Consider the following 115,915-nt stretch of genomic DNA (forward strand, 5'->3'; position numbering starts at 1 on the left):
GTTTCAGAGTCAGTAATATCTCAGGGGAATTTATGCTCGCTATCGAATAAGAAATGATTTTGTTCTGGAGCGGCGGGGCGCGCACCACGCCTCGGCAATATTAGATGACCCGCAGGCGATCGCGTCGTCTGCATAACGAACTCACTTTGCGGGGCAATATGGGCGAGCTCGCCTCGTGTCACAATGTACGGGGAAGCTTCCCGCAAACTCGTAGGAGGGAAAACTCATGTATAAAGGCAGCATGACGTGGCTGGCCTGTTTCATCAGCGCCTAGAGCAAATGCGGGGTATCATAAGTGGAGCTGAGTAGGAACGCTGTGACGACTTTAGTTGAGGACTGAATACTAAACGTTCGGGTTATGTGGGCCAACGCATCCATGGTAATAGTCGAAGTAGCTATTGTGCGAAGCGCGAGCCACCTGGGCCAGGTGAAAGCCGGCGAGAGTGGCCATTAATGGATTGATACTGTCAGGAAGGAGACGCGTTATAGCTGCACCGTCTAGCTCTCCCTGCCGCACCAGCATATTCTCTCAACCTGCACAATCGCTAACATAGAAATGGAATCAAGAGGGGCTTGGCAAGGAGAGCGATTCGATTTCTGTACGTGATAGGTAAATTTCAAACTTAAAATGGCACAGACGGCCAGGTTGGCAGGCTTAATGAAGATTTTGATGCACTTTAAGGAGATAGAGTCTGGCAACGGAAATGGGCTAGCAGCCGTTTTTGATCGAGTCCATTTACTTACATCAGAGAGAATGCGGGGAAGATAGTAGCTCAAAACAAAAGTTTTTCATTACCATTATCCAAATTTCTCAGGGTAATATAATCGCCAACACCTTTCCTTAACCGGGGTCGGATATCCCCGCTTCATCAAGAGAAAGTGGATTGGAAGAAAGCTTCCGAGAATGCAAGGCACAAAACAAAACAACATAGAAAGGATTCCAAAAGTCCGGAAGTTTGAGATGTGGGATTTGGGTTGCACGCAGTCTTGGAATAGGAGGAGAACTAAGACCGGCGTTTGAAGGATTAGCATTTAAGATGTGATGGTGCAGGAAAAAAAGTGAGTTCTCGGTCATTAAACATATCTGTGTCGACATGCTGTGCTTACTGTCACAGAGAAATCATGTCATCCCTCTTTACTTAATTTTTCATAATCTTATTGCAAGTGAAAAATGACCTCCTAAAGCCAATCAGATTTTGGGACAAAAAAACATGCTTTCTCTTTATTGAGTATGACTGGCGTGACTATGTCAAGCTGTATTTCTCGCAAGATGTGTCATCACTATGAATATGATTATCGAATGATATTTGTGTTAATTTTCATTGGAAGACTTACTGGTAATTTTGATTCTGAAAAGTTCCAAAGAGTCACTGTATAAGTTGAATCGAAAATGTTGTCTTTTGAGATGTTGGCGTAGTTTATATTTCACTTTTTAAATCTATGTGAACAGTAACGAAATGCATCGTCAATTACATTACCGATTTTGTAATTGATACAAAAGGAAAATGATAGACAATGACATTGTATTTCCTGTATTTCATTATCAATCATTCATTGTAGTAATATCCTTTTATCATGCAGTTTATCTAGGTGAATAAGATTTTGTTTTACTTTCAAAATATTATGAATTCAAACGAAGGCTGAAACATATTCCTCATAATAAATTTGAAAGCGAGGTTGTTGCTATAAATACACACACACATGTACATGTACATTCACACACACATACACACACACACACACACACACACACACACACACACACACACACACACACACACACAACTGACTATCAAGGTTGCAAAAGCGTGGCCATGGTATTTTTGTGGTATCTTCCGAACCTTTCTACGACTAAGTGTTCACACAATTAGGCATGTGATTCCATCAGCAATTGGGGATATTTTTATTCTCTCTTCTCAAGATGTTTTGGTGTTTTTTTGGATGGAAAGAATGTGTAATTTAATTTATTTAAAGTTGTGTGCTGCTAAACATGGACATTTTGCAGAGATATTGCTAGAGTGGTTGTTCGAGTTTGATTTCTAACAGTTTATCTTCAAATGGTAAAAATCAATTACTTAAAAAATCACTGTTAAGAGAATTTATTTATAGGTTGGATGATATACCTTTAATGGCATGTAATATTATCGACATTGAATAAAAGAATAAACTTTATGCCTAAGCTTGCTACAGGATATACTTAATGTTTAACATGGAAAGTCAGAAATCTGCGAAGTCGAACATCAAAAAGGAATGGTCATTCTCAGTTGCCCAAAAGAGCTGCACAAATGCGTTTGATGTTAATAGCATGTTTTTCACTTTTGAGGAAATTCAATATTTCGCGTTACTCTAAAAAAAAGCATATAAACTGATGAAGAACTATGCCTCATATTACGATTGCAACTGGCAACTTCTGCGTCATAGGAATTTAAAAAATAATAGACAAATTGTATTTTGGTACCGCTTAGAAAACAGTGCTCATTTAGAATAGTAGGAGAGAGAAAAATATTGACTTATAACCCAACACGAGATATTTATGTGTATAATATGCAGATTTTGTTCTGTATCATTGTTGCTGCCGTATTATCTTCGTTTTGGCTTACTTCGATGCATACTTTCCTGGATGTTGACTCCGCAATGAAATGTTCGTGTCAAAGCAACCGAATGATGTAAATAAACCCTTCAAAAAGTCCTGCCATTCCAGTTTTGTGTATCATATTTATATTCAAACTATAGCATTTCATTTAAATGTGATATCATAAGGAAGCCTGATTCATTTTCTTTACAATGACAACTCACTTATATGCATTATGCTTTCCTGGAATGCACAGGAGAATGAGGTAAGTTTAAATGTGAAATGTCGCAAAATGGAGCAAACGTGTTATGTCAAACAGTGTAATCCCCATTTGTTTTGTCTTTCAGAGAAGGTATATACTTGAAAAGAATGCATTATGAGATTATCATCAGACTCCAGGCTTCATCTGGGAATTAAAAACTGCAGTAGTATCGGCAGATTAAAATAACATGAAGGTTGACAAAACAATCATCTAATGTTTAGGAAATGAGAGTGTATGAAAGTGCTCACATTTCAGCATTGCTTATTCCTGTGGTCTTTTTTCTTTCATTGAAACGGTACATAGCGACTATGAATTATAGCGACTTTTCACTTTTGATCTGTCCCCATACTCAGCTGTTTTGCACATTCAAGGAACACCTATTCATCATCATGTTCATAGCAGGTAAAATGTCATTTTAAAGATGATTAATCAGGCTTTCTTATGATGTCATAGTTAATGAAGATAATGCCGGTATAAGAGAAAAATGACAATAAAACATATCAAACCTTCATTGCATAACTTATTATGAGGGCTAGATGCATTCCAGAGAGAGTGTTTTGTGGGCGCACTGTGGTGCATGATTATAGCTCCATACTCATCCACTTGTGGTCATGTGTTCGAATCCCTGCTAGCACGTGCAATTTTTGACAAGATGTTTTACCTCCTATGTCCTCCCATCCTCCCCTATAGGTGAACGAATTATCGCCTTAGTATGCGTGGATGATCCTTGTTGCAGAACAGCAAAGTATTATGGGAGACAATACTAAAAGGATCCATTGGTATAGACTGATACAGCCATACCATTACATCATATCTACTGCAGATCAATCAGTAAGCAATCAGTAATCAGTAATACTTTCTTCACATCGTCTCTATTTGACCGTTCTATAACCGTTCCATTTTATTGTCAAAGTTACATTACTACGGTATAAGGGGAACTGCTCTCAAGCTGTTCGCAAGTTATTTATGCGATAGAAAGCAATATACATGTTTTGATTCCTGTAATTCTGAAACAGTGTTGATTGAACGTGGCGTACCGCAAGGGTCAATATTAGGGCCATTGTTATTTTTATTGTATATTAATGATTTACCTAATGCTTCGAATATATTACAATATATAATTTTTGCTGATGATACAAATGTATTTCTCTCTAACTCAGATTTTCGGTTTCTTATCAGATCATTAAATGTTCAATTATCCAAATTGTCTCAGTGGTTTAAAAGTAATGCTTTATCTTTGAATTTACATAAAACGAATTATATTCATTTCAAACATCCGAGGAAAAACATTGATAGTGATTTTGAATGTCATTTGAAAATAGATGATATTTCTCTTGGGAAGAAATCATCCACTAAATTCCTTGGGATTATAATTAATGAAAATCTGAGTTGGAAAGACCATGTGAAATATATATTGCTCGAAATGTTGGAATATTATGCAAACTGAAACATTATTTGCCTCTGGATATCTTAATCATGCTTTATAACACACTGGTTTTACCGTACATTTCTTATTGTAACATCATATGGGCAAATTCGATGTATGCCAATGATACCATATTAAAATTGCAAAAGAAAGCTATCCGTATATGTGCAAATGCTGGTTATTATGATCACACAGATCCTCTTTTTTTCTCTTTTAAGACTTTAAAGGTAAAAGATATTCATATTTTGCAAAACGCACTTTTCATGTTCCGTTTCAATACTAATTCATTACCGTGTTCATTTGAAAATATGTTCCATTCAAATGCAGAAGTTCATTCGTATCCAACAAGGCAAGCAACAGACGTGCACTTATGTAACCCCAAAACACTCTTAGCCCATAAATCCGTAAGACACACTGGCCCAGATATTTGGAATAAATCACCCCCTGAATTACGTAACATCAAGTCCATATATTCATTCAAAAAAGCAGTTAAGAACATGTTGATCACACAGTACCAGCACGATCAGTGATGTTCTTTGCAGAAACCCTACCCTATTCATTCTTTACCCCTGGCTTTTATACATGTTTGTTCTTGAGACTCTGCACATACGGGACGCACCTGCCTGTGCCCATTCCGCACTCCTCCCATATTATATACGTCTTTGTTTCTGATATCTATTATTCTTGTTATGTCGGGCAAGTTATCCTCTTCTATACGCCCTGGTAGGGCTCTGAACTGTGTATACTTCGTAGTTGTTTTTACTGCTCTTCTATTCTTAATTCAATGTAACTTTTATTTGACAACAGCAACACTGTATCATGTCTATGTGTGCGTGCAATGTTATTACATCACTGTAATCTATAATCATTATGTACACCTGTATGTATTTACTGTGAGTTTGATCTGGCAAGCCTGGTATCGGAAGGTTTCTATCACCCTCTTTTTCCTGCTCTTTCTGTCTCTCCTATTATCCCCCTAACCCACGAGCATCATGTTGTACCCCTTCTTTTATTGCATTAACGTATTGTATTATCGGTTGCCAAAGGGTCAAGCTTATAGCTTATTATTGGCGACCGTTCTGTATGGTAATTCATAACACATGTATTGTAATTTTGTCTTAAATGTATTTGTAATCAAAATTGTTGAAATTGTTGAAACTAGCTATAATGAGTTTCATATTTGTATATCATTATGTTTTATTATGTTGAAAAAAAAATGTAAATGTTGCCATACGAAGAATGAATAAATCAAATCAAATCAAATCAAATCTCTAACTGTCATGTAGCATCATGTACCTGAACATGCCTTTCATCAACATAATTCCATAATAATCGAGTAGAGATATTTGAATAACTATAAAAACAGACGCAAAGAATTCTTTGGTCAGTGTTACGGAGGCAGTTTCATGACCCTTCAACCCCCCCCCCCCAAAAAAAAAAGGAAGAAAGAAAGAAAGAAAGAAAGAGATTATAAAGAAAATACAGGCAAAATGTCTCACAATGAAAACAAAATGAAAAGAAATCATCGTCATAATTCTGGCGGCACATTGTCTCTTTTAGTGATCAAACCCATTCTGTTATAGATTTCAATTGGCAACAAAATTATGTGTGTCCCTAATTAACTTTGAGTGAAAGAATGCGGAAATACCTGTCCTTCAATATGTATCAAAAAAGTAATTCTTGATGGGCAAGACTGCTTTCCTAACACAAACACACACACACACACACCCCTACACACACACATACTCCCCTCCCCCTCTCTCTATCATATATATATATATATATATATATATATATATATATATACATATACGACATTATTTTGGTCGACTTAAAGCAGACACCGTGGGACAAACTTCGCTTGCCATTATTTTGTGCCTGACTTTTACTGTGAATCAGCGGTCCGGAGGTGATGACATAAACCCACAATTGAACTCTGAATTCTCTCCAGAGCAATAACCTGATAGTTTGTAATTTTGATGATTGGGCTGATGGCATGCTTCACTCAATGCTCAAGGTGGCAAAGCGCGGTTTTTATCGTTCTTAAGTTTATTGTTCTCATTATCATAAAAGGCTTTCTTTGCACTTCGTCCTAATTCGTTCATCATTCTCATTGTACTCTCAAGTGGAAATAATAGACGGGCTTAAAGCATTTCTTCAGTATTTGAGGTCGTGGGAAACCATCGCGGGGATTTTCTGTCTTTTAACCGTTTTTTTTTTTTCGAGTAACCGCTTACACACAACAAAAAAGTAGCTCCCTTCTAATCAAATGGCGAAACTCTTTAAAGGAAAGGTTTCGAGCAAAGTAATTTTGCAGCGAAATTTCTACGTGATATTGACTAACTTCTGTGTGAAAATGAGAATGATTGGTTGAAGCATGGATGAGTGCGTAGACATTGAATACAAACTGGTGATTTTTTAAAAAGTCACAAGAGACTTTTTTTGGGGGGAGGGGGGTCTGTGAAACAAGTTGCATATTTAGTGCTAAAATCAACAAATCGTTAGTAAGTAAAGCATTTTATGCATTTACGTCATATCTAAAGTACATTTTAGCATTTCTTGCTTTTTCTTTAAAGTATGCTCACTCAATCACGATAAAACAATTATCTCATATTGACACAACATGTGCTGTTGCAAGAATATTTGATGTCGATTCTTTCAATGAACTGAGTGGACTTTGCCATTCTAGGAGGAGTGACCTTGTGAGAAATTTCTTCCTTATGATGTGCTCACCCAACCGTCAAAAAAAAAAAAATCGAAGCGGCAATTAAGTGTTAGGATAGGTATAGGGGGGTCACACTGTACGATGATGAAACAACAACAGCACTTTAACATACACCAGAAACAGAATTTATCAAAATTATTTCACAGACCCCCGAATGAATCTTGTGACTTTATAAAAGTGGCCATTTGTTTTTAATGTGTGCTCACTCACGCATGACTCAACAGAGCGTTCTCATTTCCACACAGAAGTTAGTCAATGAGAGTAAAAATATCTTTCTTGAATTATTTTGCTCCAGACTATTTTATGAAAAGTTACGCCTTTTCTAGATTGGGGGTTACTTTGTTTTGTATTTACATAAAATTGGGAATGTTCCCGTTATCCGGAGAAACACAAATCATCTGCACCTCCCAATGGCTTTAAATAGATTGAATGTGTGTGTGTGTGTGGGGGGGGGGGGGTTATGGAGAAATATATAGACATGTTTATTCAGGTTAGTCGTGAAGATGAGTTCATCGATCAAAATTCGCGTTTACATGTGTAGAAATAAGATAGACAACTCGAACAGTTATGAATACAGCACGGTAATCTTAGAGTTAATGACAATGCAGATAATCAATACTGTTTCTAAATTGAGAATGGTACCACAAATATTAATGCTAAATGTGGGATGAGAGGTTACTAAATTGTGCAATAGTGCATAGATGACTACTTTTATTTTAAAAAAACATACTAAATGAGGATTTCAAAGTCAGAGCATTTTCATTTTAGTTTCAAAATTCTAACTCAACAAATCGAACAACAACAACGATAACAATTTTACAAGCATAGAGGAGGTAATCAAATCCATTTATTTCATGACTTCATAAAAGTAGAAACGGGATCGTTGTGAGAAATGCGATGATGTCTTTAGGAAAAATGTGACTTCACAGAAATTCTGCCTGTGACCACTGTTGATCAGGTTCAGGCCAAGTTTCTAGGTTCGCATGAACTGAACTGGTGGCGTTTGATGAAATTTGACTGTAGAAAATGTATGGACCCAACTCCATGACGGTAACCAACTCCCAATAAAAGTGCTCTGACTGTCGAAACAAGGGGAAAATCACCGTGTGTCACCTTAGTAACAAAATAATGATGACCTTATCGATTGGGATGAAGACTCAATAACCTTTCTCGGTTACCGCCCATTCAATGAGGACGCCATATCTAATTCAAGCGGTGACAGGGGAAAGTCTTGTAAGACCTGGCAGCAACAAGGGCCAGACCAGCGCGCATCCCGCCAGCCGTCTAATTGAGACCGAGGGACTCATCTCCCGCACCCACGTCCAAATGATTGCTTCATCAGCCGGAGATGGGCCCGTTACCTTTCTGTTACCGCCCATGCAATAAGAACGCCAGGGTCACTTCACCAAACCATGTGATATGTCAAAAAGGTGGCGGAGAACACAGGGGAGAAAAAGGGTGCTGGTAAGATTTCCCCCTAATCCCCCTTCCTCACTCTCTCACAGCGTGGCGACACTGGGTGTTTTTACAGTGTTGACTTCATATGCTCTGCATTCCTTTTTACCTTTTCGCACAGTAGTACTTCTCCTTTCTTGCCCACAATATCTCAGATATTTGGATGTGATATCATTTAGTTAATGTAAAATGTGTTTATTACGTACACATTTACAACTGGAAATATCTATTTGTTTCTGTCTTGTGAAAAAAAAATACTCCTTTGACATGTACAGTTCGTATGTTGCCAATATTACCAATATTTGGTCAGCCCTTTATCTTTTTTAAGATCTAAAAAATGTTGAGCTGTGTAGTTTTTATACCACACTCCCTATGGAGACACATATATTTCATGGTTTAAGAATTCATCGCAATTTGTTTGACAATGGGTGTATACCAGGTAAAATGTATGTGTTATTCAGAGCTCGTTGGAGTTCATTAAGCGCTGTCTAGAGATTGAACCACCTATAGATTCGTCAAGAGAACAACGGCGGAAACAAGCTGAATTTAATCGACTTCTTTATCATTCGATGGTGACTGTATGTCAATCGAATGCATGCGATATCGGGTAAATCTCAGGAAAAAAGGACGACTTATACGTTGGAAATAAAACGAACAGAAATGAGGAATTTTATTTGTCCTAGTTTGGGCTCTGCCTAACAAAAACAACAACAACCCGCAAATGTGTTTAACTTTCTTCAGTTAATTTCTTCAATGTTTATCGGGTATCAGTACGTTTGTATTGCGATGTTAACGATACAACAAATATGACAAACGGAACTCACCCTCAAACAATCGATATTTCAACAACGCACTCAATAAAAGATAAGGAAAATCATTTCTTTTTGCTGCAAGATATTCAACACTGATAGAAATATGGCATTACGCCTGACAGAAACAAAAAATGTTTCAGTTGCTCAATCCTTCGGAGCGTTTTTATAGGAGGGATCGATCTAAAGGCAATTACAGGCAAAAAGTATATTTGTAAGTAAAAGGTAAAGCATGCGATATGACTGTGTTCTGACAACGTACATTTTTGCAAGCACGGATTGTATACTGGTTGTGTAGTTTCATAGTCATCAACCCATAATCTGACGTTGTATGGAAGTTGGATAATTATGTCTGCAGTGCGCGTCGTGTTTAATCCAGTGTTATACACTTTAAACCCGCAACACTGAAATGTGTATTGTTGCACGCGATTGTACATACGAGTTGAAAACAAAAAAAAAAAATCTCAAAAAAGAAAAGATGCTATCAGACATGACAATAGATTTTCGAATGAAATTGAATGATTTGGTTGAAATTCTATGACCACGTGTATAAAGTCCACAACTGTGATTACTGATTTCATTTGCTCCTCTCCCTAACTTTTTTTCCCGATCACCTGATTGCCTCTGTGCTGGCAATCTGTGCTGAGTAATCACATGATTGTGTTGCACACACAACAACATACACAACGTAATCGCATGCACTTGCACCGCCGTGATCTCAATCTCGTGTACTCATTGATGTTCTCTCAGCTCACTTAGGTGTTCTTGGGCTGGTTCTAATGTCGAGATGGCCGGTGTATCGTATGCTGGTTAGGGTTATCACCAGCCAAGTATCTCCGCTCAATTTAACCCATTTAATAGTCGCGCGGTGTGTATTGTTGCTTCCAAAACTTGTTAGCATTTCGGCAAGCTTCGCCCTTTTAGATAATGACAACGCTAAAAAATTCACACATGATGGCTAACTTTTGGGAAGATCTTCTTTCTTTCTTTCTTAATTCCCCCGCATTTTACTAATGAAATTTTACTTGCCCGATCGGGCGGGTAATACCATTTTTATATTCTTATGTGCCCGACATGAAATCGTGTTCCGGGCAAGCGTGCAAGCACTTAAGTGCCGAGCCCTGCGTGCAGGCTAAAACAATGTCCTGAAGACCCCCGTCAGTAGCCATCAACCCGGCCATGCCGCGGATCACCTCACCGACTGTCGTACCGCCATTTCCGCTCTCGCGTCTCAACCATATTTCGAAGCGAAAACGCGCGAGAAATTAACAAGACATGCACGAAATTGGCGTACTATCAAGAGTGCTAGAATCCAAGGTCATGATCGCATTCTAGACTGAATTCAAGCCGTCAGACCAGCATCTATCTGGATTAATCCCCTTGTATTAGTGATCTTTTTTATCAAGTTTCACTAAACGATTCATCAAATCTTTACCTCTAAAGTAGATAAGGAAAGAGTCGTACACGTAGCACATCCCTCCTATAAAAAAAAAAGAATTATCACTACGCCTGTAAACACAAAAGAGCATTGTATTTCGTATCAATGTGTATCATATAAATTAGCGCAATTCTCTATCAAAAAGAAGTGAGAGAAGTATATTGCTGAAGTAACATGCCACAGTATTCTTACAGTGAAAACAGTGTTGACATATCACAACATATTCACAGTCTCTGACCGGTTTGCCTTTACAGCATTCACTGCCCTATCAGCAAGATAACAATTATTGGTTTTTTTTTCTCAAAGATATCTTCGTGTAAACTGTGAATCTTTAAATCGAAGTCTAGCTTACAAACATAACTGCTCACAAAAGTGTATTCATATAGACAGACGTTTAAACACTAACAAAACATCGGAAGAGAATAGGAGAAAATTGAACCAACACATTAAATGATAAGAAATCAGGCTGGTCTTAGAAAAGGAGAAGGCTAGGAAACTGAGGAAAATGGAAGAAAAAGAGATAGTAAGAGAGGGATAGAGTGATAGACAGATAGATTATAGAGAGATGGGGAGATGCAAAGGGAGAAACAAGTTCCGTCGCTGAAATATCGCAACGATGATAATATGAAAAAAGGCCTCGGGCGATTCTGTTCGCCAATCCTAGCCAATTTCGACTCCCTTATCGTTCCTTTGAGCCGCTTCCCAGGCATAGACATCACCAAATTGCGCGGGCCCATCATTTGCCATTTGTGCCTAAAATCATCCTTAAATTGAATCCAAGGTTCGCCTAAGTGATTGTAAACGTCGCGAGATAGTATTCCCAATAATGTCTCCGTATGGCCCTCCTCATCATTTTGCGAACCCAACTCGCGTGTCTTGTCCGCGTGTAGTGCAGGGGTCGCGCAGGGCGGCCAACTCTTTGATCAATATCCTCTGATTGTTTAATCGAACATATAGGGACTTTTCTGCCTTGCCTAGGTCTCCTTTTTCTTCAATTTCCCTCGATCTTGATTTGAGTTTTGCCTTGTTTCACTTTTGACCTCCATATCTGCCTATTTTCGGGGCGGAGTTTTCCTCTGGGAGTAGAGCTCTTTTGTCCGTGTAGCTCGCGGAAGACGCAACTTTGATTACTGTTACATCGTCGAAAATATTCTGTCTTAGCTCGCTTGCGGCGCTTTCGAATTGTCGTCACGTTCAGCCAGAGTCATGTGTTTATCACTATATTTCAGAAGGATATCCATGGGACTAGAACTTTTTATTTGCTATTGCATTATACGTTATGATGTTTTCATGTCTTAATTGAATTATCAAAAAAGTATGAATTTGTTGTCGTACTGGGAAATTTCGTTGGAAGGGTATAATAATATTCATACTTACCATATTATTGCTTACCATGCTTACATAAAAGTTCTTGGGTCAAAATTCACGCTTTATTTACTCCTGCATGGCTATCAATTATGTATCGGTCTTACCATAGTATACAGACCTAACATATTATTGTCGAAGACACCGTCAGTGCTATATATCAATGATTTGTTCGTTGTTTGTTTTGTGTGCTTGTTTTCTGGCTGACTTTTTTCTTCTGGCCAAATAGCGCGATTATACCTGTTCTTCTCACAGGGCACCGCATCGTTATGTATCGCTTATGAGACTTAATGGCATAATTATAGTGCGTTTCCCTCCTCGAAACATTAGAATTATCGATCAGAATATAGCAATTTATGCCTATTTTCGATGACTCAATGTTTTTCCAGCCGTTCCGCGGGAGCACAGAAGTTAATCAGCGGTGGTGGCGGCGGTATACCGTCATAGATCAAAACGGACTACGTAATGGAATTAGGTTTGTAATGGAACCTAACTGCCCAACATTTTGACCACTGCACGGTCGTTTCTATGCGTTTTGCTCCTGCCTGGCGTATTATTTATGCTTGGCCTTCTGGTACAGATGGAAATTTTGCGGTATTGGACGGAGAGGCAGAATCGGTGCCTCCCTTTTTGTTGCTATGTCGTTATATCGACCGCTGTAAAGCTTTTCTTTCAATATCCACCTAGATGCTTTGACCATAGAGGCAGGTATGGAGAAGATAATCAAGGAGTTGTGAATTAAAAAAAAAAAATGATGCGCTAACAATATTATATTCTAATAGGAGTGAAAAAATGATGTTGAATGTGATTCCTGAGATTATCTGTCACGAAAGAATCTAGCAAATAGAAATGATACTAAATTCATATGAAACGGAGATCTTAATTGTATGTTACCTTTCGGTCAGTTTTCCCTAGATTCTCAGATACCTGCGATGAGACGGTTGTGTCATGGAATACTGCCGTAGGCCTATATGTAAAGTGGCGCTTTTCTTATTTTTGTTGTTAAACCACTATCGATATTAATGAGATAATAATGATCTTCAGGAAAAGACAAAAGACATTGTAAACGGAAACACACGTCATATTTGTACACAAAAGACAAATGTTCTTAGTCAGCAAATCATGAGCCCACTTATTCAATTATAAATGGGAGAGGTTCGGGAATATCTTATGAAAAGCTAATAAGCTAATTTAAGTTTCAGCAGAAATATCCAGCTCCAGTTGTCATCTTAAAGATTATATTAATGTGATAATGTATGTATGTTTAAAATTTGTATGTCAAGATACTAGTATTCCAAACTATTTATTGCTTTGCTTTATAAAGGCTGCCTTACAGAAGTGATATTGATAGTCACAACAATGAACAATCATGATAATACAGTAAATCATGTTGTAATGACAAAGCACTTATAGCACTTGTTACGGGTGAGACAGGCTTAATATGGAGTTACTTCAATCCTCACATTCTGTACTCTATGAAGCAGCTATACATCCAAACACAACCTTCAAAAGTGGTTATTTTCGTATATTAAGTTTTTGGTTTCCTGCTGCAGGGAATGTAAATGAATATATGGTGATAATTGTAGTCATCATTACAAGATCGCTGTTTTCACAATATCTTCAAACGGGAGCAGTATCACAAAATTGATAAACGCTTGCAATGATGATGTGTGTTCCATGGAGATAAGACGCGCATCATATCCCTCAGAGAGGTTTGTATTGTTGTCTTCCTGTAGTTCCCTTTGGCAAATTAGGTCTCTTGTTAAAGAGAGCCCCATTGGCTTCTTCAAGTCTTCCTATCTGATTTACCCCGTCTCTGGGCAGAAACTGATTCGGGTGTTCAATTTATCAGTTTCACGAACTTTATAACGGTATCAAACAGTGCAACGACTGACGTCTGAAAGGAGAAGAGTCGAAATTGAGAGAAAACATGATTCAATCAAGGAAAGAAATATTTCGACAAAATTGATAAAACATGGCATGTTAGTCATAAAACGGGATCAATCTGGATTACAGGAGATATTCTTTTTTTCAAATAAACTTTGTCAAGATGAAGTCATAAAAATGGAGTTGCAATTTCGTTTCAGTTAGCAACGGCGAATATTCTCTCTTTGCTGTGTCGATAAGGACGCATTATTACGAATTTGTGCTGTTCAAATGACATTTTCTCGGCCAGGACGTAAATATACAAAGCCAATGACGCTGCAAAAATTGATTTCCAAGAATGAAAATCGTGTTGCTAGTTTACCGCGACAGATTTTAAGCTGTCACGTATTCCATCCTCGTCGGCACCATGATATGACGAGGTATAGAGGGTGATTTTGTTACTCATGATAAAGAGAATAGAAACACAGATTTAAAGACAGAAGTCAATATTTGCACATTCCATCATATTTCCTTAAAGAGTTTGCCGTGCAATGTATTAGAAATAGTCAATATCCTGAAATAAGGCGGCATCATGCATGCACGCTTCCTCATACTGTTTACGTTTGTGAATATTATGGAACTTTCAAGGGAAAAAAGAAAAAAAAAACCTGATTCAGGGGTGACGAAATCGTTTGACAGAACAAAATGATGAAGCCATCTTATTCAGCCGACGTCTGATCTGAGCAACCAAACAGGATAGAACCCTCGCGCTCAGCCTTTGCGTTCGTAACTAACTTTCACACGTTTCGTAATATTAAGAGTTTTAAGTCATATTTGAACGTCATATTCTCTAAGAAAAGTCGAGTGAAAATAAATTATTCACTCTTAGAGGAGTGTATGCAAAAAAGAGTGAATTTTGAGTGAAATTGGAGTGAATTTTGAGTGAAAATGTTCATTTTCACTAATTTTGGAGTGACCTCAGGGATCACTCGAAGATTTTGGAGTAATCCCTGAGGTCACTCCAAAACGAGTGAAAATGAACATTTTCACTCAAAATTCACTCCAATTTCACTCTAAATTCACTCTTTTTTGTATTCACTCCATTAAGAGTGAATATTTTCACTCGATTTTTTTTTTAGAGAGTATTTCAGGTTCCTAGCAGAGAACAAGGCCTGTAGTGCCTATTTCAGGTACAAATGTACTTAATCTCGATAGATACACGCTGAACCTTGTCGGCATCGGACCCCCCAACCCCCCAACCCCACTTCCCCCCCCCCCCCCCAAAAAAAAAATAAATAAATAAATAAATAAAAAAAATAAAAAGATGCTTCACAGATGTTACTTAATTGCAGCCTTAGATTTGGGTTGGTAGTATCAATTATGTTCAATCCGTGTCATCCTATGAGGCGTACATAATACAATTAATGCTTACTTCCTTTGAATTTTTCTAGAATCCTACACTGTACAAGCATTATTTCTTAATGCATAATAGTGATATGACTTCCATGAAAACATGTCAATAAGGAGCGAAAAAAAAAATCTACAGTGTCTTTGTTAGTCCATGCTGGCAATAAGTTCAAGACCACGGTATATCCTATGAGGTCACGAGCTATTCTTTTATCGAACGATGATAATACATGAAATGGGAAGATGCGGCTCCCTACGAAGCTATGAGCTGTTCGGAAAGTTTACCAAGACAACGAGTTGTTGAAACTAGGTATTCATTCGTTACTTCAAATGAATTTCAACTGTTACTTTCTGGACGATGTCATGGAATCAAAAATAAATGTGGGATAATCTACAGCTCAAGTTTGTGCTTCCAGCTTCTCATCAGTTCCGCCTATAGAGATCCCTACTTCTGATCGCCGCAAGCACAGCCCGTCCTATCGAATAAGTGAAACCCCTTTATCCCTTTATCACTAGTTCGGGTTCGCACGAAGCGAGAGGTTGTGTTGTAGTTGATAGTGGTAGTGGTGGTGTGGGGAGGAAGTAGCGATAAATGTCCTCTCCATCGTCCTGTGAAATTTTTCTAGACAGACGTCTCAATTCACCAGCAATCCCTGTCCACTAATGCAATTTGGTGTCCCCTTTAGTACTACAGCTTCTCGGTTCATCATCTATTATCTTTATTCCGAATGTCTGGCTAACTTCAACGGGTTTAGTTATTTCTCTCCCTCCCTCCCCCCCCCCCCCCCCATCTCGCTCTTTCCCTCTGCTCCTTCCTCTTCTTTTCCTATTGAACAAGCCTTCCTCTCGAATTTTCCACGGGCCCTGAGGAAATTTAGGCTGAGATTAAGGACAAGTATCTCTAAAGTGGTTGTAATCGTTTCGATGATCGTCTGCGAGAAGACGCATACCCGTAATTATCCCGCCAAAAATGTCGGGGCTCCTCTACCCTTGTAAAAGTGCCTTATAATCAATAAAAACAATTTGTCCCCACCGAAGTGTCATCAAGAGCACGATGAAATAAAATGATAAATATTGGCAATTTCATTATTTATATCTATAGTATTTATATCTTTTCCCATATGTTTCAGATGGATGACAATAGCTAATTAGTATTTCGAAGCATAACATTCTCTTGTTAGTAGAATGATTTCATTAAAATGTTATTTTTGTTACCATCTTCTGCACGATGAGCCTGCGCGTGCGTGCACACACAAATCTATAACCCTACAAACACCGTCATGTCCATTGCTAAAGAAAAAAAAATCCTCTCATTCAGCTACATTTCTCTCTAGATGAGACAGTCATTCATTATATTGATCAGCGCTTAATCGCTGTGAATCACTTCTTACTTTTCGAATTGTGGTTACTGTCGGCGCTTTCTACGATATGCCGTAATGACTTTCCATCTTCATCTTCTCTTTGCCCATTTTGAAAACTTCAGAATACAATCGCTGCATCAAGCCCACTTGTACCATTAAGCGTTCGGGTCGTGATTGCCACTCAGACTCTTCCGGAAGTTGCTGATGATGATGTCATTTTTAAATTCAGTGGAATATTATTTCAGACTCATTCCCCCCTCGTAAGATCATTTTTAGCCGGGGGTGATGTAATGCACACGCTCCTTTTACAAGAGAGCAGCCAAGGAGAAAAGGACTGGGAAATAAAGAGATACAGAAAGATAAAGAGAGATGTCATCAATTTATATCATCAGAAACAATGGTCTGACTCTGATCTGATTACTTTTGATGACTCTTTCATGGGTAATTCTCTCCCGAGCTCTCATTCCCATCGTTCATTCCCAATTATTCAAGTCCTATTGCTCGAGCAATATCGCAACATTCTTTGTCTGGATAGCCCTCATCTTTACTGATATAATAACGACTGCTAAGCCAACATAATGCATGATTTACGACGACTGTACTCCTCTTTCATCGTTTTTTGCATAGGGCAATACAATCATAATTTCACATTCTCTGCAAATATGAAAACTTAAGCGTAGGATTTTTTTGGCTCACCAATTATCAAAATCATAGAATATCGGCATTATTTTCGCGAATATAAAACCGATCCTTTATAGTCAGTGTTCAGATAGAATTTCAAAAATCTTTCTTGAATGTCTGATCTCCAACATAGACATCCAACTACAATTCCGGGCAATGTTGACTACTCCCTTTTAATAAATCAAACAAGTATCTAGATTTCCACCAATTCTGTCGAGACAGTTTGAGTACGAATGTATGAAAATATATAATGGATATGGTATGCATGCACGTTAACATGTTCATATCTCACTCAGATTGTCAAACAACTTCGTTAATTACCATCCGGAGCGGAGACATTGTCTGTTGACATCACATCAATCAGATAAAAGGTTCGATGTGATATCTTTACTTTTCCTGATACTTTATACCTTTTCCCCGAGTATCATGTTTTACTGCAAATAAAAGACGGTTTATACAAATCAAATAATAATCAATATATCCCTGTGTAGTGTATACATCAACACAATGAAACATACCGTGTTACTGGAAACAGCTCTCCGGGCTTCACAGACTTTGTCTCATCATCAATTTATCACAAAAATTCAGTAATATATCATTTATTGCTTCAATGATACTTACTGTGTTCATACTCTACAGCACTGCCAACTTCATACCTTTGTCCTGGCCAATACTATAACAAAGCACGATAATTGAGCAAACATCAACATGATTTCACGGGTGTACAATATTGAAACAATGTAAATTCACATGAATGAAAGTGAGATGAGGAAAGCCTGAAATCCATATTCTGGACTTTCCAAATACTTGAAGCATTTTTGTCTTCAGTCTTAACCAAAATATCCGATACTGACCTCAAGTCATGATGTTCTGAACGCATTACTTGGCAAATTGTCATAATTACCGAAACATACATAAAAATGTGTAGGAAGTGACACCTACCCAAATATTTCACTTTGTTGAGGTTGTAAGAAATAAAACGAGAGAGAAAACGTGAATCAAATAGACATTTTCCTGTTCATCATCCTCCCCCCCCCCCTCCTCTCTCTCTCTCTCTCTCTCTCTACAGCATACGGTGCAGAAACAAGGATATCATTACGATCTGACTATTCGGCTGGCTAGAAGACTAATCATGGAAGGCCCCTTTGTGTTGAAGAGACTGCAAAATGAGCGGAATTTTACCGCACTCCAGAGCAGCCAGTATATTACTACAGTTTCAAGTATATGGGTGATAACATAAATCTCGAACTGGAGAGAATTATTGGATAATTTGAAGCCACCGAACTATTCGAAAAGCTGAAGTGTACTCCAGATTAAATCTAAGCCAGCCTATCAATAGACTAATATTGATCATTTGTACGGGGAAATTTTCTCTCGATCGTCTGTAATACTGTCAAAGGGAACTCCTAGTGGAAACCGAGTAGGGCCACTCTTATGCACTGTCTAAAGTTCATTTCCAACAGTCGTAATAAATAAATCGATGTTTTACTCGATGAAGTGTCTCGAATTGCTCGGTATATTACGCCTTTATCTTTGATCGTTTGCATGTCACTTCCTATTCGTCGGTCGTTGTCATTACAAGCCTGCTACCCGTCTCTCCCTTAGGAAGCAACGCTGGCAAGTTAATTCTACTTGTCTCGTCCACCCTATGTCTCTGCTCACTTCAACCATTAGCGATTTACGATTCGTAAAATAACGCCGACGATGTTTTGATTTGTTAAAGGATAGATTTTCATTTTCCTTCCACGAAGAATTTGAAAACAGTTATATGAAATTAAATCACATGATACGACACCTATGTAGAGGTAGCGCCGATTTCAAAGAGAGGCTTATAATAACTTAAGCTACACTTACTGTGTCAACGATGGAAGAATTTAACTCGCAACTAATTGGTCGTTTCGTGGCTGCTGTCATGTAATAATTACACATAGCAACTTGCAATAAATGCCATCATATTATTTATGAAACGGGCCCCAGGAATTAAGGTAAGTGATCGTTTCATCACATCTGACATTGTACGATTTTTCTTTGTCTCTTCACTGATTGAAACATAACTTTGCTTGAGGTATAAAAGGATTGGAAAGTGTCGCTTTTATAAGGGGAACTGACAGAAAATGGAAATTATCAAGCATAAATTTTCTTTTTTTTTTCACCAGTTAAGAAAGAGCTTCGTTTTTTATTATCTCCACCATAAAGAGAACCCATCAAAGACGAATAATTAAAACTCATGCAAAAATACAGCCAGACCAGTGAAGTGATGTTGATGGGGAAAACTCTGCATGTTATATCTACCACCGATTCTCCACCCCAATCTATCGTTTTCTCCTTCTTGCATTCTCCCCTTCCAGCAAACAAATGCGACGGTAAATCGCCTAAATTGATCAATCCGGGAGAAACACTTATTGCTCATAATGGTCGGGCCGATTAGGAGTAGGAATGAGCGCAGCGATCCCTACTTGTCAGGAATCATAAGATTTGTAATCTGCTGCCATTTCGGAGAGGACTTCAGCTACAGGGGTCCTTTCTAGCGCCGACGCGCTGCAAGGAGTGATGGAGCGGCAGAGGGTGCTTCTACCTTCTCAAATGAGCGGGTTCCCCTTTTCTGGAGTGGTATAATCAGTGACTGGCGGGCGGCACTCGCAGAGCAATAAATTTGTCTTAAGCGAGTTGTAATCGCTCTTAATTCTGCTACCGTTTAAGGGCTTACTTTTTTTTCTCCTTAGTCGAGCATTGGAAATTGTGTGCACTGAAGGCGAGCGCGAACAATAAGCGATGACAGCCAGATTGTTTTCTCAGTGCGAGCCTACGGGAAAGGGGAGATAGTACCATAAGAAATCGTTAGTGGATGGTAAGAGACTCAAACAATGTCATATCTATTCACTTAGAAATGGAGAGCCTGCTCGGTATTGCAAAATGTTCATAAACTTCATTAAAGCTGCTCTAGGTGTTGTTATTGTAGAGAATTTGTACATGTTGTAATTTTATCTCAAAATACCACGATATTTTGTATGATATACTCTGTATAGTTATGATAACTTATAATGTCCATTATATGTTATACCCTGTATATTCATGATATGAAGAGTTTGTTTGCGAAAGCCGATAAGTCCATTTTTGAAGATTTTGAAGTACGGTCTCTGTCATAAAGTACAAAATAATACCTTTTAAATGATATATTGGTCACTTCATATAAAGGTACATTTTTGAAGTTATAGTCAAAAGAAGCAAAAATTTTCTTTAATGGTAAATATCTCCATTTGAGAAATATGGACTTATCGGTTTTTGCAAACAAACTCTTCATATAATGTCCACTATGTGGAATATGAATAAATTTCATTTCATTTCATTTCATTTCATTTCAGAATAGGATTGTTCTTATAGTTATTACGCACTTATCTACTACTTCTCGCATTACCCAAGACTATACCTACTACTCCTTATAGTCCTACTGCCACGACTACTTCTACTAAATTCACCAGTGTGTCGGTATAATGTATAATCATAATGATGAAAATACTAGTAGTTATGATGTATATTAAGGTATGAATCGCAACAGTAATAATTATAATAACCACAATCAAGGACAACAGCAAAATTCCAGGTAGAGCAAAGACATAACCATTGTTTATACGTGGAATTATAACTACAACATCTATTTAGCAAAATAATCATTGGAAAGTTGAGAATTATCTTTACCATACATGACACTGTCATAACTCAGGGGTATACTTCCGTATGTAACTCATTATCGTACCTGCAACTTGTGCCGACAAAACTTACTGTAGGTCTTTTATTGAAAAGAAGGCTACTAGTGTCATTGTGATGTGTGTATTTATATAGAATCACTATATTTGCTTTAAAAAAAATCACTCCACTTTAAACACTTTGTAGTTTACATTTTTGTTTCAAGTTTAAATACTGCGATAATCAATTATCAATGGCATTTAAAACCTGTTCACTTTTTATAGTACGACTCATTAATTTTGACTTTAATAACATGAAGCTCTTGAAATATGCACTCGGCCAACCACAGACTTTCACCAATTAAACGATAGCGCATAAATCCATCCAGCGCCTTGGCCCTGCCTTAAAATGATGGAAAAATCCTCCGAATATTATAATACTTGTATATAATAACGCACAACGATTTATTCCTCAACAGCTATCATGAAAAGCAAAATATCATCAGCATACAACTCATATCCCAAACTGAGAAAAATGATAATTGATTATCGAAAATTACTTAACTCATAAGATACGATTGAAAGTGCAAGTAAACTCAAACAGAGTCATTACAATAATCACTCCTGCCTCAGTCATAACAGGGAGGTGGAGGATTCTCCATTCTTCCTCGTCATGAAATTATCGTATACAGACACACCGAGGAAAAGGCACACCCCTCACCCCCCCCCCCCCACACACAAACAAACAAACAAACACTCGTGAAATATACGTGAATGTTGCACAGTCACATAAAAACACACATTGCCCTCGCGTTCGTACTCTTGAGCCCCTCATTATTGATCCCCCTTTTTCTTCGGCTGTATTTCTGTTTTTGTTCAGACATCCATAGAGTATACTAATCGTATTTTTGTGCTTGAGGCCTCTATGCATCCTATGGAGGCTTATATTTTGTATTATTCCTCTCTTCAATTATGTCGCGTGTAAACCATGTTATCATAGTTCTTTGGAAAATGCTGGATTCAACTCAAATTATGGAGCGCATAATAGTTTTATCTTTATACTTTGCATGAGAATGCATGTTTGTGTGTGTTTCAATAGTGTACTATAACGCTATAGAATCAATAATGTTGTGTATCTGCGTGTCCTGTGCATTTTCTTATGGCAGTGTTTTGCTATTGTTGCTTAGATCTTTGCGCTAGTCTCTGCGACTTAAATTTTGCACGCATATGGTGTTTCTCTTATTTTTGTTTGTTCTATTTCACTTTGTCGTTAGATATTTTATCTAAATATTCATCGATACGGTTTAATTCATGATTGTGAAAAATGCCCCACATTCAGTTGTTATGTTTTAGCTTTATCCAAAGGCAACCCAGAAAGAGAGACATAAAGTGGGTCACTTCTGCAAGGGAAGAGAAGAGAGGAAGAGTGACAAGAGAAAGAGAGAGAGAGATAAAGAGAGACCGAGAAAGAGAGGGAGGGGGAGAGAAAGGAAGAGAGGAGAGAGAGGCAGGTATTTTACGACATATTGAGAGTTCAGGTAATGACGACTGATCAAAAATCAAAAGTATCTCCAAATAAATTGAAAGAAAATGAGAAGAGTGGAATCCTCTGTTTGTAATTGTAGTGAATGCACTGAGTTTAGAGACTGATGAATATGATTTATTATGTGGACAATGAGGAGAAGGAAGATGGAAAATAATCTCTGAATTCGTCTTCTTAGAGAGGGGAAAGCCAAATTTAAGTAGAAATAACTGTAACTCCATCCATGGCAGACAACAATCCTAGGCAAACAGATATTGTTGTCGATATATGGGGGGACAAATAAGAGTATTTGTATGCAGATGGGAAATAAGACTTCAAAGAAGTAATGTGGGTATCTCATGAAATTATTTTCTAAATTCTAAAAATGTTTTGAGAAAATTTTGTCGTAATTTGCAAAGAGATCCTTTCATCAGGGTGAAATGAAAGAAAAATTATGCATTTACGATTGGTGATGGCCCGCCTATAGTGATTTCAGGCTTAGCTTGGATTGTGAATCTTTTAAGAGTTTTTTTTTGGCCCTCATTTCTCGTTTGACTTCCTCTAATGCGTTGATTTGGGGGAAAATTTCTTCATTAAAACAACTAAAAGGAAAGGTTCGGTGTTAGGGAATTCAAAGGGGAGCCTCAGAGTTGGTTGCGGTTTGCTCGTACATGAGATCTTTCCGACAATCGAAGTAAAACTTTGTTACGTTTTCATTTTGTTCCCATATTTTCTTCGTTCCCTCTCTTGTGTAGGTAGTTTAATGGCAGTAGGAGGAATTTTGATTTAAAAAAAATGGCGGTTCTGCCCTACACTCTAAATATAACTCCTTTTAGTGTATAACATTTTAAAGTTGTATTTCACATGTCTTTTATATGTGTGTACATAAAGTAAATTTGGATTAAAGTTCAATCCAAATTTGCCTGATTGTCCTACACTCTAAATATAACTCTTTTTAGTGTGTAACATTTTAAAGTTGTATTTCACATGTCTTTTATGTGTGTACATAAAGTAAATCTAGATTAAAGTTCAATCCAAATTTGCCGATTAAAGCGTGCTTTACCACTAGTTCTAAATTGTAATCGGACATTACTATAATGAAGAAAAGTAAAACAAAACCTATATTCCATCAATGTCCCATTTCGAACGCTCCCAAATATACACACCATTTTTGTCTCGCCTGCGTAGCGGAAGCGAGACATAGGCGTCACTTTTCCGTCGACGGCGGCGGCAGCGGCCCGGCGTCGTCAACAATTCGGTGTCTTCTCTATAACTTTCCACAGTTTTGATCTATGACCACCAAACTCACACCGCATATACATTACCTAAAGATGCCGGTCAAATAGGAATATTAGTAAAATCCAAAAGGGTCAAATGTCATAAGGTCAATGAACGTTCATTGAAAAACATGATACTCACAATATTGGGTTGTACTCTTTATAAATTTCAATAGCTTTGAGCCATGACCACTCAAATAGGTTTTATATAGATACATTACTTAAAGATAAAGGCCAAGTTTGAATACATAGGTCAGGTCTGACGAGATCAAGGGTCAACTAAAAGGTAAGATTTTTCAACTTCTTCAGATCTTTATGACATTCCTCTGTCTGTCTGTTTTGAAGCTGTGTCAAGTTACTCAGGGCCCAATTTCACCGCGAAAATTTATTTACCCCTACTTTAAGTATGACAACTTCATGAACATGTGGTGTCATGGAAAATCATGTTTATGCCTCAATGTCAATATTCAATATGTTAGACGTAGCGAACTCAGTCCCATTTATTCATCATGGTTTATAATTATTCCAATGATTTATCAGATTATTTTTTTTTGTCCTTTCTTCCTTCTTATTCATAACACGTGGTATTTGAAGCACGTTTTACCTGTTTATTTTCATATAATTGTGATCTATTGTCTTATTTGAATGTTTTACTAAATTTTCAATATTCTACTTCATTCTTTTGGCCACCAGATTTCATTATCGAGCTACGCAAAAAAGAGAAAAATAAATAAATTTGATGATTTGGTGGTCACAATGGGTCATCTGAAAAAAAAGGAAAATAGTGTCGAGCTTTATATATATCAACGTGTGACATTTTACATAAATGTACAAAAAATAGTTAAACCATATTTGAATGGAACGCATGCACATACTCACAAACACAAACACATATTCAATGTAATAATGCAAAATGTCACAACGGGTGTATCTAAATCTATATTGATTTGAAGTCAGTGTAATACATTCATTCACTTTGATTATTAAAAAAGAATGGTTTAAGCCTTACATTTGCCATACTTTTTAATTGCCTTGTATTTTGAACTTTGTTGTACTTTTCCATTACTTGAAATACGGAAAAAAGAGAATAACGTTATTGTATTGAAATAGATATTGTACCTTCTCTCTCGCTTACTCTTATAACAAAACGGACAGTATACGTGTTGGAGGTGACATGCATGTGAAAAATACTCTTGAATTAAAACATTGAAGGAAGTCTTGCAACTCTAACACTCACTTGAAATGTATTTCGTGTCATTAATCAAACCTAGATTTATAATCACTTATATACAACATCTACAAAATATACTTTGAATATGTGTGTCCTTCGCTGGAAAAAAAAAAAATCACGATTTTAATTGCATTGTTCATAAACGAACGGTAATGTCGAGAAAGAAGTAAAAATTCGGTTTAAAAATGTAGGCTCTACGTCGGTCTCTACTTTATCTATGAGGATAAAAACACTGAAAATCGATTTGAAAAATGCTTTTTGGTGAAGTGACTTAGAACTTGATAGTCTGATAGAGATACAGCGACGTAAACAGCGAAGAAACAATATTCAATGACGTCAGAGAGCCAAAATTCACATTGCTCACGTGATTTTGATGGCAAAGGTGCTAGGTGACCTTCCCCAAGATCCTAAAAATATGACAGAAGATCATTTTTCCTGCGTTTCCGCATGCTTGTGTCTGTGTGATTTCAACGATGGTATATCTGTTATTGTCAAAGGCAACGTTTCGCAACGGATGACAGCTACTCTTATTTGTCTATTTTACCGCTCTTAGCTCTGTGTTAGACTTTCCTGCGCGCGTACTCTTCTATCTGTCATAATCCCGATCACTCGCTACGTCACTCTATTTCTTTCTTTACTTCCTCGTTTCTAACCCCGCCTATAGCTCTCTCATTCCGCCACGCACGATTGATTAGTTCGCGAATCTGCGACGAATCCTGAAACACTCACATTGAAGGTGTTATCAATCTTTCTCCCAACAAAGTTCTTTGCCAATGCCCAACTCTTAACCAAATCAATCAATAAATACACCCAAAATGCACTTTTAGGAAGAGTAAACATTTCGACAGAGAGGACGACCTATGAAAGTGAGGTATAGATGAGCGAGAAGCGATAGATGAATCCAATGGCAATATGTGATGCCCACTCTCAGGCAAGAACGCAGGAGAGAAGTGGGCAACAGTACATCGCGAGTCCTGCTGCTTGAGACTCGGTTAGATCCTGTCAGCTTATGCTTCCATTAATATCCATTAATCTGGAAAACGGGCGGGTAAAAACACTCATTCATCTTTTGCAAAAGGTGGGGCTAAATGGGTCCGGATAACAGCTCGTCTCTTTTCCAAGCCGATCGGAATAACAGTTGATGCAAGCATTCTACTTATCTCGTGTATTCAAAGACTGTTGCTTATCCCTCCGAATCAAAAAAAGAAGAAAAAAAAAAGAATGCACAGAATTTATTTTAATTGTTACTAAGTACTGTCTCCATGCTTAGTAGTTTCATTCTCTCTGTCCCCTTGCGATCATGGCAAGTGTTGGTCGACAATACGCTATCTGATTTTTCGAAAACCCGAAATTTTCACATCATCAAACGATCATCATTATATTAAAGACTTCCGTAGCAAATCTTAAACTTGTGGAGCAACATGTGGAAATATATACATTGCGACATGGATTCCCTGTAACCGGCTGAAAGGTGTCATACTTTGTAATGACTGTCATATTAAAGTCGCGAGGAGTCCGTACTTGAATACATTTGATTTTATTTATTTTTATTTATTTTATTTTTTTGCGTTCGAAGTGTTTACTCTTTATTTTTGCTGTTATTTTCCCCCAAGGCGTGTGTGTGTGTGTGTGTGTGTGGGGGGAGATTTTTAGGTACAAAACAATCAAAAACTTTCAGCATTTACTTGCATTACTTGTTCGTGACTTTTTCATGGTTTTTTTTTTCCTTAAGCTGAAGAAAATTGTTTATTTTAAACGATTTTTACTGTTGCCAATGTTTCTTTGAGTCACGTAGGTCATTATAATTAGGACGAAGTTTAACACACGTAAAGGAATGGATGCAAACAATCATAAACCAATGCTATCTTTGTCACATCATTCAACAGTCATGAACTAGGAATTCCCTTTTCTTTAAATCATTTTCTGAATAAAGCGTAAGTGACCATCTCGATATCCAGATTTCAGGATCCTCCAGCTGTCAGGCATTGATATAGTAATAATCTTATAAAGACTATACACCTTGGTACAACAGCGGTAAGAATGTTTACGACTTTTCTTTTAGAATTCTCACACGAAGGGAGAAAAGTAATAAACCCTACTTTTATACGTCTCATGGTTTGTTGGTGTTTTTTTTTACAAAAGCAATGATTATTCTTGCGACATGTAAAAACGCATGACAATGCATGATAACAAAAGAAAAACCTACTAAAATGGAATGTCTCCAGCAGATATGCTTTCTTCGAAGTTTGTCAGCTATAAGCTGAGCAGCAAACCAGTCACTACATACTGTAGATACACTCTGTGATTTCGCCATGATTCATTTCTATGTTGGTACGTCTAGCACAAACTAATTTAGGAAGAACAGAAAGCAAAGGGGTATTGTAAGTTAGGATTTCCCTTCTTGTCAACTCTAAACCTGGATCAATTTATTATTGATACGTGTGTATACGGAAGGGCTTGCAAACACATGCAGGGCCACTTCCTTTAAATTCATCTTCCAACTCTTTAAACCCAAGTATCTTGTGTATAGTCTCGATCTACAGAAAAAAAAAACCCAGGACACAAGCACAGGAGCTATTACTGTTAATGGGTGCGATGAAAAACAAAAGTTGTCTCGAATTTGTTTAGCTATTTTTCAATTCTTCCCCTAAAGGAATAACATATGGATGCGGGACAACGTGATACTTGATTTGCCTCGCCTCAGAGACTTCTCCATTACAAATAGTTGGTTTTAGTTTTCCAGCACAACATCAAAACATGTAATTGCATCGATATCAGGGATGATGTTACGTTCCTGAATATACCTGGCGTCAAACTAGGTTAAGAAGCAGTATTGTCACCACCTTATGAGAATATAGGATAAAACATAATCTTGAGGCATGACTTCCAAAGAAATGAAAGATGTATAATATTATGTGAAACTATTTTTGTTTGGCTGTAGATATTCCAGTTTGGGCAGATTACTGTCATAATTATGATAATAATAAATCCTTCGCAGTTCTCGTATTACTTGTGATTTTATAAGGGAAGGAATGTATTGATAGCCTATTCTGATTCTAATCTTAATATTTGATTTCTCATTGTCTGTTCTTCTGTCATCTGTTTCCATTCTCTAAATTTGCCCAGAATTCATTTTTTATATGTTCCATCAGTTTAATCTTATCGTTACATATTTTCATTGTACGTCTGAGTCCCCGTGGTTTGATCGCGTTATAATGATTACCTCTTGACATCACTCATTCTAAAATCTCTCTTTCTCTCCCTCTTTCTCTCTCTATCTTTATGATCGCGTCAGTCATCTCTCGAGGTGATTCAGCACAATATCATTTTATGCATACGTGTGACTTAACAGTCATTATGTGGCATATCCCATCCAGTTATTTTATTGGTGAATTCCAGACGTAGTACGGCACGCTTGTGTGCGGACGCGTGTCCTTATATCACCATTATATTTATGCATTTTTATTTTGCTATTTTTGTCTTACTAATGCATCATCGTAAGTTTAAGCCCGAGTGTCTAGGTGTGTTCATGTGAACGTATATGTGAACTGATAACGTTGGTTGAAACGATACCTTTAGTGGAGGTCCGTCCTACCTAAGAGAGCGGCCCAGGTCAGGGCGAAGAAAGACTCGTGGGTACGGTAATGAATGAGGTGGCGAGAAAGGCGTTCAACAAGAGCAAATTAAGAGCGACCAACCGCAAACTGAAATTCGCTAAATGTGCGTTCTGCTCCGGGACCCGCAATGACATGGGGATTGGGAGCTTTGGAACAAAGTGACTTAAGACAGGGTTATCTTGGATCTGGGTGACGAGAGGACAGATGGAGAGGAAAAGAATCACTGAATATTACGCGTTGAGAGACAGACTGACTGACTTATGTACATATGAGAGAGAGAGAGAGAGAGAGACGGAGAGGAGGTTCAAGCATAAATACTTTTATCTTGCCTGGGTCCAATCTATACCTTGCCTCATTGTCTGAAGATATATGTTTTTCTTTTGTCATATTTACGAATGAATTCTTAAGACTTAAAATGCAAGTTGTTGCTATTTTGAATATTAATACGATATGGTATCGGTATGTGTGTAATATGAAAATAACCTCGTCAACTCCTGTGTGACGAAGCGTCTAAAGGCATTGGTCTTGATGACAATGATCTCATTGAAAAAGAATCAAAAGTTGCATAAAACTTTCATCAAAAGCTGTTTACATACCTTAATTGTCATATGTCTGGCGTCATCGGTCGATGCAAGCAATCCTTGTTCAGTCAAAACAAAGAAGTTAGAATAAAGAATGGAAATAATAACGAAAAAGAGGAAGAGAGAAGGTTAGCGTTTGAAACTTTTATGGAATGTAAATAAAGCTTGGTAAAATTGCGCTAAATACGGTGACGAAGTTGGAAAAGACAGAGAGACCGTAGTGTTGCTTGCATGGATATATTTAGTAGACGGGAATTGGTAGACGACATTCCCATAGTGGTTCACACACACTGTCCAGAGCTTTCGAGTCTCTGGGGTCCAACAAACGGTAATGGTGCGTGGAACCGACTTGCTACGTTGCGAAGATATTCCTCACTGAATGATTGTCACTTGAAATGGACTTGGCTAAACACGTAACTGGGGTTGAAGGAACCATTTGGGGTCTCAGATTGGAGTTCCTCTAGATTGGAGTTCCTCTACCCAGTCACCTTACAGCCGCAATAATTTTGGACTGTAATGTGCATATTACTACTCTAATTGTGATTGTCCAACCTTTTTTTCTTTCCATATATGGCAATAAGACCTACAACATTTGTTTCAACTCTTTCTTTTTTTCACCTTACATTCATGTGGTTTCCGTCGTCCTTAGAGTGAGATGTTAAAAAATCCACTTTACCCTCTTTTCGGAGCTTGACCACACTAGAATCTCTATTCACTCATGTTCCGGGGTAAATCGTAAAGGCATGACACATTGAATATATATACTATATATTATCATGAAGAGAATTTAGCTTAGAAGGAAAATTAAACAATCTAATGAAAGTAAGAGTGGAATGGGACATCCCGTTAACATCCCGTTAATCAGATCAATTTACTGTCACCCATCTCTGTGAAAACATAACATGGAAATAATCAGATTACCCCCCCCCCCCCCCCTCATAATCTAAGACCATGAAGGTTATATTTTTCTAACACACTTGCTGCATGTTTGTCTGTTATACAATTACATACAAACTGCTTTTCTTTACCTCCTGGTCCAAGGCTTTTGTGAAACATACCAAAAGAATAGTTTCCGCAGCATGAATAACGGGATGTTCAGAGCTAATCAATATGCTTATATCGGAAACTCGAGGTTTTACGTATATAATGTGTATGTAGGATTATCAAACATTGGAAGAAATTACCAGTTAACTTCTTTTTACATTGTTCACAATATTTTTAGCATTGGTGAAGAAGAGCAAGATAGAATTATGCATGCTGCGGAAACTATTCTTTTGGTATGTTTCACAAAAGCCTTGGACCAGGAAGTAAAGAAAAGCAGTTTGTATGTAAATGTAACAGACAAACATGCAGCAAGTGTGTTAGAAAAAAATATAGAATTATACCCTTCCTGGTCTTAAGTTATGGGGGGGGGGGGTAATCTGATTATTTCCATTTTATGTTTTCACACAGATGGGTAACAGTTGATCCTGATTAATCTGTTGAAGTGGAACAATCCGTATATTAGAAAAAGGACCAGCTTGATGAAAGCAAAACAATAATTACACAAAATTATAGCTACTGCCATAACACAATAACATATGAAAATCATCAATATGAAATTCACTTCAAACAGAGCGATTAATTTCATTGACGATGGAAAAATAGTACAATTATATGTACACATGCACACGATGAATATTTGTAACTTAAACTTCTAGATTAATTTCCCCCAGGCTTTGCCAACTGGAAAACAATCCCGTTTCTTGCTCCCATGTAACGGTCATACATACTGCCTACTATGAACAGATTGTATGAGACGTGTTTCATGAATGCCGGTCGGGTCATAAAACAGCCCAGACAACTCTGCGAGAAGCCGTAGATTTACACCGTTTTTTGAAAAGGTGGTAGTGCAGTACTGTACTGAGCAAACTGTTTGATTGAATCAAATCAACAGAGAATGGAACAAGAAGTGACTCACTCACGGAAATGAGGCTCTAACAAATTGACCACAATCTTGTGCTTTATTAGATAGCGAATCTCCATAAGCCTGCAGATGATGAGTCAAACATCTTTATTAATGTGTGGGACTACGAGATGACAACCCATTGAGGCCATTATGAATTTTGCATTCACACCATGGAAGCGATTTGGAGCTGCGTCAGGGTTTTTTTTTTCAGCTCATGACGGGGCATTATTCAAATTCATCTATATTTCCCCAGCTGTTATGGGATGATAATCGCAGGGGATGCCCACCTTATTCGTCTACTGACTATCTGATCACACCAAGAGAATGTCGCGCCTTGACGCGAAAAGCTTACCGAAAAGCAAATTGATCGAGTCATTTCTCTTCTGGAAGGAATCGCGCAGTTGAGTCCGAATGATTTGTTTATTTTGTTCAGATGTCGGTGTGGTACTTGGCAGGTAAAAGAGTCAATATGGTGGACTGTGAAAACTTTTTTTTCCTGCATGTGATCTCCGTTAGCAATTATTTCTTGGTGATCATCACACACAACCGACAACCCTAGAAACAAGGTCAGAAAACATGGTCACTGCATTTGGTTGAACGCTGTAAGAATACAACGTGTCCGTTTCTGTGACAATTGCTTACGTACCTTTTAGTTTTCTCTGACAGTGTTTACGGACTTTCGAAGGCATTGCATGTCACTATAGTACGAAATGTTTTATTCAGTGCAAGAAAATACAGCGGGAGCACTATACAAAAAGACTGAATAAAAGTTTTCAGACATGGCCATTTGACAACGTGCGCATGGTGTTACTGCACTGGAACGACCTTATCCCTTTGAAGTAAATAGCGTTGCCTGCGATAAAACCGACAAAACCCCCAAACACATGTTTTTATATTTTTATTTTGCCCTGAGATAATGCAAATTATAGAGGGACAGGAAGGAATGTAATGGTAGCAACATAAAAAAACAGCAACTACATTAATGTTTCTCCACCAATGTACCTAAGACACTAAAATAAGACAGCGACGGCGAGCATTAGTGTCTGTTTCTCGTTGTTGTTTTTTATCCAACTTCTTTGTCTTTCTTCTTCTTTCTTGCCAGCAGTAAGTCAGTAGCATCAATTATACTATTATTACGGAGGTGGGAGATAGACCTACCTCCCTAACATTTGTTTGTCAATACAATGCCCGATGTTGCTGGGGTTGATGGTTACTGCCAAAATACATCGTAACGACGGTTTTCATTTTGCATATAGCTTTTGATTGGGTGAAAGCTTTGATTGTTCCCTGCTGAATTTCTTTTCCCCGTCACTCAGCTTAATAAGAATACGTATTCCAAGATTAAGTGAATATTACTTTGTGCATAGTTTTATCGAAAAGAGTGATCTAGTAAATTACTATGTAATAATAGTCGCAATGAACGAATGATTGGTTGTCCAAAATCAGACACACACTCTCGCTACACTAATCGTTGATGGAAGAAAGAGAGGAGAGGCTTTCTTTGGGTTCGAAACTTTCGATAAGAAGGAAAACTTTTGACTCTTCATTCACCAACGGCTGTCAGACGGCTTCCGTGAGTAGGCTGGAGGCCAGGCCGTGTCACTTGAGAGTGGAGTGCTCACCAGCCCTTCCTCCAATTGTCATCACCAGCGCACAGCGGAGCTATCGCATCGCAGTCATTGGGGATGTAGTCTACGGTCACTCTTGACGACTCCTCTGTACATCATCCTTTTAAAAGGATTACCCGTCGCCATCCGTAACGCACACTGTAAATTAAACACCGACTATTACTGTCACGTCTGAATGTATAGTGTTTGAGGGGATCTATCAACGCGTATTGGGTTTCAAGAAGCAAGAATGGCAAGAAAGAAGAAGAAGAAGAAAAGAAGCTGGTAAAAAGAGAAAAACAAGAAACAGACAAAAGAACAAGAAGCAGACGGAGGAAAATGAGAAGAAATAGAATGGAAACAGAACAAAAAGACAGTAGGAAATGAGGGAAAAGAATAAAGGAGAAGAAAAAGAAGAAGGAAAAAAGCAGGAGGAGGAGAAGGAAGAGAGGAAGTAGAAGATGAGGAAGAGCCATATAATGCTGCTTTCTGCTCACCTCGCGTGGCTCTCAAGAGACAGCGCACTCCCGTCGGCACGCCTGACCCACTGGCATGGCTTCGCCTGCCGAGCCGCTGGTGGAGAGCTTCAGGGGAGAGGAAGGAGAAAATCTTTGAAACTGGGATGTAGATTTTAATGAACTTTGTAGCAGGTGATGGGTCTTGCTACGTTTGTTGTTATCCGCTCTGAAGGTGCGTGAAGGTGTATTATGTTTCAAGATCAAATAGCTCTTTTAACTTTGATGATCCTTCATTAACATAAAAAGTGAGAATGAGAAGTGATTCTCTTCGCATCTCCTGTTCTGAATACAGAGAAAGTCTTTTTAAACCATACATTTTTTCAATGTCATTTCACACCGTACTAACATACTGAAGACGTTTACTAGAGTTGCATACAAACACTAAATGTTTCACACAGCAACACATGTCACGCAAAACAAATGTCCGTTGCACCATCAAGCGGGGACAACCAAACGCTTTTTAGTGTGGAGAAGCTCCTGACAGCTACAGGAAGAGGGTATGCTCGTTCAGTCGTTGTGTCAAGGGTTAATGCTGACCCCTTTTTTGATAGGAAGAACTCCGGGGAGAAACTCTCGAAAGTCATGGGTTTTCTCATTTGTTTTGTTTTGTTTGTTCATATTTTGTTGGTTTCTTTGCATGACTACAGCCCTTTCATTGGTGTACTTACGCATCTTTTTATATTTTTTCCTTGAAGCTATACAGAGGTTGCATTTCTTGTTAACGCACTGTTTAACATTATTTTTCACATTCAAGGGGTGCTTTTTCATCATCTTGGAGCCCATCTTTATATCAGACCTGATAATCATGTCTGAGCCGTCATTTCCAAAATTGCTTGATTTCAATCGTTTTATCTTTATCGGTCATTATTTTTTACTCTGATCATGACATTCGATCATATTCTTCTCTCAATTATCTGATACAAACTGGGTGCTTGCTGCACCTCTATGGTTCAAGGCCAACGGAGGAAGAACAAACACAAGGAGAAAAAAACAAACGAACGCAATGCAATCAGAGTGAGAGAGAAAAGTATATAGCGTCAAAAGATCCCGAGGCCGAAACTTGACACAAGTTTGAGAGAGTCTTCCGTCAACGGAAGCCCATAATAGCAGTCATTTCATAGCCATCTCGGGCTGCGCCAAACGTGAGAACGAGTGCTTGTAGATTAGACAAGAGAACACGCTGATACGAAGCGACACTCCTCCCACCAGCGTTTGAATTTCAATACGTAGGACTGAGTGAAAAGTGACAAACTTGTATAGGACAGCTTCTTCTCCGGTATTCCCGCGACAGTCTAATTAAAACTTGCGCTTCGTGTGACAAAATACGACGAAGGGGTCGTCAAGCACACACCGCATGTCATTCCGAGTCTCTAAATTTGACACATATAACAGCACACCATAATGTAGATAGTCATCATCAAATTATTCGTGTTACTGTCTGTGTGTACATAGTATTGTATCCATGCCTATAAGATCAAAGAAATGGCGCCTACATGCGGAGGTGAATAAGCTTGCGTAAATTGATCTAAGGTGTCAGTGAAGGAGAAATGTAACATAACATAACATAACATACATTTGACTTGATTACGAGCTTGACTAAAGAATCATGCTGAAAAATAGAATGTTTTGACCAGGGCAACGGTAACATTGCTTAACTTAGTTGAATCATATAACTCAAATGTGTTATTACTTCGCAATCTCCCTTGTGCGTCCAGTGACATCACACATTCACGGGACCTCACAGTGGTTATTATGCAATGTTATCAACATGTCTGGGCAGCGACTTTTCCTTTCGCCATGAATTATGTATAATGGTCAACAATACATATGAATCTTTCTCTCATACGTAATGGTATGTCCCAGTATACAGTGAACCCTGAACTTGTTGAAGAAAGCTTCCTAGATGTAGACGAGTCACTTGGAAGTGTCACGGCTGTGCTCTATACATGGTGTGGCGCTATGCTATATGCTATACTCTCTGAAGGGTTGTGTGTCATTGAACGGCACAGTCAGGGTTACTGGTGTCTGAGCAATAATGCTCGTATAAATGTGTTGTAAATCATAGATGAATGTAAAATAAGTGATGTTATTCATTCATACAGAATTTGTTTTCATATCAATGTTACTTCGATCATTTGTGATGAAATCGAAGCATTTACCTAAAGGAACTTTGTCATCGATCGTATTATCTCAAATCACTCTGCTTTCTTATACCAACAAACAATTCTTGATATGTTACTTGCTTGCACACCTTCGACACATTATAAACAAACTGGAACTTAACAAAGTGGGAATTATCAACGTTTGTCTACCTGAGAAGTGGGTGAGTTAAAGTTATTCGCGGACTGACTGCGAGACCGGTAACGAAACGCACATTCCTTCAGATTGTGCTAATGCTGAGTACACACAGTGGCGCTGGGTTGGAACACCAGACGCGAGCTGGTGATGACATACAGCCGAGACCACGGCGAGACTAGTGCCGAGGTATCGATGATCGCACGTCCCTGCTGCCAGCTAGCTGCGCTTGCCAGACACTTCTCGCTAGCCGACAACGATCAAATCGACATACACGTTGCATGAGGTGATTGCTTTTTTTTTGGGGGGGGGGGGGGGATCAATGAAAGAACGACGGTTTGCGACGCAAAACCAGCGACTTGGTGCAGAAGTAAACTAAACTTTGAAAAACAGGACCTATTCTTTACAAAACACGGAAGGTTTGCAAAGAAAAAAATGATAATGTTCATCGATTAAACGAAAGCAAAGAGAAAACTACATTACAGTCCTTTTACTATACATTAAAGACGTATTCCATTAGAGATACACAAGGACAATAATCACATAAAGGAATGATATGCGCTTGGATTTACTCTGTCAATGTAAGTTGCACAATGAAGTAAGAAATAAATTGTTAATAAGAGTTTGTTCGCAAAAACCGATAAGTCCATTTTTGAAGATTTTGAAGTACGGTCTCTGTCATAAAGTACAAAATTTTACCTTTTAAATGATGTATTGGTCAGTATGTATAAAGGTACATTTTTGAAGTTATGGTCAAAAGAAGCAAAAATTTTCTTATTATTCTCTTTATTTTTCTTGACCTTTAATTGTAAATATTTCCATTTGGCAAATATGGACTTATCGGTTTTGCGGACAAACTCGTCTAATGTATAAGATTGGGCGCTCAGCTTAGAGCTGGATTTGTGTATGGGGTACTTTAAAGAATGTTGGGAAATATCGCTTGTGTTTAAGAGTAGCACATCCACTTTTGTTCGGTACCACAAAAGGACTGTGTTCGGTATACAGGAGATGGATAAAATCGCACTGAGTGTAAAAATGACCCAGCCTATAAGCTTCTTTGTCGATTCTTACTCTGCTTTTAAATTTCAAATCAGATGAAAGAAAGTGCGGCAAAAGACGTGATTTACACTGCGAGAGCTGCAAAGATGTTGTTGACGATGTATTTTGGAGTCATGTGTCAAGACTGTGATGATGATGCAAATATCTTATTGTGTGTACTTATGAAGTTCCATGACGAGTTTTATTCACACACAGTCACTCACAAAAACAAACGAAAACATGTACACCCAAAGCTTTATAACTTAACATAAGTTTGATCTTAAAGCTTGAAACTCAACGTATAACATCACATTTAAGGATGGAAGAGTTAGCATGTAAATACAGAAATTTGCAGAATGACTTGTACCATGAACAGGATCCAGTGATAGAGATTAGTATCGTCAGTAAGTTGGGGAAGGGTAACAGTTGAGGGAAAACCTGAGAGACAAACGTGGTGAAGAAAGAAGATTGGATTATAATCTCGCCCAGAGGCACCTCTACCGACAATGACTGTTTATAAGGTTTGATGACTTCACGTGATTTATCCCTTGGAATATATTTGGATAAAACGTATAGTCCTACATTTTGTACAATCCATCGTAATTTATATCTAACTATCTGTTTCTCTCTCTCTCTCTCTCTCTCTCTCTCTCTCTCTCTCTGTTTATATTTATACAGCTGTATATATATACATAGATAGATATAATTATACATTGTATATAGAAGCGTCATTGCTACTAAAATAGCTACAAGAAGTGAAGCAATATGGATTTTGTATTTAGGGCTTCCTATCTTATACATGTAGTTGCATAATATTTCTCCCTATTGAAGCAAATTTTATTACAGTAAAATCACAAACACTCCAGGATAATTATACCAGATTTTTGTGTCCAGATGATATCAAACAAAGCATTAATGAGTTATAATGCAATATCGGCAAGCTACGCTGCTTACAAAGAAAAGCGAACTTGTGTGCTGCAAAGACGGTTATCGCATGAGATCACGAAGACAGGAGGAAACGTACCAAGAGAGGGCGACATTTCAAATGTCCTATGTTCCGCATAACCACCGTCACACAGCCCCACTCGTTTCTTCCTATTCTTCGGATTGACTGCAAAGACCTCATATGTTTCGAATAATTGCAATGTCGGTGCCTACTAATTTCACTACTAATTTCACTAGGATTTAATCGCCTTGGTCTTTTTTTCTCAACCTAATGAATGTTTTAGCATGCCATGTCTGTATACATGTACTAGACCGTGAAACATTTACTAGTGTCAAGGAAATTACACTCGAGTTGATTATAAATGTATAATTTACGTAGTATATGTCTTTTGATGTCCACTTAGGGAGACAATACATGGTCATAATTACTACATTAAAGACACAATTTTGTGTCTCCGTAACGTTTACCATGCAATCCATGCTTTACTGCTGATACTGCTTAAGTACACATTCTCTTACACTGTCTCTCTAAAGTTGTATCCAGAGATAGTTAATAAGAACAACTGAGTGATGGCCGACGATGAAAGAAATCTTGGAAATTATTTAAGCATATTGAAAAGTATGATAGAGTCATTCATGTATGTCATACTTGTATATATGCTTATTAAACATTGTTTATGCTATACCTTGCCTACTGTAAAGTTATGACATCTGCTAATTTCCATTGAAATTGCTATCACATTACCACACAAACATCAACTTATCAAAGACATGAATAATTAGACTGCTTTGAACGTCTCATTATTATAAACACGTATCATGAGACAGGGCACTCTGAACTTACTTGTAAAACGACTGGTAAGCATGTGTGCATAATGATTTACAGTAATGATTGCAGCATGTCATGAATACACTACATCATTGTTATTCTCCATTCACTCTACGCTGAACATGTTGAAGACAAAACAAAAACAAAAACAAAATAAGATTTTCAGATTTATTAAGAATTCATATATATTTTATTTTGATAATCTTTTTTTGATAATATAAAAATAATGCTGACTTGAAGGATTCTTATTACATCAACATTTCATATGAATGACACAATGTGGTCATGATGTGCATTCTTGATCATAAACTTGGGAAGTACATAGATTTTGCAAATGATAAGATGATAACCTTGAATGCCATTGATATAAAATATGCACTTACATAAGGGTATTTTAGCATATCACTGAGCAGAACCCAGGTAAATATACATAATGTCATAAGCAACATCTTAATGTTACATATTCTAATATGAATATCATTGCTTAATAGCTAGTGGTGTTGCATGATATGTGAACTTTCAAGCAAGTTTAATGTATTCACCTTTCCTTATAGTTTTTATGTTTCCTTATGTTTTCAATTTTAATTGAAAAGTATGTGTAAACTTAATCAATGTACAATTACGTGTATAGGTCTACTGACATACTTCCAAGAAAATACTTCTTGAATCACCAAATGTTAGAGAGCAGCAACGTAAAATAAATGGTTTTATCTTTTACATTCTTTTAAAAAAAAATTATCTCATGTATTGGCACACATCCAGAACAACAAATAAAATGGGAGAAGAAATGTAGTAAACTGTCAATGGCGAAATGGCCTGGTGTTAAATCATGAAGAAGAGAAGGGAATCAATTGGGAGATAGGTAAACCAAGACATAAATATGAGAGTACTGATGGAGATTAAAAAGGCAGAGATAACATGTACAGTGTGAGACTGAAGGCAGTGGTGACATTTGTAATGGTATGGAGGAAGGCCATAAAATTGACAAGAAGTACCCAAGGAAATACATACAAGAAGAAGCTGGGAAATGGTTACACTTATTATATGCTTAGATCATAATGCCATCATGGACCACTTTATAGGATGTAATGATCAGTATACAGAGTTTTCATAAAAATCCCATTTTGTAAATGGTCATGGTATCTACTAGTAAACACTATTACAAATACTATTCATTGAACTATTTGTTTTTTCTTCATCAAGAAGGATGATTAAACTTGCAACACCAGCCGAGGGTCTGAGAGCTATCCTTTTTTTTCTTCTATTTCTTTAAAGAAATACTGTAATGACAATCAATATCAACACATTGCACTTCTCTCCCACATGAAGTGAATTTTTTGAATTCTAAAGTAAATCTACTAAGTAAATATATCAGATGTGATATTCATTTCAGAGAGAACATTTGGCAAAAGCATGCGGCAGTGATGAGAAATAGTTTCTGCAATCAAGAACAAAAAAAAAAAAGAAATCTTTTGAAAAAGAAATAAAGAAAATCGGTCCTTCTTACATCAATAACTAAATCTTGCAAAAACCACCTCCTCAATAACAACGTGAAAAGACAATTACTGAGCAATAATTCAAAATGAACTTTTTACTTTACATATGGAACTCATCCTGAAGCTGGAATGCATACTAAGCTGCAGCAAAGTGCTGTACAGCAATACAGTGCACTCCCCTTTTAACGAACACAGTTATCAAAAAATTCCGGTTACAATGAAGTAAAAATTCAGGCCGCAACATTATCCACTCTATTTATTAGTATTGTTTATTTGTTCGGTTAGAACAAAATTTCGATATAAGGAAAGAAAACTGGCAGTCCCAAGGACTTAGTTATAGCGGGAGTCCATTGTACCCACTAATATTTGGTAATCTGTGTGGGATGCTGTGTGTGGACACATGCCAAGGGCAAGAGCCCAATGGGACTAGATGCTCACCTGAGTTTCAAGATATATATTCACACTAATTGCAACTTCAATATGGTACCACTTGATGGTACATTATCAACCAAATTGTAATCAAATCTCCAGGGGCCTCGTAACCAATGACAATGTATTTTTCTGTTCTACATGTGTATCTACACAAATCAAATTTTTTGCAGTGTGTGTTCTCTGGTAGCTCTGTCCCAAGGCACCCCACTGAGACAACACAAACTTTTGGGATACTAATACCTCAGTTTTTCATACCCCTGTGGATGATTCGGTCAAATCTAATCAAAATACATTTGGAAGAATATGACAGGGTTATGTCAACAATGAGGTTATCCTTTAGTTTTCTACCCCTGATATAGGAATGTACACAGTACATGTAAAACAGAACCACGAGAGTGTTTCACAATTGATACTTTTTATCTTTCAATCATTTCACTGGGGGCCCCAAATTATTACTCTAGATGGTGCTTAACCAGGCCACCACTGCCACAAAACTGTAATGTAATATTCTTCACCTATATAAGAGCATCTACTTCACAACACAGCAGGAATGTACTATTGTATCTCTGAAAGTAGATTCTTTAAAAATACACCTTTATATAATTTTGGACATTTGGGCTGCACTTGGATGGGGGCCATCTGACCAAGATGAAAAAACTTCTTAACAGTCAAGAATTATTGTTATTCTTTAACTGAGAATATCTAAATCCAATCTACTCTGGTTGTTTAACTTGTGGATGTAGAGTAGAATTTTGACATTGACTCACTACATGGGCCTTTTGGTGCTCATGTGAACTATTCTGACAACTTTGTATCCCCTGCCCAAAAGAATGATGACTGAACAGTTCGTTTAAAATCAGACCATGGATTATACATGAAAAGACAAATATATTAAAAAAAGAGGGTATAATGGATGACACACAATGGTTAACCAATGACACATAGCACACAGGGAATGTGGATGAAAAGCAATTGCAATAGCCCCACTTGAACCTTTGAATCATGTACGCCAGTGAGCTCAAGTGAGCTGAAATGATCATAATGAAATAATGTGAAAAATAAAATAATAGCAAAGGCAATTAAAAGATGATGAATTTGCCAATGACAACATACTGAAGTCCATTACAGCCATGTTTCAGACCAAGGCTCCTATCTCACCTAAAATGTTACACTTGGAAGGCAGTATAGATGCTAGAGCCATCTGAGTAACATTTGGCATTTAAAGCCATGCAAAGGTGACATTTGTGAAACTTTCACTTCTGCTCATCATAGCCACTTTTGAGACAGTATTTTGTTATGTTCATTTGTGCTCTCCATCCCTTTCCAAGGGAAATTTCAAAAGCTAAATAAAAATGGCATTTTAAAACAAAGAATAATTAAGTAGCATGACATCTAACAAATCTTAGCTAGTCCTCTTTCAAAAGGTGTACACTTCATAGGATACCAACCATCATTGTGAAGGTAGGGTGTACACATCTAAAAAATTTAAACCCCTGCATAATTTAAATCAATATCAACAGCACTGAATGTCATCAGCTTGAAAAAAAAAAAAAAGAGTCTCTAATATTGGGCAAAAATGAAGCAACAAAATACAAAAAAAAAAGATGAAGATAATCATCAAATACAGTGTACTGTAAAACCACAGAAAAACTATATGTAACTGAAATTGCCACATTAAGTATATTTCATAAACAGAAATGTTAGAACTCGTCATTCAGAAACAGTTTACTAGCAGGGTAATATTGCCCAATGGCACTTGATTAAGTGACAACACATATTTTCAAACTTTTGTATGCTTGAGTGCTTTTCTTTTTTATCCATTTGAAAATATACATACGTACATGCAGCTCAGTCAGCAAAGGTACAAGTGATTTCAAGATTGGTAAAGTTGTAAGATTTAGCCATTACAATCTTGTGAAGGGAATAACTCTTTTAATATCTAAAATACCAAAGAAGGGCTAAGTTTTGCTAAAGAACACTGTGAACTAGTTTCAACACAATGGCATCATTTTCTGGATTTGACTACTCAGTGAATGTTTTAGAGGAGACTGCTGATTACATAACATTCTAGTATTGCAGTTCTGCCACATTTGAAATTTCAAATGCAAATATTTCCTGAAGAAATGAAAATATTGCCCCTTCAGCTCTTCTTTTTTGCACTGTTGGAATAAAACAAACTGAGACCCATATCATTTCACTGCCTAAGGAGTGGAAGGGCTGAACATGTAAACTCATAGATCCTTGCTCTGCAGCAATTACATCATACATACAGCAAAGAGTTGCATGCAATGGAGTAGAGTAAAACCCACTTGACAAGAGAGATTACTATATTGCATGATATTCATCATTATGCAATTACTCACACCATTGAGGACGGACTGATTTTGAGTATAACAAGCATTTCCCATAGACTCCTGCCTAAGTATACACGGGAATCGTCTTCAACGGGTTAACATTATTTTTCAAACAAAGCCAAGTGATACATGTGCTCTCTTGGAAACCACTATCTTGAGCAATCTGAGATACCATGTGTACTTGTACATTGTAAGTGTAATCTTCCACATAAATGTCATCAATTTGAGAACACTTTGGTGGCCAAGATTACCTGTTTAAAAGACATACAATAAATCAAAGAACATAATCTAACTTTCACTCCAGTTTTGGATTGCACAACAGTTATTCTTTGGCTTTGAAGTTTCATATGCACATCTTATGTAGATGAACCCCCAGAACCATGCTGTCCATGGGCCAAATATCCCACTACCTGTGAGATCTAGTGGAGGAGGCTACGGAATTATATAGGTGTATAGAGAATGAAATTTGTATACAGGTATATCCAAACCATGAACCACTTGAAAGCACATACCCAGAGCAGTGACATCTTATTACCACCTTGTAGCTTCACTATCATTCATGCTGAGCATGATGTGACTTATAATCACACAGATAAAAGCTCTGACATTCTTTTAGCATTGATTTTGATTATTGGTTCTGCAACTGTGTGAAGAAAATATAGCTGGTGCAGACTCTCCTCATAATAATCCTATTCCCATATTGGTTGCAAGTATGCTTCTTCCAGTTCTAAACACCTGAAGGAAGTTATCTAATCTCCTAACAATTTGTAGCTTCTTTCCAACCATAGGCAGCATTGCCATAAGTACTTAAAGGAGAATTTGACACAATACTAAAATAAAGACAATCTTTTTTTTCCATCAACAGTTTTAAAACACAACCGATAATGATTTAGATTATTAACCCTATTCTATGTGGGCCACTTGAGACCAAGTTTTTACAGGGGGGTCAACTTGCCTTGATGGATGTCAAGTACAAGATTATATGATTACACAATAGAAAGCTATTGATTTTCTATTTTTTGTTAATTAATTATGCAAATTTATTCATGAAATCATATTTGCACCTGTAACTCCATTAAAAATGCAGAAGGATTGCTCATTTTTTGTTGAAGAATTCATCAAGACACATCAAACAATTTTCGTGCAAAAAAAATCTTTTGATTTTTATCGTTTTATTAATTTCTTATGTATCTTATTACTTTTGCCACTCTTTCAAGTTTATCTACACTGAAATTAATTAATTTCAATGATTAAAAGTTGAAATAATCTAATTCATTATATCATTTAAACAAGAAAACATAATTTGCATTGGATTTACACACAATATCACAAATATGAGCTGTTTCTAGGCTGACATGCATGTACAAAACATTACTTAACTTCAGAACAGTGTACCCGGATGTCACAAATTTGGTCTCATAATATGCAGTAAACTTCAAAGAAAAAAGTAATGGTGCTGAAAAATCTTTGCGTGTTGCGGAATCATCGTGTGAAATGTAGGGCGGTGGTCAATTTGACCTCTCCCCCAGTTAAGAAAGGGTTAATCTGGGAAGAGGAAATTCTAGAATTCTAGAAAATGAAAAACAACAGCAACAGCAACAAAGAAAATACAAACATGGTGGCAACAACACAAATATTACAACAAAAATGCACCCCTAATACAAATGATTCATTTCTTTGAATGAAATCAAATATATAAGTATAATCAGAGCAAGAACCAGACAGCTTGCCAATTAAAGCCACTGTTTACCTTCTGTAGGTGAAAAAAAAAACCCCAACAACAACAACCAAGCTTTAGTGCTTCAAAATAATTCTTAAATGTGAGTTCGGGATAGAAACAAGCAATGAAAAAATGTTATAATCAATGCTAAGTACTGTTGCATATACAAAATGTGAAGAGTAATTTTATTACAACTGTTTCCAGAAGAAACCGTCTATGGTCATGGTTAAATGGGAAGATTAGTGTTATCTCCTTAAATTTGCAGTTTTACTGTGAAATTATCACACAATAGGATGTTTTGTCATACAACTGAACTATACATATGCATCAAATTTGATAATTCAAACATTTGTAATCACTGCTCCCAATCATAAACAGTGGCTTTAGAGCTAATTGAAAGGGAAGTGTTACATACAAGTTTAACATACTCTATAAGATGGACTGTACTCAAAGTGGCATGATTTTAATGCAAAGACAATAGAACATCATGAAATTATCTTAACATTAGGAAAATAAAATCTTTCTCCACACTTCATGCCAGTTATCAAGTATGCCTTAGTGAGGAGAAAGAGACACAGAGAGAGAGCAGCATTTGCTGGGATACATAGTGTTTAATCAACTTTCTTCTACACATCCACAGGTACTTCTTGAGTGATTTTGGTACTGTCAATCATCTGAACAGCTCAGTTTATGGGAATATTCTACTAAAGCTTTTGATTGTAATATCTGAAAGGCACTTGAAAATAGAGCAAATAGCTGTGATGTTGTGTCAGTTTACAGCCCCTTGTTGTAAATAAGCATCTTCTCACTGCACAGTGCTTGGATCTCAGGTTCAAGTCTTGAGGTAGCAATCTGAAGATAAAACAATAACAGTCCACAATTGGAAGTCTTGCCTTTCTTATACTAACAGGCAAGGTTTGGAGAAGAAAAGATCTTAGTTAAACAAGATATAAACTCAAGATTGAAGAGAATAATACACAACAAGAGATGACTTCACTATTGTGATACATCAACAAATGACACACGAGCCATAATAAAAGCTAGAGTGGGATTATGAAAGCTGTACTATGGAGTAAGGAGCCATTTCATTAATTTAGCTCACTAACCCTCCCCCCCCCCAAAAAAAAAAAAATAATAATAATAATAAAAAAAATAAAAGGGAAAGTAAAACACATGACTGTGATATCATTCAGAATCATTGAATAGTATCATATGCAATTATGTAGCAGATATCTCCTAGACCAACGAGCTGCAACTGTTAACCCCCCCCCCCCCCCCAAACATTAACAACAAAATGAAAAGTACATATCACAGCATGTATAATGGGCCATGGAATGTTTTTCGGGGAAAGGGGTGGTGGTGGTGAAGGTCAATGATACCAAATGAACATTTTTACATGTGCCACATGTTTTACTGTATTTTTTTCTACTATTTTTTGTCAAATTACTTGAACATCTATTCAATTACTTATTTCCATTTTCAACAGAAACATGAATATTTTACAAAAATTGAATACATAAATTTCATCACAATGCATAATAAAATAGAATATTGCAAGTATATGGAAATGCTGGAAATGGGGTGGGGGAGAGAATGCTAAAAAGCAGTGCTTGAATGCAGGGAATAATTTTCCTGGTATCGCATCGCAATTTGCTATGCATTTTTACACCACTGCTATACAAACTTGTAACTTTTGTGCAGCAGTTTTCTTCCATAGAAGTGTACAGGATACCACTTGAAATATTGTTTATCAGCTGAAATTGCTAATCAAATATGAGGTGGAAAATCATTCCCTGGAATGCATTCCCCCCACGCGATATAAAATAAATCACATGATTGATATACTGTTATACACACACATGTACATAAGACACGGAATTATAAAAGAAACTAAGATATGGAAACCTAACTAACCCGAATATGCCCACAAAAACCTTCAAAACCAAGATTCTGTCAATGGCATCTGTAAATCACTGCCAAAGTTCTAATATGAATAACACATGATTTCAGAATGCACCTTCCCAAAGACTGAGCATACATGTAACTTACATGTTTCTATGTTATCAAATATGAAAGAATAAAGCTAATCTTTTTGTCTCACGAAGCGAGGTAATCATGAAAAAATGAATAGACGTTTCCGCCGCGAAATCTGCTGGCCTTCATCTGGCAAAGTAGACAGAGCACTGCAGTGCATGCTTATTAATAGTGCTGGTGAAGGGTACGCCATTGTTCCGCTTCCCTGGAGCATAAGCTGCGTTATTATTGGACGATGCCGTAATGGTCAATCAATCACTGATGTTCCTGCCAGCGGGGGTAGCTAGTTTAGTTATTGTTCTTCGTTACATGTTAAGGTTGTGGCTTGAAGAGGTACCAGGAGATGCGGACATTGTAGCTAGGAAACAATATGTTAACAAAGCCAATGTAAACAATCGTACGATGCGAGCGTATAACTGAACTCTGTACGTGATACAATGCGAGCGTACAACTGAACTCAGCCTGTACAGGGGCTGAGTGGGCTGCCTTCTTGTCCCCATCGGCTGCAGTTGGGGAGAGTATGGTGGCGGATGACAGGTTACCATTCATCCGGAATGTCAATTTTGCTGTCCCTGTTAATGTTGTTAGGGTGCAAACATATCTGAATCTCTTCTTTTACATATCATGCATACCAATGTTTGTCTTGTGCTCTGCACCTGACCTCATCACAAGTCGGTGGGTGCTCTGAGCTTGTCGAGCTTGTCGCAAGCCCAGCACAGGATCTTGTAAACTACACCGTCACGTCTACTGGGGAGGGCAGGGTCTTTTGGGTGAACAAGCTGGTTGTGAATAATAGTACCGGATTTAAAGACAACGCATATGCTGTGTTTGTCTAGATGCTGCCGGAGCTGGCGTGAGATGCTATCGACAAACGAAAGTACAATGTACTATGATAGACTTGTGCGCAGTCTCCTCAGTAGTAATTGTCTTCCCCTTGGACACTTGGTTTAATAACAAAGGAACACGGATATCCGTTACAAACAAGAGCGGATGCACCATGTTTCTTTTCGGTGGCTGCCCATCGCGGCTTTGTTGCACTCGCATTGTCGCACCGTATGATTGTTTACCCCGGCTTTGTTAACATATTGTTTCCTAGCTACAACGTTTGCATCTCCTGGTACTTCCTCCCGCCACAACCTTAACCCGTTGAGGTACGTGTCTATGGGAAATATGTGTTGTAGCAAATTCAGCCCGTCCTCAACCGGTTAACTTGTGATAAAGAACAATAACTAGCATTCCCTGCCGTGGGAATATCAGTGATTGGCTGACCATCGTCTGATAATAGCGCAGCTTACACTCCAGCGAAGCAGAACAAGGGCGCACCTTCACCAGCACTATATTAAAATTGGCATGCACTGCAGCGTTCCGTCGACTTTGCCAGACGAAAGCCAGCAGATTTTATGGCCGTAACATCGTATTCATTTCCATGATTACCTCACTTCTTGAGACAAAATCATTAGCTTTATTCTTTCAGTTACTGTACCACGATGATGATCATCTTCCGCACTACTTATTAAACATGGTTAACAAAAGACAAAGCACTGATAGACAGATGATGTCCTCAACAGATTCTTAGTTTGGAAGGTTTGTTGTGGGCATATCCAAGTAATCCGAAGAAAAATAGTAGAAAAATAATTAGACAGATGGCACATATTTAGATATTTTTTGGGCACATTAGTGATGATCAGGCTATTGTAAATCAATACAATTCAACATGGATTTACATTGCATAGGTCCTCTAACAAGCATTCAGTCTGAATATATAAATGAATTTTGCTAAAAGCTTCATTATGATGCCTTTCGCTATTTGTCTGCTGTCACCAACTTCTTTCTCAGCCCATCCTTGCGGCAGAGAAGAAAGTACCATTTAAATATCCACGTCATTGTCACCTATGGGATCATCCAAGGTTTTGCCGGGGGCCGTCCACATTGCTGTAGACATAAAACCTATGGAAACCCTCTATCATGCCAGTCTCTGTATGGGGATAATATACAAACTTACCTGGCCAGTCTGAGGGAAGAGGCTGATAGCAAGAGGCAGAGCAAAGGCAAAGGCAGCAGTGGCCACAGTGGCTTGGACAGGAAGGTTCAGACGAGGGTACCGCTTGAGGAGAACAGTCCTGGTGGAAGAGGTAGTTCACATAATATTCCTCATACCATAAAAGTTAAATTCTACTACAATTACAAGCCATGTTCAGAATTAATATCAAATCACAATTGCATGCAAATCATACATTAAAGTTTATCTATATTTTTGGGGTGGATTTTCTCTTTAATATGAAATTGAAAATTGCATTCAATTACTGCCTGCCTAATAGTATCTGCTTTCCAGGAGGCTACCCTTCCTGTTAATAGAAGGTTGGAACTTCTTGTAGGTTTCGGGGTGATGTCAACATTAAAGTGTGATTTTTAAGTTTCATTTTCTTGTTTCTGGTGTCAATAAAAATGCTACACTGTTGAATGCACTATCACCTACTGCAGGGCTCCACACTAACTTTTTTGTTTGGTGGCCCGATGGGGCCACCAAAATCCTCAATTTCAAATTTTTGGTGGCCCGAGAGAGAAAATTTGGTGGCCCGAAAAAAACAATAACAAACATTAAAAGTCCTTTTTTTTCAAATGAGTCAAATATTTAAGTTTTATCATAGTAAGAATTGGAAGTTGGACATATCTACTTATAAATAAACCTCAACAAACTCCCAACACTCACTCTCAGGCACTCATTCAGTCATTTTCATCCATTCTTCAGACAAATTTAACTGCTAATTTCTGGCGCAAAAAGCTACAATTTATTGATATACTTTTCAAAAAAAAATTGGTGGCCCGAGGCAGGCCACCAAATTTGTCTTTTTTGAAATTTGGTGGCCCGACTTTCATTTTTGGTGGCCCCGGGCCACTGGGCCACTGTTAGTGTCGAGCCCTGCCTACTGTCACAGCATACCCCATCCCAGTTTAGCTCAGGAAGAGCTGCTTTGGGATTACCTTGTCAAGGTCAAGGTTGACTGCAGCACATACAGTGTATAATATGTATTTGTATATAAGCCTATAGAGAGCACTAGTGATGAATATGCATGAATTTAACATCACACAACATAAGGCAGGTCTAGGGGTCCAGTGCAACTTCAAACATACATATACATCTACATGTGTATATAAAGATGCCTTTATAAGAAGAAATTTAAAAGTTACAAAACTAACTCAATCATTTAATTCTTTCATATCATGTGTTTAAAAGTTGACTTAATCTCAGGTACATGCAGAAATCTAGCAGTGCACATCTCAAGTCAGACTTGGTAGAAGCACAATAGCGTGGGTACCTACTTGTTCTCTATGAATGTCATGATGACTGGGGGTATGAGCAAAATAGGTGCTGCCAGGACAGCACGGGACACGGCTGTTTCCTGTAGAGCCTGAAAGGAAAACATTGACAGCTTGTCAATGTTTGTTCATGGTGCTTCAGAGAGACTGGCATGGCCTCACAAAAATATAGGAAAAAATTTAATGAGCAAACCAAAAACAGCAAAATAATCACAAAATATGTCTCAGAAATCAAATTTCCCATCAAACATATTTGACCTGCCGCAACAAAAGGATCCGAAAGTCACTGATGGCTGAGCCAAGAAAATCAAGTTGAAGTCAAATCATCAAAATCCGTCAAATTTCAGTTTTTGGCATAGTTTTGTAGTCTTATGTTTCCTCTGTCATCTGCTAAAATTTTGAAGCTAAATGATCAAAGGAAAAGCAAGAAATTAGCATTTTTTGGGGGCCATGCTTTTCCGACTTTCAACGGAACAGAAACATGTCCGACGACTTGGATTTAGCGCTGCTGACAGACTCCACCCCTAGCAATGAGGGAGTTATCTTATTGGTCAGTGTGTGGCATCCTGGTTACTGATTGGCCATGCATAGACTGCTGGTGCTAAGCTTGAATGAACATCGTGGAGGTTACTAGGAGCATACCTTCTATTGTCAAGAAGTGAAAACTATCTTACCTCCCCTTGATCACGATTGCGTCGGAAGGAAACTTTGAAGGCGGTTTTCTCGAAACGCTGATTTCCTAGACCACTGGACATACTCTCATAAAATCATGGATATCTCCACAGCTGAGTACTTTTTTATGAGTCGTGGTATATATGAAACTAGAAGCACTCGCAATCGAGCACATGTATCCCACGAACCCGTCTCCCATACTCCATCTGGATTACTTTTTAGGCCAGAATTTTGTATGATATGGCAACTGCTGCAGGATACAATAAAATCCAAATAGGTGTAGGTGTATAGATTTGACTATGATACATTTACATACCTAATTTGAAAAAAATCAGTCAAGAAACAAGACAGCGTCGCACACACAAGCAGACCCTGTAAAATTTATCTTTTCATGTATAAAGACGGAACAAGCGAGGGCGCCACCACCAAAAACAATATGGGCATCTTCATTTCACTATAATGCACCTTTTTGCCAAATTTGAAGAAAATCTTATAAGAAATGTGGCTGATAGAGCACACACAAGAAGTGAGCATTGGCATCCAAAGTCGGAACACTGAGGGCGCCATCACCAAAAACTGTTGTGTCCGTCATGTAGAATGATCACCCATACTCCTCCCTAGCAAGTCTGAATAAAATCTGTTGGGTAACAATCAAGTTACTGCATGAATAAGCACTTTTGCAAATTTTGACCTTTGACCCTGTAAAAGGTGGAACAGTGAGGGCAGCATTATCAATAGGTATAGATGTATAGATTTGACTATGATATATTTACATACCATATTTGAAAAAATTGGTTAAGAAACAAGGCCAACGTCACACACACAAGCAGACCCTTTAAAAGTTACCTTTTCATGTATAAAGACGGAACAAGTGAGGGCGCCATCACCAAAAACAATAGGCATCTTCGTCTTGCCATATACACTTTCATGCCAAATTTGAAGATGATCGAAGAAGAGCTGCAGCCAGTAGAGCGTCACAAGCAGACCCTATTGGATTTACCTTTTCATGTATAAAGCGGAACAAGCGAGGGCACCATCACCAAATACCATAGGAATCTTTGTCTTATCATAATACACCTTCATGCCAAATTTGAAGATGATCGAAGAAAAATTGCAGCCAGTAGAGCGCTCACAAGCAGACCCTATTGAATTTACCTTTTCATGTGTAAAGACGGAACAAGTGAGGGTGCCACCACCAAAAACAATAGGCGTCTTCGTCTTACCATAATACACCTTGATCATGCCAAATTTGAAGATGATCGAAGAAGAACTGCAGCCAGTAGAGCACTCACAAGCAAACCCTATTGGATTTACCTTTTCATGTATAAAGACGGAACAAGCGAGGGCGCCATCACCAAAAACAATAGGCGTCTTCGTCTTACCATAATACACCTTCATGCCAAATTTGAAGATGATCGAAGAAGAACTGCAGCCAGTAGAGCGCTCACAAGCAGACCCTATTGAATTTACCTTTTCATGTATAAAGACGGAACAAGCGAGGGCGCAATCACCAAATACCATAGAAATCTTTGTCTTATCATAATACACCTTCATGCCAAATTTGAAGATGATCGAGGAAGAACTGCAGCCAGTAGAGCGCTCATAAGCAGACCCTATTGAATTTACCTTTTCATGTATAAAGACGGAACAAGCGAGGGCGCCATCACCAAAAACAATAGGCGTCTTTGTCTAACCATAATACACCTTCGTGCCAAATTTGAAGATGATCGGAAAAGAAACGCAGCTGGTAGAGCGCTCACAAGGAAATCTCTGTGGCGGCGGCGGCGGCGGGGGCGGACGCAGCGCGACGAGGCCAAATCCATAGTATCCTCCGAACTCTGTTCGGGGGATACAATTAATGCAAAAGAGTAAGGGAATAATGTCATGCCATTTTCAGAAAATCGACCTCCCACGACTTTCGGATCCTTTTGTTGTAGCAGGTCACATATATTCACTGAATATACATTCAAACCTGTCAAAGCAACCACTTAAGGGATATGAAAAGAGTGGCTTTTACAGACATGTGGCCGCTAAAGACAGACTGTCTCACACTTGTGTTTATTGCCTACATGTACATGTATTGTAGCTCTATACATCTGTAAGTACTTGCGAACATGTATGTGTATATGTCTGCACATGATCCACTCATTGAACAATGCTGGTATTGACTGAGTTGTTGCACAAGCTTGTCACGAGTGCATTGATATGACTGAATGGCGGGTGAATGTAGTGGTGGTAATCACTGAACTGTTAGCCATGAATGATAGGCATGGCTTGCAAGAGTAAAAAAAAAAAAAAAAAAAAAAAAATGGCATGGTTGTGGTTCTATGTGGGACTGTGGCCACTACAGACAAATTAAAATCTCTCAAGGGAAACAAACTCTGTGGCCACTGGCCACATTAGACTAGTGGCCACTATGCACAGGGTCTTTTATATGGTTTTTCTCTCAGGGGGATTGTTCAGTTGCCAGATTTGACTGTACATGGGTGCTTTTATCAGCTCACTTCTGGTGCATAATTAAGGTTTACAAAAAACTTTTAGGGAATTTTGGGAAGTTGATATTGAACATAAAGCTGTTTTGATTATGGGGTTAGAAACACGTTATCTGAAACACTGAAAAAAGCCCAAGTATAGTGTATGTGTGATAAATCTTTTATGGTTTCAGTCATCTCAGACTTTCTTACTAAGACATCAGATTAGAAGAGGGATGTACCTTAGGACGTTTTGACAACTGCACACATATTTTTGCCTTTCACCAAGCAAATTGAGTGATTTCCCACTTTCTAACAATATACACTGCATACAGTATGTTATGACATACTGTGTCATTTCTGGACAGGAGAGCATTCCACAGCAATATAAACCTTGATGCACATCCTACTGGAATACATAGGAGCACAGATTGAAAATATGGGATTTTCATCAAGCTCCAATACTGTACACTAAATGGATGATAAAGACCAGGTAGCGTAGGAATTTATGGGTGGATGGATTTATTCGCTGCCCATCTGGGTACACTCGAAAACCACAAATAGCACTAGTACCGTAAGTGTATATTTGCATTAAAGTGTAGGCTAATCGGCGACAGTGTACTCTAGTCCAGATTCTTTGGATACTATAGTGATAAAAGCTGTACACAATTTGTTACATGGATTCTCAATCCAGCCTAGCCTTCCCTCTCCATGGTATCCCCACACTACGAGATCTTCCTTCAAATGGAGAGACAATGCAAACACCAAGCAATATATGGTGCTCATCAGGAAAGATTCATTGACATTTTGACCTTTGACCTTGTCAAATTCCCCAATATTCAAATTTGACTGGCATCTTTAGGTGATGTACCTGTGGTGTGAATTTGGTTGTCATCGCTCAATGCTGTGGAGAGTTCTTGAGAGTACACCACGATACTTTGTGCAGTGCTTATCGGGTAAAGTTCATTGACCATTTGATTTTTGACCTTATGGAAATTCACCAATATTCAAAGTTGACTGGCATCTTTAGGTGATGTACCTGTGGTGTGAATTTGGTTGTCATCGCTCAATGCTGTGGAGAGTTCTTGAGAGCACACCACGATACTTTGTGCAGTGCTTAGTTCATTGACCATTTGATTTTTGACCTCATATGAATTCATCAATTTTCAAAGTTGACTGGCATCTTGAGGTGATGTACCTGTGGTGTTAATTCGGTGGTCATAGCTCAAAGCTGTTGATTAGAGAGAATACATCAAAGTGTTAAAAACGATGATGATGATGACGATGATAGAAAAGTGATGCCTATGTCTTGCTTCCGCTATTCGGGTGAGACAAAAAGGATTGTCCTTACTTCATAGAGACAGTTGATATGCTTGGATATCTTATACATTGTATATCAAAAGGCCTTCTCTGCCCACTACCATACCTTTTTTGCTGCTACTTTTGACGTTCCAACAACCTCATTTTCGTGATTCAGGACCTCGATGCCTGTTTGCAACTCACTGAACCTCATCAATGTCACATTACACACTCCAGCAGTAGCTAGGGCACAAATAGAAGCCAGATAGATATGATATTAATTTCAGGGCAAGAGGTGTTAACAATACATGAATGTAATACATCACTTGTAAACACTTTCACACTTAAACAACAAGAGTATGCATAAATTGTAGTCCTTATTATTTACTATCACATTCATTATCACAGAACTTTGTCACAAGAAACTGAATGTTAATTTCAGTGTCTGAATGATTTAATTCAGTTTGATTCTTAATTACTGAGTATACCATGATAAAATCACACATGAATAATGAGTTGCATGCTTGTTCAAACATTTTAATTCAAATCAGATCAGATGTCAAAGTTATCACCGAAGGTCACCTTTCTGTTCTGTTAAAATTGTATTTTTAATAGATAACTACATATTGAAACCTTACGGTAGTGACCAAATATAACATGTAAAGGGATACATAAAACATGACGAGGAAGGCAAAAGTTTTATATTTTTTTTTATCAATATCTTCTTTTTTTTTTAATGTATGAGCTGTGACCTGTGAAGCACATGTGTTACTATCAAACATATCACAACAGATCTCATGTACACATTAGTCAGGCTAAGTAGCCATGATAATCTTTTCAGGGTGTCTATGTTGCGACATGGAAGGCAGTGCAGAATACTGGCCCTTCATGACTAGTCACTACTGTATTAACAAGATATGACTGTGTGTTGTTGCTGCTCAGGACTGGATACAAGTTGGTTTGTTGTAAATCGGTTGGTAGTATAGGTGCATGGCTCAGATCAAGGGACCAAAAATGTTACATTTGAACTAAAAATTTGAAACTAACATACAGACTTCAGTTACACTATTTTTGTAATCTCCAAACATTGCAAAATATTCACTGTAAGTGCTAGAGTATGAAACGTTATTTCTGGCAATCAGCGAGCCATGTTTGGTGGTCAGAAAGTGTAACGTACATAACTCGGTGTCCTCTTTATGCTTTTATGTTGTTTTTAAATTCACTTTTGCAAATTATACTTCAGTGTGTGGTGAAACTTACCCCAAAAAGAAACAAAACCAGTTAAAAAATTAAGATTTTTCGAATGAACAGTGGAGGTATTTCCTGAAATATATATGGACTCAGAGTTATGTACGTAACACTTAACCCGTTGAGGACGAGTCCCGAGTATACTCGGGCAAGCGCCTATGGGAAATGCATGTTGTAGCAAAATCAAACCGTCCTCAACGGGTTAACATTCTACCATACAAACTTTCTTGTCATTTCTTAATTTGATCCAAAAATTATACAGTTGAACCTCTCTTATCCGGCCTCCCTTTATCCGGATCTCTCTATTATCTGGACGCAATCTCCCCGTGATTTAAAAAAAATAATAATTACGAGAGGAAAGGGGGATTCCCAACTCCTTGAGAAATCCTACACAAACACACATGAATTACACATTACTTCCAACATGATTAACATACATTACATCAAATTTTCTTCCAAATTGCTACCTTCAGACATTTTAACATCCCCAAACATCCCCAAATCATTGCAAGAAGATGGACAGATTATGCGCTCGAGTCCTCTCATATCGCATTGCCACATATAGGTCCATACACAGCAGTCGATATGACTAGATAGACATGCATTGTTTCGAGTCATTGGCTGAGCAACGATTGATATTTAACACTCACAAATTGTTCGCACACAGTACACACACAAAGAGAGAGAGGGAGACCATCTAACAATGGCGACCTACACTGTACAGTCGACTTTGCCGAGCCGTGATGATCGAATTTTGAAGCGTAGTTGCGTCGACTCGTACTGTTTATTTTCAAGATCTACTTGATACATTTCTTAATAATTATTCAGGTAAATCATCCCCAGAAAATAAAAAGAAAATGATTTCATTCTTGCAAACACGAACCTCTATTTTGGGGTCTGTTACTGAGTGTAGCAATGAAAAGGTTGCAGTATACACATTACTACATGTGGTACTACAATGGGCTACATCAGTACATGTGTATGTATATGTACATGTATAAAGCATTGAGTCTCCCATATCCGGCCAAATCCCTTATCCGGATGAGCCCCGGTCCCGACTTGTCCGGATACGAGAGGTTCAACTGTAATATCATCCTGTTCAGTGAAGCAGTATACAGCAATGCTGGCACAGAGGGTGATATTTTCTATGAAAACTTCTGAACCAGCTATCAATATTAAACAAAAAACGTTGTCCATAACAAATGTTGCGGACATAACTCGGTGTACTATGTTATGGTCTATCTCTTAATGTACTTCACTTCTGCCAAATACACCCAATCATATCATGAGTGTTATCTATCATTTATGACATGAACACTTTTAAACGAATTGTAGATGCTTGTAGAGTCTAAATTTTACCATGTGACAGGTACATAACTAGGACACCGGTGTCCATGTTATGTACTGTACGAGCTGAAATTTTCACAGTGGTGTTATTTTCGTGAATTTCATGAATCGCCTTTGAATCGCGAAAATAACAACGCGCGAATAACTAAGTTCAGTTAGAGCCTCGCAACCGCGAAATTAACAACACGTGAAAATGTTCTCCAAGTAGCAATTCGCGAAAATTTCAGCTCGTACAGTACGTTACATCATATTGGGTCAATTGCTAAGATTGGAGTCTGCTTCTCACCAATTTACTCATGTGTAAGTTTTATGATATAAAAACTTGTTTAGATGCAGAAACTACTTCATAATGTGTAATTTTCATAGTGAATTGAAAGGTGTGTTCCGTACATAACCTGTCACGTAAATAACTCGGTGTCCACTTTCAAGACCAATTTTGAAGGACACAATAGGTTTAAAATTCATAATTTAGGTTATAAGTGGTTTGCACTTAGGCATTAGCTGCCTGGTATTTGCCTTTTGTAAGAAAATATGATTATGTTGATATAGTAATATACAATTGTTATGTACATACCCCTGGACACCAAAAAAATTAGTATATCAATTAACTGTAAAAATATAGAAAAGTACACTTAATGTTGCAGTGAATTCAATTTGAAGTAAAGATACAATATACATTAACATATGAATGGGAATATCATAAAGAATATGTACTGTTTTCCACAAGTTTTTTCACTTAACAACTTCAAAGAATTGGTGGACACCAAAAGTTATGTATGTGACATACAAATTGCCTCAAGGCCGTTGGAAATTCAAAAGTGATGTAAAAAATCAACAGCATGAGAATTCTGTAATTTGATACTTAATTTTTATTGAAAGTTTGAAATCAGTTCATATTTCAAAATGTAAAAGTAAAAATTAAGGTGTCAACAAAATCTATAGAACTGCATGTAACACAAAAAATCATGAAAAATGGGCATTTTTTTAACCATAAAAATGCTGTAAAATACCTAAATTCGGAGCAATGAACCTGAAACCTTGTCTGGAGCTACTATAATATATGCCTGCAAAAGTGAAAATGTTACTTCATGTCCTGGTCACATTGCATTAGTTTAATTTAGAATTTTCAGAAGCACACTTTTGCACATTGTGCAGTGTACCCTTGATCTGAGCCATGCACATAGAGTATGAATACAGTACATCTATTGACTTCTGGAGTGTATGAACAATTATTGACTATACTGAATGTCCAACAACCCATGCACTTCAAAGGGTAAGAAAACAATTTACAGAAATCTCCTTGCTCTCAAAAGCCCTCTTCCACTTTCTAAACTTCTCATTCTATCCCTCCATCATCTCACACATCAGAACTTCATCATTGGCGTACAATCCCTCTCTTGCACTCTCTGTGACCACAGCAACCACTATTGCAAACACACATGGTGACAACACAGAATTTTGATTGCAAAATAAGTTCATAAGGATGGTTGATGAATATAGAACTAGAAATGTCACTATGGCGACTGGTATGCCTCCGACATAATGCATGATGCTCCTAATAGGTCTAAAGTACATGTGAACAATGTGTGATTACAGTTTCACAAAATTTGCAAAACATTAAAATGACATGTTTGTCACAAATGTGTTGAATGTTTACCTTCCTTGACCTAGGTTTAATTGCATGAATAGGAGGGCATGTATTTGGGGATTTAAGGACTCTAACTTGACTTTGACCCTCTCATAAGTTTTTGCATTGAGTAATTTTCAAGGTATGGAGAAAAAGTGCAATTTCTGTATTGAATAGTAAATTGTTAACCATTTTCATGTGGCCCTTGACCCTAAAATTCATAAGAGACTCACTGTCAGGCAGAACATGCATAAATATGTACTAAGTTTTAAGATAGCTTGAACCACTTCCAAGATACAAGTGTGTATGGAGGAAGAAGTAAGTTCAGAACTTTCACTAGATCTTTGACCTTTTGACCTTCCCAGATAATCTATATTGGGTTATACATGCATACACCAAGTTTAAACTAGATATATCGCTACGGCGACTGATATGCCTCCGCCATAATGCATGGTTCTCCTAATAGGTCTATAGTACAATGTCTTGACAATGTGTGATGACAGTTTCACACAATAGGTAAAATATTAAAATGACAGGTTTGCCACAAATGTGCTGAATGTTCACTTTCCTAGAACTAGGTTCAATTGGACGAATGATTAAAATGTCAGAGTGCAGGTATTTGGGGAACTGATGATTTTTACTTGACTTTTGACCCTTTTATAAGTTTATGCATTGAGTAATTTTCAAGGTATTGAGAAAAAGTATAATTTCAGTATCATATGGGAAAATAGCATTATCTAAACCTGGCCTTTGACCTTTGACCTCACAGTTCCAAAGAGAATCACTGTTAGGTTGAACATGCATAAATATGTAAGTTTCATGATGATACCTTGAGTTACTTTTGAGATATGGAGGAAAAAGTGCAATTCAACACTTTTGCTTGACCTTTGACCTTTTGACCTTTGACCTTTTGGCAAGAAACTTTCCACAGAATATATATCGGGTAATACATGCATACATCAAGTTAAAAAAAAACAAACTTCAGGCATTGCATAAATATAAGGAAAGTAGTGATATTTTGAGGAGTTGACCTTGACCTTTGACCCCCTGACCTTTGAACCATGACCCCCAACTTCCCTAGATAATCACTGCCCATTGGAACAAGCATATATACTAAGTTCCATGAAGATACCTTGAGCCATTTGCGAGATATGGCGAAAAACATGAATTTTCAAACTTTTTTTTCACAAAATAACCTGTGACCTTTGACCTTTGACCCTAAAATCCAAATAAAGTATTATCCCCCCAGGATATACCCTCATACCAAGTTTGATGTAAAACCACCACACAGTTTTTTGAGATATTGACAAAAACAAAATGGGACGGACGTACGTACGGACAGACGGACGACCCGAAAACATAATGCCTCCGGCCACTTCGTTGGCGGAGGCATAAAAAAGAATAATCCTGCTGGCATTGCATAAATATGAGGGAAACAGTAAAATTTTGAAGTGTTGCCCTTGACCTCTGACCTTTGACCCCATGAACCCCAAATTCCCTAGATAATCACTGCCAGTCAGTACATGCATATATACTATGTTCCATGATGATACCTTGAACAATTTCCCCGACGGAGAAAAAAGTGAAATTTTAACATTTTTACTTCACCTTTTGACCTCTGACCTTTGACCTCATGACCCCAAACTTTCACCAAAGAATCTTAATTGGGTAACGCATGTATACACTAAGTTTCAAGAAAATATTGTCAGGCATTGCAGAGATATGGGGGAAATAGTGAAATTTTAAGCATTTGACCTTGACCTTTTGACCTTTGACCTTGAGTATGTGCACCCAAAAGTTGATAGACACAACTTCACCCCCTAATATACATACATGCCAAGTTTCATTAAGATACCTCAAAAGGTTTTTAGTTACGCTGTCCACAAAATTCATTACAGATGGACAGAAGGACGGACGGAAGGACGGACGGAAGGACAGACGGACGGAAGGACAACCCGAAAACATAATGCCTCCGGCACCACTTCGTGGCGGAGGCATAAAAAGAGTTCTCTAAACACGTCCAATACTTGTATTTACCTGTGACAGTTTTGACCACGGGCTGACATCTTTCTCAAACGATGGCTGATCGGGAACTGACAATTTGGTGCCAATTAGCAATCACCCAGGTGTGACATCCAAGTGATAGCGCCGTCATAAACGTCAGACAGTTGGTATGCCCCTCCCCATCTCAATTCATGTTGTGGGGGGTTCTCTTTATCCAGATGGCCTCTTTGATGTGTCTGTTTAGGTCCTGGCTCTCTCTTGCTACTAACCGTGACCCCTCCCAGTTGATGATGTGATTTGAGATGTAATTGGTGCCAAATCATCATTTGCCGATTAGCCATCGTTTGAGAAAGATGAGAGCCCATCGTCAAAACTGCCAGAGGTAAATACAACTATTGGATGTGTTCAGAGAACTCTTTATCTATAGATTTTTTATGTTTGCCAACTTTCAGTCAAACTCCTCTGACAGCTCTGCTCCAACTCTAAATCTCATGTCTTTGCCCTTGCATTCTTCTCCCCTCCCGCACACCCTGACAGAGTTCCATCCTCATATATAGCAGCCCCTATCTCTCCACTCACAATTTGCATTTTCACAATTATTTCTAAGGAACTAGCTGCATTTCCTGTTTTCACTTCCCTTATTATCTCCACTTCTTCTTCGCAACTAAACCCTTTCCACTGGCCACTTCACCATAGATGCTTTCATCCCCTCACCTCATCATTCTCCTCATCCATATTTCTCTCTATATGCTCTCTCTACACACTTCTTCTCCCTTTCTTGCCAAAATTCAGCTTTCCATCACTCATAAAACCTAAAAACTCTGTTTCAAGGTTCTCATCCAACTTGCCTAACACCTTCTCAGTTTCTTTCCTCATAGATTTCACAACCATCTTCTTTGCATTACTCTCAGTTTGCTCAGTCCTATTATTGCATAAAGCTTTCTGCCCCTCTTTCTTCCATGCTATTGCATCCATCACCTCCTCATTCCACCACCACCTCCCTCTCCTCAATCTATCCTGTCTTTCTTCTTCTCATGCACTTCATCACATGCCTTTCATACCCCTTCCTTACACAATTTCCACAAATCTGGTACATTGATGCTTACTATAGCTGCTGTATCTCTCCTCAAAACTTTACTCTTGTGTCTTTTTCCTTCAGTTTTCACATCTTTCTCCCCTCAATGGAATCCATTTCCCATGTCAAAGAACCGTGTCCCTTCAAAGGCTCGTTCTTCCAATTTACAGACCACACCCACAAATCTCGGTCATCATTTCTTTCTCAAAGGTTAACACTATGTAACCTCTATTGCTCTGTCACTCCATCTCCTGTACCACCTTCTCATAGATTTTTTCTTCCTTCAGCAAAACTCCCAACAACTCCTATTCCTTTGCTAAGCTATTCCCTGACCACCACAATTTGTACCTTTCCCCTCGGTCCCCACAAATCTTACCCCCTGGCCTCTTCACCTAACCTCTTGTACTCAGCACATATCCACCCATCTCTTCCTCACATGCCTCTGTTTAGCAGCTGATACACATAATAATGCAAACAATTGGAGATTTGTATACCCAAGTGCACTGAGTATTCAATTAATAAAAATATAAAATAAACTCAATTAGATATGTTCATGTATAATGGTCCAGGATAGAATGAATGCTGTAGCATTATTATAACACAACTTATGCACTCTTAACCCATTGAGGATGGCCTGATTTTGCTACAACACGCATTTCCCATAGACACTTGCTGGAGTATACTCAGGACTTGTCCTCAGCAGGTTAAAGGTATCAAATTGATGATACTTGTGTGCATTTAAACAGCATTGTAAGGCCTGCTGTTAATATGAAGAAAATCAAAATGTCCTCTATACATGTATCTAGAATTCTTCTATGAGAAATAAATATTTAAAAAAATTGAAACCACAATGGAGGATGATTGAAAGTTTAATAACTAGGAGGTACACTTATCAGAGAGAGAGAGAGAGAGAGAGTTTGTGAGAGACATACCTACTGCAGGAAATGGCACAAATCTCTGGATAATCATCCTGGTTGCTGAGCTGAAGGTGGTTGCACGCTTGATGAGGACATTCAGACCTACCTTTGAAGGATATTTTGAAAGCAATACAGAGTAAGGGCAGCGCACAAAATGTGCTACACATTTCTGCAAAAATGGTTAACTTTGTAACATTTCCAAAAGAATGGAAAACACAATTAAATACACAATTTACCATCAAAATTTAATATGATCTATCTCTGTCGCACAGAAATGAAGAAAAATGCAAGTACGGTAAAGCCATCTTTTCTCTCATAGCCTTGCACAGTATCATCTTGAAGAAATTGGAGAAGAGAATGATGCATAAGTAAATGCACAAATGTCAATATACAATTTGTTTATTTTCCCCTCTTTATCCACTCCGTGTTGAAGTACAATATAATTAGCCAAGATCAACTTCTAAGACAGCCATTTATGACAGCAAATTAGGGTTTTAAAATGACACAACATGAACGTAGGCTGGCAAAAATCCTGCAAATATTGAAGAACACTGGCTGGAAAGCTTATCAAAGTAAGATTCATACTAGGTCCATGCTTTCAATATGTGTTTTAACATGAGTATGATAAAACCTCCCACTGTATAGAGTCAACCTTGCATTCCAAAAGTTCGCTAATTTCAAAACAAAATAAGGTTCGTAATTCATAAGGTTCATCAGTACAGGCCTTTTTTTTTTCAATTTTGATCAACAAACCTTTTTCATTTTCAGATTTACGAACCTTCAGTGCAACAAACCTCATAGGCCCAAATTCACGAAGGTGGTACAAATGAAACCATGGTTTAAACCATGGAGCACCAATTGTCGCACAGAATATTTCGTTACGAAATTGGTCATTTCGTCGACAAAATGACCGTTTCGTTAATGAAATTATCATTTTGTGGACGAAATGTTCATTTAGTTACAAAATGTTGTCATTTCATTACAAAATAATCATTTCATCGACGAAATTACTGATTTCGTAACGAAATATTCCATGCGACACTTGGCGCTCCATGGTTTTTGTCCATGGTTTAAACCATGGTTTCATTTGTACCACCCTCGTGAATTCGGGCCATATAGTTTCAAATTACTGGGCCTTTAGAATAACACCACAGATGTTTGGATTAGCGAGCCCTTTTCATTTTCGGACTTCCGGTAACAAACATCTAGTTACACAAAATTTGTGTGTTTCTGAATAACAAATCTTTTGAGGAACAAACCACATTCAATTTTCACATCAATGAACCTTTAGAATAATGAATCTGATTTCATTCTTGGATAAACAAACCTTCTGAATAACAAAGTTTTATTTTCAGATTAAAGAACCTTGAGAATAATAAACCTTATTTAATTTTTGGATTAATGAACCTTCAGAGTAATGAACCTCTGGAATAATGCTACAAATGTTCAAATTAATGAACTCCATATAATTTTTGGATTAACTAACCTTCAGATTAATTAACATCACCCCTAACAATCCATCCCATTCAATATCTATATGGAGATAAATGTTAGGGTGGTTGATTGTGATTAATATCAACACCTCCACAGGTGCACATGCAGGCACAAAAAACCCAGTGCACACGGTAGGACTATCACAGTCACATACGAGAGAAGCACTCTGATGCATGCTGAAAATCGCCCGATTTCCCACTATAGAAGCCTTTTGTTAAGTCATCAACTTCAAGCTGCGTAGTACGCCTCGCCCTAGCAGAAACTAGAGCACGCACTTTAGTGCGCATATGAAAACCTAAAAACTGCGCAGCTTGAACTCCCAAGTTCATTGATCCTACCTGCCAAAATATAAAAAATCCTTCACAAAATCCATATAAATTTCCAGATCACTACCAAAATTTAATATGTTTCTTGTGTCATTCACAACCTTTCCAGCAAAACCAATAGTAATGAAAACATAACCTTCTCCCACGGCAGAGGTAATTAGAACACAGTGGTTTAAAGCAAAGAGAGTGAATATTCGCTTTTCCAATGCATTGCTTGGCCCCCGACAAGATCATGTTATCATGGCATTAAAAGGCCTTAAGAGTGCAGTGTGCATAATGTGTACATGTAGGCCTTATGTACTGTAGGCATGGGCTATTTTTCTCACATTCATTATATTGCATTGGACATAAGAGTGTTTTGATCTCGAAGCATTTAGGATCAGGTGTGAGAGGATTTCTGACACTGTCTTTGCAACCAACATGTGTTCAATCCTATTTTTTTTTCTGTCTGGAATTAGTTCAGCAAAGCTGGAACTTTGCTTTAAGTACTGTGCAGGGAAAAACAATAAGTTAAATGTAGGTTGGAACTGCGGATTTCCCTTCACGCTAAGGGCGGATGTCCACTTGGGCGCGAACAAGCCCCGGAAGGGTTGCGGAAGCAAATTTTGTCATTTCGGCATCCTGTCCGCGACAGACGCGGAATAACTTTGTGAATTATCTTGTCCTGGGACATTCCTAGGACTGTCCGCGGACTGTCCGCGGACTGACTGCGGACATTCCTAGGAATCACTCTGGAAGAGCGCGAAATACCTCGGAATATGCTAATCGTAGCCGGGCAGCGCGGAAACATCTAGGATTACACCAGGAATGAACGCGGACAATCAGGATGCCTTCCGGACAACACAAGTTAGGCATGCGGACAAACTGCGAACAATACCAGGAAAATGGCAAGGTATGAATTTGGCGCCGACTTTGACTTTTCCTCATTTGACTGCTAGCCGTCATTGATACTCCTTGTTGTGCTTCCGCAGTAGCTGCTGATATTATGTTGATATGATTGGTCAATATTATTTTATAAATGTGACCACCAAAAGTCGAAGAATAGGATTGTCTGCATGTCGGCTGGCGACTCATTTTTTTTTTATTATTTGTTTCATCTGGGAGAACAATCTTTTTTCTGCCTACAGTCACATGGATGATATTCGCAAACTTTTTGAACCATATGTATATATATATATATATATATATATATATATTCATATATATATATTATACATAAAAATGTAAGTATATATACACATATATGTATATATATACATATATATATATATACATATATATATATATATATATATATATATATATATATAAATGTTGATAAGGTAGTCCACGTGTTGGCAAGATAAAGAGATAAGTAACAAAACTGCAACAAAGTTCATGCTGTATTCACCAACGGTTTATTTCTTCACAAGAAATAAACCGTTTGTGAATACAGCATGAACTTTGTTGCAGTTTTGTTACTTATATATATATACCCTACCTTTATTCCTTTTTTTTTAGACCTGTGCTTTATCCATCGTACTGTGTGAAGTATATACATGTTTTGTCTGATACTTCTGCAGAGCATGCCAAAATGATCCTAATCATTAAATTTGTTTTTCTTTCTCTCATTTTTACCCTTGTGCATCTCTAACTCTCTCTTAGTTTGGTCACTTTCGAACATTTTGCAATGATTCAAGTCCGAGAAGTTTTTTTTTTCATGCTTAGAGCTTACTAGCCTATTGTCAATGAAGTGTAAGAATGGGGAAATATTTTTAACCTACTTTAATTTACTTCTTTTTTTGGGGGGGGGGGGGTTCAGCTGGGCTGTCAAATTGGACAATCGAGTTTATTTGCAACTAAAACAAAAAGAGAAGATAAAATTATTAGGTAGTAACAACTACGAAAATCATTCAGGTAAAGAATATTTCTGAAATGATTTGTGATGCTTAATGTGTACTTAAATATATACACTCAGCAAACAAAAAAACAAAAAAACAAAAGAAAGACAGAAATTAAACACTTTTTCGAGTTCATAATTTATTGCTTTTTCTCTCATTTCACTTGAATTTTAAATTGACAGAAAATTCTTCATTTTCCTCCATCATCTTTAGCTTTCATTGTTATTTTGGGCTTCAAAGATATTACATTGTAATGAGACCACAGGTTTATCTTTGCAATTGAATTCATGCTTTTTAGTGTGATGAATTTGTCTTTTGTTCTAATATGTTGTATCATTAGAAAGCATTTACGTATGAATAACAACTTGTTCATGTTTATATAATACATTAACATTTAGCCAAAAATTCATGCTTTTTTTTTCTGAGTGTACCTACTTTTGTGATTTTTCAGCTGGGCTGTCACATGGGACAACCTAGTTTGTTTGCAAATAAAATGCGAAAACAACATAAAGGAAAATGTACCATATAAATAATAGGAACCAGGAAAGTCACTCAAATGAAAAATAATTTCTGAAAAGATCAAATCAACATAAACTTACTAGGAAGTTAGGGGCTGATTTCACTTCTTTCTGGTTGCTTTTGGCACAGTCTCTACTACCTTCTTCTTTGCCTTCTGGGACCGGAAATTCCTTAGATTTACCTGTTCTTCATCACTAGACGAAAGATGTGCCTAATTGGGATATTTGCATGGGGGCCTCGCCTCCCTTCTTGCTCATTTTGAGTTTCATTGGCATGACGCTCGCGGAAAGTGTCGACATTTTAGTGTCTGGATCAAAAAATTTCCGCATCGGTTCCGGACACTTGCATATATAGATCTGCATCGGCTCCGCGCTGTCCTAAAACATTCCTGGTGTCTTCCGCTTTCATTCGCGAAGCTTCCCCATACCGCGGGATTCTTTCCGGAGCGTGTGCGGAAGGAGCGGAAAGGTTCCGGACAAGCGGGACATCCTCAGGACATCGTCAGGACAAGTCGCCGAAGGTGTCAGGAAGTTCATTTCCACGTCCAAATTTTGGTCTCGATCAAAATTTGGACGCGGAAATTTTTCTCTCTCCCGAAGGTGCGGAAACGCCCGGACATGTTTAGGACAGTGAGCGGACACGTTCAGGAACGAGCGGACAGGTTGCCGAAGGAGTGCGGAACACCAAATTTGCATTCCGGGTCTTGTCCGCGTCTTGTCCGCGCCCTAGTGGACGCCTGGTCTAACCAAACTTCAAGTAAGATATTTCAACTAACATGTTGTTTTCAGAAGAGGAAATGCATTTCATTGGGAAAATAACAAATGTAATTCTGCCTTCCAGGTAAGTGATATTCAGCTAACTATAGATGTCAAGGTATGCGAGGTTGACTGTATATAAATACTTCACACATTGTTCTAAGGTAAGCCTTATGCTGTGTCTTGCTTTTACTTTTAGTGCTCATTTTATCCATTTTTACATTAACAACATACCAAACAAGCCAAAAATGCAATATGGACTGAATATAGAAGCAAAACTCATGAATTATAAGGCAAAATGCATTGTTTCATGTTTAACCTAAAGAAAGCAATTTTTTTATGTCTACTTACTGCAATAGAGCAGGCACTGCCAACAGCTCCACAATACCCTAGGATAAAGCTGGACATAGGAGTTTCCTGTTAACAGAAAATGAAAAATGGAAAACTAAAAATACGAACAAAAACAAAATGACTGTATTTCATGGGTCTTACACAGGAAAGAATGCAAAGTTCAAACTCTCAAATGTATCATGCATTTAATGACAATTGGAAACAGTCTTGTCATCAACAGACAATGTTACTGTCTAATTCTAAAATATCCTTTCTTTCAAATAACAAATGCTTTAAAAGAACCACAAATTAAGCCATACACCATGCAGACATACAATATGAGTTGCTACCATGATTATTTGTTTCTTTATAGGGCTTCATGGATAATTTTCAACATTATTCCTACATCTAGGATTTAAAAGACTTGGGTAGGTGTGAAGATATACACTGTATCTCTTATTTGTTGTAATTGATAAACTGAACCATACAAAAGGATATAATCCAACCCACATAGTTTCACTATTTCCTATAATTCATCTTGTTGATACTTGCATATTCAATTTCACTTCATCTTTCATCATGGGGATCAAATCTTTACCACATAAATATGACTGCTTATATTAGCATAATGAATTTTTATCTACACACATTAAATGTTCAAACTACAAGCACACTGCATCATCTTACTTGAATAAGCATAAAGAACCCAGCAAATTTCTATTTTAAATGGAAATTTTGAATTGTAATCAACTGCATAATACATTATGAGCATTTCCTCAAACTATTTTATCTTCATTCATCACGTAGCATTTCTCATCATGACAACATGTAATCAAAGAGGACACAACAGGTGGTATCTTTCCATTTGATATGGGTAAAAATTATTTATTAATGCTATCAAATTATAAACAGGGCCACCAGAAAACTTAATATCATAAGTATGAATGTAAGTTTAGGTTAAAGACATCATGGAAACATGAAAGAAATTCTTACCTTTGAAGCATTTCTGTTGGCATAGTTGACACCTGCATTGTGGCTCTGATTTATCCACTACGTAAACAAAACATGAAATACATAATGTAATATCAAACTCAATAGACAAGCAAAATAATTATGTTCACTTACAAGATATTATTTACAGCTTTCATATTCTACTAGAGCGTTGAATAACTGAATCTGGTTTTTAAATGTACAAATTTCATTTGAAATGACAGACGCGAAACACAAAATGTTGTATATTAGGAATACTTATGCCAGGTGGGATCCGCTTGGAATCCACAAAATCATCAAAATGATGATGCTAATCTTACTGACAGCACAGTACTAAACATTTACCGGTAATATTAATAAAGCAATTTGACTGTTAGCACAACTGACTGGGATGCTTTATCCATTAACTCCAGTCCACCAATAGTACAGCACGTAATGTATGTACTATATATGAGCATAATCCTTTGCCTAGAGGAAATACCTCACTCATAGGCCAGCGGATTGAGGCTGAATTTGGGGGTCAACTGGCAACTATCGTATAACAAACAAATTTTGTAATTTTTTTGAAAGTATATGTCTTAACAAACTTACCAGTAAAATTTACCCAGAAGTTCTGCTTTGGAACATGCCCAAATGACGTCATCAACATGGCCACCCCCCAAACCAGAAAAATGAATGGGAATTTTAGGATATCTCAAGTGTTCATTATGCAACTGACATTAATCATGAGATAAGTTGCTAGTGTATGTATATCTTATTTCCTGCCTTTCTTCAAGCAAAGTTGGGCCCATTTGTGACCTCTTTTTCAAAAAATCTCAGCCCAAAATAGGTCATTTCTATGGCAACTTTACGCTGAAAACAATGTTTTTCTCAAACAAAAAATGCAACATCTTCTCAACGATAAACACCATTTTAAATTTATATAAGTATGTAAATTTAATTGACTGGAGTTGAGACCTAACCTGTGAGAGACCATAGCTACCATGGTTACACTCAAACTTGCCTGTAGCCATTATAACACAGCTGTCTAGAAATCACAATTTTCATTATTAGTGGTGTATTATGTATATTCCATCTCAGTAGCTGGATTTTTTGTTGTTTTTTGTTTTGCATTTGGCACAATCATAAGACAAGCTGACATTTCGTTCAAGGCAATTAGGCATAGAACATAGATTAAGTCAATTTCTCATAAAATGAGACCCTCTTCCACCTCCACCCCCACTCCCAATAAAAATGGTTAGTTCATGGCTGTTCCTTTCTTGCAGTCCTGTAGGGTGTTTCACCAAACTTTTCATTGGTTTCAGTCTCGCTATCTCACTTTTCTGATTGGTATGTTTCAGTCACGAGGACTTGCTAAGTGAAACTGATAACACTAAAGGGCTTTTTACACTTGTAAATTTTTGCTTAGCCCCGGACCAACGGTGGGGCTAAGGGGGGGCCTTAGCCCCACCGTTGGTACGGGACTATCCTTAGCCCACTTTCTGTTTACACTCGTTTTTGCCAAAGTGGGCTAGCCCCACCGATAGTACGGTACTATCTGGCCCTGCAAAATAGCAGGGGTTAGCACCGCAATTGCGGTGCTAGCACCGCAATTGCGGTGCCAAGCAAGTGAGTGTAAACAGAACGAAAAAATAATCCTGGGCTAAGCGACGGAGACGAAGTCCGACCCTCACTGACCAATCAGAAACGAGGTAATCAAGTGCTGCCGGTGCATGCGTGTACGTGTACAGTACACAGCGTAATTATGAATATTCATGTGGTTTGGAAAGTCCGGGGCTAAGAAATACGAGTGTAAAAAGGTCAGTTTTCTCCTTAGCCCCGGACAAGAGATAGTACGGGACTAATTGGCGAGTGTAAAAAGCTGAAAAAATTGGTACGGGACTAACGATAGTCCTGGGTCAGAGAAAGTCCGGGGTTAAGAAACACAAGTGTAAAAAGCCCTTTAGTGGCACTGATCTCACTGAAATCAATGTTGGTGAAACGGGTCTTGCATGGACTTCTGTACGATACCAAAGCAAGCTCATTATACTCGATGGACTACTACAACAAATACTGTACTTCTGAAAGAAATTAAGCACTGTGAACAGAAACTGGACACACATTTTGTCATAGATCACATAAGTCCAGTCAAAATAGGGTTTCACCCACCACTAATTGCAACAGTAGGAATTCCACTGCAGTGCTACTTGTTATGGGCTCCTAAACACCATACTAAAAGTCCCAAGAAATCCAGTGGGGCAAAGTGACTAAATTTCCATAATATGCAAATTAGCTCCCATTATGATGAAAATACAGTGTTTCCATGAAAACTAGGCTTCTAGGTTTCAAATTGGAACACCGACAGTGTTGAAACCTATGTCTACAATGTCAGTTAGTGCGATGCAAACATTTCACCATGTACATAGTCTGAACCTCATTTGCATAATATGCAAATTAGCTTCCATAATGATAAAAATACAGTGTTTCCATGAAAACAATGCTTCTAGGTTTGAGATTGGAACACCGAAAGTGTTGAAACCTATGTTTACAATGTCAGTTAGTGCGATGCAAACATTTCCATGTACATAATCTGGGCCCCATTTGCATAGTATGCAAATTAGCTCCCATAATTATAAAAATACAGTGCTTCCATGAAAACTATGCTTCTAGGTTTCAGATTGGAACACCGAAAGTGTTGAAACCTATGTTTGCAATGTGCGTTAGTGCGATGCAAACAAAACATTTCCACGTACATAATCTGGGCCTCATTTGCATAATATGCAAAGGGTACCGAGCCAACGGAATATTCTAATTCATCAAAGTGCCTGATACTGTATGAGCATATGAAGAGTGTTCAAATATGATATTTCAGTTTATCTTCACCAAAAACAAACTTTACAGCATTAGTAAACTAGCATGAATAATATCATAAAATTAGAGTTTGTTATCAGACAGATAATGATAGCTTATTCATAATTATGTAGAATCAAAGTACGAAATTAAACAAGTGTCAACATCTATAATTTGTCTAATTTTGTAATGAATGAAATCTATTTGGAGGGTGGTTTGTTCGAATCTTGTTGATTCAGCTCTTGCATCCTTGAGGGTTTTGAGATATTGAAGATGGCACAGTCAAAGGAAACCCTGCGGGTTACCCCAGTCAATCATATCATCCCCACTACCATTTACAAAACATGCATCAACCAATGCGATTTCCGTTGTTCTAAGCGTACAAGATTTTATTTCAAAGTCGTTTGGCCCTCTCGCAACGACTCTTGTATTTCCAGCGGAGACATTTTTCTACAATGTGTATATCTTTAAAAAGTGGTGCACAGTCAAAGCGACTCGCAGGGAGGTACCCAAATTTATCCCTATACCCTCACAGCCCGGTACAAAACATAACTAGAAATGTCGCTACAGCGACTGGTTATACCCCCGCCAAACAACATTTCATAAGCTTTGGTCAAAACAACATTTCATAAGCTTTGGTCAAAAAAACTGAGGAAGTAGTTAAATCCGCAAGATCTTTCCTTGATCTTCTGCCATTAATATGCCGTTACCATGGCAACGTACTTTCGGGTACTGTCGAAAAATGCGTCTTGCACATCTACAACCAAAGGCACACATCTGTACCAAATTTCATGGAAATTGGGCAAAAACTGAGGAAGTAGTTTGCAACACAAAATTTTCCATCATTTTGGCTCATAATATGTGAGCTGTTACCATGGCAACATACTTTTTGTCACTGTCAAGAAATGTGTCATGCTGACCTATATCCTAAGACAAACATTCAATATGAATTCCATGAGAATTGGAAGAACACTGATGAAGCAGTTTTGCCATGAAGCATTTTGCCCTATATTTTACCAATAACATGCCGTTACCATGGCAACGCACTTTTTGCCACTGCGGAAATATGTGTCTTGCACATTAACATATTCAGATGAACATCTGTACCTAATTTCATAAAAATTGATCAAAAACTGTGGGAGGAGTTCGCGACGCAAGATTTGTACCCATTTTTGCCCATAATATGCCGTTACCATGGCAACATACTTTTGGGTACGGTCAAAAAATACGTCTTGCACATCTACAACCCAAGGCACACATCTGTGCCAAGTTTTACGGGAATCGGTTGAAAACTGAGAAAGTAGTTCGCGACGCAAGATTTGCAACGGACCGACCGCCCGACCGTCCGCTGATTCCTATATACCCCCTTCAAACATCGTTTGGCGGGGGTATAACCATACACACGTGAATACAGCTGTTTGAAACGCAAAAACCTCTGTGCATAACATCCTTTTCGTTTCATTTCCATTAAAATTCAGTGGAAGTTATAGAAGAATTATTGTTCTACAATATCTATATGGTGAAAATGGTTCACATATGAAGACAACCACGTGGAGGGTGCCCAAAATTACCCCACCCAAAGGCAGTCTAAGACATGCAATAATCATGTACCAACACAAATACATTATTATGTTCTATGGGTACAGTCCTTCTGGTCCTCTAGCAAAGAAACTTTTATTTAATGAAATTCAGTGGAGTCAACAGACGATATATTGCTCTGCAATTTTGACTTACACTGACATACTTAAAGTGGTTATCATTCGAAGGGAGCCTACTATATGGGAAGTGCCCACATTAATTGCCTCTATACATGACCCTTTGTAACGCAAATACCAACGCAATTACAGTCGTTCCAAAAGTGCATGTCTCAAAAAAGAAGGTCGTTCCTTGAGTTTTATGACTATCACTTGAGTTTTATGATTATGTATAATTATCATATGGTGCTATAATCATTGTAAATTCTTTTCATTCGACATAGTTTTACGCACCTCATTTTCTGTTACAAAGAAAGTGATGTTTATCTGTTCTTGTCGAAAAATGAAATAAAAATTGAATTGAATTGGATTGAATTGGATTCCTACCATATCAAGACACTTTTTTTTTCTATAAAAATTGCCGGGGTAGAGATAAAATAACAACATTGATCTACAATATCTATGCAGTCCAAAGGGTTCACTTGCAGAGACCACCTTGTGGGAGGTGCTCAAAGTAACCCCATGCATCCTAAAGGCAATGAAAAACATGCAGTATACAACTGCGGAAAATGTTCCATGGTTACATGCCTCTGAAAAGCTCTTCCGCCTGTGTAGCACATACACTTTTATTTTCGTAAAATGCAATGAAGGTGATATAGGAGACGTTGCTTTACAACATCTATTTTGTCAAGCCCTTGGGAAGTGCCAAGATCACCCCTACCCTGACCGTCGTGATCCCAAAACAGATTAACAACACATGCATTATATGCCAAAGCAAACTTACTAGTACATGCATGTAAAGTCGTTTTGCCGAGTGGTAAATAAAAACACTTTACATTTCATGATTTTTAAATGGTAGAGACACTGCTTTACAATCATCATATAGTCAAAGGGGTGCACATTCACAGGCAACCGAGTGGGATGTGTTCAAAATCATCCAACCCCCAGGGCAATATAGGAAACATGCACTAGCATATAGCACAAATATGTTTCAATTTGTTTGTAAGAAATGCAATATAATTACAAAAAGAAAAAATGCTCTACATTAACTATATTGTCAAAAGGGTGAACATTCAAAAGCAATTCCTTGGGAAGTGTCGAAAATTACACCGCCGCTCAAGCCCCATAATTACAACACACGGATACTATGAACGCAAATACGACGTTCTTTCATGCATTGTTTCAGAAGTAGTTCCAGCAATAAAGCTAAATACTTTTATATCAATGAATGTCGTGGAAACTAGAGAACTCGCAATCGAGCACATGTATCCCCTGAACCCGTCTCTCATACTCCATCTGGATTACTTTTTAGGCCAGAATTTTGTATGATATGGCAACTGTTGCAATTTACGATAAAATCCAAATAGGTGTAGGCAGTGCCGTATATTAAGAGAGTCTGGCCAACTCGGTTTTTGGCTTACGTGTTTTGAAGCCTCTGATTGGTCAAAAGCTGGTCCCGTGATCTACAGGCGCCATGTCGTTACTGAAGTGCGCTCATACGCAATGCCCATTGTTAACTGCCCCTTATTTGGCTTGGTTATTTTGCTACGTCTGAGCGTACACGCTAATCCTGTGACGCGTAATACGCGCGGTAACGACATGGCGTCCAAATTAGCAGTTGGCCAGACTCTCTTAATATACGGCACTGGGTGTAGGAGTATAGATTTGACTATGATACATTTACATACCTAATTTGGAAAAAATCAGTCAAGAAACAAGACAGCGTCGCACACACAAGCAGACCCTGTAAAATTTACCTTTTCATGTATAAAGATGGAACAAGCGAGGGCGCCACCACCAAAAACAAAATGGGCATCTTCATTTCACTGTAATGCACCTTTTTGCCAAACTTGAAGAAAATCTTATAAGAAATGTGGCTGATAGAGCACACACAAGAAATGTTCATTGGCATCCAAAGTCGGAACACTGAAGGCGCCGTCACCACAAACTGTTGTGTTCTTCATGTAGAATGATCACCCATATTCCTCCCTAGCAAGTCCGAATAAAATCTGTTGAGTAACAATCAAGTTATTGCATAAATAAGCACTTTTGCAAATTTTGACATGATGGTGACCTTTGACCCTGTAAAAGGTGGAACAGTGAGGGCAGCATTATCAATAGGTATAGATGTATAGATTCGACTATGATATATTTATATACCAAATTTGAAAATAGTTGGTCAAGAAACAAGGCCAGCGTCACACACAGTAGCAGACCCTTTAAAATTTACCTTTTCATGTATAAAGACGGAACAAGAAAGGGCGCCATCACCAAAAACAATAGGCGTCTTCATCTTACCATAATGCACCTTCACGCCAAATTTGAAGATGATCGAAGAAAAACTGCAGCCAGTAGAGCGCTCACAAGCAGACCCTATTGAATTTACCTTTTCATGTATAAAGACGGAACAAGCAAGGGCGCCATCACCAAAAACAATAAGCGTCTTTGTCTAACCATAATACACCTTCATGCCAAATTTGAAGATGATCGGAGAAGAAACACAGCCAGTAGAGCGCTCACAAGCAGACCCTATTGAATTTACCTTTTCATGTATAAAGACGGAACAAGCGAGGGCGCCATCACCAAAAACAATAAGCGTCTTTGTCTTATCATAATACACCTTCATGCCAAATTTGAAGATGATCGAAGAAGAATTGCAGCCAGTAGAGCGCTCACAAGCAGACCCTATTGAATTCACCTTATCATGTATGAAGGCGGAACAAGCGAGGGAGCCATCACCAAAAACTACAGGCGTCTTCATCTTACCATAATGCACCTTCATGCCAAATTTGAAGATGATCGAAGAAAAACTGCAGCCAGTAGAGCGCTCACAAGCAGACCCTATTGAATTTACCTTTTCATGTATAAAGACGGAACAAGCGAGGGTGCCATCACCAAAAACAATAAGCGTCTTTGTCTAACCATAATACACCTTCATGCCAAATTTGAAGATGATCAGAGAAGAAAAGCAGCCAGTAGAGCGCTCACAAGCAGACCCTATTGAATTTACCTTTTCATGTATAAAGACGGAATAAGCAAGGGCGCCATCACCAAAAACAATACGTGTCTTTGTCTTATCATAATACACCTTCATGCCAAATTTGAAGAAGAACTGCAGCCAGTAGAGCGCTCACAAGCAGACCCTATTGAATTCACCTTTTCATGTATAAAGGCGGAACAAGCGAGGGCGCCACCACCAAAAACAATAGACGTCTTTGTCTTACCATAATACACCTTCATGCCAAATTTGAAGATGATCGAAGAAGAACTGCAGCTGGCAGAGCGCTCACAAGGAAATCTCTGTGGCGGCGGCAGGAGCGGCGGACGCGACGAGGCCAAATCCATAGTATCCTCCGACTGTTCGGGGGATACAATGACAAGAGAAGCATTGCTTCAAAATATCTATTTAGTGGGAGGATGCACATTAAATGCCAATCCTGTGGGATGTGCCCCAAAGTACACCACCCTCATGGCAATATAGAAAACATTGAATATCATTAACGCGTATATACTATATGTTACAAACGCACATGTTTTCAAACTTCGATCGTGCCGCACATACATCAAGGGCACTTTTGTTTTCAAAAATACAATGTACAGTTGGACCTCGATTATCCAGCCTCCTTTTATCCCGAAATCTCTATTATCCGAACGCGTTCATGTAGTAAAGGACTTTTTTTTTCATCCAAAAATTGAGGAAAAAAAGCGACTTCAAACTCAATTAAAATTTCTACAAAACTCAAATGATTTACCTACAATATTCCTGACAGAACTAACATAAATTCACACCACATTATCACCGTAAAAGTAAGCGGTCATCACCACCGTTGCAGGGTACGCTACCTGCCTAGCTGCCAGTGCACTGGGACGGCAGCTTGGACTGCAGCTATATACATGGACATTGTGCTTCCCATATACGGCCAATTTGCTTATCCGGATGAGCGCCGGTCCCGACATTGCCGGATAATTGAGGTCGAACAGTAGTTAATAGAAGAGACATTGCTCTACAATATCCATATCGTCAAGAGGGTGAACATTAAAAGACAACTCCATGGAAATTGTCCAAAGGTACACCTACGCTCAAGCCCCCTTAAGACAAAATACAGATGTTAGCAACGCAAACACCGTTGTTTTGGCGTGGATGGTTTTAAAAGTAGTTCCGGCAATATAGCAAATACACTTTTTAACAATGAAAAGTCATGGAAATAATAGAAGAGGTTTAATTTTACAAGATCCATGCAGTGAAGAGGGTGCACATTAAATGGCAACCCTGTGGGATGTGCCAAAAAATATTCCACCCTCACGGCAATATAGGAAACATAATCATAATATCACATAACGCGAATATATGTTCCAAACGTACATGTTTTCGAAATTCCATTGTGCCGTACAGCAAAGGCACTTTTGTATCCAAAAATGCAACCAATTACTAGAGGAAGCATTACTCTACAATAACTACATTGTCAAAAAGGTGAACATTCAAAGGTAATCTTTGAAGAGGTGTCTAAATTTACACCTACGCTCACGGCCTTTATTACGAAATACGGATATTAGCAACGCAAATACAGTTGTTCTAGCGTGAGTGGTTTTAAAAGTAGGTCCGGCAATGCAGCAAATACACTCTTACATCAATGAAAAGTCATGGAAATGATAGAAGAAGATTTACCTTACAAGATCTACATAATAAAGAGGGTGCTTTTTGAAGGGCAATCCTGTGCCGTGTGCCCCAAAATGCCCTTTATCCTCTTGGCAATATAGAAAACATATATTATCATATAACGCGAATATGTTCCAAACGTACATGCTGTCATGCCTTATAGCAAGGGCACGTTTGTTTCCAAGAAATGCAATGTAATCAATACAGGAGACACTGCTTTACAATACTAATATATAGTAAAAAGGGGTGTACATTTAAAGCGACCCATTGGGAGGCGCCCAAATTTACCCCCTCAATCCCACGTCCCCATCTGCAAAACGTGCATTAGGCCAACGTGAGTACTGTTGTTATGAATGTACTCTTACAGTTACCACTAATTTGCATTTTATGTAAATTATTTTTGTATGACCAATTCGAAAAGGCATCCATCGTGTTCATTGACCTACAAAATATAAGTTCATACATTTAAATCTTTAAAATTGGATAACGGGAAGCGACAATTACTCTAACAAAATTGCAGTCCTTAAGACGCCATTTTGATGACGTCATTTGAGCATGTTCCCGATTAGATTTTCTGGGTAAATTTCATGTGGGATATTGTGAGGACGTATACTTTTTAAAAAAGTTAAAATTTGCTTACTATACGATAGTTGCCAGTTGAGCCTTTTTAAAGCCACTTTTTGGCCATCATCTGCAGGCCTATCATTACTTCTTCTCTATTTGCCAAGTAACATTCCCAGGGCCTTTCCTTTACAAAATTAAACATAAGTTTCAGTGACCTTCTGCCTTGACTTCTGACCTCTTACCATCCTCTGTATACGGCATATATCTAGTGAGCCTAATTTTTCACAAATCGCGACTTTGCGACAATTTTGTGAGTGGCTACATTCATGATTGTATTGTACAGTAATGAATGCGGGAAATGTATGCATGTCACATTCACGTTGGGATCAGAGCCTATATTTTCATGACTTGCTGAATTTGCAAGTAGTACCCGACTCATGGAATTCATGAAAATAAAAATCCTGCAAAATATATGTCGCATAGAGTACATAATAGTGTATGTACAGTAAGAATATGCTCTCTATCAATATTGTGAGGGGTGGGGTTCTGAGTGGGGCCATGGGTCTTCAGGTTGATGTTTTGAGAGCAGTGACATCTCACCAGATAACGAAATGGAAGAGAAAATAACAAATTTAATGCTACTTGCTCATCATCCATGTATAAATACCAAGACTGGAATATCTGACGATTCATTTGCATATCAAAACTTGCAATTCAGTGCATTTACGTAAAACTTATGAAATCCATATATATCTTGCCTCACTGCTTTGAAAAAAAAAAAGTAAAAAAAAGGAAAGCTTGATTGACTTAAATCATCAATAATGTTCATGCCATGCCCCTTTCAGTTTGACCACAGCTAATGGTATATTTTCAAGAAGGGGTATTGTTTTGTATGTCATGGCTGATGTGCTAATACCTGCCAGAAGACAGTGGACGCCAGTGATTGATTCGGAAGAAGAAGACCAACAACGATCGGGGAACCAAACGGAATAAATCCTGTGAGATGAGATGAGGAAAGATGACAAATGCATAAACAACAGAAATTCCCATCTTAATTACTACATGTTGCAATTCAATCCTTGGCACAGAGTCTTTGTAGCCATATGGGGAGTTCACATATTGACACTCAATGACACTGGAAAGATTGCAATCATGCTACATGAGTAGTGCTGCCATCTTGCTTGCAGCAAAAGCTTCATATGAAATAAATCCCCCATGTGAAGGTGTGAATGTAAACAAAATACTGGTAATGCCTGCAATAAACTTTGACAAAACAATAAAAGTGTAAAGAAGCACTGCATCTGCCAAGTATTATCTTTCAGCAATACTTTTCATGGACCGGCTGACACATTGCGTTTATGGCCTTGCACTCATCTGAAATTGATTCCTTTTATTTTAATTCTTTAATATATCTTCAAGTTTTATTTGTTCTCATAACTATGTTTATAACAAGACACAGTATGACAAGTCCATACCCACACAACATCTGTATCTGTACCTTGAACCATTGCAACCACTTATAGGCTTTCCCTTACAAAGTCAAAGTTAAGGTACTCAATGAATATGTAATTACATCCTTATTTCAAAGGTTCTGTTTACCATTGGGAGCAGTGATTTTAAAAATGTTTGAGTTATCACATTTGATGCATATGTGTAGGTCTGTTGTATCACAAAACATCCTACCATATAAAATTTTTGCAATGAAGTGTAAAATATAAGGAGATATCACTATTTTTCACAATAAACCATAACTGTAGATGGTTTATTCTACAAACAATAAAGTATTGTTCACTGTTAATACTTGACATTGATTATACTGATTAACATTTTTACATTGGTTGTTTCTATCCGTATTAAAACTCACATTTTAGAACTATTTTGAAGCCCTAAAGCTGGGTATTTGTTTCATCTGCAAATGGTAAATAATGCCTTTAAATTCATTTCATAAAGTTGTCTTGAATCAGTAAAAATGTGTGGATATCAAATTGTACCAGAAAAAAATTGCATCAAAATTCTGCACACTATCAAACTACAATGTAAGGCTAGACTGGATACAAGAGTGTTCCAATGGGTTCCTCACATATGTGGTGCCATAGTGTTTTGCTAGTTAATGCAGATTTCTTATACTATTTTCATCCAATAAAAATGCATATACAACTGACACTGTTTTGCCATTTATTGCAACATAATGTAGGAAAGTACGGTACGCAATAACTGCTGTTCATTTATGACAACTGACATACAGATAACTCCATTATACAGCTTTTACTCACACATGGGGTCAGAGTCCACAGCAGTCTTCCGCAGATTATGTTTATCTGCTAGAGCTTAAAGGACGCTGAATCATTCTGGTTGGGCAATTTGACTATTCTTTATATTGTCTAAGTACTAATAAGTACTGCTATTCTTGTTTGAGCTATATGATAAGTCTCTTTAAATTCACCGATTTACATACAATTCCAGATCAAAAAATAAATAAATAAATAAATCCTTTATCTACCATGATACATCTAAGGAGTCATCTTTTAATGCTGTGATTAAATGCTTTGACAGACATATCAAGATATGCCTTCTTGTTTTCCAGGGATCCTCTCTGTTTGGCTACACATGACAAAAATCTTCCAACAAAAGTGACAATCAATTTGTCTTGTTCAAGTTGGTTTCATTCTTATTTTCCAATTCATCTAATCTGTTAAATACACCATGATTGAACATTTAAAAAAAAAAAAGCTTAATTAGTAGAAAACAGCACTAAATAGTGTGCAAGTGGTTGCCATCTTTTGATACTTATCTAAATATCCACAGAAGTGTAATTGGCAGTCAGCAATGGAAAGCATAAATCACATTCCAAATGAAGTTGCTTCAAAGTTTGTTAATGACATAATTCTAAACTTCTGTTTTGCTTTCCACATCAAAGAGAATTGTTGGCCTGAAATGGCTTTACAGTAACATTGTTGAATTTTGGAATCACAAGTGGCACAATGATTTTACATGCACACAAGGTTCACCATAAGCTACAAGAAAATTACAATCAGTCTTTACTTACCTGACATTCGGAATGGCATAAACAACTTATCTCCAGTATCTGGGTGAATAATGGCCTGTTGTAAATAGGAAGAAAAAAGGGTGCTTTGTAGGTGAATAAAGAAATGTATTGCTTGGTTTACATTTATAACAGAAGAATCAACACATTTCAGATGTATGAATCATTGACTTTTACAGCTTTAGTAAAATTTGCATGGAAACCAGTCACTGCTCTTCATTGGTAAAACTAGGTGTCATCACTGCATTAACAAAAGAGATGTATGAGTGTCATTTAAAAGGGATGGTATACAATTTGTAGTATTGGTGGAGGTGAGGATTGGGCTTTTAACTTTTTGCGAGATAAATACCAAAGAAACCACTTATGAAATAGTACAGAGCATACCATTCCTACAGGAATTCAAAGTTTATTTTGATGAAAATTGGTTTTGAAATGGCTGAGACATCCAAAAATAAATTAGAGCACAGCGATCGTAATAAAAGATGGGTCCCACCTTTTACCATCAGGATCGCTGTTTTGGACATCTCCACCTTTTCAAAACCAATTTTCATCAAATAAATGTTGAATTTCTCTTGAAATTGCATGCACTTGCATATTTCAGAAGAGATTTCTAATTATCTCACACACACACACACACACACACACACACACACACAAATGTTAGAAACCTGAAGTAAGGTCTCAACCAATCTATACGATTCCTTTAAGACTCAACATGACAAATCCAGGGAGCACATTCCATACCACTCAATATCAAAGGCATAATTTACCATTTGCTGATGAAACAAAAACCCATTATTAGTGCTTCAAAATAGTTCTAAAATATGAGGTAGGGAAAGAAACAGCCAATGCAAAAATAAATTTGAACCAGTATAATTGATGTTAAGTACTGTTAAATACACAAAATGTGAACAATTGCATTATAACAAAAATGTTTCCAGACTAAACCGTCTAGTTATGGTTTAATGAGAAAAATAGTGATATCTCCTTTTATGTTAAGCTTTATTACAAAAATGTTATATGGTAGGAAGTTTTGTGATACAACTGATCTACACATATGCATCAAAAGTGATATCTTGGACATTTTTTAAATCACTGCTCCCTACTCAAGGTAAACAGGACCTTTAAGATGTCTTTCTCCAATCAAAGAACAAAGAGGCTGGGTTCAGCAGACTCATGACATGTAGGGCAAAACTAATCTCATATAAATAATTCAATGAATTCTATACAAATTGAAATAACAGTCATGGGGGCCTCACATACTGAGCTTGGTGTAATGCATCATGGGTGCATGTGGTAGTGTCCCATTATTGCCTGCCATTTGCACTTTTGTACATGTTTTGTTCATAAAAGGAGAGCACTAAGGATTGCAAAGCCTTGTTGATCTTATGACGCATATATGAACAGCTGTCAACTAAGCATTAAAACATACTCTGTTAGAGGAAGTAAGATTTAACAAGAAAAGTACCAGTAATCTCTTACAAGAAATGAAAGCAAGAGTCTCCCTTTTGATCATGGATCATGATCATGGAACTACTAAAGATTGTCCACATTAATACTGACACTGGTAAGTTTAAAAACTGTTTATGCTATCACACCTGTTTAATCTTTTGAGCTTCCCACAGCTGCTTGTTGGTCACCCTGTCAGGTAGGTTGCCTTCCTTGTATGCATTCAGCAGACCAACAGCATCTGACAGCTGCTTCTGTAAAGGGTTTGACACAGAGATGTAAATTGCACACACATTATGATTAACTCGAGAAACAGTCCTCAGCTCACTGGTGTGAACAAGTCTGCTGTGCTGCCAAAAATTCTCTGGTTTAATAATTACAGAATTTTACTTTCAGCTAAAATCAAGCAATTTCTTTGGCAGCATAACAAAGGTCTTTGTGAGATATTATACAAAATAGTCCTCTTTCTTGTACACTTTGTACATAAACACTATTAAAACAAAAAGTACGTTCCCCCTAAAACAAATCGCTGTAATTTCTGAATCAGGAACCTTTGAGGAAATCTAAACGCAGGGGCAAGTAGCTGTACTTCCAAGTTACCTACTGTAAAAGTGGAAATTTTCGCGGTGTTGAAATTTTTGCGCATTTCGCGCAAACAGAAAGCAGCGCGAAAATTTTTGCTTGCCATATGTTCCCGTGCATGATGTCTTGATTCCGCGGAATTAAAAACAAGCGAAACTCTGTTTACCCGCTCAAGCGCGAAAAATTAGACGCGTGAAAATATCCACTTTTACAGTATCAGGTGGAATTCAGTATAAATTGTCGCGTCACGCTTCAGTGAACATGTCTTGAAGGCAAAATGGTCACTTTTTGAAGTTCACAAGCCGTATTTTGTAACTTTGATTCAATGACATTGGAACAAATTTCAATTTTCCAGCATAAGAAGGCATGCAACGCACAATTTATGTGCTTCCTGTCACACCATGTGACTCTGCATCACAAAACAAACAGAAGTCACCAGACATAAAATTTTAGTTAAGAGTATATTCTGAAAGAGCAGACTTCAACCTTTAAAATGATGTAAAACTCAAATCAAATGGACTCTCCTAACCTATCTAAATATTGGAAAGAAAGCACACACGCAGGAAAAGTGTGAACTGAGAAAAGAGGCTCTGAAGTACAGTGTCTATTCAAGCGCTAAATCTTTATCAAGCTGCGCTCGCTGTGCGATGAATGGGACAAAAACACAGGATGTAAACCACTGGAGTAACAACGATGACGGGATTATCAGATTAAACTGAAATTGAGCGTGCCTTATCAACACATTCTGTCCATAATCAATGCCAATTTTCAAAGCAGTAGCGTTATCCTTTCAAAAGTCATTAGAGTTGAAAGTGAAGAGTGTGTACAAGTTTTTTTAAGAAATGAAAAAGGGACTCCAAAGACACACCTAATCACACTATTCTACCAAAAAGTGTTCGAGATAAACTGCTAAAACACACACTTTCCTGCCCGCTTTATGATCCCAAATTTTAGCATAATGTAGAAGAAGACTCGCTCTTTCAGAAAATATGAAAAAGTCAAGATCGGCTAGGTTGACCCATTTAACCTATTTTCAGTCCTCACACAAAATCAGTGTGTACAACTTTTTGTTCGTTTTGTGACGCACGGTCACATATGACTTGTGGGCAAAATTTCACAGTTGAGTGATCACGGGGTAAAAATTGCCAAAATGGCAGTTTGGACATGTTTCCCATGGTACATTTGTTCCAACAGATGGAATTTATATTTTGGAAAGCTAACAACGACTTTTGCACACAATGTTGGTCAATTCACGGTTGAATGAGCACATTATAAAACAAACAAAAACCATATTGAAATTATGCAGTAGGTAGTGCTTTGATTTTGTGCACTTGAATCAACTGAATGACATCCTTTTTCATTGTGCATGTACAGTGATCCTGTGGCATTTCCTTCAAGGTGTCACACTTCAATGAGCATGTGGGGCTGGTAAACCCCTTTACCCTAGATACGTGGACTAAATTCAGTTCCATTGTTGTGTAGACTTCGAAATTGTTCATGGGGAATTAGTCTAATTTCATTTTGATAAACATTCCTCTGTGTTATGCTTCAGTGAGCACAAGAAATGAGCCTATCAAAAGAACTTGTAAAGAATTGATACTGCCACTAGGAATGGTTTTGGTGGTAAATGCTTGCTTCTTGGTGGTCTCAATTCATGGATTCACTGGATAGGCCTACATGAATTGAGACCACTAAGGAGCAAGCATTTACCACGAAAAAAAGTGGACCTTTCAGATTTTTGTTTTGTGGTGCACTGAAATTCTTTTACCTTACACTTTTTTTAAATCAAGAGTACCAACACATAAAATGAAATACAGCGAAATAACTTGTGACTTAGACTGCAATAAAGGTTTGCTTACCTTACCAACAAACAAAGTTCTTGGGTCTATGATATCCAGGAAATGACGGTACCGACCTATAAAGGTGTTCTGTAATGAAAAGAGATGATTATTTGTGAATACAAATCACACAGATTATGAATATTCTATCACATTCACTGAATGATTTGTAACTAAGCTCATCAGGGATATTTAAACTGGAAATGTTGCTATATAGTAACTTGAATGCACTCGCCAAAATAATCCTAATAGGTCTACAGTACATCTTGACAACATGAGACAACAGATCCACATGACTGGAAGAAAGTGAAATGACATGTTTGAAAGTTTGATGGTACAACCCCAAAATGTGTTGAATGGTTTAAATATATTCCTTGAACCAAGTTTCATTTGACTTTTGACCCTTAGGCTTGACCATTCAGTCCATGGCCAACAACTTTCTCTAATAATTACTGTCATCAATTTTCATGACAATACTTTGAGCCAGTTTTAAAATATGAAGAAAAAAAAATAGTGAAATGTCAGTGTTTCCACTAGACCTTTGATCCAAAGGCCAAAATCTTTCCCTATTCAAAAACATTGAGCAGTATATATAAATGTACTGGGTACATCTAGTATATATATGTATATATTCAGTTATAAAGTGCATTTCCAAGGTATAGAGAAAATAGTGTAATGTCAGCACTTTAGCCTGACCTTTGACCCAATAACAAAATTTTTAAAGCGAATCATTGTCAGGCAATACAAATATATGTACCGAATTCATGAAAATCTTGAACCATTTCTCATTTCCAAAATATAGAGAAAAAAAAAGTATCATTTTAACATTTTCCTTTAACCTTTCTCCTTCAACCCCATGGCCCAATTTTTTTTTTCTGAGAAAATCTGTGTAGATCTGGTAATACAGGTATTTAAAGGTGCATGGTCCCGGTGTTTTAGTCAAATGCGTACGCGAGCGCACGGCGCAAGTTTCCTATAGAGACCTACGCTATCGACTCCTTTTTAGCGCTTACGCTTTGGCCCACTTCCCAGAGTCCGAAGAAGTCTGATCCACTGTAGTCAGTGGTCCGATCACAGTTCGGCTCATGATTCTGCTGAGGGGGATGACAGCTTTAGCAAACTTCTTTTGTGATGTCATAATAACAAGCACATATGCACGCAACCTGGCATTACTACAGACTGCGCGATGCGCAGAGAAGACAATGAAGGCAACATTACTTAGCAACACCTACCGCTACGCACTTTACTCTTGATGACAGCCCAACTTCAGAAATCTTCGTATCAATGCTAACGGTGATCAGCAGTATCATCAACAGTGCCCTCTTCACTACCGGGACTATGCCCCTTTAAAATACACTAGGTTTTATGAGACTGCCTTCGGGGATTGAAGAGTTATGGAGGAAATATTGAAATTTTAGAATGTAAACTTGACCTATGACCTTCGACCTTGAACGTGTGTTTTCACAGCCTGATAGGCACAGCTACAATAATTCATGCAGGCATATGTCAGGTTTCATGTGCATACCTCAAGTGGTCCTGCAGATACGTTGTCCACAAAATCAATCATTGACAAAAAAAAAGAAAGAAAGAAAGGACAGATGGACAGAGAGACAACCTAAAAACACACAGCTTGTGGAGGAATTAAAAAAAAAAAAATATATATATATATATATATGATATGTACAGTATATATTCCTGATGTACATTGGTATCTGCATACAAGTTAATTGTACTTGTTCTGGAGGGGAAATAATTTCAGTGACCATAGGGAATATCATTACATGAACAATTTACTACAGATTATGGACCCCATTTAACCCATTTCTCAACCAGCACTTAGTATCAAGATTGTCAGATTCCTGTAGTAGGAGACAAATATAACCTTTGCTCAGAAGCACAGATAGTCTTCAATGGCTGTTTCTTCTTTTGTCTTCAGTCTCCATGTAGACATGTTCAAGGAGAGTTGTAAAACAGTGTACATGGTCAACTGTAAACGTCTATATTTTTGTGCGAATAATTTTCACGCTGAGCCGATCAAAACAATATTTGCAAGTTCTTGAATTCGCACTACGCAAATGTCAACTTCTTCAAAATGTGCAGAGACAACTGTGAAGATATTTTCACAGGTTTTAGAATTTGCGCTAGCCAAAAATGGCACGAAATACACAAAAATTAATTTTTCTATGAAATTTCATTTACAGTATTAAGCTTTCTTACAATATTAAAATGTTTCATACACTCTCCCCTCCATTTGTATTCGGTTCTCAAACATTTTAATTTGAAGTTGCAGTACTGAAATTCTTACCTTCACACCAGCACAGCTTTTTAACTCTAAACTATCTGGTGGTATTGTAAAGTTGCTTGATGCCACAAGCTTTACTGTAAAACCAAAAATTTTCGCATACATGAAACTTTCATTAATTTCACAATGAGCTGCATCTCACGAGAGTAAAATACACATGAAAGACTTTGTCTACACAATACAATATCAGTATACTCATAAACTTTTCATGGTCGGCACTTCGCAAAAGTTTCATCCCACAAATGTTTCTGGTTTTACAGTATTTGATAAGCAGGTACATGCACTTTTCAATGCTTACTGTGGGTACATGCCATGACAGATGATTCCCCGACAATTTAGAATTGTTGTACATCACAGTTACATCGTATCTCTCTCCAGAGAGAACATAATGTAACATTTTCAACCCCCACCATAGCCCTATCCCTAGAGTCATGACGTATACCAAAGACATACTGGTAGAACTAGACTGGGAGGGCCATGAAAATGGGCCCCCAAATTCAGGCCAGCCTAGAGTTGTAGCTGGAAAAACAACCCTTGTATAACCTGTGGGATGATATCAGGTGTAGCCAAAAATTCAATGCAACACCATTGTCTGACTTTTTGGGTGGTGGGGGGTAGCTGCCTGATAAGTAAAAAAATGGTATGCATTTTTGACAAGGCATCATTGTAAGGTATCTACTTCTCGCTCCACAGTTAATCATCTGAGATGATATGTGTTTCGCTGATACTCCCTTGTCTAGGCTCATCATCACTTGCATCAGTTTTAAGACACTGTAGTGAGGGTATACCATGGAGTGGGAAGGCTAGCCCCATCTCGGATATACTGTATTTGAGAATCCCCATCATTAATTGCGCACAGCTTCATCACTGATCTCTGTGTAAGTACTAGGTGTTTCAAAAAACATTTCCCACTTTTGATCATTAATAGTTCAAAAACTATTCATCCGATAACACTGTCATTGATATGAGTAATAGCTGAATAGTGTACAATTTCGTTGGAGGTGATTTGAATGTGAAAGCATCACTTTCATTAAATCTAAGATTGATTTTGAAGTAAGGTTTCAGATTTTGGTCAAATTTTAACCCTCTGTATCCAAAAATTGAACTTTGCACAGGAACCAATGATGTGTATGTGAGTGTGTGCTGACAATGGCCCTGAACAATGGACATGCCTGAACCACCTGTTGACTAGGCGTCAGTCTCGCGCTCCCAGGCACTAGAATGCTTAATCAATAATTCATGTGGATTGCCCTGGGCACTGCTAGTCTGAAGGGTAAAATGCATGCACATGGAAAAAGTAAGCACATGTTTCCATGTGCTTGCAAACACCACATTTCATTCCAGCTGGCAATCTTTTCAAATTTTGCTTCACATATCACTAAATTTGGGATCTGACAAATTTGTCGCTTTTGCGATAAAAAGAGATCATTTTTGGTAAAGAGTTCAGCAGCATTTTTCATTGGGGCGATTTGTTTCACAGTAGATTTATTTAAGGCTCCATATACACAAGTGTATACTCTTATTGATTTTCTTTGCTTACTGTCACCATGTTTACGACAGAACAGAAGGTATTCATTGTAATTTCGTTTTCCAGAAGTACAGTAGGGAGAGCACTGTCGCGACTCAACTACAGTATTGGCAGGCTTTGACTTTACACAGATACTGCCAGAGGCTGAATAAAGACTAGTTGTGATAGTGGAATTTCTCATCAATAAATAATGAAGCATTCAAACCCTGGCCATTGTTCAGGACCATTGTCAGGGTCTTAGCCACACACTCCCATACACACCCATTGACCCCTGTGCAAAGTGAAAGTTTTGTACAGAGGGTTGAAAATAGAGCAAAATCTGGAACCTATCTGTGAAATTAATCATAGATTTCATGAAACTGATTCATGCTTTCATATTTAAATCACCTCCAACAAAATTGTACACTATATCCAGCTATCACTCACATCAATGACAGTGTTATCTGATATATAGTTTTTGAATTATTAAGAATCAAAAGTGGGAAATGTTTTTGAAACACCTAGTACAATGCACAGTGGAAGAATCCCAACTGGAATCGACGTACATTACCAATGAATGTATGCTTTGATGCACATATTTGCTGACCAGTGCTATTCATGGTTTTCGAATGTACCCCAGTGGGCAGTGAATGAATCGGGCCCCCATGAATTCCCATGCTACCATGTCCTCCACATGGCATATACTTGTTCCAAACAAATAATCCATAGAGGCCCCTAAAAATTCTGCCATACAACTCTAAGTCATTCACCCTTCACCAAAATTTGTGTTAAAAAAAATGCTCAAAATGACATCTTGCAGGACCATCTTCCATAACAAAGATGAGAATTATGCCTATAAAATTGTATCATAATTGACCGCAAACCTGCACAATTTCGAATTCCAAAATGACAAAGCTAATGTGGGGGGAATCTGCTCTACCCCCACCCCCACCCCCTTCGGTTGCTTCACTAAATCAATTTCTCACTCCCAGCTAGTTAAAAAACTTGCCATCTTTGGATTTGATGGATGGTGGTTTAAGTAGCAAATGGAACACCATTACGGAGTGTGATAGTTTGATGAGTGTGTGTGTGTGGCATGTGTGTGTGGATGTGTGTGTGTGTGTATGTCTGTTTGTGTGTGTGTGTGTGTGTGGGGGTGGGGGGGGGTGATGGATATGCCAACCTTTTTGAAATCCAAAAGTGGTCATCATCCCTTTGTAGGAGGTTCAGTGCAGTCATACCTTTATTCATGACCTGATTCTATGGTGGAGGTGGTGGTGGTGGTGGTGGTGGTGGTGGTGGTGGTGGTGGTGGTGGTTGGGGTCTTAATCTATGTGACCGTGCATCACAAAACGAACAAAAAGTCGCACACACTGATTTTGTGTGAACTGAAAATAGGTGAAATGGGTCAAACTAGCCGACATTGACTTTCTCGTATTTTCTGAAAGAGCAAGTCTTTCTCTACACTATGCTAAAATTTGGGATCATAAAACGGGCAGGAAAGTGGGTTTTTTAGCAGTTTATCTCGAATATTTTTCTTTGGCAGAATAGTGAGATTAGGTGTGTCTTTACAGTCCCCTTTTCATTTCTTAGAAACCTTGTACACACTCTACATTTTCAACTCTAATAACTTTTGAAAGGATGATGCTACTGCTTTGAAAGTTGCATTAATTATGGACAGAGTGTGTTAATAAGGCATGCTCAATTCAGTTTAATCTCTTAATCCCTTCATTGTTGTTACTCCAGTGGGTTACATCCTGCTTTTTGTCCCATTCATCACACAGCCAGCACAGCTTGGTAAAGATTAAGCGCTTGAATAGACACTGTACTTTAGAGCCTCTTTTCTCAGTTAACACTTTCTGCTCTTTCAGAATATACTCTGTACTAAAATTTCATGTCTGGCAACTTTCTGTTTGTTTTGTGATGCAGGGTCACGAAAATGGTGTCTGGTACCAACATCTCATCTCACAGACCTGTGAAGTCTGGTAATAGTAATTTTTTTCTTCTTCTTCATTTTTTCATTTCAGGTACCGGTAGGTAATATAACCCTTTATGATCCTGCCTATTAAACGCCTTTCGACCAAGACCTTCTGGCTAAGGCTTGGAAAAGAGACCAACAGGGCATCCATGAAGTAAGACGCAGTCTCCGCGGAACATATATCCCCGACGACCAGATACAGACTGATCTTTCGGTCAATTTCCAAGCTAGCCTAACTTTGGGGGTCACTTTTCATGACCCTCCCCAGCCACATGGCCACCACTAACTATACACAGCCCAGTCGCTGTATAAATAGTGACAGGGCTGTACCGGAATGGCCCACAACACAAAGAGAGCTTTACGATCGCTTTGAGTTTCGATACTTGACATCATTTTTTGTCACCTCAAACTCATTAAATGTAATTCATTAATGACACTACATATCTATGTTATCGACATTGACATACACATTTCACAACTTACCGAAAATGAAGATTATATGCAGCATGTGCGAACGGTACATCTGATAATCGGGAGTTCACGCCATCGGGAATGCATGCACTTTTAAAGGTCACGCTGTCGACCGTGCCGCTACCAAAGAGCGCACACAGGCAGTAGATCGCTGCACTTCCAGCCATGCACGCGCACGCATAATTTGCATTTGCTGAGTGGTCAACGCGCCATTTTGAATTCTGCAACGATGAACCCCGATGGTCGGGGATTGCACTAGAAAGTGCCATTTTTTTTTTGTTCAATGGACTTTTGTGAGGGCTCTCTACGGACTTATGTACCTTCTGTATTATAAGCATGCACTTTACCATGTTTACGTGAGTAACGTACAAATGTCTATAAGTAATGTATAAATTGTTATAAGTTTTGTAGTTGTGTTGTGGTTCCCCACTTTGATGGTGAGGCCCCGTCTGTCTGACGCTGTGCTTCTCACAGTGTCTGGTCGGGCTAGGCCACCACACCCACCGCCATGCACCAACTAGCCAGACTTTCATTTTTAAACTAAAAGGGGCCACATAGAAGATTGCTATGACTCCTTGAGTCCTAGGTAAGGTAATAAAGTGGGATTCATTCCCACTTTACGGGAATTTATACACCGACTACACCAACGGATGCGCCTGATATGAATGACGCCCACAGATTTTCCAGGGCAGGAGTTCAGGTGTAACACGTTAGGACCTACGCGCTACGTGACTGTACACATCCGTGGGAAATCTCAGTCCAGTCATGAAGCGTCAAATCAAGGTCATGGGGGTCAATAGTCACCTGACAGGTACTAGGTTTGAATGTGTCAGTCATGTGACCCCGCAGTCTGGTTAAAGTCACAGTCCACAGGTCTGGTTAAGCAAGGTTAAGGTTGTATTATAAAGTACCATACAGTAACGTTAGAGTCAAGTAGGCCTAGGAGAGGAGGGGGAAGTCAAGGCCGACTGTCCCCAAAACCCAATCCCACTAACGTTTAGGCCTACAGTAAATTGGTAACCTTCCATTTCAGACATGCTGACATGACCCCCGCCGTTTCCCGTTGCGGCGTTCTCCCTGATCCCTACCTCATCCCAGGCCCAGCCCAGGCCAGTGTACAGGGTGCATTATTGTCAGCTGTACAAGATCAACGGTCCTACGTACAGTTTATCCTAGCCATAGCCGCCGTAAACTTGTAGTACTAGGCCTAGGCCTACTAAGTACTTGTTGTACAAGCTCAGCGCTGCATCGTACGACGTGCCTCTTTAAATTTTAGCAAGTGAGGTGATGATGATTGTGTGGTGGTAGCCACACCTACTCACTAATTAATTAAGGTCGAATACACTATAGGAAATGAAGACATCGAGCACTCCGAGCGTACATTGTAGATGAGGTTTTATTGGATGCTCTGCACCGAGGCGAGTTGTCTGAGCAAGTCGCTCATGATGAAATTGTAACACACTCTGCATTTTTACACAAAGAGCAGTCGGTATTTATACATGTAGAACAGCAGAGAGGTGACTCACCTCTCTGGTATCAGACAGTGAAACAAGTGGTCAGTGTTGACAAGCGGTTACCTTGGAATTGTTTTGAAGAGAACCAGCGGGGAGGATAAATGACCCACGGAGAGAGGAGGAGAGAGAGTGGGAAAGACGGAGAGGTCGAAGCGGTGAGAGAGAGATTGTGAAGGAGAGAAACTGGAGAAAAGTTGAGCTGCTACAGTAGCTCCCCCCTAGTGAGCTTCTCGAAAGGTGGAAAAGAGAGATGGGAACGATAGAAAATGTAAATGTATGCAGCGAGGCTAGAGCACACGTAGAAATTACAAAATGTACAGAATGGTTTGGAAAACGTACATGCTAACATTCGTTCAAATGTCAGATTTCGTGAACCGTTGTAAGGCATGAAACGCGCTATGTAATCGTATACATGACAATGCCAAAGTGAAAGTGGTTCGAGAAATGCGAACGGAACAAATGTCATTTATGCTGAATCGTTTCAAAGCAATGAACTTATCGAATTATATGCGTCATGTACAATTAAAATGCATGGGATTTGGTAATTATGTTTATGAAGTACTGACATGGCCACACAATAATTCCGTCAATTTACATATTTTCGTTGCAAGATGACGATACAAAAATAATCACTGGCAGTTTGACGCGTGTCGTTGTAGGCAGTGATTATGAACGGTGATATCGCATATGGAAAGGCAACATAGAAATTTAGAGAATTAAAGCATGATCATATTACAATTGAAATGTGCAAGGTGATGCTTACTTGACAGACATGATAATAGTAATCATGATACAAACGGTGAAATGAGTGTCCAACACGAATGTCCTTTATCATGGTATATGACCGAGTCTTTTTATCGCTTGCGATTATAACGTGCTCGGGTAAAGTCCGGCTATCGCAGTTGACGAAGACTAACTGTAGTCAGTAGGACGTATGTGGCGTGGACGAGAGTCGGGGTGAACGGATGGTCGATGTTGATGTCAGATTGTCAGCTATCAACGGTCTCTCGACAGGACAGTGAGTCGCCTGGAAATGTCGTGTTGATAGTTGGCAAGCGCGAGATGGCCAGCGGCAGCAGCGAGTCGTGCCGGTAGAAGCCGATGCGCGATGTGTTCGAGGTCGAGCCGAAGTTAGGCAAAGGGCAATCGAGAGTTCGTGGCGGTCGATGAGGCAATGGTCGGCGATGTCGAGTCGTATCGTGGCGTTGCGAGAGTCGAGCGATTCGTATCGCAGTGTGTCGTATCGTGTCGAAGCGACAGCTGTTGAGCAATTCGTATCATATCGTGTCGAGAGTTCGAGCGATTCGAATGGCGTCGTGCGGTTGAAGGCGGGTCGATGCTGGCAGGTGTTGGTGTCAGTGCGGCGATTAGTCGGTCGTGGATGTCGATCATGCGTGCCTGCCGAAGGAACCGTCGAGGCGTGCGGCGGGTGAATAGACGGCAGCCGGGCGGCATCGTGGCGGGCAAAAATATGCAGCGTGCTCGTTGCGATGGCATGTTCGAAGATGATTGGCGTTGGCGTGGCGGGCGATGTCGTCGTCGACTGCGTTCTGACGTACAAAAGATGAGCGTAAGTGCCGGCGTAAGTGGCGGGGTCAAAATCGTCGTTAGATGTCAGTTCGTCATGGGCGCAATGAATTTCCCCGGCAGTAAGCGTAACATGGTTCAGAGAACCAGTTGAGTCGGGGAGTCGCTCATAACTAATGAAAAGCGTGGTTGAAATGTCGATAGGTGTGTCGATAAAATGCGTGCATGAGATCGAGGGAAAGTCCTTTAGGTGAATGTATTGAGGGAGTGGCCGCGGGCTGGACGAGTGCATGTGACAGCGGGCCGGTGACGAGAAAAAGGAGCGATCCCGTTGATGCAAAGTTGAGAAGTGCATGTCGAAAAGCAGATTACAGTGATGCAGAACATCGGCTCCGAGAAAGGGGAGATGGACTTGGGTGATGAGGAATATCCATCTCAAGGTGCAGAGAGGCAGTAGTGTCGGCAGCCATTGTTGAGGCAAGCTCGGGCGTGGCTGGAGTTGATGTCGTGTCAGTCATGCTTGCTGCGTTGTTGTTCGTAATACGGGGTCACCAGTTTAGCAAGTGAGGTGATGATGATTGTGTGGGGGTGCCGATCGCAAGGTACACTTTTTAGCTGCGCGAAGAAAACGGAACGCACCCACTAAAATTGCGCTATTTTAAAACGGAGATTCATAATCAACGAGACGGTCACGACATTCAAAACTGCAGTATTTATGCATGTTTGAGGTAAGAATTAGGCGAATTTGTGTTATATTTTTAGAATAAACAAGCTACAGATCCTTAGGGTGACGATAGGTGGTACCCCCAATGCTACACGTCCTTTGCGCGCCCGCGAGTTTCCCCGATATTTATGCGATAGTGACCGTGTAGTTGATAGCCCGGCTTACCATTATGTTACGACTTGTCATCAATTTTCAGCGATACTAAACAGGTGTAAATGTGTTAACCGTGTGTACCTGATCAAATCTTGGTTTATTGAGCTGGAAAGGGGGGTAGCCATCTTTGTCTAGTTCCGATCCGATCTGTTCCATTTCGATGCCGTTTATTCAAGATCCACACGTACCTGGCGCTGGGAACTACAGTGTACCTGCTGTTCAAACGAGTTGACAAGTATAATAGTGGCAGGAAGGACGGACAGCTTCAGTCGTTTTGATCACTAGCGCACTGCACTCTGTGTACGTGTACGGGGTTAGTAGCAGGGAGGTGGGATCACCTCCCTCCCTGGTCAGTAGGTAGCTAGGGCTAGGCTGCGTCCAGAGCGGGTTAATCCGCTCTGGCTGCGTCTATTAGTTTTATTGTTGTTATTGTTATTATTATTTTTTATTTATTTATTTATTCATTTATTTTTGAGGGTGTGATGTTGATGACCAGTTTAGTTTAAAGGCGGGTATCTTGGTTTATTTTCGAACGGTAGCTGTTAGTCTCATTCCAGACGAACTCATTCCAGACGAAAACAAAGAATTGTCATTTGTTTACACAACGGGTATACTCAGTGTACTATACAACCAGGGAGGTGACCTCGCCTCCCTGGTAAAACTAGCCTTTAAACAAGGCGACTCGCTCTGCGTGCCCCCGTATAGCGCGTTTACCCCACAAACCTGTTGGCCGGCGAGTCCACTCGCCGGCCAACAGGTTTGTGGGGTAAACGCGCTATACGGGGGCACGCAGAGCGAGTCGCCTTGTTTAAAGGCTATGGTAAAACCGGTGCCGCGGTGCAACCTGTCGAGAGATAAGTCAGGACAGATCTGGGGACCGTTTCATGAAACTTTTTGTCAGTGATTTACACCGACAATTGTTAAAAGCTACTGAAATCCTTGCGTCTGATTGGCTGATAGCAAATTTGTCGGTGAAAACCTCCGACGAACTCGTTGATGAAACGCCCCCCTGGGGGGTGTTTCATCAATGTTTACAGAAAACCCCATTCGATTTGCTTCAGTGGTCAAAGAGAAATTAAGGGTTTTGTAGAGGATGTCAGAAATCTCTTCCCTCCAAGTTCTGTCTATTGTATTCTCACACAAGAGCATCGTCGAAGTGTCAGCCTCATGACATGCTTTACAACAATCCACATTTTTTTTTCTGTGACCGCTTTACCAAATTGAGAGCCAAGATATTGTATTTTAAGACTCTGAAGTAGCATTTAAACAGTTTAATCCTGTTGCGGGGTGTTATCAATGCGAAAATCTGATTGTTTTTTTTTTTTTTTTTTTTTTTTGGGGGGGGGGGGACATACTGTACACCTGCTAAGAGAACTATGTAATGTAAGCTAAGAGAACTATGTAATATGGCTGAGGTATATATGCCGGTAGCCATTTGGACAATTTCATTTGTTTTTTAACTTATTTCATATCTATATATTAAATGGTCCTGATCTATAGTTTATATTTGGTACGGACGTCACTGAGGATATCCCTCATCATCATGTTATGTTATCCAGGTATTTGTGCTTTCGTTTATTTATTTATTTATTTATTTATTTCTAATCTTTTGTGAGGGTAGTCCATTCACCAATAAATAGTGGTCTTCCATGGAGCCCTGAATAATGTTGATGAACATATGTACATTAATTAGCAAAACGTATATACAGAAGATGACATATAAATACAGTGTAGATACATACCAGCATACTGTACATTGCAAAGTAAGTACATGCCACAGCGAGAGTTCACCAGTGTGCCGAAATAACAATTAAAACGCTATTATACAGGAATGATAAAGCCCAAAATGAATTTCGTGTGTTACTTACAAATAGCAACTTTGCTTAAACAATCTCTTAAATGAATATATTATGGAAGAAGCTGATCTAATTGAATGATCTAGCCTGTTCCATTCAAGTACAGAGGATACGATTGGGCTGCACTTGTGACAATCAGAGCGAAATCTTGGCACACATATATATTTCCACTGTCTATTAGCCTTGCATATATTAAAGCTTAAAGCTGAGATTATGCTATGATAGTCTGAGATTTTTTTGTCAGCTTTATCGTAATTCTAATGATTTCATTTCTAAGTTATTGGTGAGAATTAGAGTTTGTAATTACTTAAAGATCTTTAAAGCACAGTTTTCAAAATACACGGACACATTAATTGATTGATTCAATGAATGATTGATTGCTTGCTTGCTTGCTTGATTGATTAATTGCATGATTGATTGATTGATTGATTGATTGATTGATTGATTGATTGATTGATTGATTGGATTGATTGCTTGTATTGATTGAATGATCTGAGGATGCATTAATTTTGTACTTTTCTTGACTGAGTGACTGGCAGGTGGGTTCGATATGTCTGTGCATGATTTGTGATACCTGTGCTTAAAAGATCTTAAAGTTGTTAATCAACCTTCCATAACACAATGGAACCATTTAAAACGTTCGTTTACAACAACAACAAACAAAAAAAAATCGTCAGAAAATTCCTAAACTATCATACCATAATCAAAACTGTGAGCCAAGAGCAATTTGTTTGAATGAGAACACTTTTTTGGACTGCTGGCTGAATTTTCCATCTTCTTTCAATTTGGCGCAAGTCATTTTTCACACTCTGGACAAAGAGCGTCAGTGTTCAGCCAAGCGTGAACAAAAAATTGTTTTGTTGATTGCACTTGATAGATGAGACTATTGGGCATCCATAAATATGAAAAAATCTTCCAAATATTTTGAAATGTAATTTAGACAATTTTTTCAAAAGTGTAAAGTTTTTTTTTTGATACGCCCTGTATAGCCCGTGAGAAATTTCCAGCAGAGACCGGCGAGCAGCCGCCGCGCCGGTGCTCCTATGGGGACACCAGCAGATGTCCATTACTGATCAGCGGCTGACCGCCGGGCGATTTCTTATAAATCGGCCGGTGGCCGGTGGGAGATCGTCCATATGCCGCGGTGGGTCGTCACTCGGTGACTGCTATTGGGACTCTGCGCGGAGAAGAACCCCCTGAAATCGACCGGACTGACGGAAGATGAATATCTCTGACCCGAGTTCGATTCCCGCCCAGTGCTTTACGCCCTTGGACAAGATGTTTTTACCTATAGTGTCCCTCTCGACCCAGGTGTAAATGGAGCAACGCTAATATGGTAATAATAATGTCAGCTATAGGGCCCTCTGGTACAGCAGTGGCAACACGGGAGAGGCTACCCTGGGTCAATAAGACCATGCTATTATTATCATCATTATCATAATTATTATTATCACTGTTAAAGAGTGTGTACAGTTCTGGTCGAGGTGTAGATTTAGCTTTTAACATTTTGCGAGATATTCAGAAACCACTCTATGAGATGTCAAAGAGCATGCAGTTCTAAGGGGTATCAAAAGTTAATTCGATGAAAATCGGTTTTGAAATGGCTGAGATATGCAAAAACAAGGTGAAACAAAGAGATCCTAATAAAGTTGGGGCATGTCGCCTTTTATTATTAGCACTTTTTTGGATATCTCAGCCATTTGAAAACCAATTTTCATCAAATAAACGTTGAATCCTTCTTAAAATTACATGCTCTTTCATATTTCATTAGAGGTTTTTCATTATCTCACTTAGGAATGTTCAAAACATGAATCCCTACCTCAACCTGTACAGTACAGTCCCTTTAAGTTTCATCGATTTACACACGTCAATGATCTATGCAATTTATTCATGTCTTATAATTATGGAAATACGAAATTTCCGAGGAAGAGAAATTTAACGAACGACATTATAGAATTCGACAGAAAGTATCATTACTTACTTGTAATGCAAAGTCGTGTAAAATGCTGGCCGATTTTAGAATGTTAGTATATTTTGTGGCAAAATGTGAAATGATGTCTTCAATTGCTATTGATCACTCAGCAATGTTAAGAGTTTTGAGTATAAACGTGTTTTTTTTTTAAAGCAATGTAAGCTTGTCTAGATATTTGGAAAGTTACTCACGCTTTTTGAGGTAGACAATATTAACCTACCAAAAGTAATTTCCATTTATGCAAAGTACACTGTGAGTGTTGGTTAATTTCGAGTGAATGGTGTGGTGTTCTCAAAAGAAGTGCAATATTGTATCTCCTTATTGCTCCAGAACATGCAGCGATTTATATCATATGCAATTTTGCTTGTGGAAATAATAAATATGTTGGAAATTTATCGTTTGTATAAAGATATTGAATATGTTAGTAAAATGATAGACGAAATAATTCTGACATTGGGGAATTCTGAAACGACATTGAATATATATGTATATATATATATATATATATATATATATATATATATATATAAGTCTAACCCCCCCAAACCCCAAATTGCCTCAAGGGGGCGACCAGTGTTGTACAGAGGCGGATAAATGTTGGTCTGGTCTGTTAGCTTCTCTCTGTACTGGTCGGGGGTTAGGTAATCACATAGACACCAATCATCATCAACTTTCAATACCAAAATTTAAAAGGGGCCTAATATTTCTCCACAGGGGTGAGGACAAAATATAAACAAGGGTTCAACTTTGTATAATTAACTCTAATGCTTCAAACAGCATATTTATTCACCGGCCTTCCCGTAGGCCTGAAATAATGAATGGCTCACAAACAATTTCCTTTTTACAACTCATTACACATTTTCTGCAAATATCTACGGAATGACATTTTGTCACCTTTGCAACACTAATCAATAATACATAATATAACTGGACCTCTCTCTCGCACTCATCTCTTTAATACTCATTAACAGGAGACCCTTTACAACCATTTTACTTTACGGAAGGGGAAGGGGTTTGGTTAGTTGGGAAAATGAAATTAGTGGGGGTGTGGCCACTTAGCTCGACGTCTGTTTGGTCGACGCATGAAGACCTCCTCCGCATGTCGTTCTCGTCATCGTCGATGAGCTGGGGTGTCCAGTCGGAAATCTGCCTCTACCACAAACTCGTATACCGGTTCATCACCAGGGGGGCGTGGGGAGTCCAGCATCAACACAGTCGCTGTCACTTTACTTTGCTCATGGACCTACAACAATAGGTACATGTTTTTCCTCAGTCGGATGGAATGCTCCGACCATCATGACCATGACGCCAGTCAACCAGTTGTCGCTCGAGTTCATTACACTCTGACTTTGGGCGAGCCGAATTAAATCAGGTGAACAGTCCGATTAACATCGTCGTGATGACGCTCACAGTTCTATGTCAGCGAGGTACACAGTGTCAGTGCAGGTTAATAATTAGTTTGGAGAGGACATGATGGGTGAAGGAAGGGGGTTTCCAACTCTATCTTAGTGGTCTCCAACCAAAAATCTGCTCCTGTCTCCTCAAGCTTCAAACAACTCTCAAAGTTCCAAAATTCTGTGACGCTCTTAATTGCTTCTCTACATAATGTGTAGGAGCTCGGTCGAATTTTGCTTGCCACTTCTCTCCTCTCAGCTCAGTCATTCACCAAGTCTGACACTCACCAAGTCTTGACACTCGCCAAGTTTTGACACTCACCAACTTTTTAAACAACTCTCAAACATGCTCTTTTATACCTGATTAACTATTCACATTTTCTTTTCCTACCACTATTTCATTGGTTAAATCTGATCTTTGGGAGTGGTCTCCACAAAATAATAAAACCCCATTGGTGAAATGTTCCATTAGCTCCTCCCATTATTTTCTATGCAAAATCTTTTGTAGTGTTTCCTGTCAATTTCCGCTTACAATTAACGATATCAAACAAGGGGCAGGAGACAAAGGGCCAGTGTCCGCATTGCTCACCAATGGTCTCTAATTTGTTTGACTACTTCTTAAGACACCGGAATCAGTGCACATGAAAATTAGGGTGTGAGGCGCCTCCTCACACTAGTTACGTTCAGTTATTTGGAGTGGGGCTCTGGTGCTGAAGATTATGGACCTGTTATGGGGGAGTTAATTGCCATTACAAAAAGTCTACACACGTCGGCGGACAAACTCTTAATGAGGTATGATGTCATATTTTCATTAACATACAACCAATTGAAACCCGTTGCTGGTAGTGTATAATGAATATTCATTAATTGATCACGCGTTGACCTCATTTGCATACAAACACAGGTCAAAGATATTAGCCAATCACGAGCTAGCGCTGGACGGCTGGCTAGCGTGGTCGCGCTCCGCGAAATACCAGCATGCGATGCGCGCAGCTAGCTGTATTATGCATGCACTGAGGGGATAGCTAGCTAGCTATACTAGTAATATAGCTAATGTGACTAGATGTAGTTGTATACGTAATATTACGTATGCATGCAACACAAGAAAGTGTTAGAACTTATTTCATATTTGGACTTCATCGAGTAGGGCTCTAGACCTCTATTCTACAAGTACGAGACTACTTCATTCTGGAACCAATGAATGAACACCCAACCCAAAGACCAAGGAGAAGATGTGCTTCATATTGCATCGGACATTTCAAAAAACTTCAAGAACTTCCAGAATTAGGCCTACCGCGGAGACCCAGGAGAAAACAACTGCAGTGCCAGTGGAACAAAAAGTCAGCATTTGATGTCGAGGTAGGCCTAACGTTAAACTCTACTAAACATCATTCTAATATTTTGAAGCATGTTTAAGTATTGTCTCATGTAACTGTTAGCGCCGATGTAGAATATAACGAATCAAACTAGTGTAATTTATAGAGGGGATTAAACTAGTAAAAGTCAAAACTATTTATGCATTCATCAAACAGTCACTAGTAAAAACAGTCAGTAACACTAACAGTAAGGTATACTGTAAGGTATACACTTACACTTACTGTAAGGTAACACTTACTGTAAGGTATACACTCTAGTCTGTAGTGTACTAGCTATAGTAACTAGTAGTACGTAGTATTAACGTAGTAACAGCACCAACCGTAACCCGGTCCACCAGGGTCAGTGAGCGGTAATTAACACGAATGAGCCTTTTTCTTGCGTATTCAGCGGCAGTTAAATAACGTCCCTCAATTGTTCTAGCCAAGTTACAGTCTCGGGAGCAGGCCTCAGGCTTAGGGTGTAAATTAGGTCCCCTAACATGGACCATGTTGTCAGGAAGGCGGGTGATATGAGCGCCCATCTGGGGGGCGTTTCATCAACAAGTTCGTCGGAGGTTTTCACCGACAAATTTGCTATCAGCCAATCAGACGCAAGGATTTCAGTAGCTTTCAACAGTTGTCAGTGTATATCACTGACAAAAAGTTTACCGTTTCATGAAACGCATCACGTCCTCGACCACGTAATCGTAACACCATGGTTACTTCCTGTCTCCCCCCCCCCCCTCCCCCCGACCCGGGGGAAAAAAATGGAAAAAATTGGATTAATTTTTTTTTTCATCATTTCATTTTCATTTTCATCGACTGTAAATCTGACGTTAGTGTTTAATAACTGTCAACCATATTAAAGCACTGAAGCACAGCAGTATTTAATAAAAGTCCCAGTAAAAAAATAATATCGAACACTTTAGAGACAGTAGTGCGTGGGTAGCTTTTTTCTTATTTCCGTGAGTATTATACTATACTTATAGCACAAGGTGATAGCTTATTAAGTATATTGTCTAGATTGTTCATCTCATTCTAGAAAATCGTTTTCATCATTTCATTTGATAACTTATCATAGAAACTCTAGTTCTTACAATTAATTATTGATGCTCTGTTTATTTTTACATGAAAGATTCTGGAGGAAGATGATCACACGGTTTTAGTTCACTATATACCGGATGGGGGGATCAGTGGGATCAGTGGCTGGAAAAGGTAAGATGTATTTTCCAAAATTTAAACTATGGTCAATGGAAAGCCAAATGCCTGTTGACTCCTGCTGATGTGCATGGATGCTGCATACATCTCATTTTATTGTGCTACTTATTCATCTTCACATGTACTTGAATAGATTTTCAAACATTTTTTTTCATTTTCTCAAACCTAAGCTCAAATAAAGATAAAAAATACTCCAGAGCACAGTCTGGAGAGGACATCATTTGCCAAACACAAATCAGTTCAACTAACAGGAACGTACAATAGATACTGCAATGTTGTCTTCCCAGAGCTGATCACTTCTTCATAATTATATACAATACCAGCATAGAAGAGAATTCCTATGTCAGAAATGCTGTCCATCTCTTGGAAAATGAAGGCACTGTGAATGTGTTGTACAAAGTCCCTAAAAAAGTCCTATGCTCCAAAAGCTCTTGGGAAGTTAAATTCCACTGTCAATTGTAGAATTTAGTTTAGCTGACTTGCGTTTGACAAATGATGTCACCTTATAGAGTGTGATCTGGAGGGTTGTTTATATTTATATTTTTGTTTTTAGGGGGAAGCTTAGATTTGAGGAAATGATATGATTGACAAAAATGTTAGAAAATTTGTCATACATTGTATACAATGTGAAGATGAACAAGTAACGCAATAAAATGAGATGTATGCGGTATTGCACGTCACCAGGAATCAACATGTATAATTGGTAGAGATGCTTGTTCTTAATTGTGTAACATAATTCAAATAATCTATCAGGAATCTTCAGTCACGTGTCTTTTCGTGCTTACTTGAATGCCCTATGGTATATGGAATCTAAATAATGTTTTTACTCTGTAGATTGCTCTAATGTGAAACTGAATGCCCATTATGAATTTTTTTTTTTTGTTGCCCTATATCGAAATTGAATGACTCTCTATACTCTTCCATGCACTAATACGAAATTGAACAGGAAAACGTATATTCCTAATCATGTAACCCATGTTTAACATTAAACTGCCGAAGGGATAAAGCCATTGTTATAATTCAGTTATACATTGTACATGATTCCTTTCTACCTACTTATCCTTCGTGTGTATACTTACCACTTCTCTAATAAATGATGGGTGCTTAGTATTATCATCTTTGATTTACAGAGAGATTGTATGAACTTGACTTTTAATTTCAGGCGGATCTCATCACCAAAGAAGATTTTTCAGGCAGCTGCGGAACAGCAAGTGATGTCAAGACTGCGCTCAGGCTTGCCATAAAGGAAAAACTTACAATCAGCATAAACCAGAATCCGGAGTGCGTGGCACGTGTCCCTGTAGATCCACTGGTGTTCGAGGAAGTATTTGCACTTTGTAAAAATACTCAAGACCGTAACCTAATGAATGAGCTGAATGCCATCCTCGGACCCGACTGGAACGTAAGAATAACCAATATGGCAGGGGATTTCGCATACGTGAAAGAAAAGGGCCTTTACCTAAAGCTCAGGAAAATGAGACCAATTACCGAATTTGTGGAACGTAGTGGTACCCTGCAAGAACATCACCTGGAGAGAGGGCACTATCTGATGTTGAGGTTCATAAGGTCGTATGGAACTCGAGAAGAGTGGAAACAACAGAAATGAAGTCAAGACACAACAACGTTTTGTTTCAGGGTTGTTTAAGAGTTTTACAGTTTCTTAGTTTCAAAGTTATTGAGACATTTTACACTCACACGTCATTTCCATATTTTTTATGCAGTTTGATTCATTCATGAACTATGGCATACTTTTTTTTAAATGTAGATTTGGCTTTTGTTACTGAAGTTACAAAGTTACATATGCATAAGGGTCCACAACAGGTTTCAAACATTGTGTTTTCTTCTATATGTCAACATTATTCTATGAATATTTCTTCAACTCCTCGTCTACTGAATGCAATAAAATCGTATCTAATCAGACCTAAAGGACTTTTTTCTCGAATAAAGCAGTCACGACGTGGAGGGAAGCAGCGAGCTCTGTTCAGTAAGTGGCTTAAAAAGACAAAGACATGGCAGCTTAAAATTTTGCAGTCAGAATGTCCGCAAAAAAGTCTGCTTGATACCATAAAGAAACTGAAAAGAAAAAATGAGAAGTTGACAGACATAAAACAGAAGCTTGAAAAAGCTTTGAAAAAGAATGAACGCCTTGAATTGATCAGGAAAAAGTACAAGAAACGTGCTCTGCATCTCTCTATGTTACTGAGAAATAGACAATCAGGCAAGCGATCAGCATGGATGAGAAAAGAACATTACTCAAGGAGACATGCCAGGAGACTCTCAATGCATCTCAAAGAAGAGTGTCGGGCCAGGTTGCAATTTCTTGATTCGTGGGGAGTTCGTGTCATACATATCACTGTAACAGACACAAACAGTGGAGAACTGAAGGATATTTCTCTGATTGAAGATACAGAAGAGTTGTGTAGCATGACAGGATGTAATGAAGAGGACATTTTACAAAGGGTAAATCTCGCCGTGCTAGTAAAGGATGCTCATGGCATCTCAGATGAGTCTTGGAATGCACTTGCGTGTATCAGCAATATCCCGAATCTCAAAAAAGTAAAAAGCCACATGACAATCACTGAATGCGAAATGGATATCCCTTTGTCCAAAACCAAGTCGTCTAACCCAGGAGTTCAAAGAGATATAAAGGTACTTTTGAAAAAAGAAATTGAATGTCTTGTAGACAAGGGCATACTTGGAAAAGGTAAGCAGAACGTAGATGTGAAGATAACTGGAGATGGCACAGTGGTAGGCCATTGGCATTACGTGAATGTCACATGTACAATTCTAAACGATGAAGCCAATGCAACTTCCGCAAGTGTACATCATCCCATAGCGATACTTTGCGATGAAGAGAAATACAGTCAGTTGAAAGAACACTTGGTGGATATAGTGCAGGATGTAGCTTCCTTCACAAGTGTTGTCATTGACGAGTTGGAGTACACTATTCGATATCATTTATCAGGAGATTACAAGTTTCTTCTAACCATCTGTGGAATGGGAGCGGCCAATTCCAAATATCCGTGTATCTACTGCCTGATTGATAGTCAACATTTGCATGTTACAGCTCCAAAACAGCCCAGGAGAATCGGTGAAAAGGGATATTCCTGTGTACGAGATCCTATATTCAAGTCGATCGGAACGGAGAACGTAGTTTTTGATACGTTGCACATGTATCTTAGAATCACAGACAGGTTACTGAAGAAGATTATTCAGATGATCAACGAGCTTGACTTGCAAGAAATTGGATCAGTGAGTAGGTGTTATGCTCCTGAAAAAATGAAAAGATGCGCTAAGATGGAAGACATCTTGAAGAAAGCAGGTGTGCGTGGTGCTCCTCTGGCTTATGACAAAGATGCCAAAATGGTCAAATGCCGGGATCTGAGAGGACCAGAAAAACAAAAAGTTGAGAAAGTCTTGGATGACATAGAAAAGCTTGTTGACTCTCATGCACACGGACATGTAGTGGTAAATGCATGGCGCAGGTTTAGGGTTCTGTATGACGATGTTCGATCATTCAAGAAGGCTGAGGCCATGTCTCCTGACAGGCCTGCCAAATTGACAAAGTTGAGAAATGACTTGGTTGAGTGGTATGACAACCTGGTAGATGCTTGCACTTCGAAGATAGCAACCCCCTACATGCATCTCTTTGTAGTACATGCCGCTGATATCATAGAAAGGCTAGGTTCTATCCACATATTCAATGCTCAGGGACTAGAAAAATTAAATGACATGACAACAACGGAGTACTTTAGAGGTACTAATCATCGAAGAGGAGTTGAGTCACTAGTCCAGATCATGCGAAGGAGCAATAGACGCCTCTACCGTGCACACAAAGGCATAAAACTTCCACGAAAATCCTACAAGTGTGGAAAGTGTGGCAAATATGCTGGCCATAATAGTGCTACTTGTCAAATGTAGAATTATGTCACAATGAATCATAAATGGTTCATGCACATCCAGTCACCCAGACCATACAGAAGCAATGAAAAATTAATATGGATCTTTATGTTCATCGTTTTGTATAATAGTACAGAGATGTTGTTGATGTTCAAGATAGTATGCATGTCCAAAAAAAAAAAGGAGAAAAACGCAGGTGTTTAAACTTTGGGGTACTCTGCCCTACTTTGGGTAAAGGAATCAATTGACAAAACTGACAGTTATTGTAAAAAAAAAAAAGATAAATGTTTCTGTCATTCTTTATTGACGCCAATGTAATGTCATGATGTCTTGCCCAGCACATCACTTGGTAGGATGAGTGTCCATGCACAAGAATTGACTACTAAGAGCGCACTAGATAGAGTATGAAAATATCACTAACTCAGATTGGATGGTATGTCATTTGCTTCCAATTGCCAAAGTAGAGCAGTACTGTTCTGATGGAAGTCAACTTTTTGAAACTTAAAAATTACCCTTTGAAGAACATTGCATAATTGTGTATCTTTCCTGAGAATATAAGGGTATAAAGTTCTATTTTCAAATGTCACCGTTTCATGTTTAATAATGTTACTATGATGGATGTACATGGCAAACTTTTTATGCTTCCGCCAGAAGAGGTCCGAGAAGTTTTCGGGTTGTCCGTCCGTCCGTGGATCAATCAAAATGCTACCAATTGTATATGATTTAAAGAATACAATGCCATCTAAAAAGCCCGTAAAAGAATCGTTGATGTAATATGCATTAGCTTCTATGATCGCAGGTCTCAATTACTGGTATGTCTTGAACATTATGTGCACTTCATTGAGCCGTAAGTCTTTACGCAATAATCATGATAATGACAACGGCTTGCAACTATGCAAACTACTAGTATTTCTTCAACTTTATTTTGAAATAATTTTTAAAATGTTTATATTTGATTTTTTTCAAACATATCTCACGTTTATAGAGTACAGCTTTGGGTCAAATTCTACCTTTTATAAGGTGTTCTGAATTTTTGCAAATGATAGTGCAGTATCATTGTTAGGACCTATTGTATTCCTTCACAGTACATGCTAAAGTGCTGTGTCGTGCACACTTAAAAAAGTGTTCATAATCATATCCATGTATATCAGTTAAACGACTTAGAAGCAATGAACACATGGCCCAGTTGTTCTGAAATAGAAATGAGTTTTGGATATGGATTCCTAAATGGTAGTTCTGAATACATGCACTCTGATACAATGATGATACAAACAGGTAATACATTGTACTATATTAGCAACTGAAATTTTCATGATGTTCCTTGTTATCGTTGCAGATTATGAAATTTATATAAGGTTATTATTTTTTTTTTTAGGGAATGTGGTGAATTATAATGTAATTCATTTTAAATCTTTCCAAACCTCCGTGAAATGTATAAATTGACTCTCTCATAATCGAAATATCCTAAAGATAAAGTCATCAAAAATATAATTGTATTGGCTGGAATAGTTTAGCTTATGAGTCATGCAGCCTGCTTCACCCGAAAGCTCATCAGCACTGACCAGTATTTTTGCATTCAAAAGAGAAGACGATACAACCCTTCGTGCCGTCTTCTTCCCTCATAAATGAAAGAAGCAAAACAAAACAAACAAATGGTCAGTCACTGATGAGCCTTATGGTGAAACATCCTGTACGTCTCATTAGCTAAACCATTCAAGCCAATGCAATTATACACACAGCTCCCCTAGTTCAGCGCTTTTCCAAACTTCAGTGTATTATGTATACATTACACTATATTCGTATAAGCAAAAATATACCCCTGTTTTTTTGTTACAAGTTTTACGCGCAAAGGTACAATCCTGCCATGAAATTAATCCGTACATTGTTGACACAATGACTTGTTATTCAATTTCACACGCGCTGGATTCTTTTCTAAACCGTCACATAGTTTTGCAGATATCTACTACCTTGTAGGACTAAATATTTAATTGATAAAGACAATAGATGATTTGTACCAATTCTGTCTCTTGTTAGAGCATTTGTACCAGTTCTGTATCTTGTTAGAGAATTTGCACGTATTGTAATTTTGCAGATGACTAAAAAAAAAAAAGACTGAATAAAAGCAAATGGCTGTTGGTCTACCTTCATATATACACTGTTTTGTGTTTATGTCCAAAAGGTTTTGTCAGTGTATGACATGTGTATACAGCATGTGCTTGTGTCGATTTTGCTGGGTAGAGGTGTGCCTGTGTGTGTGTGTGTGTGTGTGTGTGTGTGTGTGTGCGTGTGTGTGTGTGTGTGTGTGTAAGAGAGAGAGAGAGAGAGTGGGGGGGGGGGTGGCGGGGGATCGAACTCAACGGAATCAAAAAGTAATTACGACAGTGCAGAGCGCAGTGACATACAAGTACATCATGCAATTCAGCCACACAACGACATTGAAAAGTGATTAATAGTTCGAAGTTTATTCATAGCCGTACACAAAAATCTAATCCGAATGATTAAGTGTCAATTCTGTAATGATCAAATTGATATTTTTTTTATATTACTGATGTAATACTTTTCTAGCTGTGCGAGCTGTCTTTAATATTCAATGGGCATATATACCGTATTTTGATTTTGTCATACTCTACTAGTACGAGTAGTAGTACGAGTAGTAGTAGTAGTAGTAGTAGGAGGAGGAGGAGGAGGAGGAGGAGGAGGAGTCGTAGTAGTAGTAGTAGTAGTAGTAGTACGTCCAAAAAAAAGTGTATGGAAGGGATTATAGAAGGCAGGAGATGCAGAGCACGCCAGTGCAGTGTGTGGTGTAAATGAGTGGACAGGAAAGAGTGTCGATGTAGTAAGGCGGCCATGAACAGTACAGAGTGTGGAGGTCACAAAGTACACTGTATCCGATCGCGATGCAGCGAGATCATTATTTTTGAATCTGAGGTTCATTTACATGAAGCCAATCACAGCGATCCAGTGGCGTGAGTAGTGATGAATATTAATGAAATGATCACGCGGTGACCGATTGCCCGAAAACCTATTAGCCAATCAGAATGCGGTATCCTAAAGTGCGGCACGCGTTAAATACAGTGTATCAGAGGCAGATTCCGTCAGCAGCTAAGGAATATGAATATTGCAGAGGTACCTATGGGAAAGTTTTTCCAATTGGCTAGATATTTTACATGAATATTCATTAAATATGATTATTCATTTTAAGGAGTTACTTTTTGGTTGTGCGACAGGAATAGTGGTTCTTTTACGTCTCGAAGTAGGTCATTCTGATGGGACCTCTCCCTGCCTGTTCGCGCGCACCGCGCCGTTCATATAACGCGCGAAAATGTGTGTCCTTATGCGGAGTACTGAATCCTAAGGTGAAAAACAGCTAATTTTCAACTCAAAAGGTACCTATGTAAAATGTGTACAGAAATGTAAAATTTCTGCATCTACTCCTTGTGTACGACCTACATTTCCATTTTGATGAGTTACTTTTACTTCCCGAGATATTACTGCGCAGCTTTGGGCTCATGAACTAGACTTTGCGTGTATTAGCCCTATACCTGTCTATGCACTCAGATGAGTGCTTTTTCAAAACGCGCTCTGCGTATGGAAGATGTCACTTTAGAAATTGTAATGCTAAACTCATAAACTGCTGTCAATCACTCTTTTCTTGGGAAGGGGCATTGACGATGAGAAAACAAAGGAAGTCTGACAGAAAGCAAAACAAAGGATTTCATCAGGGACCTCCCTGATTGCACAAACTCAAAGAAGGGGCTGTATAGGGCTGTGTACTTTTGCGTCACCGGGCAATTTTGTGTGCCAGTAGCCACTGGGCTACATATATATATATATATATATATATATATATATTCCAATATTGAATCAGTAACGTTGGGGGTATTCCTAATTTTGTTAGGCCAGTGACTTTCGAGGTTATTATAGTTAACTTTTATCAAAGCTTTATAATGATTATGACATAGTGCAACTCTGGATGGACAGGCAAGAGGGAAGAAATGAGGTATCTAATTATGAACATTAATCGATGGATGTATACAGTATATCTGATAAAGATTTATTTGAGGTATTATATGAGTTTTCTTCAAATTTGTCTGCACTCTCTACAAATGAAATTTGTAAGATCACAACCGTTGCAGATCTAAATTTTTAACAAACATGTCGAGAAAATAAAAGGAACCATGCTGGAATCGAATCTGTCATCTATATACTGCCTTCAAAGCAGTGGCACGATTCACTTCGACGAGCTCCGATATTCCGACATTGTTATGTTATAAGGCCATATTATCATGCATAGGGGTAATGATATTGATGATGTATGAGTTTTCTTCAATTTTTTTTTTCTGCCCTCTGTACAAATTAATGATCTACAGAGGTGATTACACATATTTCTTTTTCGGGCTACCAACATTTCAAACATGCAAGAATTTATCAGAAGAGAAAAAGTTAAGAGTCGAGCCCTGCTACATAGCATGCACAGAACGTCTGTTGACTGCATAATCATAAGCGGATTCAGAGGGGGGGGGGGGCGCCCATTTATTTATTTTTTTTTTTTTGGTTGTATAATAGAAAAAAAGGGCCCGGGCGCCCCTTTAATTTTTGAAGATACATTGGGCCGGATGTAGACGCTAGCAATAGCTTGTACTAGCCTTTTACTCGAATCCGTACGCTCAAAAACAAGCAACTGCTTGCGAGCAGAAGCTTTTGCTAGAAAGAGACCATGCATTTACTTAAAAACGTATGCATAAAACATACCTTTTGCTTGTTCTTGCTAGCAATTGCTTACGATTTTCCAAGCTCTGTAAAATGAGCTTGAGCTTTTGCTTGACTGGGACATTCCCTTTTAATATTCATGTAAGAAAGACCACATTTTTGTGCAGGAGTGGTATATACATCTACAAGAAATTACTCCTAAGTAGTGTAACGGAAACTTTTTCGTTCCAACAATGGGAATGTCCAGTGGTTAGCACGCAAAATGTGATGAAAAACAGGTAAGGATGTCTGACTTCGGTGGAGAGCAAGGAGACCTCTCTCCACCTGCGATCTAACACTCACAGATCCGGGCTTACTATATAAGCAGTGATGGGAATCAGCTAGTACGTGTATGTGTATAGATGTGTGTGTGTGCGTGCGTCTGTGTGTGCATTTATCAATGTCATTTCATAGCTCTTCTGCTATGTCAGGAAAGGTTTCCGCACACACACGTCCTTTCAAATACATGCTGTCACATTCGCCTTTGTTCTTGTGTTCGCACGGGCGTGACGTCCCTTTTGTTGAAAACGCAAGCATTCGACAGAGACTTCAACTCTCCCGTTTTCGACGGGAAATCTCCCGCCGAAAACCCATTTTTGCAAAAAATCCCGTTCTCCCGCTTGAGATTTAATTTCTCCCGCCCTGGCTCTGTGTCTACCGTTGGAAAGGATATAATAATAATAATAATAGTGGCTACTTGTATAGCGCACAGGTCCACTTTTCAGTGCTCATGGCGCTTCAAAAATGAAAAGATATCATATATTTACATGCATATACAAAGTCATATTCAAACATTTCAACAAAGAAGAAAATGGTAAACAAAAACAAATATATACCAAATAAAGAATACAACAAATACCAATTAAAAATACAATATTGATCCAATATTAATGGCATACAGCAATTACAGTCCTCAGTATGAAAGGAACAGATAAGTTTCAAGTTTTGATTTGAATGACTCTGTAGACGACAGTTCCCTTAACTGAAGAGGTAACTGATTCCACAATTTTGGTCCCATAACGGAAAAAGCACGATCACCATACCCATGTTTTACTCTGGGTGTTTGGAGTAAGAATGTATCTGATGATGAACGTAGCCTTCGTGTCGGATTGTATTTTTGAACAGAATTACTTATGTATATGGGGGAAAAAGAATGAACTGAATGATGTACTAATAACAGAATCTTGAAAATAACCCTTTTTTCTACAGGTAACCAATGTAAGGAACGGAGAACTGGTGACATGGAATCAAACTTATTAGTAAAAGTTAACAATCGGGCAGCAGAATTTTGCAACCGTTGAAGTTTTGTGACATCTTTTTTTGGAAGATTACACAATAATGAATTCGAAAAATCCAACCGAGAAGAAATCAAAGCATGAATAAGTATCTCAGCTGCAGATTTAGACAAATATTTCCTTATGAAACTTAAATTACGCAACTGATATCGAACATTCCGCTGAATATGAGTTACATGACTTCGAAATGACATTTCCTGATCAACAATGACACCTAAATTACGGGCTGTTTTCGACGGAGTAATGCAAGTGCTACCGATGTTGACATGACATGACTGATAATCAACTTTGCTTAACATAATATATGCTTTGATCCCAATAACAGAAACTCAGATTTATCATCATTTAGTTTAAGGCCATTGGATGTAAGCCAGATTTTCAGGTCTTGCAAACATGCTTCGAGTTTTGCAATGGCGGATGCGAATGAAGACACAGTGGGTTTAAAAGACAAATAAAGTTGTATATCGTCCGCATAACAATGATAACTAATACAATGCTTGCGAAATACTTCACTAATTGGTTGCATATACAGAGAAAAAAGCAGCGGGCCTCTAACAGAACCTTGAGGTACACCAAACTTTGTTGTAGTTTTGCAAGAGGTACAATCACCAATTCTGACATAATGAGATCGATCACATAAGTAGGATATAAACCAATCAAGAACAGTTCCTTTGATGCCCAAATATCTCAATCGTTGAATCAGAATAGCATGATCGACTGTGTCAAAAGCTGAGCTCATATCAAGCATGATAAGAGCAGTGATGTTACCACTATCTAATTCTCTGAACACAATATCTGATAAGTTGACTAACAGTGTTTCTACACTATGACCAGGCTTGTACGCAGATTGAAATGAATCAAGCAATTCATTATCTTGCAGATACGTTGTCAGTTGTGAGAAAACAACCTTTTCAAGCAATTTACTTAAATAAGGTAAATTTGAAATTGGGCGGTAATTTTTTAGACACTCCTGATCTAAGCCTGCTTTTTTCAAAGTTGGATGAATAACTGCTTTTTTACACACCTGTGGAACTACACCTAATCTCAGGCTAGCATTTATGATTCTTGTGATAACGGGTGCTAAAACTCTGCCACACTTCTTAACCAAATCTGTTGGGATTGGATCAAGTTCACATGATTTGTTTATAGGTGAGTTCTTAATAAGCTTTTCTATCTCTTTAACAGTGACAGACTGAAACTCACTCAATTCTGACTTGACTTCACATACAATGTCATTTGGCTGTTCACAACGAGTTGGGAAACTCCGTTGGATTGCCACAATTTTATCAATAAAGTATTGATTAAAACAATTGGCTAACTCAACTTGATCACCATGAGTGAGGTGTTCTGGTAAAGGAGATCGCTGTTTTCGGTAAAGTAAAACATAAGCAACTTTGTACAACTTCTTTGTATCTTTCCCACAATCCGTGACCTTTTTTGAATGATATTGTAACTTAGCATCTTTAATCAAGGCATTTACACATCGCCTTTGTGCATGATACATCATTCTGCTTGTGAATCTCCAGTTTTGTGGACCTTGACTTCCTTTCTAACTGTCTACGACGCAGTTTTGCTTGGGCTATTTCTGGGGTATACCATTCCGTATTGGGGTGTGATATTGTGACCTTGATTCGTTTCTCAGGTGCCAACTTATCAAGGGTGGCAGTGAGTAAGGTGTTATACAAATTCACTTCATCATCAACATTATTAACTTGAGATTCAGCTGATAAAAGAGACTTAACATGAGTATCAGCAACAAACTCTTGTGGGTTTACAGATTTCAAATTCCGTGTAACAACAAATGTTTTTTTTTGTAACAATATATTACTTATTGCTATCGTATGTGGAAAAAAAAAATAAGCCTCATACAGATAGCACCAGAGAGCATGGTACCCTAGGAACTTCGCACTTCTCACACATCAACTTGGAGTCTCCCGTTTGCTAGGGGTTTCAGGCGGGAGAATCTCTAGATCTGAAGGTGCTTTGGGTTGGAGTCTCTGAAGCAATAATTTGCTTGTGCGGGATAAGCAGATCGAAGGTACCAAGTACAAGCAAAAGGTTATGCATATGGATTTAAGCACTTGCTTGCGCTGAAGCCTTCCCCCCCCCCCCCCACTTTTTTTTTCTTTTTTGTTGTTGCTTGTTAGCCAATGAAACCCGGAAGTGGCACCGAATATTTTTGCCACCCCCCCCCCCCCTCCTTTTCGGAATTCCTGGATCCGCCCCTGATAACAATGGTTAACACACTGTCGGAATTTCGGAGCTCGTCGAAGTTCATCTTGCCACTGCCCGGAAAGCAGTAGATGGTAGAGGTATGAGTTTTCTTCAATTTTGTCTGCCCTCTGTACAAATAATCTACAGAGGTGATTACACACATTTCTTTCCGGATTACAAAAATTTCAAATTTATGCAAAGATTTACCAGAAGAGAAAAAGTTAGAGTCGAGCATTATACGTACATACAGAACGTCTGTTGACATTTAGTATAGGCCTATTTATATTTTGTTGCAATATTGATTGCATTTTCTTTTAGATGAAATGATTGATATGAAATGAATTGAAAACATGTTAATAGGGCC

General features: G+C 38.3%; 1 protein-coding gene across 1 annotated transcript; it reads right to left on the reverse strand.

Moving 5' to 3' along the window:
* Window positions 1-43,951: 43,951 nt before the first annotated feature.
* On the reverse strand, window positions 43,952-95,820 carry LOC139719980 (sideroflexin-5-like). The gene is made up of 12 exons (XM_071631360.1): window positions 95,680-95,820; window positions 85,444-85,512; window positions 83,152-83,256; window positions 81,557-81,611; window positions 79,427-79,506; window positions 68,770-68,826; window positions 67,798-67,863; window positions 62,488-62,578; window positions 54,382-54,497; window positions 49,816-49,904; window positions 48,497-48,614; window positions 43,952-45,312 (listed from the first exon to the last, which is right to left on the reverse strand). The coding sequence occupies exons 1-12, from the start codon at window positions 95,752-95,754 to the stop codon at window positions 45,235-45,237; spliced, it is 999 nt and encodes a 332-aa protein (XP_071487461.1). The 5' UTR covers window positions 95,755-95,820; the 3' UTR covers window positions 43,952-45,234.
* Window positions 95,821-115,915: the final 20,095 nt, after the last annotated feature.

Source organism: Diadema antillarum, unplaced genomic scaffold (assembly GCF_040938485.1).
Source record: "Diadema antillarum isolate AM-2024a unplaced genomic scaffold, OU_Dant_1.0 scf00000010, whole genome shotgun sequence".
Lineage (NCBI taxonomy): Eukaryota > Metazoa > Echinodermata > Echinoidea > Diadematoida > Diadematidae > Diadema > Diadema antillarum.

Coding starts and splice junctions, on each gene's coding strand:
- LOC139719980 (XM_071631360.1), bottom strand. CDS start 95,754: ATGGAACAGATCGGATCGGAACTAGACAAAGATGGCTACCCCCCTTTC. Junction 83,257..85,443: donor GAACTTTGTTTGTTGGTAAG/GTAAGCAAACCT, acceptor AACCCTTTACAG/AAGCAGCTGTCAGATGCTGT. Junction 54,498..62,487: donor TGTGCCATTTCCTGCAGTAG/GTATGTCTCTCA, acceptor TTTGTGCCCTAG/CTACTGCTGGAGTGTGTAAT.